Consider the following 144,179-nt stretch of genomic DNA (forward strand, 5'->3'; position numbering starts at 1 on the left):
AGTCCAACATGGTTTTGCGCTAAATATAACAAATCTTAACCCTATACTGATTGACCTGCAGTTAGCAAATGTAATTATTGTACAAAAATTATACGAATCTTTAAATAATACACCAATACGCCTTTTGTGTGTGTTTTCTTATAGCAAAGCCACATCGGGCTATCTGCCGAGCCTACCGAGAGGAATCGAACCCCTGATTTTAGGGTTCGAAATCCGTAGGCTTACCGCTGGACTAGCGGGGGACACGCCTTTTGTTTGTTTTAACTCGGTAACGTTAAGAGATTGTTATTTGAAAGGTAACCACTGCTTATAAACTTGAAAAACTTGTATTTTCGTTTGATTTTTCAATTTTGCGCAAAGCTGCACGAGGGCTATCTGCGCTAGCCGTCCCTAATTTAGCAGTGTAAGACTAGAGGGAGGGCAGCGAGACATCACCACCCGCCGCCAATTCTTGGGCTGCTCTTTTACCAACGAATAGTGGGATTGACCGTTACATTATAACAACCCCACGACTGAGAGAGCGAGCATGTTTGGTGTGACGAGGATTCGAACCCGTGACCCTCAGATTACAAGTCGAACGCCTAAACCCACCTGGCCATGCCGGGTCTTACTTGTACCTTGACGATCTACAAGTGTAAATATATTCGATGTCTGAGGATTCTCGTCTTTCTGAAGTTGAACATCTCACGTAGTTTAATTTTTTCTCTCGCAAAAACGTAACGTAATGCCACTTTCCTTTTTTATTTTGGATATTTTTTGTTTTCTTGCAACTTTCAAAACAGAGGTTACAATGCTAAGATCAGGGGTTCGATTCCTCTCGGTGGGCTCAGCAGATAGCCCGATGTGGCTTTGCTGTAAGGAAACACACACACACACTAAAAAACAATGCATGGTATATGGTAAAAATCTTAACAATAGATATTTCTGATGATGAAATACCACGAGGTTTGACATTATATACTTCTGATGATAAAATATTTGAAATCTTAACAATTTCACCTTCTCATAGTGAAATACATGGAAGTTAAACAATATTAATTTTTGATAAAGAAGTACGATCGGAAAGTTTCAGTAAACTATAGTTAGCCTAAATCAAATTGGTTCTTGTTGTTATGAATGAAAAAACGGCCAGGTGGTTAAGGCGTTCGACCAGTAATACGAGGGACTAGCTACCTTTCCTCCAGCCTTACACTCCTAAATTAAGGACGGCTAGTGCAGATGAATGAAGAATTTCCTAAGCCTGAAATACTGGTGAAGTATCATCAACTTTGGCCCGGAATGGCCAAGCGTGTTAAGGCGTTTGACTCATAATCCGATGGTCGCGGGTTCGAATCCCGGTCGCATCAAACATGCTCGCCTTCCCAGCCGTGGGGGCGTTTTCATGTACCGGTCAATTCCACTATTCGTTGGTAAAAGAGTAGCCCAAGAGTTGGCGTTGGGTGGTGATGACTAGCTGCCCTTCCTCTAGTCTTACACTGCTAAATTAGGGACGGTTAGCACAGATAGCCCTCGAGTAGCTTTGTGCGAAATTCAAAAACAAACAAACCTTCAACATGTCAAAAACTTTAAACAAATTAAAATCAAATTAAACAATGCCGGCATAGAATTATGCCTCATAGCCGAATTTCTAGTTATAACCTCAGACAAGTTAGTCTTATACGGGCTAAATATCTCAAGCACATACATAAATCCAACAATAAACGTATTTCATATTTAAGGCTGGCTAACTGCAGGAAGAAACAAAGGTTGCAAAGCTGAAACAATAAAAAAGATATATTCAAACCTCATATGCTCCCTCATAAAATACTGGTGTCAAGTCACCTTCAACATGTCAAGCAGAATTAAAAACAAGTTACAATTACAACAGAACAGACTTCTCAAACTCACCCTAAGACTTCCAAAATTTAAAACAGAAAGTTACGTACACAAAACATGTAACATCCAAACAGTAAATGAAAGACTAATAACCTTTGCAATTAAATACTACAATAAAGCAGAGAAAATAAATCCCTAACTGCCGCCCAATGACAAGTGCATCTTACAAAACAATATCACCATACAATGAATACCCAGGCAGGAAAGAAACCTAAAAACTCTAGAAAATTTTTACTAATCCATTTATGTTTGTTCATTTTCATCTCTTGGCACAGGACAGCTAGATAATTCGGTGCCTGTCCTGTGAAAGTTGATTTTCTTGGGGATTTCTCGTTTTCCCCACAACAAATTTCCCGGCACTCTTGGATTTATAGATCACAGCCACTAGATAACCATGCTTTGTACGATCACTGTTGTCTTGATCTTTCTCATTAACGTCGTCTTCATCACCGATCCTGACTTTCTCTCTGCCACACTGTTGATCTGTCAGTAAATGCCTACAATATCTAAAATTACCAGTAAACCTCTCGACCTTATCAAAACTAACCTTTTTATGAGCGAGGCGAAGGGGGATAATATTATCCTAAAACACCCCACTTTAGGAAATTGGTAAAGCTTTTCTTTAAAAAAAAATGTTTCAGATAATAAGCATGGACATGTTTTGCAGGTGCTATTGAAATTCTGCACTTTTTCCCATTCAGTTGTCGAAAATGGAAAATTTCTTAAAGTTTAGAGACCTATGAACCTACTGTTTAGTTTGTGTATTACACAAATTACTCTTCAGAGGTGAGAAAATATTATTCATTTGCTAAGGTTTGTTCTGTACGTGTACGTTGGACCACGACACACTTGTTGAACTTTAGGAAGACTGCTGCTGATTAGTTTAAGGGGATATATATATTAATAACTGAATGGAACAAAGCATGGAATTCTAATGACGATTTCTGAAGTCATAGTAATTGATCCCTGAATAGGAGAAAAGGAGCAATAAAGAGTAAGTACTTCGAGACCACACGACTGGTAGTTAATGTTCAATGTGACACTTGAACTAGAAAAAATCTTTTGAAAATGCAGCTTGTAAATAAATACAAGCAACAAAAGTTTTACCGAACTTCCTGAGGTCGAAAGTGAGCTAGCCATATTAATATCTTTAAGAGAACATTAAGGACAACTAAAGTTCAGATAACAGTTGGCTCAATAATTTTCAAAACATAATTATGGGATACAACGGATAGAGTTTGCTGAGATAGTAATTATTTTCAGAAGAAGATGCAGTCATAGTTATTTCTAACGGAACACACAAGAAGGCCTGGAGTTTAAGTGATATTTTGGTTTTATTCATTTTTAATGAGGATCTTTTTTGTTTTGCTTTCCTTTTTATGGTTATACAGAACCAGAGAACTCGAACCTACTCTTATTTATTTAATTTCATTTCGTTTGTTGTATTTTTTTAGATAGACACTACGACAAAATGGTAGTACAGTGGTACATCGGTTTTTGAAAGACTCCCTTCTAGAACAATTCGGTTTTCAAACATATTGTTTAAAAAAAAAATGTCTCGGTTGTCGAACATAAATTCGGTTCCCGAACCAAGCTGTCGTGGCCCAAACCCTCGAAATAACCCGACTGATGACCCGAACGACCCTTCGACCATTTTCGGCCCACACCAAACTTGCCCAAAACATTTTATCCGCATCCACACCCCCGCTAAAATCTGCTGTGAACGTTCTTGTTTTTCTTTTTTTTCTAGATCTGATTAAATAAACCACCATGGTGTCAAAGAAGGATAATGAAAGCAGCAAACCAACAAGAAAAGTTGTTAGAGCCACAATAGAGGTGAAAAAAGATCTCATAGCGAAGTATCAGAGTGGTGTTCGCGTGTCTGACCTTGCTGCACAGTTTGGTATGGCAAAGTCTACAGTATGCACTATACTGAAAAATAAAGAGGCCATCAAAGGAGCTGATGTTGCAAAAAATGTGACAGTGCTTACGAAACAAATCTCACAAACAATGGAAGAGGTTTGTCATCCTCTTTCCTTACACTCCTAAATTAAGGACGGCTAGTGCAGATGAATGAAGAATTTCCTAAGCCTGAAATACTGGTGAAGTATCAACTGTCGTTGATTTGGGTAAACGAAAAACAGTTAGCTGGTGATAGCATTTCTGAGACCATCATTTGTGAGAAAGCAAAGCAGTTGCATGCTAACCTCCTGAAAAACACCCCTGAAACGAGTGCGAATAGAAGTGATGCCTTTAAGGCTAGTAAGGGGTGGTTTGGAAAATTTAGGAAGAGAAGTGGCATACATAGTATGGTGAGACATGGGGAGGATGCCAGGCAGAAACAAACCTCATTAGACAAGTTTTTATTGAGAAATAGGTCCAGTGAGTCTTAAGCAGGTTGTAGCAGTACAAAGAGACAGAAAAGAGAAAGAACCCCAGAAGGAGAGTTACCTGACGTTTTTATGGAAGGTGACTCCCCTTCCAAACAATAATAACCCTCCTACTCTCCACGTTCCTCATCACTTTTCACTTACGCCATCAGCTCTCCTCAGCACAGGTAAAGTGCAGTTAAATTTTCATTTATTGTTTTTTTTATTGTGTTTATAGTTTTTGTGGTTGACTTTATGCATGCAAGTATTTTCACTTAAAATGCTTCATAATGCGTAATTTTTGGAGGTCTGTAACGGATTAATTTAATTTACAGTATTTCTTATGGGAAAAATCGGTTCGGTTTTCGAACAGCCTTCTGGAACGGATTAAGTTCGAGAACCGTGATACCACTGTATATATCATTATATGCAAACACTATGAACCTTATTCAGCTCTAGTATATATTATTATATACATCTCTACATACATTATTTTGCTGTAGTATATATATATATATTGTTATTATTATATACAAACACAATATACCGTATTCTACGGTAGCATGTATATATAATTACGTATATTATTATACACAAACACCACATACCTTAATTTACCGTAGTATATACATATATACACACAAACACATGTGTTTTTAAATAAACAGAAATTTAACAGACAATTTTTTTTGTCAATATTACCTTTGATTGATTGTGCGTTGCGTGCAATCACCTCTATGCTTATTTTAAATATAATAAATTATCTCGACAAATTTATTCACTTGATGACAGGTCTTCTGAGATAAAACTGAACTACTTTTAAGACAAGTTTCTTATAAAAATGCTTATAAAGAGAATGCTTAAAACAAAGAGGATAACTGTGTTTAAAAATATTGACGTTTCCAGACAGTACTAGGTTCAGACGTTTTGATTCTGATCTGATTAATCCACCAAAAGGTAAATCACAGTGATATTTGTTGTAGAATAAGTATGCTAAATTAATTTCTTAAAAAGATTGTAATTGGGTTCGTCTACTGGGTTCACGGTAGGGTGTTTTGTGTGAAATTAATAATTGTCCAATAAAACCCAGTATTTCAATTATTGTTACCAACTGTTAATAATTTGACTGATTATAATTTTATGACAATCTTTTGTGCATTATTTTTCATATTGAATTCTTTACAAAGAACTATTCCTTTGATTGAATCAGTTCAGTTACGTCCTAATTTTGTTTTCGACAAACATGAATGCGTAATGTGGCTAAACTAAATTTGTGATTATTAAATTTTTACCATTTTCCACTAAGAAATCACATTTTTTTTCTAATAAAATAATTTATGGTCAGGTGTATGGTGTTGGTTTATGTAACTGACGTACATTTACGACAGAAAGTGTTCGTTCCAGTGCATCCCGAGTGGTTTTTTGCTCATTACTTAAGAAGTATCACGATTAGACTAATAGAACTACGGTATATTATAAATATTATACTAACACATATTTACATAATTTTTTATATAAATTAAACGACAAATAAACTGTTTATAAACAAATAACCAAAAATAGGAGGAGCAGAAAGTGTTCGTACAGTTTAGAACGTGTGAAAAAAACTGATATTCCTGTAAACACTTTATTTAGTTTGGCGAATAAACTACATTCCAGAACTAGACACTGGGTTCAAAATTGTTGGAATTTAGCCAGCAAAAAATGTACTTCCGGCAATTTAGCGCCGTCTCTGTCTTTATCTGCTTGGTCATCATGGCGAACAGGAAACAATTGTCCAGTGATTTAAAAAACCGAATTATTGTGAAATACAAGTCTCGTGTGTCTCTTTCCGGTATTGCTACACAACTTAATGTGCCGAAATCTATTGTTCAAAGCATAATTGCCAAGTTTAAGCTTACAGGATCAACTGCTAACCTCCCTCGTTCCGGACGCCCCACCAAAATTCCAAGAGGAAGGTTCTCAGAGAAGTTAGTAGGAACCCTGGTAAGGGAAACTGGGGTTGAAGTAAGCACCTCTACAATTACGAACATGTTACACTCTTCTGGGTTCAAAGCATAATGTCGTCATCGTAGAACTCCATATTTAAAGCCTGTTCATTTAGAAGCACGATTCAGGTATGCAAGAAAACATGTAGATAAACCCTTTACCTATTGGAAGAGTATTCTTTGTTCAGACGAGACTAAAATCGAGCTTTTTGGTCACAATGATGTTCGCTATATTTTCCTTAAGAAGGGGGAACGAAATCTTCCAAAGAACACCGTACCTACAGTTAAACACGGAGGTGGCTCGATCATGCTATGGGGTTCCTTCAGCTCTTCTGGTGTAGGCAGCCTTCACCGCGTCAACGGAATCGTGAAAAAAGAAGAGTGCGTTGATATATTAGGCACTTATATCAAGAATGATGCTTGGAACTTACGGCTTTGGCGTCGTTGGATCTTCCAGCACGACAATGACTCTAAACACACATCGAAATATATGCAATCCTGGTTGCAGAGGAACCATATAAGCGTTCTAGAGTGGCCATCGCAGTCACCCGATCTCAATCCAATTGAAAACGTTTGGCATGAGTTGAAGACCAGAGTTCATCAGCGTCATCCGAAAAACTTGCAATAGTTGGAGGCCTTCTGTAAAGAAGAATGGAAGAAAATACCAGTCGAGTATTGTCAAACGATCATGGAGGGCCATAGGAGAGATTGCGCCAAGTAGTTCACCTGAAAGGCTACACAACTGACCATTAAAGTAGACGCACGAACACTTTCTGCCCCTCCTATGTTTGGTTATTTGTTTATAAACAGTTTATTTGTCGTTCAATTTACATAAAAATTATAAGACATCATACTTTCATTATTTTACTCCTGATACTTTTTAAGTTATTAGGAAAAAACTACTCATGACGCAGGTGTACGAACACTTTCCGTCGTAAATGTGCCTGTTATCATGAACAGAACTGGGTAAAACAATGCCATAGACACGGTGATGATACCTTTGTTTTTAACCATAAATAAGTTCCTTGTAGAATAAAGAAAATATTTGTTTGTTTTTTTGCTTTGCCTGGATTTAACAAAAGTGTGCCCTGCCTCGGTTTGACAATATTGTGCCTGACCTGGACTTAACAAAATTGTGTCTTGCATGGATTTAACAAAATTATGCCTTGCATGGAATTAACTTTACTGTGTCTTGCCTGGGTTTAAATGCTGAAAATATGGGCCATTACTTTTCTGTTTCTCTTATTATAAAACCACTTTAGTGCAATTTGTTTACTCTCATGCCAGGCACAATGGTAATTGTGAATGGCTTATGATGATAAAAATCAGGTTTTGACACCATGCTAGGCACAGCACAGATAACTCATTGTGTGCCTTTGTGCTTAGCTACAAACAAACAAATTTGCTTCAACAGTTTTATACCTCTCAGTTTCAACAAGAATTTGAAACTTTATAGCACAATCTACAATGGACTGAATTTTCCATTTTATTTGCCAACAGTGTCATCAAGAACTCTGTATAAATAGAATTTACACCTTATCTGTTGCTGTTCATGAACTGAGCGGAAAGAGTTCTACAACCTGCTTTTCCGCAAACGCCATTTTGATTAAGGTTTAAACCTGAGTTTCGTTTGAACGGGTTATAGTGCTAAAGAAAATATTTATGTTCTTTAATACTTGCATCATTTTATTTCTTTTTGCAATGGAAGAAGCTAAGTAGGATTGACAGTTTATTGTATTTCAACAAGCAATACCTCAAATTCAAATTATTCAAACGTATGTCATATAGATGTTATGGTGTAGCCACGAGTTTTGATTTTAGAATCTTATGATTGGAGGATATTATTAAGACGTTTTATAGTAAGGTGTGAACAATGGCTTTTCTCTAAACGTCTCCAAATGAGTTTATTGTCAAAGAGAAGGAAAAAAGAAAAGATTATTAAATGATGAATGGAATCAGTTGGAGGTCAACTATCATCATCAATATGAAAATATGCTTTACTGAATATTGCTGGTGGACTACTAAAAATAGTACTACACAATTGTCTTCGTAAGGAAAATTCCACGCCATCTATTTTTACAGACAAAGTAAGATAAGAATGACGTCAGAAAAATCCTTATTTCAAAGATCACCAACATGATATTATCCTTATAGATTATACAATTTTGTTTTGAAAACGGGCGACATCGTGAACTGATTGAAAAGCTATTAGTCAAGTTGACGTCACAATCTGACTTCTTCCAAAGTCATGACAAAGAATTACAATTTAACTGGTATTGAGTGTGAAGACATGCTACAGGCGATCGATGCAGCATTTTAAAAATTGTCATTTACACTAAACAGAAACTGATTGTGTATAATAATAAAGATAGGCTGTGCACATTTACAAACCCATACATAAAGTTTTATAGAATAAATATTATGTAACAGAGAATTGAAAATCGATAATGATTTAGTAAAAATTCTATCTTTATGAATAACAGCTTATGGATATGAATGTTAATGACTATAGTATAGGATAGAGACTCTAATAAAGACACATTCAATTAATTGCACTTACTCCTAAAGAACTGAATGTCTATTTAAATGAGTGCGACGAAACCATTTAACATCAAAGTCGAAATTGTCTCTGTACGTAAAGTTTTATATGAGATAATTTGTACAATTACATACGTATTTATTATTGATATATTTAGTATATACAAAATAAACAGTAACTCTTGCTTATGAACCAAGGATTACATTCATAATCCCAAGTATGACCTTTATGTCCAAGAATGACCTCTATGATCTGTATATTCGAGAATGACCTCTATGGCCGTTTTGTCTAAAGTATGACTTGTACAACCTTATGTCCAAGCATGACCCGTATGTTCAAGAGAAGTATATATACTTTGAGAACGAATTAAATTACTGTTAAAAGGCTGTCAATGACAATCGTGGTATAAAACAAGGCAGAAACGGCATCAGAAATAAGTTATCACTTCACCGCTGTATGTTGTGCTACAGTTTTCTAACCTCATTTTTTTTATATTACTATCAATATTGCTGTAAGATCTTGGTTGAAAGGAACAAACAAAATATTGATTATATGCATCTCGCAACACCTGAAGAATCTAGGCACTGATTGCCTGAGCGGCATCACGTGACACAGCCGAAGCTTTGGCACAATCAAAAGAGCAGAGCAATCATTTGAGAACTGGTTGTATATCATTAACGTGTTCGTAGTCTAAGCCTACTCTTTTCTCGTACTGATGATAACATGATCTTCCCATTAGAACTTCTGCTATTGATGGTTCCATACATCGTATCGACGACTCAAACCACTGGTGAGTGTTGTATCTAGATAAGCTCAGAGTTAACGCTTTTCTCAGTTTAATATTGCTGTTTTCGCTGCACTGACGGGCGTAGTTCCACAAGCTAACCACTAAGTGCCTGACTACGTTACGTTGTCAAGGGTTCTAACTTGGTGCTTAGTAATAGTTACATTTGCTGACCAAACAAACAACTGGTTTTAGTTACACTTTTACACACATCAAACATATTAACATTTTAAAATTCGTATTCTTATTGGTCATTTGTATCAAATTATGCTGAGCCTACTTCACGTTACTGATATAAACATAAGAGATAACATCTGCTTTTATTGTGTTATAAGATTAGATATAATAAATTGTAAATTAGTTTATTACAACTCATTAGTTTAAATGTTATATAAAATGTAAGCCATGTTATTTTTAGTAACTGGTTGAGGGCTTCATCTGGTGTAAAAATGTATTTTGTTTTATTCACAATTAATAACACGTTTTGATAAAAATAAGTTGACGAAAAGTCTAGAATGAAACTCATTATATATTCCATCAGTGATGTGGAGTTCATACATCTTAGGAAGTAAAACGAAACAATCTGAATAAAATATATTCATGTGAATAACTATTCAGAAGATTCGCAATATCAGACCTGCGTTCTTTATAGGGAGCAAAGGTCGACTCAGCTTTGGATTTCAAATCTTGCGAGTTTCAATTAGATCCGTGCGATACATCAAAATATTCCTCAGACTTTAAACTGTAGGTGCATTATAAAAATGACTGTCAATTTATTGGCGTAAGTGGTAAATGTTAGGGTGCTGCTGACTTGATATTTCCTTACTTTAAACTATAGGTACGTTATAAGACTGACAGTCAATCTCTTAGCGTGGGTGTATATGTGCTTGTGTGTTTTCTTATAGCAAAGCCACATTGGACTGTCCGTTGAGTCCACTGAGGGGAATCGAACCCCCGATTTTAACGTTGTAACTCCGAAGAATTATCGCTGTAGCAGCGGGGGACGTGGTGGGTGTAAGGGTGTTGTTAAACTGGCTACCCTTCCTCTAGTCAATAGTTTAAAATCAGAAGAGATGGCAAATGACCTTAGTAGTTTTGCCATAAGCACAAAATTCAAGCACAAAAATACACTCGTTACAGATCCAGTACGTTCTTCCAGGTGTTGCTGAAAAAACTGTTTAAATGCTCTGAAAAACCAGTTTTGGATTGCAAAAAGATTAGATTAAAAATATTAGTATTACTTTGATGAAATATCATACAGATAACCATTTATATTTCAATATATTATTAATCGTTCTTTTATTATCTTGGATTTTTTTTTCAATTTTATCAGATTAAGTTTTTTCTCAAAATGTTCAGGCACGCATAATCATAGAGAGGTTCGGCACAGGTAGGCGGTTAGGGCGTTCGACTCGTAATCAGATGGTCGCAGTTTCGAATCCCTGTCACACCACACATGCTCACCTTTTTAGCCGTGGGAGCATTATAAGGTTACGGTCAGTCCCACTATTCGTTGGTAAAAGAGTAGCTTAAGGGTTTGCAGTGGGTGGTGATGACTAACTGCCTTCCCCCTAGTCTTAACATTGCTTGTGTAACTTTGCTTCGAAGTTAAAAAAAAGATCACAGATCTCCATGTTTTATTCATAAACGCAGTAAAATTCAGTTGTTATTGTAATTTTGTTGTTTTTTCTTGTTCGTTATACATCTTGGGTTTGAAACAACAGATGATTTTGACAACTTGAATTTTGTACATTAGCACAAAATAACACACGACAAAAATGCGTTTTTCAAAATAATTCAGTTTCAATCCCACATTGGTCCTGCAATCCTAAATCAAAATTAATATTACTCCGGGCGTTTTCCTGACTTACCACTTTAAAGGAACTGAGAGGGTAAGAGCTAAGTATGGAATTTTATTTTCTCAAAATGTTCAATTTGGTTTTCGCTTCAAGTGACCTCCAGTGGCACAGCGGTAAGTCTGCGAACTCACGCCTCTGGAAACCGGATTTCGATACCTCTGGTAGGCACAGCACAGATAGTCCCTGTAACTTTGTGCTTCATTTCAACTAGCAACCACTTCAAGTGAACTTGCGACCTTATTAGTTTCTCGATATATGCATTATAATTATGAATAACTCTCATATTTCATGTGTTTGTAGCTGAAAATACTATTTGTCCAATACTACTCTATATCTAGATTCCTAGGTCCATCACAACCAAGTGGTTAGGGCGCTCAACTCTGAGGGTCGCGGGTTTGCATCCCCGTCGCGCCAAACATGCTCGCCCTTTCAGCCGTGACCGTCAATCCCACTATTCGTTGGTAAAAGAGTAGCCCAAGAGTGGGTGGTGATGACTAGCTGCCTTCCATCTAGTCTTGGGCCTGGCATGGCCTAGCGCGTTAAGGCGTGCGCTTCGTAATCTGAGGGTCGCGAGTTTGCGCCCGAGTCGCGCCAAAACATGCTCGCCCTCCCAGCCGTGGGGGCGTTATAATGTGACGGTCAATCCCACTATTCGTTGGTAAAAGAGTAGCCCAAGAGTTGGCGGTGGGTGGTGATGACTAGCTGCCTTTCCTCTAGTCTTACACTGCTAAATTAGGGACGGCTAGCACAGATAGCCCTCGAGTTGCTTTGTGCGAAATTCCAAAACAAACAAACAAACAAACCCTCTAGTCTTACACTTCTAAAGTATGGACGGCCTCGTGTAGCTTTGCGTGAAATTCAAAAAACAAACAAACAAATCTAGATTTCTTATCAAGAACGGTACCAGCTCCTTTCAGTCATGTGACGGGTATCAGCTATACAAAAAATTAAGGAACGTATATTCTTCATCTCGTGGGCACAAGTACTAAAGTATGAATTAACTAATCATTGTTTATTTATGGCTAAGGCATATTGTCAGATGACTAAAGCTCCAGAAAGCCCCTTATCGCTGCCTCTGTCCTTCATTCGCAATTTAATTTGGTTTTTATTTCCCCTCGTTCTATTATGTGATATTGGTGAATTGCAGGCATACAACCAAGATTTTGTTTTAAGGAGAGGTTTTATTTTGTGTATACAATTTTTGAAGTTCTGTACTGTAGTTGATGAGTGTCTTCTGTACACATCATAACAATTAATAAACGAATACAAAAACTAATAGTGTTTCTCATGGTTTTAAAGTAAATCAGATTGCAAATAAGTATATTCAAGTATTTAAATATGAATTTTCCAAACAACGTACAAAGTACAGTATTACGATCATTGTTGCAGTAGATTCTCTTAGTAACAAGCTTGATATATTGTCTGAAAATGAAGGAATATATAATATAACATTAAAGAACAATGAACAAGACCTTTTAGTTCATCTAAACCGTCATACTCACTAAATTAAACTAAACACTAAAGATCTCAACCCCAGTCCTTACCAAATATTTATCAAGCTTTCTCTTAAACTACCTGCATCTACTACATTTATAGTCAATCCATTCCAAACACCAAACAACCTCGTAGAAAATTAAGCTGTCTTAGATGAAGATGACTCCTCCCTAACCAAACTTTATATTTGTTTCCTAATCTAACAATTATCGACATTAAACATTTAAAAAAGACAATGCATAACCACCATCAATACCCTTGAAACACCTCAATCAGATCCATCCCTATTTTTTTTTTAAATTTTAAATATAAAACAATTTCAGATATCTTTACCCCTGACACTCTTTCCATGTCAGATATTATTCTGGTAACCCTCCCCTGAACCATTTCCAACACGTATAGTGAACATTTTGTGTGACAGTTTTGGAAGCAAACGTTTGTGAATAAAATATATGATTTTAAATATTCCTCTAAGTCGAATATTTTTCACGATATAATCATTTTATATACAAATATACAAATCTTATTCAAACCTTCTGTTACCACTCCACTCACTGATGAATAGCATCATTTAAAAATTACCAAACAGAAGTTTTGTTGTCTTTATAAACATTTTCATTTTGTTTAGAACAAAGCACAAAGCTACATAACAGGTTATCTGTGCTCTTCCCACTACGAGTATCGAAACGATGTACATTGTAAGTTGACAGACATGGCGCTGTGCCACTGGAAAGCGACAGTTTACTATTGCTCAGCTATTTTGATTACAGCATTTATTCGATAATTATAACAAGAACTATTGACAGTTTTACCCCATTGAAACTTGTTTATTAGCTCCATCTTTAAATGACTTATACGTACACAATCATTTACATATGGGTCCGGTATGGTCAGGTGGGTTAAGGTGTTCGACTCGTAATCTGAGGGTCGCGGGTTCGAATCCCGGTCGCACCAAACATGCTCAGTCTTTCAACCGTGGGGGCATTATAATGTTACGATCAATCCCACTATTCGTTGGTAAAAGAGTAGTTCAAGAATTGGCGGTGGGTGATGATGACTAGCTGCCTTCCCTGTATCTTACACTGCTAAATTAGGGACGGCTAGCACAGATAGCCCTCGTGTAGCTTTGCGCGAAATTCAAACAAAAACAAACATTTACATATATTAAGTTTTGATTTTTTTTACAAATAATTACTTTAAATTTTTTTTCAGGTCTGAGATGCCATTACTTTTATCTAACTATAATGAAATATAATAAAAAGTCCAAACCTTTAGCACATTAAAATGTCAGACACTTTATAAGGTTTTCTTCCGCGTTTCTTAGAAACCTATGAAATTTAATGTTGTTTTCCTGGTTATTGGTATAAAACGCCATTTTTTCTTTCACGCATCACATAGACTACATAATTTTACATAACTGTAGCTACTTTGCTATACAACTACAACGATTTTTCTCAATAGTTTTTGGGTCTTACCCTAAGAAAGTTTCATCTCAGGTGTTGGATTGTTTTTTGGAATTTCGCATAAAGCTACTCGAGGGCTATCTGTGCTTGCCGTCCATAATTTAGCAGTGTAAGACTAGAGGGAAGGCAGCTAGTCATCACCACCCACCGCCAACTCTTGGGCTACTCTTTTACCAACGAATAGTGGGATTGACCGTAACATTATACGTCCCCACGGCTGGGAACCCGAGCATGTTTAGCGCGACGCGGGCGCGAACCCGCGACCCTCGGATTATGAGTCGCACGCCTTACGCGCTTGGCCATGCCAGACTTCAGGTGTTGGAGTTTTTTTTTATTGGAAAATGTTGGTACATTATTTGAGAAAAATATGACTAAAACCTCTGTAATTTTAAGTTATAAATCAAAGTTTGGTTGCGTTGCTTTTAAAGCTACTATGTTACCTAAGAAACACACACACAAAAATTCAAAATGACGAAATATTGTAACCAGCAAGACTTAAATATGTCGTTCTTAAGTCGTGTTAACTATTCCAGTTGGTTAAAGATCGTAATATTAGAAATCAGGCACTAATAAGTGCGATATAATTTTCAAATACACTGCATATAGGAATAATAAGATAATAGTAACATTATATTATAAAAAATTACTATTATAAAGTCTGTCTCCCTCTGCTCATTATCATTTAAACCAAGTGGCCTCAAATGTATACGGTTTTATTATATGTTTGTTTGGTTTTGTATTTGGCGCAAGGCTAATCGAGAGATATCTGCGCTAGATGTCCCTAATTGTGAAGTGATAGACTAGAGAGAAGACAGCAATTCATCACCACCCACCGTCAACTCTTGGGCTACTCTTTCACCAACGACCACGCAGCTGACACAGCAAGTTTGTTCGATGACAGGAGTTTATTCCATGACACTCAAACTGGGAGTCGAGCAACCTAACTACCAGGCAATGCCAGGTGTATGATTCACCAATCTCCCCTCTTTGTCTATATATACATATATATTACAGTATCATAAAATCTAGCCTTAATACTCACTTTAATGCGAATGTACTCCAAACTGTTCATAAACCATGACTGTACCTTATGGGAGACATGCATATGGGAAAAGTCATTGGAAAAATGGAAACCAGTCAGAAAAAGCTGCTACATATTAGCTAGCTCCATGAATTTCAAATTTGTTAGTAGAGACCAGATCTGTTTCCAAAATAATTGTGTGAGTTTTATGACATCTCTAAAATAAATTATTTGTCTGTTACGATTCGCCGAATCACTAACAACCTTTTCTGATTCTGAATCAGTTGTTCGTAGCCAAACCTGGTCGATATAACCGGTTAGAAACAGACTTTTCAAGGCTTTTGAATTCGCCTTGTGCCTAATGAGGATTATTTTGCTCACAGCAGATAAGCTCGCACATAATAGTACCAAGAACTCATCCATTTGGCCAATGAGGAGCTATTTCCTCTTTACAGGTAGGGGGCGTTTCTTTGTAGAAAATTTTGGAACCAACTCCATCCCATGTTTGTACAGGACATTTGAGTGTAGTGTAAGTATTGTGGGATCAGTAGTAAACATTGGTGTACGTAGTAACGTACTCACAGGAACAGATCGGACTTTAATCTCATCCAGCATGTACGAAATGCTGTTAGCAAACGCGCCACATTCCATCAAGTGGTTCCAGAAAATCTCTCTTTTCGATGCGTACTTGAGAATCACTCAGAAATTTATCAGTACTCTAATTCAAATGTACAACATCAACTCTAAGTTGTTTGTGATAACCATAGTCCATATAGAAATAAAATGTAGATTGAATGGCCAATTATTTACATTTCAAATCACATAACTAATCACATGGTTCCTTCTGTGCCCAATAATTAATTGATAGACATAACTGGTATTATTTTATTGCAGTGTTTTTTAGCTTCTTATGGATAAATTCCAATTATAGTTTAATTGCTTTTTACCGTGTATATTAACAACAACTGTAACAAACGAATCTTATAATTTCACAAATCCACCAGTGATAAACATATTAAATAATTTTAAAATACCTATAAGCCATTACAAATGACTGAACATTGTATCCTCAGAAACCAATCTGAGAAAAGATGTTGTAGCTTTAAGATACATATAAATCATTCGAAGTGGCTGAAACCAACCAGAAAAAAAAAAAGTGTTGTTGGCTTAAAGTACATAAATACTAATCCAAGTTACTGTAGACAGTAATATCGAAAGTCAGTTAGACTCTCGTGTGTATTACATTCAAAACTGGTATGCCACAAAATAGCCAGTGATAAAAAAGAAGAAATCCATAATAGTAGCGGCACTTTAATTTTTTTTAGTCAAGACTAGAGTGAATTAATTTATGAGATCTTGGGTATGATCAAATACATCAATCGAAAGGTTTTGATATCCTAAGTCCAAAATAGATCTCGAATTGGTCAAGAGATGATGGAGCTATGAGCTAAAAGTTTGTATTTGAAAAGACAGCAAACTCAGAGCCATGGAACGAGCCGTTATGCCGCGGCTGAAAAGTACTGTTGCATTATTTTTAATCTAGTAAATCAAGCAGTGTTGAGTGTTGTTGTTTCAGATTGTAATCACAGAAAGTAACCATGGATAACAGTGTTTGTGCCTGTAACTCATGCAGACTATGATTTAAAAGGTAGAAGAATTTATTTACAAACGTAAAAGTATAAATGTAGAATATTTTTACGATCGTTTTAAAAATACCAGTTTTCAGGGGTGCTTGATTATTACTTGTGTTTTAGTTAAGCATTTTCTAAAAGTAAACAATAAAATCAACAAAAACAGGCCTGGCATGGCCAAGCGCGTAAGGCGTGCGACTCGTAATCCGAGGGTCGCGGGTTCGAGCCCGCGTCGCGCTAAACATGCTCGCCTTCCCAGCCGTGGGGGTGTATAATGTGACGGTCAATCCCACTATTCGTTGGTAAAAGAGTAGCCCAAGAGTTGGCGGTGGGTGGTGATGACTAGCTGCCTTCATTCCCTCTAGTCTTACACTACTAAATTAGGGACGGCTAGCACAGATAGCCCTCGAGTAGCTTTGTGCGAAATTCTAAAAAACAAACAAACAACAAAAACAATAAAAACTCAACCATTTCACTAGAACATAGACATTAACAAAGTAGTTGTTATTACAATGATAGTGAAAATAGGAAAACAGTTTTAAAGCTCTGTATGTCTGTGTGTGTTTTCTTATAGCAAATCCACATCGGGCTATCTGCTGAGTCCATCCAGGAGAATCAAACCCCTGGTTTTAGCGTTGTAAATCCCAGGAGGGAACACTTGATATTTAATAAAAATACAAATTGTAATTGTTTTCTACACTTGGAAAAATTCTTTGAATCAGAAAAAGAAAAGGTTGAATAACGTCACTGTTGGAGGAAAATTTAATTTGGAACGAAATTCAGAGTTTATTTATAAAACACAGAAAACGATTTAACCTAATTTTTTACTTTCTTTTCAGATGAAGCAAATTTAAAGCACTGTGAGTCTCCGTTTTCACTGGTAATAGTATGTGGCTTTGGTATAAGAAAAACACAAACAAATGAATTAAGAACATTTCTGGAATCACATTCCCTTTGTTGTTGTTTTTTTTTTAATTATTACGTTTTCCTTGACGTTTTTCATCTTACTATAAAAAAGTGGCTGCAAAAAAATACAAAATTGTAATAAGTTGTAAATGAAGTCGCTCATTAATCAATGTTAAAAATAATGATTTTTTATAAATTTAAGACGAGTTAAAACATTTTGAAACACGGTTGGATTTGATAAATTGTTTGTTTGTTTGTTTGTTTGTTTGTTTTTGAATTTCGCACAAAGCTACTTGAGGGCTATCTGTGCTAGCTGTCCCTAATTTTGCAGTGTAAGACTAGAGGGAAGGCAGCTAGTCATCACCACCCACCGCCAACTCTTGGGCTACTCTTTTACCAACGAATAATGGGATTGACCGTCACATTATAACGCCCCCACGGCTGAAAGGGCGAGCATGTTTGGCGCGACGGGAATGCGAACCCGCGACCCTTAGATTACGAGTTGCACGCCTTGACACGCTTGGCCATGCCGGGCCAGCCATGTTGAAGGTGACTTGACACCAGTATTTTATGAGGGAGCGCATGAGGTTTGAATATATCTTTTTTATTGTTTCAGCTTTGCAACCTTTGTTTCTTCCTGCAGTTAGCCAGCCTTAAATATGAAGTACGTTTATTGAGAACATATTGAGAAAAACGAGAACGTTTACAGCAGATTTTAGCGGGGGTGAGGACTGAGCAACAGGTGCGGGTAAAATGTTTTGGGCAAGCTTGGCGTGGGCCTAAAATGGTTGAAGGTTAGTTCGGGTCATCAGTCAGGTTATTTCGGGGTTCGGGCCACGACAGCTTGGTTGCTTACAGAACTTTTATGACTGGGCACTACTCCATCGTAAGCACCTGTTTTGGGAACTTATTTGTAGGACATTTCTGTTGTGCAATGTTTATTTGTGTTTTTTTTTTAATTTCGCACAAAGCTACTCGAGGGCTATCTGTGCTAGCCGTCCCTAATTTAGTAGTGTAAGACTAGAGGGAAGGCAGCTAGTCATCACCACCCACCGCCAACTCTTGGCATGACGGGGATGCGAACCCGCGACCCTCGGATTACGAGTCGCACGCCTTAACGCGCTTGGTCATGGATTTGATAAATAAAAGAAATATAAAATGAATGCACAATGTTTTAAGAGTACGCACTTCTGAATTGTTGCATGTATTCTTCTTTGCTTTATGTTATAATGTTATTTACTTAAAATAGATAAATTTAAGAAGATAGTAACTGCTTGAATTAAATTTTTTTTGTAGATTGTACTTTGAAAGATAATAGTACGATAAATAACACTGACATATGCAAGAAATATTTCATTTCCTTGCAGAAAATGTCAAAACGTATTGTTCATTTGGGATTCAAAATACAAAGGGTCCTTACGCTCTTGGTTATTACTTTAATAACAAAAAAAAACACGCACATGCACAAATGTGTGATTTGAAAATAATATGTTTTCTGTACGTTAAGCAGATCTTGAGCAGGTATATTTAGATGAACTTAACCATCAAATTAATTCATTCATTGAGAACTATAAGATAGAACCAACAAGAAGATGACACATTTAGATGAACTTTACCATCAAATTTGGTATTTCTCAGATAATTACTAGGTAGAGCCAACAAGAAGGATGACGTTTTTAGATGAATTTAAAGAAATGGGACGAAGAGGAACACAACTGTTCCCGAACACCCCGGTTGTCTTTCCGGGTTTTATTCGAAAGACTTTAAAACCTGCAAGTACTTCTGTTTTAAAAAAATAAACAGCAGTTCTTTTTTAACCCAAAGCCTCGTTTGGTTGAGTACACGGCGTGTAATCGATCTCCAGCTTTCAGCGTTTAAGTCCGTGAACTTACCGCTGACCCACTGTCAGAGTGAACGAGAAAAAAATCAATACTAGATTGGACTGAAGACTAGAGGCTGAAGTGTGAATTCAAAGGCTCACGGTTCGTTTCCTTTGTTAGAGAAATCTGTTCTGCAATTTGGGTCTGCAGGTGTACTTTAAGAGAGAGGTCAAATCTCATTACCTGATCAGACAAGAAGTACGCAGAGATGACGCTGAGCGCTGTTGACTAATTGTCTTTCCTCTAAGAATAAGTTTGTTTGTTTTTGAATTTCGCACAAAGCTACTCGAGGGCTATCTGTGCTAGCCGTCCCTAATTTAGTAGTGTAAGACCAGAGGGAAGGTAGCTAGTCATCACCACCCACCGGCTACTCTTTTACCAACGAATAGTGGGATTGACCGTCACATTATAATGCCCCCACGGCTGAAAGGTCGAGCATGTTTGGCGCGGCGGGGATGCGAACCCGCGACCATCAGATTACGAGTCGCACGCCTTAACACGCTTGGCCATGCCGGGCAGTAAGAATAAGTAACTTAGAACGTTGACTACTGGGTTCAGTAAGTAGATGTGACGACTGCCTGACAAAGAGCAGACCACCTGCATGTTTCATCAAACATGGTGTCCTTGCAGCTATGAATGCGTATTTCCTGATAAAACAGCAGATGTTTACAGAAAACCAAAATAAAAAGAAAAACTACTAGTTGCTAAAAATCTCAAAACTCTCATAAGGTAGACTGATGACTGCTAGAAGAGTATATGACTTTCTGTAAGAAAGTGTGTGTTTTCTTATAGCAAAGCCACATCGGGCTACCTGCTGAGTCCACTGAAAGGAATCGAACCCCTATTTTAACGTTGTAAATCCGTAGAGTTTTACAGGGGACTCTCTAAGAAAGTAAATCGATGTTTAAAGAATAAATTGAAAGTTCTTAATCATAATATCTCAGTTTGTTGATTAGTTGTTGTTAAGTGCTAAGCTGTTCAAGAATTTTGTGCTCATCATGGGTATCGGAACCCAGATTATAATCTTATTAAACTTCAGGCTTACCACTGAGCCACATGTAGGGGAGACAACATTCCAAAAATAACAATGTTTCTACAAGGTAGAAATACAAAATTAAACAATTTGATTTTGATTTGAATTTCGCGCAAAGCTACACGAGGGCTATCTGCGCTTGCCGTCCCTAATTTTGCAGTGTAAAGCTATAGGGAAGGCATATAGTCATCATCGTCCACAGTCAACTCTAGGATTACTCTTTTACCAACGAACAGAGATCGATTGCTACTCATAACACCTCCACGGCTGAAAGGGGAAGAATGGTTGGTGGGATGGGATTCTAATCTGCGGCCCTCAAATTGCGAGCCAACTGCCTTACTAACCTGGCCATGCAAATTAAACGATTGGAGAGAGAACTTTAGTTAATGTTTTAGCCAAACAGTTCTGATATAGACTAACTTTTCCGTTTCATACAGCTGTGGTGGTATGGTAGTTATTATTTTCAGGCATTACCATAAGGTGGGTGCACATTTTGTAGAGCTTGTAGATGGAGTTACGTATTCTTGAGGCTACTATAAAACGTGAACATTCATATCAGGTTTACGAATTTCACAATACACCTAAAGTCGAGAACAGAGAAGCTAAAAAAGGTTGTTTTATTGTTGTTGATTAAGCACATTTAGAGAATCGATGCACGGAACGTATGTAAACAGCTGTGTGCCTGTTTTGAAGAAATAATACGTTTGTTTGTTTGTTTTGGAATTTCGCACAAAGCTACTCGAGGGCTATCTGTGCTAGCCGTCCCTAATTTAGCAGTATAAGACTAGAGGGAAGGCAGCTAGTCATCACCACCCACCGCCAACTCTTGGGCTACTCTTTTACCAACGAATAGTGGGATTGACCGTCACATTATACACCCCCACGGCTGGGAAGGCGAGCATGTTTGGCGCGACTCGGGCGCAAAATAATTCTCACGGCAAATACAGAAATCTCTAAGCACACTTGTCATAGGCCTAACTTTAGTTAAGCCTTCATTAAGTACGACCTATATTCGACAAAAAGCTAAATTAGCACCGTAATTTGTGTACGTTTTTTTTTCTTCAAAAATCAGCTTATAATGTAATAATGTTCGACCTATCAACAGAACTTTTTAAAATGTTTGATAACCTTTTAATATGACGACACGAATTATTTATTGATTACATATTATTAATTATATGAAATTAGGACTTCCAGTCCTACAATGCAAGATTAATGTATATAATCAATCAAGTCTAAACCTGAATATAAAATTCGTGTTTGTAACCTGAGTAGTCAAAACCCAGGAATTAAAATCCGTTTGTATAGTCTGACTAGTCTAAAACTAAAATTAAAGATCCGTGTGTATAACCCGACTAGTCTAAATGTTAAATGTAAAATTCCATTCATATAATCTAACTAGCAAAAACCTAGGATTAGACTCGTATCACATTGTCAAATAAAAATAATGTAGCGCATCCTACCCAAAGAAATACTCTTCATCCTGTTTTAAAAAATGTTTTCTCGAATTTCACTAATACTCCCTGAAAACAGCAAAAAAGATAACATATGAAAACTTAAATTTGCAAAACCTGACAATAAAATATTTTTTAGTAAAACACGCATAACTCAGGCCTCTATTTGTATTAAAAAAATTAGAGAAAGGAATGTCATAACCAAATATTCTAGAGTGCATGTTTAGATACTACTTACAATAGCAGACTAATCCCTGTTAAACACCCAGAGTGTTAAGCACTAAAGCTACGATACCCAACCAAACAATCTGCTCTAGAGAAACTAAGGGCAATCTTATTATTAACGAGTGTGTATGGTATGGGCAATGTAATTAGAAGAAAAGCCGTAGTTCTGTTTCGTTATTTCTTGGGGCCTTGACACGTGCGTGAGTATGCTTGTACTTAATGTTATAGGTAAGAAATATAACGTGTTTAGAGAAGACTTACAAGTCAGAACCAAGTGATCTTTGGTTACTTATATAAGAAGTTTACTTAGAAACCTTAAGACGTTTTCTATCGTTTATTATTTAGTCAAACAAATGCTACCTGTTTAATTTGGGGATTTAAACAGTATGTGTGTGTGTTTTTTATTGCAAAACCACATTATTTTATCTGCTGAGTCCACCGAGGAGAATCGAACCCCTGATTTTAGCATTGTAAATCCGAAGACTTACTGCTGTACCAACTTAGGACAGATCTAAAGAGATCGTCGCAAACTTCACAATATACTGATTTATATCTTACCTTGGCTGCTTGAGTTTTCTACTTCTGTGCTTTATTTTTTATAAATACGTTTAAAAGTTACAGTCCATCAGTAAAACTTTTTTTTACTTATTCATTTGTTAGATCGTCGCGTAAAAGATTTTCTGTAACCGCTGTTTCTGTTTCTTATGACCTGAAGTTTCAGTTTCCTGAATAATTTTTTAATGAAATATCAATCATAAGAAATGCATCTTCATTTAATTCACCAAATTACTTAGAACTTGTTACTTTCAAATGACGGTGAAACTTCTGCAACAGCGAAATATATTCAGCGGAACTATAAATAGGAAAAGAAAAGCTGTATTGTTGAAGTTATTTGATAAAGGGAACAAGACGGCTTTCAATCGATATTATTTCAGTAGCCTAAAGCAAGTTTTTCTATTTTGTTCTGTATTTGGCTTTAATATAAGCGAGTATTGTTTCAAACAAGCGCACACTAAAGATAAGATACATAGCAGTAAAGAACAAAAGAAATATCGCGTACGGATTATTAAGGTGGTTTATAATATTCACATGCAGAAAGTTGTGTTGATGTTCGGTCAAAGATGGTAAAAATGAAGCTCTCATGCACAGTATGTGTCAACAAAATACGTCATTTCTTGTGGAACAGTTCTGACGAAATATGATATAACACTGTTCTTTGTGGAAACTTTCTACTGCGGATATATGTTCCTTCACTTTACGATCTTCACAAAAATCAATAATTACTTTGGGTGTGGTTTATCTACAACGCATACTCCACTATAGTTAATATCTTCATCATAACATTCAGTAACATCGAACGTTCTTCATATTTGACTGAAGTATCAAAATCAGAGATAAAATAGGTGTTGAATCCACTGTTCACTTGCAACTGTCTACTTTCACATAAAAGTCGATCTAAATGCTAATATTACAATTTCACTCTATGGAAATATAAACAAAGGGCGAGTGAAAACTGAGAGCTGAAAAGCAGTGTTATGGTAATGTTGATTTTGTTTCAGCAGGTCATGCATACTATGTTAAGTTTAAAGAGATTTAGAACTATTAACTGAAGCTGTTGCTGTATTTTCAATTTAAATACAACTCTTGCGAATCGTGTAAGCGACTTTGTTTCATAGAGTACGGTATAATATAAGAACTTGACGTTCTATAGTTAGATGAAAAAATCACGTTTTGTTATACACGTCTCTCAATCTCCTTCATTCTATTTTAATACCATACTAGATATGGGTTAACCGCTCGGGTAGTTTGTGTTTGGAAGAAAGTTTTACCCTGACAGCAATTCTAAAACACGAGCATGTTTTGTGACGAGGATTCGAACCCACAACCTACAGATTGCGAGTCAAACGCTCCAATAACCAGGCCAAGCCAGACCTAACATACGACTCTTAATAGTTGTTTTTTAATCAAACTTTTCATCCCTTATTTATCCACGTGAAAGACCCGCGTGCTCAAAAAGAGAGAATATTTGTTAATATGGAAAATGTATGGACTATGATGGTGGAATAGTATAAATTGTATAGGAAAACAAAATGGAACTAGAGCAAAGAAATCCATTTTTATTCATTTGTCTACATTTTACTATAAATCTCAATTTTATGCAGTTTTCTTATAAAAGAATGGCATTATTATAACAAAATACCACATTATTCATAACTTCACATTTTGAGTTTCACTATGGTTCGGCTTACATTGCATGGCCAAGCGTGTTAAGGCGTGCGACTCGTAATCTGAGGGTCGCGGGTTCGCATCCCCGTCGCGCCAAACATGCTCGCCCTCCCCGCCGTGGGGGCGTTATAATGTGACGGTGAATCCCACTAATCGTTGGCCAAGAGTTGGCGGTGGGTGGTGATGACTAGCTGCCTTCCCTCTGGTCTTACACTACTAAATTAGGAACGGCTAGCACAGATAGCCTTCGAGTAGCTTTGTGCGAAATTAAAACAAACAAACAAACAAACAAACATTGCACAACAGAAGTGTCCTACAAATAAGTTCCCAAAACAGGTGCTTACGATGGAGTAGTGCCCAGTCATAAAAGTGCTGTAAGCGACTAAGTGTATGTCTTATAGATTTAAGACAACATTGCGCATCATGCCATGTGTTTGATAATTAACACACGCGTAAGGAAATAACACATCGCAAGTAAAAACGAGTGAACAATATTCGCTAGTTTCGTAACAGCGGGAAAACATTGGATTTCTCTAAGATGACTAACAGCTACATGTAGTCTCAACATTGATCTTGCCTGACCAAGTTATCTAATAGTATGTCTCGACTAGTAATGTGCTGTAGTTAGTGTATGTCGGGGAAAGCCCAGACAATGTAGAATCGATGTTAACAATGTACTCTACGTTAAACAGGATGGGCCAAAACAGAGCTATTCAGCAGTTTTAATATGCATAGCAGGAAGAAAATGGTCATTTTCGTAACAAATGCTGGCTAAAATAAACTATTATAGTCTTTAAAGTACTTTTCTTTCAGGACAGTAAAAGTTCCTTCCTCAAAGTGAAAGTCAAAAGGTCTTAAATGCTTCTCAGCTGTACAGTTCTAATACATATCATTCGACACAAGATACAAAAATGCTTATAAATTTTCTTTTAAATTAATGCAATAATAAAAATATGTTCGACTTCGTACGCTATGTACATATATACGAACAGGGAAAGTGGACCGATATTTTAATTTAAAATTTTTCGTAAACTGCTACAAGGAAAATAATTTACGTTGTTTATACAAGATGTCAGCCATTGTCGATGACTAAGTAAGAAATTTTCTTACGCACTATTTTAATGATGCCACATCCATTACTTTCAGTGCTGTGTAATGGAACGAGAAGTAAATCATGTAAAATGTGTAGGTAATTTATCAATTCTGAACTTAATAAAGTAGAAACGGTCCCAGAAGTTATGTAACTAAAATGATTTACCTTCGTCAATACATTATGTTAACATAATATTTGGACACCATTTATAGAATCTGCATTTTTCCAAGTGTAAGGATAATTATTAACATGTCAAATATTTAATTATCACTAAAACAACGAAACTCTGTGAAGTTAGCTCAAAGTGGAATAGTATTGTGAAGACATCAGATATAAATAATTTCATTTGTTTTCACAATTGCCCGACAACGAGAAATCGAACAACAAAAATATGTAGTCACCGATGCTGTTGTTTTACATTATAAAACAGCGAGATGATCCATACTAGCCGTTCTGAGATACATTTTTATTTTAAGTGGGTTTCTCATCATCGAGAGTATATTTGTTATCATGACATCAAAACGTAGAAATAATCCTGTAAATAATTTCTGTTACTATGATTTGATATTATAGAATACACAGAGATTTTTTTGATATCTGGTAATTATCTGTTTGTTTTAAATTTCGCACAAAGCTACACGAGGGCTATCTGCGCTAGCCGTCCTTAATTTAGTAGTGTTAGACTAGAGGGAAGGCAGCTAGTCATCACCACCCACTGCCAACTCTTGGGCTACTCTTTTTGGGCTAAACTGACGAGTATGTTTGGTGTGACATGCCGTATCACCTAAAAATAAAAAAAGAAAAGAACAGAACCTTCATATAGTTATCACTATGAGAGTGTAGTTCATTAGATAGTAACAAATCACTGTTTAGCGAAAGAGTTATGGAAAATTGGATAGATTTAAACTTTCTGTCAGATTCTAATCGTTATTATTATGTTGTCTTGTCACAGTAATCCTTGACTTAATTACTTGTCCGAATTCTGAAATATTTTGGGTTAAATAAACACGTGTTTTCGACATGGCACACGAAGAGAAGAAAGAATATAGGTAGATAAATATTTTTAACATGATGAAAAGTACTTCTGCTGATGATAAATTATTCTAAGTCTCAAGGAAAGAAAAGAACAAAAACCAAAAATAAATAGGTTATAACAAACTTTTCGGTGAAACACTTAACCAGATATCAACTATTTAGGCATTCGTTTTATAGTTTCCATTTGGGTTTTTGTATTCTCGTATCCACACAGTCGTGTTTTATGTGGTTCTTCTTCACAGAGATCAGCATTTATGGTGACTCTTGAGATAGAGATACGTCTATACCCAGGAGAATTGTTGACTTTCTTTCTTTTGCATCAAGGAATTGATTTTCTCATTCTCCCTGACTGGTACGCCTAACCACGCTAATGTAATACTACACTGTTGTTACTAAGCGCTGACGCCTAGCGGGAGTATTTACAGCGATAAATAATTTTATGGAATGAACAAATAAATAAGTTACGTAATTTATGGACAATTTATTAGAGAATCACCAACTCCAAGCCTTAACTAATAATTAAGTGATATCTGTGAGGACTAACGGTAGTAAGTCACGATTTAGGTTCACATTGTTTCTGATAACAAAACTTTATATACGTCTGAAATATTAATAATACCGCATATTTCGAAGAAAAAACGTGTTTAATGTCAACTGGTTGTTGTGGGTACAGCTACAGCAGACTATACTAAATATTGTCCAGTTTCTAGAATGTCTGGTTATATATTATGATGTGATTTGGGTATTTGCTACTAAACCTTTAAGGCTTCAACTATTCCAGTGATTGTAACGTCGTTTATAACGAATCATAAACGTAAGGCTTAGCTTTGTAAATGTTATTCGCTTTGAGGTTTGAGCAATATAGGAATGGATTTAATGAATACATATGAATAAATTTGGTGAAACACTATTAACACAAAAAAGATATAGAACTTTACATATATATATTTATCATTAATTAATAACTGAGGACTAGTTTAGTCAGAAACTTTAAATAATATCCGGGAACCTAGAAGCTAACGCTTAAACTAAACTGTACTTTATACTCTTAAGTTATAGACATCTCACTATGATATTTGCATACAAAGTTCACGAACACTACGTTTGATCGTTGTCATGGCAACGAATTCATGTTAATGTCAATAATTCGCAACTTCTTAGTTATTGATATTATCAGTTTACAAAGAGTGAAAGAAGCACTTGACAACAAGTTTTTCCTTCACAAACGCTATATAGAGATCATCTTATATAGGTTGTATTGAGAGAATGTTTTTGTGTGTTAATTTCGTTGTTACTTTTTTATTAATAATTATATATTTTTATTTATAATATTTTAGAAAGTATATTAAAAATGTAGCCCACTGTTTTTATCTCAAACCGAAAGAATTGTTCACGGCCAAGTTGCTATTGAGAAAAAGTATCTTCTATCACGTAGTGAATAAATCATACACTGATCCCTACATTAGAATCATTTAGATATATAGGTAAGCTCTAGCCAGTATAGAAGCGTTGCTATGGAAACATTAGTTACTGTCATGTTACATTGTCTTTTTCCTACAAGTCTGATAAATACGTGCACTAAAATTGAAACTGAAATTGGAGTCGATAAGCAAGGGATTTCATTGTTATTATTTATTTTGCAAAGTAACAAAACAAGTTGACTAAACTAGTTGCCATTCTAGGCTTAGTACAAGTTTTATAACGGAATAACTCAAATTCGGTTCCCACTCAAACTCGTAAATTCATGTTTTTAAACCTTTATACTTTTATTTCCTAATCTGTTGTTTTACGTTCTTGATTTATGCAGACAATTAAAGATAAAGACAGCCAGTTAATCCAGTATTAACGCAGAGGCATAGCTGGGGTTTTCAGCTTTTGTTTGTTTGTTTGTGAATTTCGCAACAAGCTACTCGAGTGCTATATGTGCTAGCCGTCCCTAATTTAGCAGTGTAAGACTAGAGGGAAGGCAGCTAGTCATCACCACCCACAGCCAACTCTTGGGCTACTCTTTTATCAACGTATAGTGGGATTGACCGTCACATTATACACCCCCACGGCTGGGAGGGCGAACATGTTTAGCGCGACGCGGGCGCGAACCCGCGACCCTCGGATTACGAGTCGCACGCCTTACGCGCTTGGCGGGGTTTCAGCAACCGGAGACAAAGTCAGTTTTCGCGCCCCTCATTACACAATTTTCCGAATTATGTAGCATCAATTTGGTGCCCCCCAACCCCGATGCTGCGCCCGGGAACAGATGTTCCCCCCTTGCTTCCCCCTAGCTACGCCACTGTATTAACGGCTAGTATAAGGGGAAACAATATCTTAATCCGTTATACTTACGACTTTCGCTTGACCTTTTAAAAAGCTATAACTGAGTTTGATGGTCTGTGAGATGTATGCACTGCTATAAGATGTGGAGCATTGAGCAAGGAGTTCCATTCATTAAAAGCAAAGTATAAGATGATTTACTACATTTATTTCCTGCTTTTAACAACTGAAGTATATCAACCACATAATTTCTTAAATAAGGCAAAAAAATAAATCTAAATAATAACAAATAAATTGCTTTATTATTGGTTATGTTAAAATTTATTGAAAAGTAACGAAAGAGAAACTTATAAAATCTTTGGATTCAGTATATTTGCTCTATGATTCACAATTCGAGTACAGGAAAAAAATGAATACAGAGGATGCACTAGTTAAAGTGATTAGCAAATTAAAATATTTTACTAATGATAATTTAAAGTGTTCTTTTTTAGGTATATCAAAAAGTTTTGATAAAATATATTAGATACAAAATATGCAATAAAATGGAAATTACTTCTGAAGTACCCTAAGGATCAGGTTTGGGTTCGGTATTATTTTAATTTTATTTAAATTATTTCTGTACAATTAAATTTAATGGGGATATAACTACTTTACAGTTGATTAATTTTTAAATTTATGATGGAAATTGAAATATATACATCAAAGAAAAATAATTATTGAAAATATATAAAGAAGTGGCATAATAAAAATTCATGTTTCAATGTTAAAGAAACAGTTTTTCTTTAAGAGAATCAGAGTAAATGGTTGAAAATAGTTTCATATATAAAAACTACACATGTAAGTATTTAAATAGTAGAAATGTTGCAACATTATTTATGTTTTACAAAAATAAGAATGTGTTAAATATCTTGGATTGATTATAGATTTGAATAATATGAACAAATTAAAGTAATGGAAAAATTAGAAATATTGCAATAAGATCTTATTTTATAAAAATGATTCTGTCTCTTAACAAAATGAAGAATATTTATTATGCGTGAGTTCATTTTATCATACCATATGGTTATATTAGTTACACAAAATATTGTGAGGTCTGTATTATTATTATTACTGTATGTAAATATAAAATTACATTTTAAAAATTTGTATGTATATATAACCATTGGGTATGTTTATATTTACTTATAAAGCATTAATTAGACTTAGCAAAGATATGTTCAAATGGCAAAAGATAATCAATATATGAAACAAAAGCTACACAGTTTGAAAATTCACAAATTCATAAAAATAAAAAGTAAATATTTAAAAAGTCATTGTATCAAGCACCAAACACTTATGATAATATTTCAAATAAAATGAAACCACACTTTAATTGTAAATATATATATATATATATATAAATTGGCATTAAAATACATAACTAATATTGATGAGCTTCAAAATGTATTTACAATACATACATAAAGTTAAAATAAAACGTGAATGTTTAAATATTGTTATTATGTATTTAAAATATTATGTGTTCAGTACATAGATAAAATTGGAAGAAAACGTACATACATATAAGTTTCAAACTGATGTTTATTTTCAATGCATAACTAACATATAGAATCGTTTCAAAACCATGTCTGGCATATTGTTTAATCTTAGTTATAACTTCAAACCGATGTTATAACTTAGGTAGTGCTGTATTAGACTGATGTTTGTTTTCTAGATATAACTCCCCTTTATGACCGTTTCAAAACCTTATTTTAATTTGTTTGTTTGTTAATTTCGCACAAAGCTACATGAAGGCTATCTGCGCTGCCCGTCCCTAATTTTGCAGTGTAAGACTAGAGGGAAGACAGCTAGTCATCACCACCCACCGCCAACTCTTGGGCTACTCTTTTACCAACGAATAGTGGGATTGACCGTCACATTATAACGCCCCCACGGCTGAAAGGGCGAGCATGTTTGGCGCGACGGGGATACGAACCCGCGACCCTCGGATTACGAGTCGCACGCCTTAATGTGCTTGGCCATGTCGGGCCACCTTATTTTAATATCTTGTTTAGTGTAGAATCTGCTACCCTGTCTTTTGTCTGATTCTGTGCATAGCTTTAGACATCCTTTTAAAACCATCAAAATCTAATTTTTAACTTCACTCTTCCTTTAGTTTGCCAAAGCTCTTTGACCCCTCAACTGACTCAGTTATATTGTAATACCCACCCACCTTCTATAAGTACTTTTAAACTCAACTTTAATAAATTTCACATGAGGTTTAAAATATTTTAAATAGAATGAACACGATCATTGTCGTGCTGTAAAAAATATCATAGAGGTTTGGTTTTTCACACAAAGCTACTTGAGGGCTATCTGTGCTAACCGTCCCTAATTTTGCAGTGTAAGACTAGAGGGAAGGCAGCTAGTCATCACCACCCACCGCCAACTCTTGGGCTACTCTTATACTAACGAATAGTGGGGTTGACCGTAACATTATAACGCCTCCACGGCTGGGAGGGCGAGCATGTTTTGGCGCGACTCGGGCGCGAATCCGCGCCCTTCAGATTACGAAGCGCACGCTTTAACGCGCTAGGCCATGCCAGGCCCAATATCATAGTGAGTAAACCCAGCTGATGATTTATTTCAGATCTCATTCTGGAAGATGTCGACCCCGCCATCGGTTATCATGCCATCGTAAAAGAAAATGACAAAAATGTGGAAGTAACTCCTGAAATTAAGGTTGCAAGTGGTAAGTTAATTCATAATTTAAATTTTGTTCTTTTTTTTCTCTGCTGTAAAATATTCAACAATTGTATAAATGAGCATTGTTTTTATAAAGCGTATTATTCTTGCATAATTACTTATTTTGTATTTCTTTATTCTTGTTGAATTGTTACATGTTCCGCGGGAATTTATTTCTCTGTCCTTAATTTAGCAGTTTAAAACTAGAGGGAAGGCAGTTAGCTAACTAATGGACTACTCTTCTACCAACGAATAGTGAAATTGGCTTAATATTATAACGACTCTACGGCTAAAAGGGTAAGCATGTTTGGTGTGACAAGAATTCGAACCCGCTACCCTCAGATTACGAGTCGAGCGCCCTAAACACCTGGCCATGCTGAGCCTGATTTCTCTCTGAAAACTTCTGTAGCGAAACTGAGATTTCACTTTGGATTAATTATGATTACGCTAAAATTGAGCGGTTGGTATGGAAATAACAGGGAACACGTTTACTTTTAATTTGTTCCTACGGATAGTATAAAACTGGTGTATGAAACAATTGTGTTTGTTTTATTGTGTAGTTATTATAGTTTTTAGGTTATTCATTTATTTTAGTTTGGAATTTTTCTATCGTTGTATGGAGTTGGAGAATAAGATGTACTAGTATTTTTCAGTAATTGTTCGTATTATGATTATACACTGAAAGCAGCACTTCAGATACGACTGACTAAAAACATTATTTCGTATTTCAACAGACGAAGTATACCGTAATAAAAACCACGTTAAAAAGCACAGACAATATCAATATTATTTAAAAATTGGAAAAAGGTGAGCTGAGTTTTCAGACCAAAGTGTATATTTGTTAAGAAGTCATCGTAGTGAAATGTTGAAATGTTTGTAAAATAGTCAAATTATCACTAAATATTCTATCTTGTAAAATTCAGCCAGTCGACAGAAAGAACAATGTCAATCGATAAGTGAAAGTTAGGACTGTTCTATTTAAATTCAAAAATCGAATTGCGCAGGCATATGCCACTATCAACGTAATACTTTCTTCTTTTTACTGCAAAGATGGCGTGAATATTTTCCCTCTTGGTTTACTATTCTTCTGTTAAGAAAGAAAATTAATATGTAGACATCCTTTTGAAATTGTAGTACTTTTGGTTGCTGTGAGATGTTGGACATGTGTTTCGTCGAGTGAAAAACAGCATCAAGGCTGAATTGATGTCTCTGACGTCATCTCAACCAAACCTACAAGTGAAGGCAGTTTACACCCTATGATGTATCACTTCCATTGTAACTAGGTTTATCATGATGTGGTAGCGAAAGTGCTCGACTCGAAGCTTCACTGTCTCCAGACTGAATCCTGTCATTAAATATGCTCCCCTTTCAACCGTGGGAGCGTTATAATGTACAGTAAATTCCACTATTCGTTGACTGTGGGTGGTATTGACTAGTTGCCTTTTCTTTAACCTACAATTGCTAAATTATGGACGGCTAGCGTAAATAGCCCTCGAGTAGCTTTGTATGAAATTCAAAACTAACCAAGAAACCGTTACAATTGACACGAGCAAATGGGAAGATAGTTTGAGATTCGTTAAGCTATAAAACTATAATTTTATTTTTGAAATTGATTGGATCATTCTTATGCGATCTAAGCGTATTTTTGTACTATTGCTAGCGTTTCATTTAAAGTAAGTTCAAATGTTATTCAATTACACTTTATTTCTAAGTGAGTGTATTTCATTGAGCCATTTATTCAGCATTACAAATGTTTTTTTGTTTTTTTTTTTGTCTAGGGTATAATAAAGATTTGTTTTTTGAATATTACGCTGTTTTTCTGTTTTCTTTTATCACCACGCCCAGCTTTTGGTTAATTTTGGTTATCTAAATCCTTCCTCTAATCATTCCGTTATATTGCAAATGTTAGTGACGCGTGCGTTAATTATTTTAAACTAAGAATGCCACAGTGTTCATTGAATAGATTATCTCTGATGCCTTGATTTAATCTGATTCATAGTATTTGTATTTAGGTATTCATTTTTCCTTTTAGGTTATCATTAGCTCTTTTCTCTTTATTTTAATTTGGTTTTTGCTTAGTAAATAGTAAACATTTTGTTATTTGTGCTTCACAGTTTTCTTCTTTTTTCCTTTTATCTTCACGAGTACCTTTTCTTACATTTTAATTACCTAAATCCTTTCTCTAATATTTCCGGTATACTGAATATGTTACTAGTATGTGTGTTTATTATCCTGCAGTGTTCGTTGAATAGAATAATTTTTATGTCTGGACTATATTTCTTCTGATTTGAGTGTAAACAGCCAGATAATTCTCTTTTTATTACTTTAAATCCACATTATTTTTATAGGCAACTTGAGAACTGATAAACTTTTCTCATAGGAGAACCTATCGTTTGAGAGAAAAGATTCTCTCACAAGTACCAGGATTCTCTCAAGAGAGTGAACCCCAATGGTTCTGAAGAGTCCAGCTCTTTCATGTCTTTGTGTTTCTTAAGACTACAGTTTAGCTACTACACGAGAATGTTCATGCACTTTATGGATCTTCTCGTATCTGTACCATAAAACCTTATAGCATTCCTCTTACCCTCAGACTATCTTCACCTCTTCCCCACCAAAGGGAAGAAGAGGTGAAAATATCTTAGAAATGAGATGAGAAGATGGAACTAAAAAATTAAATCTACTGACCAATTCAAATTCACCCCATGTGTCAAGTGTAGATATCTTTTGATGATCTGGTAGCACATCCTTCTTAGTGAATTGTTAGAGCTATACAGATAAACTTAAATGACAAATTATGCAAAAGCAACATACAGATGCATCTCACGTAACTACCAGTGCACCACAACTAAACTTCTGTGCATCATACCCAAACCTCTGTATTTTGTAAGTTATTGTCTCCAGCTGTTTACCCTGATTAGCAGATTAGATGCCATATTTTCTATCCCAAATATGAAGGGTAAACCAAATAATATTGCTATCTCATAAGGAAAGATTTATACAGAATATCCAGCAAGTGTTACTGAGAATGCTTGGATGAAAGGCCAAGTGACAAACTATTTCCTCCTGAGCCTGAAAACTACCACATTCAACCTAACTTCTTACAGTTATGAGCTTATAGATGGAGCTTCCTGTATCCTATATACTATCAGGATGAAGTCAGCAGATTTCCACTTACTTAAGCATATAGAAACAGTAGAAAATATTATAACAGTTGATGAGAATTCCACTACCAGCCGGTTTAAACTAGATGGTACTCAGTTGGATATGATCACTAAGCAGGAAGAATACAGTAATCTCTCTGGGCCAGTATTTGAGGTGGTTCACTTGGCATAAGCAACGTTAATCTCTTTGGTAACACCTCTAGTATTATGTAAATGTGAGGGTGTTTTTTGATTGATACCGGAGTTGTCGGGATTTTGTTTTACTGAAAGTGTATCATACACTACAAAGTATGGCCATTATAGAAATAGATTTACTGTATGAGTTATATGTGAGCATGATCTCTGAAACAGATGATTTTCAATCTGCAGAAACGTCAACGCAGTGGAACCCAGGATTGCAAAACTGCACCTTAAAGTACAAGTTGTGTTTCATGAACATTGTGAATCAAATTTCATCTCAGTAAATAATTGAGGCAGCACGTAAATGCAGTATTGTGTGTCCAAACTTCAAGATAAGATACATTTGCTTAGTTTTTAATATCTCGAGGTGAAGAAACATTTCAGTTATGATGTATATTTTTGACCAATTTCAATAGTTTTAGATGTAACATGTAAAGGAAAAGTACTCTCATCTCACCGTATATCCAGAATTGCTTCAATTTTAATGCATTTGGGAATATGGATTACAGGTCACTGATAGAAGAACAAACTATAAATTGCTTGTTTTTGAATTTCGCGCAAAGCTACTCGAGGACTATCTGCGCTAGCCGTCCCTAATTTAGCTGTGTAAAACTAGAGGGAAGGCAGTTAGTCATCACCACCCACCGCCAACTCTTGGGCTACCTTTTTACCAACGAATAGTGGGATTGACCGTAACATTATAACGCCCCGACGGCTGAAAGATCGAGCATGTTTGGTGCGACCGGGATTCGAATCTGCGACCCTCAGGTTACGAGTTGAACGCCTTAACCCACCGGGCAATGCTGAGCCAAACTAGAAATTTTTATACCGACTAGCAAAGAAATCTTGGTAAATTACTGACTGAGAAAGCCATCTAGGGAAAGCTAATTAAACTTATCACTGCAAAGATACTGTAAAGACACCAAGAAGTCCCTCTGTTATCAGGGATATAATTAATGAGAAGATGGTGAAGTTTCATAAAGTTAAAAAACATGTAAATTCAAGCATTTTTAACATAAAACTATATATTACATAGTATCGCTGTTAATTGATTAAATCATGCTATGTTACCTTCGATATTGCCTGATTGTCACTTGTGGTGATAGTAATAATGAAGAAAAGGATTCCATGGGTCACTCAGGCCAGTAAAGGTGACTATATGGATTGATATATTGCTAATATATATATGTATATTTGAAGAGGGTACTTCAGAGGGATTATCTGGTTCAGAACTTCCAAATGGACCTTGGTGATGAATATAGATCTGAGACTGCTTCTAGTACGTGGAATGTATAATATCAATTATACATCACACCGTTCTTCAGGAATGATGCGCTACCTTCTTTAGAGCACCCTTAGATTATCTAATTTGCTATCAAAAAGACATCTGATGTATTAAGCTTACCATAAACTTCAGAATGCTGCTGGTAACCTGAAGATAGTGTAAATTTATTCAAAGAAAGAAAGACTGAATATGAAGCCAACAAAATGTGCACCTCTGTTAAAACAACTAGAAATTTTCAGACACAAAGTTAATATATGGCTTGTCTATAGATCACTATAATATCAAATAGCAAAATAAACTGGTTCAACTTGTAACTTAGAGAGAAGTTTGAAGTTTTCCTACTTTTGCATAATATTATAATTTTTTTGTGGCCCACAGTTCTTGGATTAGCTGTCTTCACCAAAGCTGCTTCACGTTCTGGACTGAGACATGCCAGCTGATAAAATGTAATTTCAACTAATGTTAGCTTATCCAAAAATTCAATGTCCACTCATGCTAAATACAAATGATAGTTATAATGGAATTGAGCTTTCATGCAAAATGATGAAAATCCTATAACCCGAGTTATAAGCCCACCTTTTGAAAGTTCTTGGTTTTAGGTTTCTTATCATTTTGTGTCAACACTTATTAAACCTATACTGTGCAGAGCACTTATACTAACTGCATATTGATCACCATTATGAGCACATAACCTACGGCAGTTGTATAAACAAATAGAGGGGAGATGGTTTACCACTCCTATAACTCATACACTTTGATGGAATTACTTGTTTTCAAGGCTTTGACAGAGGAGATTCCCTTTATATAAGAATTGGAGGACACTAACTAATGTCCAGTCACTCACTGATACTTTATTAGCCACAAATCTATAAAAGTACTGAAAGATGGTGTAGATTTCGTACTCCACATGCTACTAAGGAAAAGGCATTTCACCAGTAAATACCATGACAGAGAGTTATGAGTTATTCTTTAGAGAGAATATAAACAGATATAATCCAAACAGACTAGGAGTAACGGACTGTTTCACCAACTAGACTGAGGTTTATCCACTTAACCCTCCACTTCACTCCATAATTAATGAGTTATCTAAATGGAAGCATCTTAGAAAACACATAAAAACAGAATATAAACTACGACAATTTACTATTCGTTGAGCAACGTCATTTACTTTTGATCCACTGGTACGGATGAATGACATTTATGAACTCTCAAATAAATTAGCACAAAGTCAGTAATCTCTATTTAGATTGACTAGGACAATAGCCCAAATAACAACAAAACAACAGCTAACAAACTGTTATCTTTATTTGTTTATGTCAGATTATGTTATCAAACGCTATGTGCAATGTTACTACTGAAAAGGTATTGCAGTGTTACTACTGAAGAGGTCTCACAGTGTTACTACTGAAAAGGTATCGTAGCGTTACTACTGAAGAGGTATCACAGTGTTACTATTGAAGAGATATTGCAGTGTTTCTACTAAAGAGGTATTACAGTGTTACTGCTGAAGACGTATCCCAGCGCAGAAACCAGGTTATGATTAAAATAAACTTTGAAATGTGGCTATGTTATACTTCAGTAGTAAATCAGTCTCTTGGGTCCACACCATAACTTATCTTGGATCCAGATATACTAGACTATATCTTATATTGGGTCCAAATGTACTACATCATATTTTATCTTGGGTCCAGATGTACTAAACCATATTTCATCTTTTGACTAGTCAGTGGATTAAATTATGAGCTCTATTAGTCACGTGATACATGGATAAATGCTGAATACGTTGATAAACAGAAGTCTTACGTTATGGATAAAATCTCTAAGGCACTGGGTCTACTGACACTTTAAAGAAGATGAAAATGAAGGATAAAAGCAATAACTTTGATTTAGTAGGCATAGGAAAAGAGAGCCCACGAGCTGTCATCTGGCTGCTTAAAATCAGCCAGAGGAAAGAGAAGAATAAGTGAGCAATAATGTTGACCTCTGTAGCATAAACATTGTGATGTTTGTTGTAATGATGTATATGTGTTACAGGTTTATCACTAGCTTAATACCTATCACACAAGCCAGTCCAACATCCTTTGATACTCAGCCTGAGATGGTCCACAGGAGAGAATCAGTCCAATATGAAATCTATATGAATTATACTATGTTGCTATCATACAGGACATTATACCAACCTTTTCCTTGCAGGAATGGTATCTTTAATTTTATAATTGCTGTGGAAATTATCTTGTAATGCATTGTGCATCTGCTTCAACTTCAAAACTGTATCTTACTGTGCTGTTAGTTTCATAAAATATTGAAATTAATAATTTATTGTACATGGTTCCAAACCTTTTTGGAGATAATGATGTTATTGTGGCCATTTTTAATGTTTTACTATCAAAGCAGTAATCTACTAATGAATATCAGATTTAGCTAGTAAATCAAATCGATTGGGATATCTTTGAATAAGTTCTTCCCTCTTCTAACCTGGACCCAAGGTTTAGTATAATTGCTACAATTAAACCATCACATTCATAACAACGTCTAGAACATTTTAAGCATATTTCCTTGCTACATTATTTTATTTTACATTGACAAGTTAACTTCTCCACGTTATCTTTCATGGTCTCAAGTCAGGTCACAGTTCTAATCTAGTAACCTAGGGAAAATAGAGCCAAACATCTTCTTTTTGTGCAATCAAAACAACCTAAACCTATCTAGAATGACTAATTTTTTGGGCCTACATTAAGATGACGTACTGACTCATCTGGCAGATGTTAAACTATTCTAGTTTTTCACCACTGATATTTGAAAACGTTTCACAGAAACTATAAACTAAATATCCTTTATGAAAAAAATAGTTTCTAATGTTACAATTAACTAATTACAATGCCTTTGAAAGACACGTAGGCCTATGTTTTCAAACTCTAGTTCCGAGAGATACAAGCAGATGAAAGTGGTAAGATATTCCTTTTGGACAGGGATGACAGTTCACTGCAAGTTAACCTCTTGGTATAAAATATAATCCTAGTAAGCTGGTACAAGTGGGAAATAAAGAACTCGCCCAGGGACACAATACCATGACGAGAGCTAGCCATGAACTCACAACCATCCGACTACAAGTCCAAAGCGTAAAGCCATTAAGTCACGCTGTATCCGTAATTCCTAATATGCATAATTTTTTTCATTCCTCTTAATGTGTTGTTTCTTAAGGTTAAAGAAAGGATTTTAAGGATTTCATCCTAGAAACGTTCTGTAAGATATGATAAAGTTTTTATAAAAAAAAATTTTAAATTTTACGCAGTTAATCAAGAGCTATCTGGACCAGCTGCTAAGCTAGAGAGAAAACAACTAAATTAAACAACACTCATTTCCAACTCTTCCAACATTATGAAAAATGGGGTTAAACATAACATCATATTCCCTAGTGGGCCAAGAGTAAGCTTATAAAGTTACGATGCTAAAACCAGGAAGGACAGAATGCAGATAACCTGTTGCATATTTTTTTTTGGATAAAACAAAGAAACTGTCACATTATAATGCTGCCATGGCTGAATGGGCAAGCATGTTCAGTAACAAGTTTTGAACCCATGATCAGCAGATTGCGAATCAGCGCCCTAACCATAAAGCCGTACCAGGCTTAAAGAAAAGGTGCTCAGGCTGTTTGTAATTTTCATCAGAGGTTTGGAAAGCTATTTATAGCTGTAACGTTAATCTTACAGTTCAGGAAAACGAAGAATTGTCAGCCTTTTAGAACCTAAGTATAAGCGTAAGATATGATGTAATTCTATTGTAGTTTTTTTGTATCATTATATAAATTGGTTATACTAATAGTTGAAGAAAAGGGTTGCGTATGCTATATCAAAACGATTTTGAATATGTAAATTATCAAGTCATATGAAAATGCAGTGAAATGATATGTATAAGAACTACATGTTGACACTGTTTCCTCTTTCTTAGGTGTTGTGATAACACGGAAAACAGAACGTTTCTTGAAAGGATATATAAAACCACTTTTCAATGTAAAAACAAGGAAAATAAACATGTATTTAGACAGAAGGTTTAAAATTTCCCAAACATGGTTATCCCTTGTACTTAATGACACTGGAAAACAAAGAAATGTCTATCAACTTGAGACATAAAGACCATTCATAAAGAAACTTGTAAAAAGTCATACCTTAAAATTAAAAGGAGAGTACAGTGTCTTCTTGTAACAGGTGAGAAAAAAATAACACTATTGGAAAGTTTTGCATACAGGTCGGAGAGTACATTATGCACTTTGGTGGTCTAAGTGTATTGGAAATCAAAATTTTGTTTCATATATATAAAGCAGTGGTGGGCAAGCTAAACGCTATTAAGGACTGCAAGACCTGGTTGTTAATCATAAGCAAAAAATGATATATTTAAATAAAAATATATATGTATAAACGATTTCATTTCTAATAACCCTCTACTGATTATTGTGTAAATAACTGCGGTACGCAACAAAAAATATATCAAAATTTAGATGTTAATTACCTGGTATTAACGCATCTGAATGACTGAGCCCGCTGTTATCACTTGAAACTAGCTTATTAACTCTTTGAAACCACTTGTGGTGACAAGTTATCTTTTTCATAATGACAGGGGCTTAGTTTGACTCCTATGGGACCGTGGATTTCCCACCACTGGTGTGTAAAGGAAATAGAATTACACAGAAAAATACACAGCTGGCATAATATCCAATCATCAAGAGACTCCAAATCTCTCTCAGAGCAGACCTCAAAGAAACTGTTGTATTGATGTGATCTAGGCACAATGACAACTCCGTGTTGTAAAATTTCAAATAAATTGTTCACTTAGACACTATCTTTCCAAACGTCTTCTCAGCTGACACCAATGTATGTATACATTTGTTTAGTTAAGGATCTGAATGAACACGTAGGCAACGCCACATAAATGTTAATATGAAACATGAAAGTCTACGTAAACAAACGTAACCCCTATAACGAGTACCTGGTAATTACCGTTTCAGATAAAATGAGGTCTCACCAGTTGACTCGAAGATAGAAAATGTTACTCAACAAAGCAACTTCATATCGGCTATGGGTTCAGTTATGTTGCTAAATGTCATATCTAAAATTCATTTAACACTCCTACGAAAAGTGGGGCCTAATAGGCCCCAGAGCAACTTGAAAGGTTATTAATATTAGGCTAATAATTTTGTATTTAAATGAAATTGCCATTTAAATCCATTAATGAATGGATTAACGAGATTCCCACTGTCCCTATCTACTATCTAGCGAAACTACAGCCAGGGGAACGGGCTTGGAGAAATCAGGACTAGAAACGTCTTTTCGTAGGAGTGTTAATATAAAGCACACAATTCTGTAAAACTTGAAAGGCAGACAAAATCAAGCAATGAGCCCATTGTCTAAACAGTTGTAGAGAAGTAACATAATCCGAAATTGAGATTTTCGAAACTTTCAGTAACTTGTAACTTTATAGAACAATCCAGTTACAAATGTTGTTAAAGTCTCTAAGTCTTGCTTTTGTAGAGAAGCTACAATCGCTATTAAGATACAAATGTTACATTTACACGTGACCAATGCATTTCTGGGTGCATTTTACAAAAGAAAACAGAAACGGGATAAATAGTCTAAAGTTATACAGAAATGTAACACGTTACATCAAATTCAGAAGTCCCCGCTGGTACAGCGGTAGGTCTACGGATTAACAACGTTAAAATCAGTAGATAGCCCAATGTGGCTTGCTATAAGAAAACACGCACCAAATTCAGAAAAGTCGTTTTTAAACACATTAAGATTCTATTCTCGTCAGCCACAACGGCTCCCAACGATTGAATGAATCAATCATCTCACAAACCCTTAACTGTCATTAGAGTCGGTAACATCTTTATTGTTAACTACGTATCATATAATACTTTGAGAACATACTATATGCTACTCATAGAAAAAAAAATATATATACTGTCAACTATGTATTATATAGTACTTTAAGGATGTACTATATGCTCTTTATGGAAACATTTTTATTGTTAACTATGTCTCATATAATATTTGAAGGATATATTATATGTTGTTTATTAATTTTATTAAACCGTTTACACTTGTCTAAGGATCTTGTAATAGTATTTGATTTAACGGTTACGCTTTTGGACTGTTTGTCTAGTTTTTGAATAAATACGAGTGCTAGTCTAGTTGGCAAATTTGCACAATAAAATCATCCTTACGCTAACATGATAATATTACAGGTCCAGTAAGCAAGTTCATACTGACTTCAAAATACCCTGGTGAAGTACCCTTTCGTGTATTCATCTCTAATCGTACCAGTGGAACTGCCATGATGGTGGTGGTCAAGGAGCTAGACTGTGAGAAAAGAAACTCCTACAAGTTTAACCTTATGGCCGTTGGTCTCAATGGACAAGTATCTGACAAGTAAGACAGTCTGTTCTAAAAAATGGCCTGGCATGGCCAAGCGCGTAAGGCGTGCGACTCGTAATCCGAGGGTCGCGGGTTCGCGCCCGCGTCGCGCTAAACATGCTCGCCCTCCCAGCCGTGGGGGTGTATAATGTGACGTTCAATCCCACTATACGTTGGTAAAAGAGTAGCCCAAGAGTTGGCGGTGGGTGGTGATGACTAGCTGCCTTCCCTCTAGTCTTACACTGCTAAATTAGGGACGGCTAGCACAGATAGCTCTCGAGTAGCTTTGTGCGAAATTCCAAAAACAAAAAACAAAAACAAACTGTTCTAAAACATTACATTCGCTTCTCACGTATTCTTCTTCCGCTCAACTCCATTACTTGTAACAATAATTAGTCATTTGTAAGTTTAAAAATAACTCTTTTGTAATGGTGAAAGCAGGTAGATTTAAGTGAAAAAAAATATTAGAACCTTAAACAATGCAGGATCTGACAATAACAGCCACGTATTACAATAAATCACGTGTATTTTTATTTAAGTAGTACATCATATCTTGTCATATCAAAAGCTTCGTGTGTTGTCCGTCAGTCAGCCAACAGATACTACAATGACGTCACGTAAAGAACTCTTGACGTCATAAGTTGTACTGTTGTGGCGTCAATAAATCGTGCGCATGTCATGAATCACTAATATAATTATGCACACTGTAGGTTAAAACACAGTATGATATGTGATATTCGAGATCAAGAAACAAAAATATTTGTTACTCATAATTTGGGTTTTATTTACGCTTGAAACAGAACGTTTTCGAGGACAATGCCAAAGTAGCATACGCATATGACTCCTGAACCTGAATCAGAGCGCTGATATATGTCGAATGTATTAAGATTGTACATCAGTTTAAAAGAAAAAATATTACTGTGTAAACAAAAAGAGGATGCTGGCTTTAATTATATATATTTACCTAGTTTGGTTTGTTTTGAATTTCGCGTAAAGCTACACAGGGGCTTTCTGCCCCTAATTTAGCAGTGTAAAACTAGAGGGAAGGCCGCTAGTTATCATTACCCACTGCCAACTCCTGGGCTACTCTTTTATCAACGAATAGTGGGATTGATCGTCACATTATAATGCCCCCGCTGCAGAAAGGGCGAGCACGTTTGGTGTGACTGGGATTCGAACCCGCGACCCTCAGGTTACGAGTAGAGTGCCTTGACCACTGGGCCATTTACCTAGTTAATTTCCTTCTTTATATGTGTGACCACAAACTAAAAACATTTATTTACTTATTTACTAAAACAAAAAGTGCTCGAAACCAGTAAACAGGTGTAAATTTGAACCCTAGTTCATCACTTCCAGATTGGGAACAACAAGCACTCGAGTAGCCTTGAGCGAAATTTAGACAAAATATGTAATGACTTGTAATATTTCACTCTTAACGATGAACGAGAAGGTGTTCTAGAAACGTTTTAATATACTTTTCCAGCTAAACACTGATTCTCGGTGGGTCAACGGTAAGTTAAGATATTAAAATACCCCAAATATGAGGTTTGATTCCTCGCGATGGACATATATGTACTTTTGCGCTAAATAAACAACAACAAAAAAACTTAAAACTTGTATTACATTAAGTAAGAACAAAGAATTAAAAATCTATCAATATCTTATGTTGTTGTTACTGTTTCTAAACATTTCAAAAAAAAAACAACTTTAAGGCAATGAGGTTTTATTTTTAAGGTCTAAGGCAATAATTTATACAGTCTAAAAAACTGAAACAGTAATATATACACTGTTAAGGACTTCATGGTAACGAGAAACCCACTTTAAGTAAAAATGTGTTCTTAAAACGGCTGGTATGAGTATAAAAACTTTATTAAAGTAAAGTACAGACCAACGTTTCGACTTTCTTAGGTTATCAGAAGGTTAACAAAAAGAGTTTGCAAACTGTTAAGAACTGAGATAGTAAAGGAAATAATGACAAAGATTAAGAAAAATTGCCGTTTTTTCTTAACTTTTACTAAAATGTGTAAATCCCTCCAGTATGCACTACAAATGTTAAACGTACATACTGGTATTATTTTAAACTTCAATTATAGTATGTGTCCCCATTCTGACTCGTCTAAGAAATATCATAGATATCACTAATTTCGATCCATGTAAGTGAAACAATTTTGTTAATTTACTTTAACAGGCTGATTAAATTATTAGCACTGGATCGGTAAAGATACGTTAAACTTACGGCATGTAATCATCAACGCTACAATGTTGAAAGATATCGGGTGAAACTTCATATATTTCCATTAAATATTATATTGGATCTTTCAGGTTTGTCGAGACCTCCAATCAATATTGTAAAATAATGTGTTAGATTTACTATTGTATACCATTTGTCACATTTTCAAAATATTGAAATAGTTTGTTTTTTATGTTTTAAATTTGGAAATTTATCCTAATACTAAATTACGTTCCCACGAGCTCACCAGAAGCACCTGGAGACTTTTATAGTTACTGTGATAATAAATTTATTACGCTAAAAACCTAGACTATTGGGGAAAAAAAAAGCATTATGAAAATTTTGTTTGCAACAATCATAATGCTGTTAATTATTGTAATAAAATTATTCACAACATTACTTGTGTGACCAGTATAAAATACATAAAACAGAAAAAGAATACTACAAGTGAAATTCGTAACTACATTGTAAAAAGAAGTTGATTTGAGACGCTTACAAATCATTAAACAAATTCTTAGAAACGTGTTGAAGATTTTTAGGGTAGTTTATTGAATTAAAGTTGTTGAACTATTATAGTATGCAGGTCCTTTAGTGGAGTTTTTATTATAGACCTTTAGTTAATATACATAACTATTATTAATATACATTATTATTACTTTTTTCGTTTATTTAAGTTAATAACTGCTTTGTATCACATTCGTGTAAAACTTACCGTATTTTACATATACAGGAGAGGGTCGCGGATTCGAATTCTCGTCACACCAAACATGCTCGCCCTTTCAGCTGAGGGTGTATTATAATGTTACGGTCAATCCCACTATTCGTTAATAAATGAGTAGCCCAAGAGTTGGCAGTGGGTGGTGATTACTAGCTTCCTTCCTTCTAATCTTACACTACTAAATTAGGGACGGCTAGCGCAGACAATCCTTGTGTAGCTTTGCGCGAAATTCAAAACAAAACCAAAATGAAACTATATAGAGGAGTGACACGGCTCTAACTGCACTCGATAATTCAACGTCATTTTCTTATGGTTGAAGCAATTCCAGAGACTTAGTGAATACCTAGTTCATTACAATAAGAAAACTAAAGTATAACTTTCCCCCCGACCATGATGAACAAACATGTAGAGATAGTTAAAACGATCGACTCGAATCCTCACCACTACCACCAAACATGCTCGTTCTTTCAGCGTTGATACATTATAATATGACAGTCAGTCCCAGTATTCATTGGTAAAAGAGTAGCCCAAGTGATGTTGCCTTCCCTCTATTCTAACACGGGATAGCTAGCGAAGATAACCCTCGTGTTGTTTTGCGCGAAATTCAAAACAAATAAAACTAAGCATCTCGTTGGCAATTCAAAAAAAAAAAGATAAGATGATTATCACAAAAGATGTATTGAACTTAATATAAAATCCAAAACGCGAGAATAAAAGTACTTGTACAACTGTCCTTGGTTTTTCTTGGTTGTGTTTTGACTATTCCTTGTTCCGCCAAAGAATTGGCAAACAAACATATGGTTACTTTGTCGACCATTTAAATATCTATGTATCCCATGAGAGAGGATGTGATACGTATATAAAACTATTATAGTTTGTTTGAAGTACAAAGCAACACAATGGGCTATCGGTTTTAGCGTTGCAAGTCTGCAGACATGCCGCTGCGCCACTAGGGGCGTCCCATTAGAAAAACTCTAATAAAATTAACATTAAGAATAAGACCTCAACTATCCAAAGAAATAATTTTTTTAACACCAGAGTTACCATTGCTTTTAAATATATTTTTCTAAACTATTTATTCAATAGTTTGAGACAAGACTTTGATGGTTACGGACACACAGAAAAGTATTAACACTAGTGTTCTCTGTATATTTTACATAAAAAATGAATAATTTCACCCACTTTTTTGTGTTAGGCTTAGTAATACAATGTTCACCAAAAAAACTACATAAGTTAATTTATCCCAACCAGTATTACAGTTCATCTCTCCGTGGAAGATATGAATGAGTTTGCTCCCACGTTCCTGCAGAATTCCTACACAGTTGACGTTGATGAAGAGCGACTGTACGACACCATCGTCCAAGTAGAAGCTCAGGATGACGACTGCACTCCCAAGTACAGCGACATCTGCAAGTACGAAATTTTGGACCCCCATCAACCGTTCACCATTAATTTTGAAGGTAATTGTCTTTTGCTGTTGTGCGCAAAAATTTTATTTATATGTGTTTGTAATCCCCCCATATACTCTATTTGTGTTTATGCCGTATATAAAATATCTTCCCCTTTTATCAGTAACAAAACCTGTGAGTGTTTCAGTGCCTTGTGGTATTGTAATTATTATTAAAGTACCTTGTGCTGTAATAGCAATTATTATTAATTATGTATGGTACCCTGTATTATAATAATAATTATTACTAATCGTGTAAGGTACTTTATGCTGTTATAACAGTTATTACTTCCTACTTGTTTACCAAAAGTTGTTTACATAAAATGTTGAAGGTTACGGGTGATCAGTACACTGGGTATTTATTTATCTGTTGATTTTTTTCCAGCACATTTGAACCTTTTTAATGGTGTATTTTAATAACTCCAGCATATATTGCTTAGCGCAGTGTTATTTTGGTGAATTGTGAATGCACTTATTCTGTGTTCAGAGTTAGCTTACATTAATAATGTCTTGCTGGGAATTATATTACAGCACTATGCTGACTATCTTTGTTTCGGCATCATTAATTAAAGTATACATTTCTTCTCTGCTTTATTAATTATTGTTAAAAATCCCTTTGTAGTTTCTTGGAAGATTGCCGATTAAGTTAAGAATTTTTTAAAGTATTTTGTGCAATCGTCTTTTCATTGTCGGTTTAATCTCGGAAAAATAATTGAAATTTCACAGAACATAGAACAGGTTCTTTGAATTATAAACCTTAGGCTTAACAAGATGCGATTTCGTGTCGCTACTGCTTTACTTGTTGTTTCTTATGTACTGTATTCTGTACTGTAGATTGTCACGGCTTAGTTTTTCACAAACCACAGAAATAAAAAGAAACACTTCCTTTTTCTTCCTTCTATGCACGACTAACAGTTAAAGTGAGCAACTCGTTAACAGAAGTTAGGTTACTGGCGTGTGTCTAATACGGACAATTTGTTTATCAATGAAATACGCTTTTGGAAATTCCAAAATAATTTCGCTCATCATGTCGTTCTAGCCATCCGGAGAAATGTATACCGTTGCACAACTGTCAAATGTAATTACATCTTGAGACACAAAAGGCGCTTGGCAACTGTGTTTATTCATTCTTTATTATAAAAAAAAAGTATGTGCAGATCATAATTTATAACTTCATTAATACTTTCTTCGTTCCTAACAAAGTATGTATTTTTTATGTTGAGATAAAATTTTTAATATATAATCAATTCACCCGTATATGTGTGTGTGTGTGAGCATTGTAGGACGTATCAAGAACACAGAGCCGTTGTCATTGGAACAAAATCCAATCTATATTTTGTCGGTGGTAGCATATGACTGTGGAATGAAGAGATCAGAACCCACAACTGTCAATATCAAAGTAAACAAAGTCTGTCACTTGGGGTGGAAAGGTAAGTTTACATTAATCATATAAAATACTTTGCAACTGTATTTTACCTTTTACTGTTTTTAATACTTTACTGTTTGTATTTAACTTGATATAGACGCTGACAGACTATGTAAAATGAATAGAATTTCGATGGGGTCTCTTTCAAGTAAGAAAATCTAACCTGATAATACAAATGTCGCTAATTTTTAATCTGATGTTTTATATTTAAAAATACATAATGGCTTTATTTATTTTTATACCTTACACTTTCTCATAAGTATATGCTGTGGGTGTGTTAGTCAATACCTCTTAGCGTGCAGTATATGGTAGATGTTAGGGTACTGCTGACTGCAGTGCTTTCCACCTGATGAGTAGTTCAATATTAGGAACAATACAAATAGCCTTACTAGCTTTGCCACAAATACAAAATAAATGTAAACAGATAATTACAAATAACGTATATAGCGCTATCTTAAACAATATTAAGAAACAATATATCACTGAAAGTTTAAAATAGAAACTGTTTGCTGAAACACTGTTTCTAAATACTGACTCTGTGAAATAGTTGACTATAGTGGATGATATAATGTTCTGTTTATTTAGTTCAATTTAGCAAAGGTTATTAAAACGTGTCCAAGGTGTCATGGGACACTATCTTAGATATCCATTCAATAAACGGGAAAGAAGTAGCATCAGACCCAGTTTCTGGACCAGTTGTATGTAGAGTAAGACCTTATCTGCCAGTTAATGGTGTATCATTATTGCTGAGAAATAAATTGACTTAGATATCCATTCAATAAACGGGAAAGAAGTAGGAGCCTAAATCCGAACACCGCTCCCTTATCATTCATTTGGATTTGGTGACAATCGATCCAGATGTTTGTAAGCAGACATCCACACTTACAGAGACTTTTCTCAAATAACCGTTTAGAGGTTTTGAAATAATCCCTGCATTTTAAACATTTTTTGACAAGTCCGTGTACATCACAGGGGTTAAAAATCAAGTGCTGGAAAAGTGGGGTTAATTGGATAGGTTTATTAACTGTTTAATCAGTTTAGTCGACTCGTGGCTTTAAGAACCAATACAACAGGGTTTAAGAAAGAAAACAGAATCTTGGCCAATACTGTGGTTCCGCAGTCGTTAGAGTTAGTGGGTTTTAAACTAAATACATCATGCTATTGGAATAAAACTATGTCTAACTTATGTACCAACAATGCTATGTCTTCAGTGATGTCGAAACGATTATTTAGGGAAAATATACGGAATTTATTTTACTTATGCCTACATGCGTATATGTTTTAATGTGAGAAATTTGAAGAGAAAAAAAAAAGACAGAAACATCTATTAAAAATGCATTTTCAAGCTTCCTATAAGTATAACGGAAACGAAATTAACGATGTCATTATTTTCGTCCACTATGTGACTAACCTTTTTTTTTTCAGATATTTATATCTAAGGTGAAAAGCCATATATTTCTCCCGCACTTTTCTTTCGTTTTACGCACCTAAAAAAATAAAGAAAAGAAAAACTCTTACTGTAACTCGTACGTTAAAATAACGTCGTTTCTTTCGGAATAAAAGGCTACGCTTAGAAGTTAAGATATCTGCGAAATATGCTGAAATACCAACGATAATGGTGGATCAGTTGGTAACAGAGGTAGGGTAAATCTATAACTAAACATTACAAACATGAAGAGTTCTATAATCACGCAACGTGTAAAGCATGACATACAGTGTTCTGTTTCAAAAGTAAATACAACCAGAATTAAGAGTAACAATTTTTTTTATTTCTTGCTTTTCAAATTTGCATGTTGTAGCCTACAGAGTACATAATTCTTCTCGTGATTCATAACATGCGCACGTGTTACTGACGTCACGACAGTGCAAGTTGTAACGTTAATCGTCCATTAGGTGACACCATTTTAATGTCTACTACACAACACACTAGTGTTAAGAAATCAATATAAGACAAAACTATAATAAGAATATTTAGAAGCTTCATTCACTGGTAGTTCGTTTTTTGTCCGGATATTAACGGATTATTATAGGTATCAAATACAGTTATAGTAGTTGTTAGGTACAAAACTACATAATGAACTATCTTTACGGTACCCACTGGGGATATCGAAACCCAATTTTTAGCGTTATAAATCCTTGGCTCCTTGTCTAATTTTGTGATTTACAACAAAATAAACGATACTTAAATTATTCTATGTTATGATAGGAAAAGAAAGGGTTTTCACTGAGTATTAATTGTTAACCTGTATTTTTGTCGTTTTAACGCAAACACCATGTGTCATAAGCACTCTGTTTATCGCATGGAATCGAATCCCAGATTTTATAATTTCAAGTTCGTAGAATTACTGATCACACCGAGTATCACACTGTACTAAAATGTTCAAACCTAATTTCAAGAGTGTAGTTTTTAACCCTTGCATCGCTGTATTTTGACCGCCATGCTGGAGTGGATCCTCTTATATTACTTTCAGCCTATTTGTGGGAACATCTACTTTGATTATCACAGCTGGTGTTGTCGCTCAGTTTACAATTTACCGCATGTTTTCTCCCTTTCGTTGACTCAGCAAGAAACTTAATTCAGGTGGTAGGAATAAATCAGATAGCCCTTAATGTTGAGACGAAAACTTACTTAAGAGTTGAAGGATGACTGCTTTGGTTATGGATGGGAATTAAATATCGCAACAGAAATTTTTCGGGCAGTTCATTGTTTGTAATTAAGCACAAAGCTACACAATAGACTATTTGTGCTTTGCCCACCACAGGTATCGAAGTCCGGTTTCTAGCATTATAAGTCTGCAGAAATGCCGCTGTGCCACTAGGGGCGTTCCATTAGAAAAATTCTATAATGGAAATATCATTAAGAATAAGGCATCAGTTATTCAAAGAAATAATTTTTTAAACCCTGGCCGACCAGTTCAGAAGAAAATTCAAGAATCAGGTACAGATGTTGCTATTATACAGTTACTAATAAAAGGGAAGTGTTACAAATTTAAAATTATGCACTGTTTTAATATTGATGTTTGTTTAAGTTAAATATATATTTATAAATGTACGTAACATAAAAGAATTGACAGCTCGTGTACGAGATCTGAATCAGAGACAAAATATGATTTAAATTAAAATTAAAAGCGTAATCCATATTATATTTGTCAAGAAAATTTGATCATTTCTTATTATAAAGATTTTCTTGAATCACCCTCTCTCGAAGAACTAGAAAGATATTACAAGAGTGAATTGCTCGAAACTGCCAAAGTTTTAGAACTAAATTTTAAGAAATCAATGAGAAAAAGTCAACTACAAAAAGTGAATTATTGAAATAATAGTCAACAATAACTTGTTGTCTGAGGAAGCATCAGGAGAATTGTCTAATATTCCCACTAGTCAAACTGGGTTATGTAATAAAAATAAGTTAAAGATTCAGCTAAAACACAAACAAATTGAACTTTAACAAGTTCATATCGAAACAAAAAAATAGAAAAACAAGAACGTATTGAGGTCGAGAAAGAAAAAGCTCGTATCGAAGCTGAAATAAAATAAACGTCTCAAGGCCGAGAAAGCTCGCATTGAAGTCGAAAGAGAAATTTATATGCAAAAACGGCTCGTTTGGGTTGAGAAAATATTTTATGTAGAAGAGCGAACAACGTTTCGACCTTCTTCGGTCACTTTGAACTTAATAAACATGTTAAAGTACCACCACTTAATGAAAATGAAGTTGATAAATATTTCCAAAATCTTGAGAATGTTGCCCAAACCATGGAAAGGCCCACCGAAAATGGTCATTATTAATACAAAGTGTTTTAACCAGTAAAGCACAAGAAGTTTATGCCGCTCTCTAACTCTAGGAGTTTATACAAATTTTAATAATGTTAAAGTAACTATTCTCGAGACATACAGGTTCGTACCTGAAGCTTATCGCCAAAGGTTTCGAGGTTATCACAACCAAGATAGTGAAATTTATATAGAATTCGCACATGAAAAAGAAGTTCATTTTGATCGATAGTGTAAATACTATGCATATTGACAACAGTTTCAATAAACTAAGACAATTTTGTCTAAATGAGGAATTTAAATGTTGTGCACTTAACGACTTCAAAACTTACTTGGATGAGAAAAGTTGAAACATTACAGGAAGATGCTCTTTCCGATGATTCAACTTTAATACATAAAACCACTTTTGATAACAAACCTGTATTTGTATCTGTTCAATTCAGTAAAGTTGATGATTCTCCTAAAACTCTAGCTCCTGTAGTTCGAAATCCTTAGACAGTCATAATAAAACTTCTTCAAACCATAAAAGTATATCCACCTTTTTTTAAATTTGGTAATGTTATGTCCGATTATTGGTGCTTGAAAAAGAAAAGGAGGTAACATCCATTGCGTTCGTGTCCACAAATGGACGTAATTTCACTAGATCATCCGATGCTTTTGATTTGGCCACTGATAAAAAGGCTGATGTAGCAAGGGAGATATTTAGACATTTTGTGTCTGTTAGTTCTGTGTCTTTGACAAATGAGACTATCAATCCCATACCCATCCGTATTCTACGTAATACTGGAAGGACTCAATCATTGTTGTTAGAGGGTGTATTGTCTTTAGGTTCGAGTTTTGTCACGGGTGAGTATGTTATTCCTCAAAGTATTGAGGGTAGCTTTGTTAATATTCCTTGTCATAACGTTTATTTAGCATCAGACCCAGTTTCTAGACTAGGTGTAGTTAGGGTAAGACTTAATCTGCCAGTTAAGGGTGTATCATTATTGCTGAGAAATAATTTGACTTTGAAAAAAGTTGTTGCCGAACCCAATATGGTTAGCGAGTTTATCACTGTTTCTTCTGAAGATGGAAATGTTGTTGTTGAAGAAATTTCAGTGTGTTTCCTTCGGGTTCTGTGATTCGAGCTCAGACTAAGAAATCAAGCCAAGAACAAATAATAGATATTTATATGCAAAAACGGCTCGTTTGGGTTGAGAAAATATTTTACATAGAAGGTCGAAACGTTGTTCGCTCTTCTATGTAAAATATTTTCTCAACCCAAACGAGCCGTTTTTGCATATAAATTTGTCAACAAGTGGGTTTCTCGACATCTCTGAAATAATAGATATGTATTCAGAGGATGACATTATAGATTTGTATCAGACATATTCTGTAACCAATGGGGATCTTGTGAATAATTATCCTACTGACGATTCCTTTGTGAGTGACAGTGATAAACGTGAGGGATCTGGTTTATTTGATGAAATTCCGTTTGCTAGAAGTAAACTGATCGCTGAGCAAGAAAAGGATCCGCAGATTTCTTCACTATTTAAATATGCATTCCCAAAAAATAACCTGAAGAAAGTTCCAAGTGGTTTATTTTTCAAAAAATGATATGCTTATGAGAAAATGGAGACCTCCAAATGTGCCAGCTTCAGATGACTGGACTGTAGTTTATCGAATTGTTGTTCTGAAAGCATATCATTATGAAATATTAAAATTTGCTCATGAGCTCCCCGTGGGAGATCATATAAGTGTCAACAAGTCTCGTGACAAAATTATGAGACATTTCTTTTGGCTAAAAAGTAGATTAGATGTTAGACAGTTTTGTAAAACTTTTTATGCCTGTCAGTTGGTCGGAACACCCAATTAAAAAATTCCTGTTGCTCCTTTGAATCTTATCCATCTTTCGAAAGCCTCTTAAATCGAGCTAATTGTATTGTGAATTACCCAACTCCTGTCAACAATAAAACTCTGATAAGATTTTTGGGAATGGCTAGTTATTACAGGAAGTTTCGTAAATGTTATGCTGACATCACTGTACCATTAACAAATCTATTGAAAAAAATCAAACGTTCAAGTGGTATAAAACATTCCAATTCGCTTTTAAATCAGCAGCCCAGCACATTAGTTACTGTGCCAGGTCTGACCCACAGATTTAATGCAATGAAAATGCTGTAAAATGTTTAATATTTTATAAATGTGAAAAATTTAACAGATCTTTTTTATAAAAACACCTTACTTTATTAAAAATTTCGAAGCAATTGGTAAATACATTTCGTTAAAGTCTAGGATTACAGTTATCTTTAAAATAAAATAAAAAGTAAATTTCAAAGACACCTTACAGCTCTCAATGAACAATTAATACAGTGACTGCCATTTCAAATTCGTTTTAATCACATATACGCACCAAATACCAAACTTCCAGTGAGCTATTTCAATTTCTCCAGAATCACTGATCATTGGCAGCAGCTAGCCACTGTATGCTAGTAGACTATAAAATCACATCACTGCACGAAAGAAATATGTCGTTCATATCTTGACATTAACTTTGTCAGTAAGATATTTAAATAACTTGGCTATTCCATTCTCGTACGCCCCCAGTAGCTCTGCGGTATGTCTGAAAGATTATAACACAAAAATAAACAGGTTTTGCTACTGTGTGGCACAGCACAAATATCCCATTGTGCAGCTTTGTGCTTCAAAATCAACTAAACAACAACAAAATCTCAAACAATAAAGACAAGAGAGTGTGAATTTAACAATTTACAAAGCCGATTCCATCAAGTTCCCAATGGGCTAATTCTAAATGGTATAAAGTATGTTTTTTATTAATAAAAAAGCGAAAATAACAGAGAAAAATGTTGTCCAAACAGTCTAAGAGCTCGTTTCTGGTTTGGTGGTTCGATCTGATCATTTTAGTAAATTATTATAATGTTACAGAACATGTGACGTTGCTATATCAAGTATTTCAAAGCATAAAATAAGTAAACATTATTCCAGTACATTTAATTTCAGGTGTAATAATGTAACTTAATAGCTGAAAACTGAATTGCACGTGACATCACAAAGCGTCCTGTTTCAATCAACGCTGCCATATTCCTTTCAAGGCATTAGCAGTAAACAACCATGTCAGTAAAAGTAAAATATTCGTAAAGCTTGACGATAGCGTAAACATCGCTTTTGACAAAAGATACATCTCATACACTCTACAGATATTCTGATTCTCTTCATATCTTGCTTCGTGCATATCACTGAGATAAATAAATTTGTGAGTTTTATTACCTGAAACGAAAGTGACATCTATTTCAGTGGAGCCATCTATAGCCCACGTGACTTTGACGTCAATGTAGTCAGTGCAAGAACTCTTTCCTCCGAAATAAATAAATAATTACTCTTTCGTAATGTAAGCAGTAATAGTAGAATAACGCAAGTATATAATACACTTAAAGTAATGTAGTATGTTTAATTGTCGCTGACAGATTGTTTTTTTTTTCGTATGTGTGTAACAACGACTTTAAGAATTGATCACGAGAGACGAGAAAAAGGCCTATATGAAACAAATGTTTTCATGGACAGTAGCTACTCTGGCTGGTGGATAATTCCGAATTAATCGAGAGTGTGATAGCTTCGTAAATGGTTGGTTTGACTTTTCATTTGTTGTAGCTCACACATTAGGAACTAATTTAAACATTGGGCGCTGTTCTGTGAAAACCCGTTTACTCGAATCGTACATTGAACAAAAAACTAGCGCTGGCTAATGTTTCTCAGAAAAATGACTTTTCCTTTTCCCGAAACATCTAATGGTTTCTATGTCACAGTTTTAGGTTATTTCAAAAATACCTTTTTAGAGCGAGCCATAACTTGAAACGTTATAACGCTAGAAGTGTTAGACGGTTTCTGTTTGCTTGATAACGAAAAGTCGTTCATAGTAAGTTAAAAACTACAATCGAATTAACCTATAAATTTGTATTCTAGAAACTACTGACTCATTTTAAGCACCAACATGAATTTGAGGACCTTTACGATAGTTTTTCAATGTAAGTTACCAAAAGGCACGCCAAATATTAGCTTGCTGTATACTAGGAACAAAGAAGATAAACAGAGTCAACGAAAATATTTTATCGATATTAAAACATTAACTTCTTAGATAGCGTATTGTAATGTTTCGTTCTTCGCAATAAACGAAACGTATTTGCTTGTTGGCAATGTCTTTAAATCTTTCCAACTGCGATAACAGTTCATGCAAAGTGGATAAGTCAACTTTCAGTTCTATTCATTGAATTCTAAAACATTGTAAGTATATATTGTTTAAAAAAATATCCATCTTCACGAAATGATTAAATGGTTTGTTAAAAATATCGTTATATCTATTGTATTCTTCCTTATTCTTAAATTAAAACGTTACGACAGACACTATTTGATTAAGTGATAGTCGACACGATAAGGTTTTACTTAAGGGTAAAAACGGTTAAGTATCAAATTGAGTATCTGTATATGTGTGTGTGTTTGACTCATGTTATTAGAGACTTAAAAAAACTTACATATGAATAGAATAGTCCATAAAGGTGTGTTTAAAAAGCCAACGATGTTTTCTGTTGTTTTAGATTTAAATAAACGAAGTAAGCGATGACATTTAGGGCCTATTTGTTGTGTAGCCTATCGTTCCATTGAATTGGCGGGAAGTGTAATGACCACGAATACATTTTGAAGTGGAAACTTTCTTTTTAGACAGAACTATTTTACTCGTATTAAAACACAAAACAGGCGAAACAACTGTGTTTTTTTTCTATATTCACGAAATATCACGTTTGACATGACTATGTCACCGCCAGTCCTACTGATAAAACACGATGGATTAGAAACTACTAATCCCTAAATATCGTAACTTGTGCGAGAGAAACTGTTTCAAGTAGATTGTAACAGCGATCCCTTTGAAAGAAAACATTAAAATGTTACTATGTGCAAGACTGTAGCAAACTTCGTGTTAAATCAAACAGCTGTGATGTCACACGCTTGAATGAGTTAGTGCACGCACCGCGAGATCTGCTTCCATTATTTTCATGTAGGTCATTTAATCAAAACGTGAGCCATTTATTGTTTTCAGCTTTGATGTTACATGCAGCGCAAACAAAAGGTTAGGAATTTTGCCCGAAGTCAACATATGTGAATTTAACAAAAAAATTACTAGAAAAATAGGTCTTTTAGAACACAACTCCATTGGTACGATAACCCAAAAATTGTTTTTGAAACTTTGTTTATCGAAGACGGCACCGCACTCTTCCCAGATTCTCAGTTTTCGGACGGAATTAAGCTACTATAAAAAGAGAATTATTCAGAAGACATAGATAGCTGCTTTTTGAGCTATTTTAACAGATCTTTGGACTAGGTTTAATGTATTATTATTAGAAATGACTACCGTTTTCACAATTTTCTTTTAAAGTAAATAACCAGGATCACAAATTTTGCACTTACTTACTGTAGACAAACTTGAAGATTAGAACCCTCTAGTTACTAGATGTATTCGCGCAGATACCCGAAAGTGTCCTGTTTCAGTAGTAAATAAAACCAAAATTAAGAGCAACATATATTTTTGTTTATTTATTTCGAATTTCACACGTCATTCTGCAAGCCTATAGAATGCACAATTCTTCTAGTGATTCATAGCATGTGGACATTTTACTAATGTCACGACAGTACAAACAGAAATATTTGTATGTGTGTGTGTGTTTCTTTTATAGCAAAGCCACATCGGACTATCTGCTGAGCCCACCGAGGAGAATCGAATCCCTGATTTTATCGTTGTAAATCCGTAGACATACCGCTGTACTAGCGGAGGGCGAATATTTGTAACAGTACAACACCAGAAAAAGAGGTGCTTTGTTTAGAACTGGCGCAATTACTTTTTAACACGTGAAGTGATGTTTTTTCTGTGCATCATTAATAAAAGGATAATTCAAGCGGTGGAATGAAAATATTTTTATTATTTTAATTAAGAAAGCAAGTCACCCCAAAATATTTAAAAGGCAGATAAAATAACAATAAATAAGAAACCAAAACGAATAATCTTAATGATAACATTTAGTATTTGACGCGTATGTGCTTCGATCGCTGCATCAAATGTTATATATACAGAAAGAGTAATATTTGGATAAAACTTTAATAAACAGATAAATATTGGACATTGTTTTAGATTTTTTTCCACTCTCTTTGAGATTTGATTTGTATTTAATAAAATGAGAGTAAACCAAAATAAGAAGCCGAATAAGGAAGTTAAGTGAAATATGATGATGAAATTAGTTATCCTTGTCATGAAGCATTAACGTTAGGTCTAAAATATTTTCAACATTACTTTCTTTTGCTCCTTAGAAATTCTCAAGAAGAAAAAGGATTATAATAAATGAACTTTAACCATACTAAGTTCGCCACAACCATTACCGTCGATGCGTTTCACTGAGTACATAACTCACCAGATAAGCTAGGACACAACAAACACAGTAATAAACAACAACAACAAAAATCTATGGCAGGTATTCAGTTTTGAGGAAAGTTTTTCCACTTTTCCAACTAGGCTATTCAGGGATGTAGATTATTCCCTTTCGCCCCGCTCGCGAATAACATTTCTTTAAAAAACGTCAAGAAATTCCTTCTTTCGGAGTCAGTAGAAAGTTCAATTAATGCTTATTGCGAGAGTTGGTAAGATTTAGTAAATATCTAGAGGGCGTCGAGGTAAGCGAAGGCCAAAGCCTTCAGTGAAGGAGGTGGTTACTTCAAAGATGTCGACAGAGTTGCAAAGAAAAGAAGCAAGATAGGAGGATCTTAACGAATAATTAACTCAAAAGACTAACGGACTTTTATCAGGGCCACTTGGTGGCAGAAATCTATAAGTCCAGTGCCTTGGCTAAGATGAACCAAACGACCCATAGAATTAGATGTAGGGGAAAACGGTAAATCCCCAAAAAAACCCACATTCACAGTACAGGCACCGAATAATCTACCTGTTCTGTGCTCATGCCTGTAAAAGGAATAAACACAGTTATAAACATATGTAAAATGACTTCAGTGCGTTTCTGGTTGTTTTAGTGTTAGATACAAGTTGCACGGGGATGTTGTTTTGTAAGGGGCGCTCCTCATTATCTTTAGGGTGGCCGTGAGGGGGTTTCGTTATTCTGCTTTGTTGTAGTATTTTGTTGAAAGAGAGACTAGCCTATCGTTAAGTGTTTCAATGTTACATCATTTGCATTTGTGTAGATAGGCAATCGGGGTGTATTTGGAGAGTCTAAGGGCTAATTTAAGAACTCTGTTTTGTTGTAATATTATGATGTTTTTAATACTTTTTGAGTAGTTGAAGGTGATTTGGCATCTATACTCTATGACAGGTCGAATATACGCTGTGTATATTGTGATTAGCGTTTCAGGGCTGCATCCTTTATTCGTACCTGCAATTATTTTTAAGTGGGCAATTCGCTTGCTTACAGATGTGTTTATGCATTTGAAATGTGCGTACTATGTTTAACGTGTGTCAAAGGTAATACCTAGAAATATGGTCATTGGGCTTATTTGTGAATTGGATTTTCACTTTTTTAATATTCTTAAATTGTTTCTTTAGACTATGGCGGAAAATAATTGCTGTTGTTTTACGGGGGTTGAGGGTTACTCTCCAGTTGTCGCACCACTCGAGAATGGTATCTAGAGATTTTTGAACTCTGTCTGCAGCGATTAGAGGATTTCTCGAGGTGCTTCAGACGGCAATGTCGTCTGCATACTGCAAGAAATAAGTGTGGAGTAGGCTCAGGAAGGGTATACTGCTGGCAAACAGGATGTATGGTAGGGGAGAGAGAACAGATCCTTGAGGTACACCTGCTGTAATATTGAATGTGTTAGAGAAAGTATTGTTAATTTTAACCATGGCTGTTCTGTCTGTGAGAAAGTTAGAAACCTAGATCAGGGTGATGGAGCTAACTCCCATATTTTGCAGACGATATCTGAGGCCATACATAATCAAATGCTTTTTGTATGTTTTCTTAGACATTGTTGTTAAATGCTCTATGTTTGGATTTAGTAAGTTTTGTTAAGTGGTATATGGTTTGCCTCCCCTTGCGGAAGGAGTTCTGTATGTTTGGTATGAGGTTGTTGTTTTAGCAGTTCAAGAGTAGTCTGTTAGAAATGATTTTTTCCAGCAGTTTCCCAAAGCAACTGAGAAGACTTATTGGTCTGAAGTTGTCTGGGTTTGAGCTGTTGATGGTATATTTTGGTATTACCATGGCGATTGCTCTTTTCCATGTATAAGGATAATATCCTGAAAATAGAGAGAAATTCATAACATTTGGAGGTGTATAAGGAGAGAGGACGATGGATTCTTAAGGATCACATTTTGTATCTCGTCATGGAATGGAGCGGTGTTCTTGAGGGTTTTAATTTTATTTATTTTTTTTTACCTATTGAGATCTTCCTGTCGAATGGGTTAATTTCGGTTAGGGTTATTTGTTCATTTAGGTTAATTGGAAACTCAGGGTGCAAAAGATCTGGATTGGAGGCAACGTAATTATCGACATTCATGTTTGATTTGAATGTTAAAGTGTGGATAGTCTGTATTAGAGAATGAAGCTGTGAAATATTTCTCTAGAAGTCCAGTTTTATCGAAATCAGTTTGTCTGTTATGTTATTGTATTTAATATGATGGAGTAGTTTATAATTATTTTTGTCATAAGATAAAGATTTGATTTTTTCCCCAGAGATCTTTATGGTTATATTGACTGCTATCTAAATGTGTGCAAGAAAATGATATTTTTTCTTTCATTAATGCATTTATCTTTCTTTTGATTAGTGCGTGTATCCTGTTAATATGTTTTTGTTGTTTTTTTCCTGTTTCGCGTTCTCACATGTTTTCTTCGTAATCTTCTTTCTTCTAAGATAAGCCCGTGTAATTCCGGATTATGTAATAGTCATGTTACAAAAACAATTGTTATGGTGTGTTGGCGTTGGGTCGTGAGGGCAGAAATAATGAAAAAAAAAGAAAAAAAAGAGAGAGAGGTTGTTATGGAAAATAAGTAGGTGGGGTAAGAGACAATAAGAAAAGGCTTCCCGCTAGTACAGCGGTAAACCTACGGATTTACAACGCTAAAACAGGGGGTCGATTCCCCTCGGTGGGCGCTGCAGGTACCCCGATGTGGCTTTGTTATAAGAAAACATACAATTAATAATTTGCAAACCAAATTACTGAATGTTAATGTCTGTCGATTACAAAATTGTGTGTCATTGTTTTTAATGTATGGATAAATTACATTTACATATTTTTGTTTTGACTTTACTGATAAAATGCTTGATACATTAAACAGAAATTATTGCCATAAGCTTTATTTTCAGTGTTTTATTTTAGTTCTTTGTTAGAGAGAGCTGCTAATATCATGAAAACGCTAGACTCAAAGTTTATAAAAATAGTCCTAGAAAGCCTAAAATATTCCTAAAGGTGGGTTGATGATCGAGAGTTTCTGTGAAATAACTAAAAATAATAATACACTATAAAGACAAAATTCTGAGTATTTAGTTATCAGTTCATTCAGTAATTAGTGAATAATTCATAACTGTTAGTTATTATGTGTGTTATTCTATCGATCAGCCGTGAAATTGTACAAAAATTTTTTTTCTGTATATTGTAGTGCTTGTAAGTTACTGGTGTCAACAGCGTGTAAATTTTTGTTGAAAGTGAAAAAGTTATTCGTGAACTATAACGACGCGCAAGCGATAGTTGCCTATTTACTATCGTTACATATACTGGGCATCCCATTATTTTCGCTGGATAATGTTTTAACATTCAACAGAACAATTTTATTTTAATTCGACAGAGTAATTAAATAGGAATCCAGTTTTGTTTCTCTCTCTCTTTTTGTATGTCAAAAAGTATACACTGCTAATACCTAAATATAGCTTACAATGATACCTAACACATGAATTATTTGATATAGTTATGCTTACTTGATTTGAAGTTTATATCATAAACCATTATTAGAGTAAATATTTAATACAGAAGATGCTTCACAGAATTTCTGGCCAGTTAGGTAAAGCATTCAACTCACAATCTGAGGATCGCAGGTTTGAATCCCCGTCACACCAAACATACTCGTCTTCTTATAATGGCACACCCAATCCCACTATTTGTTGTTAAAACAGTAGCCCAAGAGTTAGCTGTGGGTGGTGATGACCAGCTTACCTTCCTTCTAGTCTTACACTGCTAAAGTAGAGACGGCTAATGCATATAGCCCTCATGTAGCATGAAATTCTAACACAAAACAAACAAAACTATGTGAATATCTATTTATAATTTTGCCGATATTTTTTCTGCTGATTTGGACTCGATCTAACCCTAGGATTCTGTAAGCACGTGTGTATCTTTTTTTCAATGCCTGTACCTCATAGAGGAGATAACGAAAGATAAATATAAACAGCTGCCTTTGTGACCCACTATTATGTGAAGGAAAATATTAATATATAATTAATGATTTTATTAAACTATACTAGGTGTCACATATCAGTATTTTTAGTAGCTACTGAGTTTCAGAGCATCCTGTTAAAGCAGGAAAAGTGCTACCATAAGTACATACCATAAAAAAAAAAAGATATTGATATTTTGTATAAATGAAACTAAAGCTGGTGACAGTTTATACATGTCCCTTAAAAATGAAATAAAAATTACACATTTAAAGTTTGTCTTCAACTAAATTTTGGTCATCTCTTCCCACCTATCAATAGGAATCCAGTTTTGTTTCTCTCTCTCTCTTTTTGCCCACTGCTAGTACAGCGATATGTCTACAGATTTACAATGCTAAAATCAGGGATTCGATTTCCCTCGGTGGGCTCAGCAGATAGCCTGATGTGGCTTTGCTCTAAGAGAAACACACACTCTCTTTTTGTTTGTCAAAAAGTATGTACTGCTAATACCTAAATGCAAAAATGGTTTGTTTGCGCAGGTTGCTCAGATCTAATTATTTTGCATCTATTATTTTAAGGTTATTCATAATAAAGTTTGATATTCAGCAACAAACTAGATTATTCAGCACAACCATGAGAATCTATATCATGAATCTCAACACTCTAATTAATAGAGAATACCAGCATAGATCGTATCCTGTTTGCATTATTACTGAAGAAAGATAATCCTAATCCTTATCATCACACATATTATTTTTTTCATTTTGTATATATATCTAAAAGAAACCAATAACCCAGCAACACGGTGCAAAATGTTAAATGTTGACGAAAGAAACAAACAATAAAGTGTAATAGCGGAGCTCGGACAGCAGCATCGAATTTTTCCAATTACCAGACGAGTGTACTGACATGTTACAAAGAAACGATAATAAGAGCTAGAACGATATTGAAAAAATTACCATATCTGGAGGTTCGAAATGTTGCCGCTGCCAAAAGAGAAAATTAGCTGTTTCGTGTTTATAGGTTTTTATCCGCCAGAAAATGTTTTAATGGAAAACCAATTATAGTTTGACAAGTGACATGTAACTAGTTGTTTGTGAGTTTACAAAAGTAATGGTTCAAGACTTTTTCGTTCATTAGTTTGTTTATTTGTTTATAAGTTTCGTGCAAAGCTACTCGAGGGCTATCTGCGCTAGCTGTCCCTAATTTGGCAGTGTAAGACTAGAGGGAAGGCAGCTAGTCATCACCACCCACTGCCAACTCTTGGGCTACTCTTTTACCAACGAATAGTTGGATTGACCTCACATTATGATGCCCCCATGGCTGGGAGGGCAAGCATATTTGGTGCGACTGGGATTCGAACCCGCGACCCTTGAATTACGAGACGAACACCTTAACATGCTTGGCCATGCCGGGTCTTCGTTCATTAGAAATTCTTTAGGTGAAAGTATTATATTTTATTTCTTATTCATTTTCAGATTTGTCGATAGTTCTGATGTACAGATGAGTATTTATGATGTTTCAGTATGTGTATACAAATATATAGATGTGTGGGTCACAATATTCTTGAAAGTTTCAATGATTGGTCTCATTTACATGTTAAACTTGTTATTTCTGCTTGAATAGTTGCTGTTAGTTGTTAAGCAGAAATTACAAAAGTTGTCATTGGCAGTAGTGGAGGCTGACACTTTAAAAAGAAGGGAATTGATTACTTTTTAAGGACAGACAGAGGGCAAGTTTAAATTTTCACTTTTTTTTAAGGTTAAGTGTACGAGAACAGCCTTGAAGAATCAAATTCTTTGTTCATACATTTGTATAGCTTCATGTACAGAAATTTTTAAACCTCATTTACAGTTAAGTATTTTTGTTTGGATGTAAAGATAACTCTCGAATCTTTTACTGCTTTATGTTGAAGTTTGTAAATTACTGTACAAAATCTAATTTTACTGTATAAATGAATAGAAAGGAACTGCTTAGTGTCAAATCATTACAGTAATTTTTACTCTCTGAATGTGAGTTACTGTCAAGAGAAATGAATTGTAGTTTTACTAAATATCTTAAATGGCTTTGCTAACAAGGGTTTTTATCAGCTGTGTGGTCAGTAGAGCAACCATGTTATAATTCCAATGATTCTGATATTTAATAGTAAAATACTACATAACAGAAGTAATATGATCAAGATGGCAGGAATTCAGATTCAACTTGAATGTAATATTTTATATTGGGCATTATTACTGTTTTTGAGACCACAAGAAATTCTGGAAATGCTCAGTTGGTTGAGGGTCATTCCATGTCAAATCAACCAGATTTTGAAAAATTATTCAGGTGACCCCTCAGAATGCCTTGAAAACATTCACATGTGCTCATCTACCCATATAATGAAAAATTGCCAAAGATTAGATCAATATCTCTAATAGTTTCTGATTTAGAGCCTTGTAAAATTAATTTTTTTTTTAATTTTTGGCAAATTCCTTTTCGGGCAACTTTGGCTTCTTAAAGCTGCAATAGTAATGGTGGTAGAAGGCTGAAATTTGCTACACTGACTGAATTAATCTCACAGAATTCAAAAATGGTCTCAAACCAAGTTTGTCTCTCTAAGGATTTGCATAGTGAGGCAGTAAATCACCTGAAAACCCAAAATCACACAAAACATTAGTTTATGTAATAAGCCATAGCTCTTAAGTCCTAATATGATACAAAGCCGAATTTTTTTACTACTTTCCTATAACATATCAGTTGATAAATCAGCAATCGTTGTAATTAAAAGTCCATTAGATCTCCTGTAAAAAAAATTTAGTTGCATGCACCTTTTTATGATAGAACTAAAAATAGTCCTAATTCAGGCCACAGTTTGACCATGTCACCAGTTATTCAGTCTTTTCAGATTTTTACCATATATTTTTACATCTCTGAATATGATCTACAAAAGAATTCAGGATGGTATTCAACTTACTTTTTGAGTTATAATTTTTTAAAGTATCCTCTGACCATACGTTTTTTATTTTTAAAAAAATTCAGTTCAGGTGTGTTACTGTGTGCAAATATATCCATACAATTTTGAAAAATACCTGTCAGAATTTTATGAATCCCACTGAAATATTCTAACCAGCCTTTCACAATGTTAAATAATGAAGTTTTAAGAAACAAGAAAGAATTAATTCATTTCTGAACAAGTGTATTAGCATAATTAGTTAGATCACATGGCAATGCAAATATATTGTGTATGCATTACAGTTGTGCAGATATGGCTGAGTTTAAGATTCATAATAATAAATACAAAGGTAAATCAGACACAAAAAGCACAGTGCTATAACAGGGGATAACTGAGAAAGATTATAGTCACACCAAACTGCAATAATCGTGACAATGAAATGTTTCAAAAACTGCTTTGGCGATAAATTAGCCTCAACAACATCAAATAAACATTGCTTCGCTCAGACAGCTTGAATAAATTTCTGAAATTCGAGTTTCATTATGTTGAGATCACTTTGACTTAGAACGTAGTGGTGAGCACTACTGCCTTGCATGGTAGGTGCACTTATCAGACAAAGAATATGTTGGAAAGGAATCTAGATTTCATCTTTACGCGACCTTGCAGGCCACAAGAACATTTTGTTTCTTGATTTCTTCATAAATGACACCAACACATCGGAATGTTCATCTGATCTATCTTTTATGTTTCCCACATACCATTCATGATTGTATATGCATGTCACATATTTCCCTGGCTGATAATTGTCACTGCTGTCATTAGACACTATTTGAGCTGCTGCAGCATCACTTTCACCAACAGTTACAACTGTGTACACATCATCATCTGATAGCCTTCTCATATACAATTTGTTGGTAGAGTGGGGAATAAAGCTATGATGTGACCTAATACCTGCCACAGTTTTGCACTTTTCATAGCACTCAAGTAGATCAAACTTTACACAATACTGCAGGACTGATTCCTGATTGACAAGAAAGAACTGAATGTGGTCCTTTGCCTAATGGTACATATCAGAGACACTTACAATTTGATAATTTATTATTTTAAACAACCTTGATTTTTTTGAAGATCATGTTCAGAGATGTAAGAATATATGGTAAAAGCTGATTAGAATATTTCAATGGGATTCATAAAGTATTTCAAAATTGTATGGATATATTTGCACACAGTAACACATTTAAATTGAAGGGTTTTTTTCAAGTAAATAGTGTATGGTCAGAGGATACTTTAAAAAATTATAACTTAAAATGTAGGTTGAACACCATCCTTATTTTTTTTTTTTTTTGTAAATCATATTCAGAGATGTAAGAATATATGTTAAAAATCTGAAAAGGCTGAATAACTGGTGACATGGTCAAACTGTGGCCTGAATTAGGACTATTTTTAGTTCTATCATAAAAAGGTGCATGCAACTAAATTTTTTGTACAGGAGATCTAATGGACTTTTAATTACAACAATTGCTGATTTATCAACTGATATGTTATAGGAAATTTGAAAACAAAATTCAGCTTTGTATCATGTTAAGTCTTAGAGCTTGTGAATATGAATATGTGAATATGTAAAAATTACAGCTGGTTGGTTTATAAATAAATACAAAGTGAATATTTATTAACCAGAATTTTTAGAAAATCATTGTCAATGAGCTTCTACAAAAATGAAAATTATGAGTAGCAAAATTTTAATTAAGTTAAAAAACAGTAAATGCAACTTTGTGACAATGTTTGTCTTTTTTTGTTTCAAATAATGGTGGAAGAATATAGGTTGGTACTATAATTTAGCATCAGTTTTCCACAACTGTACACATTTACAGACTTTATAGAACAATTTTAATAACTTATTTTTTCTCACTAGATGGAATAATTAAATAATTGCAATAAACTATGTGTTTTATACATGTTATGTGATATATTCTTTAAATTTAAATATGCCAAATTTATTTGTGGCTATCTTAATAGCTATTTTGACTTCTGTCTAAAAATGGATAACTATTAATATTTAGACAAAATATTGCTTCAGTAAATTGCCAATGGATGGAAGTTAATGGGCTAGCATATTTTTATTGTGTTATTAAAGATTTATATATGTATCTGTTTATTTACATTAAATTCTGATATTACATTTAAAAAAATGTTTAACTTTTATATTTTTTTAATAGGCTAACAATTTTACTAAAGCCAATGTTTGCAGTAAGTCAAGTGTTATTGTCAAACAAGTATGAATTGTGCATGAGCAAGCAAGAAGAGTTGATAGAAACTAAAACTAATTTCGACCTTTATCATGTGGCCTGTAATTTTCAGAAATTACCTGACACAAGATATTATTTGTATCGAATGTCTTGTGGTCATCAATACTTTATTATCAGTCCTGAAATAAGTTTAAGTTGTTTTTTTTCTAACTGCTACGTACAGAGCCTGAAGTAGAATGAGACAGTAGTGAGGAGTGACAAAATAACTAAAAAGAAAGCTTGCTGTTATCATAGCCTGATCATGGTATTAAATTGCCTAATTACAGCCCTGCTGGTACATTTACCAAAGTACACTGTGAGCTTTCTAAATTTTATATTCATTGTAGTAAAAAATCTGACACAAGATGTTGTTTCAAAATATGGTGTTCTATCTATTGTGTAATACTCTTTAGATTTGTGTTTTTGATCTCTACTTCAAAGTTCACAGATACATATATTATGCACTGTGGAACTACTATCATTCTTATAATTGATCACCTAAATGTGATATGTGGTACTGTTTTTGATATTTCAAAAGTTTAGTACCAGGATTTTCATTTCATATTATTTGTTTGTATATATAAATTGTTTCTTCTTAGAAATTTCAAGACATTATGTAATAAAAACATTTGTGTTAAGTTTGTTTAATAGTTGGCTAGTTGTGTGTTGACTGGCATAGCCAAGCCTTGCTTCTAATGGAGGAATAACATTTGACCCAAAATAGTTTTAGACAATTGATATTAAACTCTTTAAGTGAAGAAAGTTTTATTTAGCAAAGAGTTCTTGATTCACAGTGATAACTAGTTGTATTTATTCTGAAACATTAGGTTAAGAGTTAAAGTTAAAGAAAACATGTCTTTGTATATAAAATACAAGATTAATATTCAAAAATATTTTAACTGTTTCCACAGTTGAGAGGTTTCAAGTGTAAACCTACATGCCAAAATTACTAATTTCATTTAAATTTTCAAAACTAACTCATTTCAACAATTGATTGCATTTTATTTTGTGAAATATTTTTGGTGTAAATTGCAAATAAAAATGTATGTAAACTTACATGTCTATGCAGTTTCAATCACATATTTATTTATTTATTGTAGATGTTTTATCCTATTTCAAATGATTGTTTTTTTAATGATAAGAAACTTGTCCCTTTATAGTGCCAGCTGGCTATGCTTTGTATGTCATGATTTTCCCTTGTTTTTGATTTATTATTAGAGGCCTTCATTCCCACCATAGCTTGTCTGAAGAAACACTACTAAAATATACCTTTGAAAATAGCTACATGGAATGTTTAAGGCCCTATGGACAGAGCTTATTATAAAATATTAACACCAGTGTACAATAAATAGTAGTTTTTAGGAAGTTTATAAGACTTAGCAACTAAAACCTAGGAATTTTTTAACAGTTTGTCTTTGTATGTGCTTTTCATTACAGAAAATTTTCATGCTTTATATGTTTGAATGTTGTGAAAAGTTTATGACAAGACATTAGGAGAGCTGTTAGGTTTTACAATGTCAAAAGTTTCTCATGAATCAAATATTTATTTATCAAATGTTGTTGTTAAGTTTACTACATTCAAACAAGATATTTTATGTATTAACATGTTTTTAGAAGAAAAAAGAACTAAGTGGAAATAAATTTATCTCAACCAAGAAACTAAATATATTGTTAACTAGACTGACAAAGTTAATAGAGTAAAGTGTTAATATAAATATGCTAATTCATATGAAGATGAAACTGAGTGAACATTTTCCTTTCAGTATTTGGTTTTTCTTTTTCATTACAGGGAAAGCCAGTAATAACTATGTGTGTAAATAACAAAATTGAGTTTTTCATATAGTGATACAGTATTTACTATAGTAAGTTTCAGAAGTTAATTGGGTGAAAAAACATTTCTAATCATAATTTCTCATGTAGACTAAAGTAGCTAATGGTAAAATTTGTCAAGATCCATATGTATATTTTTTACCCAATGATTTTAGCTGTGAATGGGAATATGCCTGTTAAACTTATGACAGTCTTAATTATAAGCATTCTATTAATGTATAAATGTTTTTTAATTAACACAACCAAACATTTCAGAGAAATCTTACTATAAGGCTTAACTGTGTTTATGTAGGAATGGAATTGTTCTTGTCTTCTTGGGTTTTTTGGTTCCTACAAGCCCAGAGATTTTCGCTGGTTTCTCCACACAAGGAGTTTCTGCAGTGAGGTGTATCTCCATTCACAAAGATGGAATTATGATGCCAACCAATGTCCTTATTTTGACATTCACATCACCATGTTCACCTGCTACCACCAATTGCAAGCTATGGCCATACATTCCAAACCCTCTCAGATGTTTCCAGTGTCAGAGGTTTGGTGTCTTGAAAACATCATGTCCTGGTTCCTTGACTTGTGCTAGTTGTGGTGGCAAGGACCACGATACCTATGATCATGAAATGGACCCTCATTTTGTCCTACTTTCGTTCTTGCCCTAAATGGTAGGAAGGAAAAGAGGTGCAGGATTTGAAAACTATTGAAAATATTAGTTACCCTGAGGCTCGAACGTTGCTGTCCACCATTTCATCTCGAACATATGTTGCTGCACTTTGTTCCACTACCACGGTGGGAGTGCAAATGGATCTTTCTGTGCCTCCAAAAAATTGTTGACGAATCAACTTCAACACCCATCTCTGTCCCTAACATACATTCCAGCAAACACCAAGGTCCACTTCTATTGGCTCCAAGTATGGGCATTTCCTCGGAAACATCTTCTTCTCCCATCCCAAGATGCAATATGATCATTCGTTCATGTCTTCATTTGCTGGAATCCTCTTCCAATAATTTGTCAAAGACCTTACCAATTGAACCAAGGGCAGGATCCATGGAGGTTGACAGACCTCTTTAGAAGAAAGCTGTGGTCATAAACAGAAGGGCTCCCAACACAATTTTCCTACACATAAATAAAAATGGCCACCTTGATACAATGGACTTTCAAGGTTTACGTTCTAATCTGGATGACATCAAAGCACTGACTGCTTTGTATGTCCTGTATGTCTTTCCTTACAGGAAACATTTCTGAAACATTTAAAGTTTATCTTCAACTAAATTTTGGTCATCTCTTCCAACCTATCAATACTAATCCAGTTTTGTTTCTTTCTCTCTCCTTTTGTTTGTCAAAAAAGTATGTACTGCTAATACCTGAATGCAAAAATGGTGTTTTTGCGCAGGTTACTCAGATCTAATTATTTCGCATCTATTATTTTAAGGTTATTCATAATAAAGTTTGATATTTAGCAACAAACTAGATTATTCAGCACAACCATGAGAACCTGTATCATGAATCTCAACACTCTAATTAAGTAATGTAGAAGATCAGCATAGATCGTATCCTGTTTGCATTATTACTGAAGAAAGATAATCCTAATCCTTATCACCACACATATTATTTTTTCATTTTGTATATATATATAAATAAAACAGATATGTTAGCCGTTTTTACCAATAACCCAGCAACATGGTGCAAAATATTAAATTTTGACGTAAGAAACAAACAATAAAGTGTAATAGCGGAGCTCAGACACCAGTGTTGAATTTTTCCAATTACCAGACACGAGAGTGTACTGACATGTTACAAAGAAAAGATTATAAAACCTAGAACGATATTGAAGAAATTACCATTTCTGGAGGCTCAAAATGTTGCCGCTGCCAAAAGAGAAAATTAGCTGTTTCGTGTTTATAGGTTTTTACCTGCCAAAAAATGATATTTTAATGAAAAATGACAAGTGACATGTAACTAGTTGTTTGTGAGTAAACAAAAGTAATGGTTCAAGACTTTTTCGTTCATTAGAAATTCTTTAGGAGAAAGTCTTATATTTTATTTCTTATTAAGTTTCAGATTTGTCAATAGTTCATATCTACAGATGAACATGTATGATGTTTGAATATGTGTATATCGATGTTTGGATCACAATATTCTTAAAAGTTTCAATGATTGGTTTCATTTACATGTTAAATTTGTTATTTCTGCTTGAATAGTTGCTGTTAGTTGTTAAGCGGAAACTACACAATCGGCTATATGTGCTATGTCCTTCAGGGGTATCTAAACTTGGTTTTTAACGTTATAAGCCTTGAGACCTACCACGAACCACTGGGAAACGTGTTTGTATGAACCTTTAAAACTGCTCAATACTTAGACCTCATCATACCAATGCGAGCCGTTGAAACTACACTATACTTTAGGCGATATTATATCAGTGTGACACTCATTAGACAGGATTAATTCAAGAAACATATTTACCCTATATGAATGAACAGCAAAAAAACATACATTTAAAAGCTAACAAACTGATATTTTTGGAATGTAAGTGACTTTTTTCCTAGGAAGGGATGCCTATTTGCACTGATTAATAATGTTTTAGTTACAATGTATTTATGTAATTTATCTCGGACATCTCTCCAATTTGTTGTGTTACGTATTACGATTTTAAATAGCAGAAATTTTAATTTACAAGTGAGCTGAATGAAGGTATGTATCAAATTTATGATATTTGCCAACAAGATTGATACACACAATTTCCTTTTTTAGCACAAATATATTTTAATATACAATTGATAATAACAGTTATTACTAATAGCTGTTTCAAATAATGATTTAAACACAATAATTATACGAACTAGTCAGTAGTCAATCTTGTATATGGTCTGGAAGTGAATATTTTATCGATGATCCAGGTGTGCATATTAATTAGGAATTTATATTATTACACTTCACTTAAGCTAGCTAGCTGTTTAGTCTTGGCTATTCTGACACCGCTTACAAGCTAATTTTTTACCGGTGAAGATATATAATGTCAGGTTAACCAGAAGATGACCTAGGAAGGTCGAAACATTGTTCGCTGCTTTTCAATGAAAGTGTTAATACCCACACTAACCGTTCTGAGATACATGGTCAAATATCTGTAGTTTTCTGATTAGTAAGCGTTAATCACAGTTATAGCTTCCAAGGCTTATAGTATAGTGACTTTAGCTAACCAACAATATTTTCAATCTGTCTCTTGGCACTATTCATATTTCAGAAATAGAAATTGGATGTAGACTGGATAGAAACCTCGACATATTGCATGTAAAATGCATGCTGTGCCATATGAGCCAGTTTTAGGAATCATATAAAATGTTTGTTTTAAATGGATAAGATATTTTAATAAGTCCGTTGTTGTATTTAGGTTTAAAGTAAGGAAGTGTAAAAATATGAAATAACTATAAATAATGCTGTTCATTTTGAGGTGTTTCTTGATCAAACTCTTAATAAAGCGAAATTATAAAATAGTCATTTTTTCAAATCACAGTATCAAGAGTTTAGAAAAAGAACTGCTATTTTAGTTGTTTTTTTTTCATTTCATAACATGGCAACTAATTTTTCAGACTTCCTCAAATTATTAACAAAGTGTTAGTTCAACTATCATCATGAATGGAAATAATGAAATATTTTATACTCTTAGAAAGTAAACTTCCTTGTATGTGTTTTTTATAGCAAAACCACATCGCGCTATCTGCTGAGTCCACCGAGTGGAATCGAACCCCTAATTTAAAGTTGTATGTCTGTAGACTTATCGCTGTACCAGTAAGAGTGCTTAAAATTTTGTCCAAATTGTCGATTTTTAAGCGCTTGTTAGAATTTGTATTGAGATGTATTGATATTTTGTTATTTACAAACCACAGAATATAATGAATTAACTTTAAATATTTTTTTGCATGGTTGTTTGTATTAACAAATGTAATTGTCTATAAAGTTAACATTATAAAGCTGTAACTTTGCACTCATACAAAGTGAAAAATCATTCACTTTTGCACTGGTATAAACGTAAAAGTATCAATGTACAGTTAACCAATAGAAAAGTTGGATTTCCATGTGAGCATACATGCACAGATTGAGTGATGCACATTGTTCTTTTAGTTACGTAGATAGTTGTCTCATATTGTTGAATTCTCGAGGTTTGTTCTGCATTAATGCTCCATTAACACTGTATAAACAACACAGCATTATGAGGCCGATAAATTAGATGCATGAAAATCTGTCCATTAGACTGTTGTATTCTTTTATCTCAAGATATAAGCTGATATTTTGTATTAATAATAACTAAAACTTTATGTTTTCATATGATGATGAATTATTAATAGGTTGTTAAAGAATGATACATTTCTAACAAGGTAATATGACAAGTAAATTTGTGATATTAAAACCTGGATATTTCCAGGTGTATTGTTAGGTCATGATTGGTAATAGGATCTAAAAAGATGTACTTTTAACTTGTGGAGTGATTTGTTAGTTTGAAATGCTTTTAATTTTTGTTGGAAAAGTTAATTGTGGTTTCTTTACTGGGTGAACTCAATGAGATAACCTATAACCTAAACATGTAATGAACTAACCCACTTTTAAGTCTTACTGTTTCAGTTTTTGCTCATTCTAATACTATAAATTTAGAAGAAAAAAGTGCAAACTTTAAGATATTGTTACAATGAACCAACTGTATTCCTGTAAACACATATTTGTTGTGAGAAGTAAAACATCCACATAATCTGTTAAATTATTGAACTCATAAAAAAACTTGATTTTTATTAATTATAAAGCTGTTGTTTGTTTTTGGGAAATTTTGCTGTTTACATTTTAATTTTTGAAATAGCATCAGAAGATGACAACAAAATGAATAATTGTTGTTACTGACAAAAGGTCTTTGGCTGATGTTTTAGCCAATAAAGTATTTCATCTCCTCAAACTAAATGAAACATTTAATGTTTCCAGTTAATAGCTACCTAGGTTTTCTATCCTCTTAGGGCTAATTAAATTCAAAATTTCATATTGTAGCACTACTGATACAAGTACTCATGCATAAAGGACTATTTAAAACTATAAATTCTAAGTATATATTATATACTAGTAATCCTTGTAATCCTCTAGTAAAGGCCAAGGCAAATGTTCATTTAGAGATACATATCTATGTAATTATAAGTTATGAAATAATCTGTCTTTATTATGTGTAAAATTATTTTACAATTTACAGCGACACATAATTGTATATGTTTTGTTGATCTCTTGCTTTATTTGTATATCGATTTCTAATAGGCATGCATGAGAGAATTGAGTATCTACCAGGCTCTGGCCGCAGAATTTTGTTTCCTACTGCCAACCTTGACTTGTGCGATGTTCCTTGCAATCTGGAACAACTAACCACTAGTGTTGATTTGGTCATCCAGCATGCAAGAAAAGACTGTGACCGAGACACGTATTCTGTGCAGTCTCAGAGGACATTATGTGGTGAGTATTGATAGTATGCTAAAAAACAGTACTGCCAAAGTATGGGCCACCCAACTGTGCATCACTCACAAATTGATTGAAACCAAGTCTCAGTAGGCTTTTATTCACCCTTAATGTATCATTTAATTCAAAATAAAAACACCTCAAAGTTAGATTTACTATAAACCTGAAATGGACAAGAAAGACATTAGTGATGTAGGGGGGGGGGACATCTGTCCCTGGGTGCAGCATCTGGGGTGGGGGGTGCAAAATTGATGTTACATAATTAGGAAAATTGTGTAACGAGGGGGTGCGAAAACCCTAGGTACATCTCTGAAAGACATATAACACTATGTAACACAAATTTTGTTCCTGGATGGTATGTGTTATTTGCTAATTGCTTATGTTGTAAAAGTATAGAAAATGGCCATTATTCCCTCAAACTTTGCTTTTGTGACCTGGATAATGAAATTTAGAAATTAACCTATTTTATATGTAAAAATGGGCAAATTTGCACATTTTTATTTACATAAAATCTGAATAAAACAACATATGAATCGAGATTTACATGTATTTTTACTAAAGTTATACAAAAATCAGCAAAGATGTTTAAAAGTGAGAAGTTTTTGCGAGATTTGCGACTGTAATGTAAATCACTTTGATGTAACAGCCCCCAAATATATTCTCCCATCATGTTTTCCTTATACGCTCCTTGTTAGTGGCATTCAAAGTCCAGTATATCTTGGTGGAAGTGCTCGCCTTGCTCCTCTGAGTATGCTTCCATGTTCTCCTTGAATTTATCAAGATGAGCGTGAAGGATATGGACTTTCAGGGACATCCTCCAGCCTATTTTGCCATAGTTTTTCACCAGAACCTCAACCAGTTCCACATAATTTTTGGCCTTGTGATTGCCCAAGAAGCCCCGAACCACTGTAACAAAGCTGTTAGTGGCATTCAAAGTCCAGTATATCTTGGTGGAAGCTCTCGCCTTGCTCCTCTGAGTATGCTCCCATGTTCTCCTTGAATTTATCAAGATGAGCGTCAAGGATGTGGACTTTCAGGGACATCCTCCAGCCCATTTTGCCATAGTTTTTCACCAGAACCTCAACCAGTTCCACATAATTTTTGGCCCTGTGATTGCCCAAGAAGCCCCGAACCACTGTAACAAAGCTGTTAGTGGCATTCAAAGTCCAGTATATCTTGGTGGAAGCTCTCGCCTTGCTCCTCTGAGTATGCTCCCATGTTCTCCTTGAATTTATCAAGATGAGCGTCAAGGATGTGGACTTTCAGGGACATCCTCCAGCCCATTTTGCCATTTTTAGTTTTTCACCAGAACCTCAACCAGTTCCACATAATTTTTGGCCTTGTGATTGCCCAAGAAGCCCCGAACCACTGTAACAAAGCTGCCCCAAGCTTTGTTTTCCTTTCTACTGAGCTTCTTGGGGAATTCTGTGTACTCCAGGATCTTTATTAGTGGTCCAACGAAGACACTAGCTTTGACCTTTGCCTCAGATAGCTTAAGGAAGAAGTCTCAAAGGTACTTGAAGGCTGCAGACTCCTTATCAAGAGCTGTGACAAACTGTTTCATAAAACCCAATTTTCTGTGCAGTGGTGGGAACAACATATACTGGAGGTCCACTAGTGGTTCACACATGAAATTGTGCCTTCCCATAGTGAACTCAGTCTGTTGTAGCCAGTGCATCCTGTTGTAGTGTGCTGCAGTGTCCATGTTGTCCCAAAGGCAAAGATAATAGGGAAACTTGGTAAAGCCTCCTTGGAGATCCATCAGGAATGCCACCATTTTGAAGTATCCAATAACCTCCCAGCCATACTCATCATACTTCAAGGCTTCTCGCAAGGTCTTGATGCTGTTGTATTCCTCTTTGATGTGCTCTGAAAGATATTTAAATTTTAAAAGGTCTAAAATTTGTATAATATAAAATCTTACTATTCAAACAAGTAAAAATTGTCCGTCTTATCTTTTAGAGTTTTACTGCAGTGCTCATAGGTAAAATGATGTGCCCAGGGTTTGTCTTGATCCCTGACAAGCATGCCAAAATATGACTTGTAGGCTTCACACATTTTAGCACAGAGTATTTTTCGTTCTTGTTTTGATAAATTGGCCACATACGTAGTAGAATGCGTCTAGAGAATACTTGCAGCTTGATGGTGCCATCTCTGATAAAATCATATAGGTCTATGTGTTCACTTAAGCAGCTAGAACAAAACTGAAGTGGTGAGCCCCTGTATATATATATTACTATGGAAAGTTCTAATGGATTCTCTTAAGTTCTACAACATTCTAGAAAGTTCGATAAAAATCTCTTATCAGCTACTCAGCACTGAAACTACCTGGAACATTCTGGAAAATGGTTAAATTTGAAAATTTCCTTACCTAGGTCAAAAAAGCAAAATTTGAAGAGAAAAATAGGTCTTTTCCATTTACTTTAGGCATAAGCAATTGGAGAAATAGCTCTCTGCCCAGGAACAAGATAAAGTAAAACTTTTGTTACGTAGCGTAATTGCACTTTTAAGACCTCATTGTTACTAGCATTTGTAACTACTGATTTTTCACTGATACTTGTTTTTTTAATACATTTTTAGTTGATTCCTCACAATTTCTCAGTGACTTTACTGGCAGGTCTTCAGCACAGGCTTATAGAGTTTTTGAATTATATCATATGACACTGGTCCAAGAAACCATTTTGCCAATCTGTGGAATTTCATAAATTCATGATCATTCTTTGTACTTCCATTTCAGCAGCAAGAAAGTTGAGTATTACTGATATATAGGGTCTAGGTGAGGTCTTTTTTAGTTTTGAATCGTTAATTACATTGATTTGTGTAGCCAAACTGGTAAAATATTAGTTTTGAAATGCTAGTGTGAGTTGGATGTCCTGCACTGAAGCCCTAGTTGCATGGATTGATTTTCATCTGTTTCATAATATTATTGTTTGTATCAGTTTCTCTCCAAAGACCAGTGTGACTCTTATCCAGTCATACACTCGTGTTTTGTTTTATATTCTTCTTCTCATGGTGAAAGCTAAAATAAGATATGATATGGAGGTGCTATGTGGTTATTGTAGCACGAAGGGCTGAGATTGAAAACATGCTTATTTTACACTAACTCTTTTTGTGGCATATTGTGGGTCATCTGTGTCAGTTTTTTTGTTTGTTAATTGAGTTTTTAAAATGTACAATTTGTCATTCTGCTTTTCAATAGCCTATTTTAACATGTGATAAATTTAAAATAAATTTGGGCTAATACTGGAAAATACTGCAAGAAATGGTTTGCCAGTATTAACATGTGAAAATATATTTTGAAATATAGAGAATGCACAAGTTATCCTGGGCAAATCATGGAAGGGCATAAAGAAGAAACTACGTTCATGGACACCATTTATGAAGATCTTATTAGAATATATAGAACCAGTAACTGAGCAAGAAATTTTGATATGATCATAAGCTTATGTAAAGTTACAGTAATTAGCAACTTACTTGATGGGACACCCCAATCTAACTGTAAACAATCAATTTGCAAATAAAATTTAACACTCAGTAACACTACTGTCCAACTGTTGAAACTGTCTTCTGTTTATATATCTGTAGTGTACAGTGGAATGTCATTTAACAGTTAGAAGAAGTAAATTTCTTCCAAAAACACGTACAGTATTTAGAGTTTCAGTTTTCTTTTTATAACAAGTGCTATCTTTCCTTTGATGACACTTTCTCTGGTGTATTTGTTAACAAAATATAAAACAACCAATACAGTAAAAAATACGTTTATTTTTAAAGATGCTATGGATATTTCAGCTTTCCACTTAACACCTTTCAATCACATTTGCAAGTCGCTGTGTTAAGTACTTTAAAAACAAGACAATAGACAAATTAAATACACGTTATAGTGATCTGTAATCTTCACTTTCTCCACACTGAGGATCTATGTGTGAGGAAGTAAAAAGTAGTGAAGATCAAGGATCAAGTAAGAAAAAATAAAAAAGCTAATGTCACACTAGAGAATGGGGGAGATAAGGAGTTGTGATTCAGTGACCTGTCATTGCAACTAGTGATTATTAATAATCTAAACAATTTAATTTTGTTACAATTACTCAGAAATGCTAAAATATGCAATAAAAAAGGGCTTAAAAGGGTTTAATGAGTGAAAGTGCAGCAAGCATGATGTGGCATCAGATCATCAAAACAATGTAAACAAAGAAACAGTACATTTTTTACAATATAGAAAATGTGAAAGTGATATAAAGCTTGTAATAAACATATTGAATTTACACCTCCAAGATCTGTAGTGTAGTTACCACCACAATATGCAACAATTTGTTTTGATAAATCATGTTTTTTTAAAATGGTCACCAAGCAATTCGTCAAAATTTCTGATGTAACTCTAGGAACTGACTGATAGTCTAAAAGTTTTACTTTCACATTTTCTTCTGGCAAAAAATATTGCACCATGACAGGCATAATTTTGGAATCTTTTCAGTTTGAAGCATCTGCTGTAAGTGAAATGAATAGTCTCTCTTCAATAGTCTCATTAAGTCTTTCCTCAGTTCTTCTGCTGCTAAAGGAACAATTGCATTCAAAATAATAGCCTCATTCTTCGTTCTGGCTGAAGTGAACTTTGGTTCAAATAACTTTGCTATCAGTTTGGAAGAGCAATCAGCTGTTTCAAGGCTTATGTTATGGACAGTCACTCTCTTCAGCCACAGTTGTTTTAAGAACACATCAACTTTTGAACTTTGACCAGCTACTGAAATACTAGCTGCATGTTTAGCACTTTTTAAATGGTCTTTTATGTCTGGGTGGCCACCATGTGAAACAGAGAATGCAGATGAATACTGCAAACATTTGAATCTGTCCTCCTTGCCACAAATTTTTTTCATGAATGGATATTATTTTGCAATTCACTGTTGAATGTGCACTTTCTTTTACCAGCTTTAGACATTATGACTGGGATTAATTTCTGAAATAAAAGAATGAAAATAATTCAGCACATAATATAATAAATTCTGTAATTACAAAAGTAATCACAAAGCACAAACACTTGCTCAAAGAAAGCTTTGCATATGCTGCCACTCACTGCTTGTGCAGCTGCCGTTATGCAAGTACCCCCAATAGCAGCCCACTGATGAATCATTATAATCGTAGTACGGTATGAGTATCTGTGAATTTCGTCTGATGCAATACCTTTGAAAATGTGCATGCTACAGCACTAATGGCTCCCTCTACCCATCAACTAATAAAATGAAAACTTAAAAATTATTATTTACCAACATGCAGATTTTAACATTTTTCGTTTATCCTTTTTGGAGTTTATACCTTTTCATTATAATCTGGGACATTCCTGGACAAATTAGTAAACCGGACAGGACAGACCCCTCAAACTGGGACTGTCCCTGCCAAACCAGGAAGTATGGTAAGCCTAGTTATTTTTATCTCATCATGTATCATCAAATTTAATTATGCAATGATCATGTGTGATGACAAGAAAACCCACTTGTAGAGAAAAATATGTATATGCAATGATCATTCCTCCCCAAAAGTTCTTCTATTTCAGTTCTTGCAGCCATATCTTTATTAGAGATTAACATTACAGTTAAACTGAAAAGCCTTTGACTGCTTCTTCAAACATTGACTATAAGATGAGCTGCGGCATGTGATACTCTTCTATTACATACACAGCTGTGCTCATAATTTTGCAAATGACAGTTTACAACTGATGCTAAATTTTAAAATCATGAACAAACTCAAGGGTGAACGTGAATGACAATTGCTTCGAACTTTATGAAAAACTCCTGGCCAACAAGAAAATGCTAAAAGAAAATTCCTTGTCAGAGAAGTGTCTGTAGAAGAACTAATGTAAGTACATATATCCTTTTGAACTGATGATACTAACTCTTCACTTCAAAAATGGGGTTGGGGGAGAGGACCCCTTTGATTTTAAAATTTGACTGTCTCTCCTAAGTATGTATGATCATATTGCACATTTTGCACTGTAGTAATAATCTTAGCCACATGTTACCTATGTTACACTTTCAGTTGTTAGACCACTTAAAAGCATTTACTTCTTAAAATGTTAAGGAATAGGGCTGAAAATTGTTCTAATGTGGCATAAATTCATTTTGTGTCTTCCTATTTTTTCCAGTAAAGCTTGTGAATTACTGTTAATTATATTTTGAAGCATTTGAATTTTTCATTTTTGTCTTTGTAACTGTAGAAGGCTGATAAGCTGCCACAAAGAATGGTTTTTCCTATCATTTACTGATTCAATCCAACAACTGTTTTAATAAAGCTTTACTATACAAAAACTGTATCTTATAAATAGTTTATGTGTAATGTAATTTTTATCATGTACAGTTAAGTTGTAACTGTCAGCTCTTAAATGTTGATTTGATATATTGTTTATATAAAGTCTCAGTAGAATTTATCTTTTGATGCAATTTTAATTGAATATATTATCTGTCTGTAGTTTTACATTTGATATTTTTGCTTTGTGAAACTTCACCGTATGTTGTTAGTTTAATAAATGATGATCAGTTATTTTGATATCATTATATTTACTGAAACCATTTTGAATTATAAGGCTATCTGATTCTCAACTTTTTATCTATTCCAACCAGGTGCCAGCACAGAGAGTGCAGATTTACTTCCTACATCAGATGTGGGAGCAGAATGGATAGACAACCAGCCAACAGATGACAGACATGGGAGTGATCAAATCTATCAGTTTGATGGTGCTACTAATGCCATAATGATCTCAGAATCTACACTTAATCACAACCTAACTGACAATTTTACAGTATCCTTCTGGATGAAGCACGAGCCACCATTAGAAACCAGTGATACTTTTCAACATACTAAAGAACATATCATCTGTAATGCTGATGATCACAGTAAGTGATGATGTGCTTTTTTCGTTTAAAATTGATATCTTATTATAACCTCACTGTTCAGTTCACAAACTAATTTACTGTAAGTCCACTTCATTAAACTGCTAATTCACAGTAAAGAACAGTTAAATGTTCATTAAACTTTGCACATCTAATATTGTTGTGTAATCACTGTTGCTGATTTTTCTTTTTAAATTGTTGAGTGCAGTGTCATTTAGCATTGTGATTTATCTTTCAGCCAGTCAGGGGTACTCTTTGGGTTAATCAAGTAACTGGTTACACTGCACAACAAAGTTTTTGCTTCTTGAACACTGTTAGGTTTCCTTGTAGATTTTTGGCTGCTGATTACAAAAATCATGTCCAAATTTGCCCATCATATACTGTTTCATTGAAATCTTCAGTTTCACCAGGACATTGCTACAATGGAAAAACGATATCAGGGCAACTGGAATCCGTCAATGCTTGCTGACAACTGTTGGACACTGCTAGGTGATGCACTGGACATTGAATACAAATGAAAATCAGGAGCAAAACACTTTTAATTATGTTGAACTTAATAGCATATTAGAAACATAAATGCATTAAATACATTACTGCTGGTAAACAGTTAACTGTCTATTTCTCAGAGTTCCTATGTGATGAAGCAAAACCAAAACTATGTTTGTACATACCCACAATCAGCAAAAACTTTTCAGGAAGCAAAACTTTTCTAACAAATTGTTGTGCAGTGTTATCTAAGAACAAATTACCTTCTTTTGAGTTCACACATGTTACTTTTTTTTTTTTCTATGGGCATTTATAGCAATTCCTTTGTATTTTCAGACTGTAACACACTAAATGTAAATATACTTTGTTTTTTGTTATTGTTTGATTCAAGCATTATCCTTTCATTTTTGTGACTGATAATAAGCATAGAACCAAAGAAAGTAAAGGAACTTTTCATGACTGAGAGGATCTTAATCTTACAGAACACAACCGTCATCACTATTCCATTTTCATCAGAAACTGTCGATTAGTTTTGCTGTTGAGGAGAGAATTCAACCAGGAACAATCCAATGTATTTAAACCTGCAGAATGGCGTTGGAAATTATCAGAAGTCTGTGATAACCAGTGGCATCATTATGCTGTTAGCGTAAATTTTCCTGAGGTATAGTCCAAAAATGGAAAAGCATATGAAGTTATTTTTATCAGATCTAATGTATATAAAAGCCAGTGTGTGTGTGTCACATCACACATGATATGCCTTGATTTTTAGAAATAGGAGGAGTCGTAAAAGTCTAAATGCATTTATCTAGGTAGGATAGTTCAATTACTGTCAGCCCATTACAGATTTAAAGAGACGATGAAAGGAGGCCATGAGGGTTGGTGTGCCATGAAACCTTGTAAGTGTAGAAAGTGTTGGCATAATAAGCCTAAAGTAAAGATATACTGTGGGATCACGTAACCTAGGGCGAAGTGCATAAATGTATCCTGAATGTAAAAAATGCCAATTCAGTTTTAAACTTTAATCGTTTCTCAATTAACCTATTTTCTGTTATATCACCAACATTTTTAATAAAAAAACAAACCTGCTTAATCAATAGAGACTCTAAATTAAGAAATCAACAAATATTTTTTTCATTTTTGTTATCTGTACACTTCATTTTATACTTTCAGTACACAGACTAACAACATTAGGTTTTTATTTTATTGCTGAGTAACATGACGTAAAATCCATTGTTACCGAAATGCACTGGCTTTTCTATGTATATTAGAAGTTGTTAATTTAACACTATTACGAAAAGTGGGGCCTAATAGGCCCCAGAGCAACTTAAAAGGTTATTAATATTAGGCTAATAATTTTGTATTTAAATGAAATTGCCATTTAAATCCATTAATGAATGGATTAATGAGATTCCCACTGTCCCTATCTACTATCTAGCGAAACCACAGCCAGGGGAACAGGCTTGGAGAAATCAGGACTAGAAACGTCTTTTCGTAGGAGTGTTAATCACTTTTTACCAATAATTTTCCTATGAATATACCATGAAATCATAAATGATCATAATTTTGATTGGCTGACAAAGGAATTTACCAATGTTTTGACTGCCTTGACTGTATTTTTCTGCCTTTATGTTGGCTGGGCTGATTTTACAGAATTTATTTCAGTTTGCTATGATATGTGAACTTAGGGTATACTTAAGGTAGGGATGGTAGCACTTGTCTCATCATTTTTGATGGGCTGTGTGCTAATGTAGTTAACAGTGTGTGAACTTTACTACTTAAAAATATATATATTTCGTGTACAGAGAAAGTTTTATGTTTGGGAGCTGGATAATTAGATAAAAAAACTACCTCTAATGATAATCTTTGGGTATTAAAAGAGCATCATGTTCAACTAATAATTGAGAAATAGTTAGTTAGAAGTACTTTTAATAATAAAGTTTATTGGTTTTTCCATATTAGTATCTAACTCGTAATGTATTTTATGTACCAATTTCAGAGTTATTGTTATGGGTCCCAAAGTGAAATTAGTTGTAAGTGCATTTTGAGAGCATTTGCAAACTAAAAATTTTGTTTTATCAAAGTGAATTTTGATATTTTTGTTTTGATACCATGCAATGCAACTGTGTGGTTTTGGAATTATGATTTTTATGGTATAATTTCAATATAAACGTATTACAGGTTAATTTATATCTGGATGGTCAAACTTTTAAGGAGAGGCCAAACAACTATGAAGTGATTGACGACTGGCCATTGCACAAGATGAAAATAATTAACACTACCTTGGTAATTGGTGCTTGCTGGCAAGGTATATAGTCCTGTTTCTAGTTCTATCTTCAGGTGGATAAAATTGTACACAATGCTTAATGTTGGTGATTTGTACTGAGAATTTATATTTAATTCAGATATTTCTATTTTGAACTTAGAAATCTATAGAAATAAATTAAGTAGTTTATATACACTATTCTTTAAGGTATTATTTGATCAAAGCAGATCGGGTAGATTTACTACTGAAATAATGAAAGCCTTTCCTTTTTGAATGTTATTTTAAAGTCTGAACTTCCTTGACAAGATGTCAAGTATGCATCAACTTATAAAGAGTTCACTGTTCTCCCATCTTCCATGTAGCTTACTGTGCATACATTAGGAAAATTTACATAAGTTCTGCTTGAAGGTTGCACTAGTAACTTTTCTTACTGTCATATGTGTCTCAAGGTCATCATTAAATCTGATGCAAATACTTCTACTAATATTTGAACTTTGGAAGTTGTACTCATGCAATGGCCTTCTAGCTAGCTGGAAGATCCCTTGGCTGCACTGGCAGCTCTTATTAATCAATGTATTTGAGTGCTGAATTATCAGCAGGTGTCCCTATAGAAACTGGATATTTAGAATACCTCATCCCTTTTCTGATGATGGTGAACAAGTTTGATCTTTTACTCAAATGTTTGCAGAGAATATTTTTGTCACCTATCCCTAACCCTGACAAAGATTCTGCTGGCCTCATTCTCCTTTTTTTCTTCTTCATATATGCTCTATTTTTAATGTTAAACCAATTTCTGTTATGCCTGAGAGTGATAGTGTTATGTTAACTTGTTCTTGAATTCTTGTGGAAATCAGCTAATTTTAATGGCCTTCACACACATCTCATTCGTAACATAGGTAACCTCTTAGTGATGTTATCTTCCCATACTTATCTTACGTATGAAGTTTATGAGCCTCAAATTAGTTGCTGGGATGAAGTAAGCAATCTTTCATGTGGTATTCTAGTTTCAGTCAGTCTCCCGATTCCTTTAGTGAGGATTAAATTTCTATATTGCAGCGTGACTCTCATTGATGTAGGTTGTATTATCATGTTCCTGTTATTTTCCTTTGAGACCTAGAATTTTAGCATATTGACTTACTTCATGTTCACTATTTCCATTCCTCACTTTCAACCTTATCAAGTTTCCAAACCAAGGAGTTAACCATGTAGGTTTCTTGACCAACTCTGTTGACTCTCTTCTGTTTTTGTGCCAAATGAATCTCTCATGTTGACTGTTAGAGGTTCTATCAAATTGTTTCTTCATCTTCTTGGGTTTGACAAATTCTTCAGTCCAGTATTTGTAATTCTCCTCATCATGGTGTTTATCTAATTCTTTTCTTCATTCTTTCCATCTAGATTGCCTACAGGTTTTGACTCAAGAAGTATCAAATTTATAATCTCATATTTTCATGACTCCAATGTAATCAGGAAGTTGGAAACTTGTTATAGATTTGTCTCAACTCATTCCTTATCTTGAGACACATAATTTCAAAATGAAAATACATGACTTTCTTATGAAAGTTTCTTCATTAAGACCATTGAGTGACAATATACAGAGGATTTATTTTCCTATTCTTATTCATCCATTACCTCATCATTTTCATTTTTGTCATTAAGAGGTAGCTTATCAGTCAGTGTCCTTTCCTTCAGATTAGCTTTGGCTCCATGTGATTTCTGCCAACTGGACAAAGCATTTCAAGGTCTTCATTTACTCAACATTGACTTTCACTTTTACATGGATAATTGGCTTATACTGACCCTTTTATCCATTCTCTCTCATATACATGCTCAATAAACCAACCAGCTAAATACATCCTTTGAGTGGATCATCCACAGCTTCAAATTCTCATCAGCACCAACACAGTTATTTAGTATGTTTAGGTTTTGTGATCAAGATAACATTCCACTCATCTCCTGTGACAATGCTACCTTTAGTCAAATGTAGATACTCTTGTATCTTTCAACATACTACTAAAGATGACATTTTTTCTTTGGGAATGATGGCTTCATTTCACAAAGTTATTCCCGTTGGGTGTGTTCACACATGACATCTCTAATAAGATTTTGCTTCTCAGTGGCATCTTACTTTATATCTATTTTCATGCTATGTAAGTTATTCTTCCACTGCTTTTGACTTTCACCAGATTTGGTTGAATTAACAGTTTATGATAGTGGGATCTTTTTTACCCATTATCGTATAGACTATCTTTTCACAGATGCCTCTGTTACAAGTTGAGGAATCAGTGTTGTTCTAGTTCTTGAAAGCAACAAGTTACATCAAAATATTAGAATTTTAGGCAATTCAGTATGTTTGTTTCAGACTTCTTCTTCTTCTCCACATCTTCCCACAAACAGTGAGCCTACATCAACAATGATGGTAGTGCTCATTCTCACAGACTTCGCTTTTCTTCAGTTTATCTACTTCTTTGGCTTTATTTTCAATATAACCATCTTCAAATCTGTCATGATGTTCAGTGTCTGTGGCTGGTTGTTGTCAGGGAAGTCAAATTCTCTTCCTGGATGGTGCTTGTTATTTCCTGGTTTTATCCCTATGTCATCAGGCTACACTACTAATATAACTTGTTGGTCTTCAGCTCCTCATCAACTTGTTTCTTTCCTTAAGTATTCATTTCATGATCAGAACTTAGTTTCTTTCAGAGATACGTTATCACCTTCAGATGTCATTTAACCCCTTTGCAATGGGCTTGGTATAAGTTTGTCTACACACATTAAGTATTTGCATTATAACTTTCAATACAGCATGTGTATCTTCACAAATTTTGGTAAACTTTAAATAAAGATTACAAGTAGTTTGTATATAATAACTAGGATTTTTTAATGAAATATTTTTACTAAAGATTTGTTTGTGAAGATAGTATTTTGTTATTAGGCTGCATGCAAAGTGATTTCTTGTTAAAAAAAACAACAACTATTATTTTCTCCAAAAATCTCAAATATTATTTGCATAAGCTCAAAAATATTTTTAATTTCAAGTGTTTGTTTTCAGTAAGACATTATATTTTATGTTATTTTCTGTACTCTAATCTCATAACCATCATTAAAAAAAATTAGGAAATAAATATAAACTATGTTTTTCATGAGATAGAATGACTATGTATATATATTATAACACAAAAATACAAATCTTTAGTCAAAGTAGCTTACATTTCACAATGCTATATATTTACATATATACTTATTATTTTTTTATTATATTGGCCTACCAATCATGCCGAACTAACATTACATAACTAAATTAGCCTTTAACCCTCCCCCTGTCTTAACTGAGTTTTATTTACTAGTATTTTGTAGTGTACAGTCACATTTCAATTATTATACATTATATATATATATATGTGTGTGTGTGTGTGTGTATGTGTGTGTGTGTAGATTATTGCAATTTTTAAATAAATTATTTTTCTACTCTGTTGCTGCCGGACACAGGTTGCTAACCATTTAAAAATTTGCATGTGAAGGACATCAAATAAATATTGTTTTAGATTTTATATATATCATTGAATAACCAAAAATCATAAACGATTACACTGATACCTTAGAATTCCACTAATTTATTGAGCTTACCGAGATTTACTTAGATTTTACAAAATATGAAACTTCGAGCAGACTAAGCACACAACCTACCTCATTGAACTCTTGAATTAAAAGAACATAGAAGACTTTTCAAAGATTAAAATGGCAAGGAGAACATCTGTAGGGACATTCCAAGCTGTTGATTGTTATTCACATGTCATATATTGAAGTAAGTGTGTATAAAGAACTATTTAAAAAAAAATGTAAAGAGTTGAACGGGGGGTCACAATGTTTAATTCAGAATAAAAAGATATAAGGTTTTTATTTTATATTCCAGCTTATGTAATTTGAGTTCCTAATTTGATAATGATACAGAATTAGTATCTTGACATCACAAAGAATTGACTATGTATCTCAGAACGGCTGGTATAGGTATTAACACTTTTATTGCTCAGGAGAGAACAAAGTTTTGACCTTCCTAGGTTACTTTCAGCTTAAGAAGGACAAAGTTTGAAAGTGACCATTGCTGGACACACATCTTAGGGATGAGAGTGTAAATGAGTATGGGGCATTGCAGCTAGATGTGAGGTATTAATTAATATAGGTATAAAGGTGTTGCTTTATATTGGTTTAGTTTTGGTTTTAGTTGTATAAGCAGGGCTTCTTTGACTTTGCATTTGTTTATGTTTGTCTCCCTATTTAGTATCTGGGTGTTTTCTGTGGTTATGTTGAGATTATTTGATTTGCAGTGTTCAAAAACATGTGAAGATGTTGTTTTGAGTTCTTTGAATTGGGTTTCCATTTGTCTGTTTGTTTCTCCAGTACAGAAATCATGGTAGTTGTTCCATTGAATTTTATAAATAATGTTAGTGTTGTGCTTGTCAATGTAGTTTTTGCATAATATGGACTTTGTTTTTTTAACTGGTTTTTGAATACGTTTGGTGTTTACTGGAATGTTGTGTTCTGTTATAAATGTTTTCCAGACATTGGTTATTATTTTGCTAATGTCAGGAACATATGGTATTCAGCAGTATAAGGTTTTGTAGTTTGTTGTATCGTGGGATTTATTGTTGCTTGTTTGTTGTGTGCTATAACTGAAACACAATACAAAACAGAAATCCACAGAGAAATCACCCATACTCCCTCACACCCATACACATTCCATGGAACTCAGCACATGAAACAAAACAAAAACTCAACATATTAAGAAACAAAATAAACATAGCCACCAAACTATGCTCACCCAATATAATTAACAATGAAATCAATAAAATAAAACAACACTTCATCAACATCAACAAATTTTCTCAACAACAATAAATCCTGATCACACTTCAGCAGGTCTTTGTATATACATCTTTGAATAGCAATTGAGGCATTGAGAAGTGACAGCTGTTTTCCATTTGTTGATTAATAGCTCTAAGTAGGATGGGTTGACATCTTATACTTTGTTATCCTAACCTTATGTTGCATTATCATTGCACTGTACTTGTGTTGTAAAGCCCATTCTTACAGCAAAGTTCCAGGAATGTGTTTGCTTACTACCTGTCACTGGTTTCCATTGAAAGTCTTCCACCAGTAGGTACAGAACAATGTATTTCACTTTAGTCCAAGGTATTTGTTCCACCATCATCTGTGACACCACCTTAAAATGTACAAGATTCCACAGGTACATGTGTGTCATCAAACCTTTGATATATAGTGTCCGAAAATTCTAGAAGTCCATGTTGTTCTTGTAACTTTAAACCAGTTTGAGTTAACAGCAGGATTAACTGAAATAAGATTTCCTCATGTTTTAACATTGTCATAATCAGTTACATATCTGAAATGAAGAAATGCTGCAAATTGCTTATGGTTCCAGACCTTATGGATATCCTGTATTATTTTAATGGTGTCAAGGCAATGAGGAACCATGCTGAAAAGAATATTTTTCTTTCTGAGTATACTCATTTTGATCCAGTCTCTTATTGATGCTGGCCTGCCTCAGTTGATTATCCTATAAATTCAGTCCATTTACTTTTATTCTCTATTTTCTTCACACTTTGCCTGATCGCATTTCCTATGATGTGGTGCAGGACCTCACCTTTGTCTCAGAGCCCAATCTTTACTGAACCTGTGGTCTCTGTGTTCAGCTCCATCCTATTGTTGGTATACTGGCATTTAGTATTTCTATGTGATCTGAATTTTATATCTTTAAAAACGGCTCATTTAAGTTGAGAAAATTTTTTACGTAGAGGAATGAACAATGTTTCAACCTTATTCGGTCATCGTCAGGTTCACTGACGTAAAAAATTTTTGCAACCCAAACGAGCCGGTTTTACATTTATATTTTTCTCTACAAGAGGGTTTTCTTGACATCACTGATTTGAATTTTATATTTTTGTAATTAAAATTATCAAGCATGTACCTCTGAAATACATTCCTGACCATATTTTTATAATGGCTGCAACTAAGAAACTTAAATTATGGTGAGAATGCATATAATGGGATATTATATATGTTCACTTAATACAATAAGTCATATGAGAGAGTAAAGAACTTGTGTAAAGAATATTCAGAAGCTAAAGTCACATAATTACTGACAATATGAGAGAAACTTGCCAAGGAAGGGCTGTTAGTATTTCAGTACCATCTATTTGAAATTAAATTGAATCCTAACAATTTTCATAATCTTCAGAGGACAAAAATTATTCAAAATCAAATATCTGAATCAATACATAAAATAATAAAACTACCCCTGAAAATCTGAGGTAATTATTGTATATGTTTATGAATAAAGTGAGTCTTGAATTTTATAGACAAGTTTTTCTATCACTAAAAATAAAATACCATTATTATCTACACTAAGGGAAAGAAAACAAAATGAATTTCCACTTCCGTGGATACCTAGCTGGTCTGTCAGTGCTGAGGGGGCAAACAGAAAACTCGGATGTTTACAGGTGTCTTCATCGCTGCAAAGAAGGTCTTGAAGAGCCTTCTTCAAGTCTCATTGAAAGCAACATTGTGAGTAGGAATCTCAAAGTAGCAAGCATTTAGATTAAAAACAGCAAAAAACTTTCCAAAACTTGTAAAGACTAATGTTTCATGTTTCAAAGTTGTCTTTCCATTGTTTTAGTGAATAAAGTGCAGATAAAGATCCAATAATCAATAAAGAAAATAATTTTTATCTTCTGGTATATTTTATAATTAGCTTTCTTGAACATGAAGATTTTTAAAATAAAATAATAAGTGGTTCTTGGTGGGAGTACAGTAATAAAGATATTCATTTTGAGTTAAAATATTTACTTTGCTCATATAAATTTTGATTTTTATAAAAAGTTATCTGTTAGTATTTATACAACAAATGAAGTGGCAAAGAATTGTGGTTTTAATAACACCGGGGTTTATAATCCTGATTAAGCCAGTTTCATTCATGAGGAAACATAGAAAAAAGTAGAAAATTATATTTTATATTACAGGAACAATACTGTCTTAAATATAGTTCTTGAGTACCCGATATAAAATTATCATTCATATAAATGTTTGGTCCTTGATACAAAGAGAGAGAGACAAACAAACACTGAGTCAATTGTAATAGTCAGGATGGGATGATATCTGCTTGAGACTTAAATCTTTATAGTTCACTTGAGAATTAGGTTGAATGTACAACTCATGCAACCAAACAACACATTAGAAAGATTTCTTTGTATTCTTATTCATTATACTAGTCCCTAACTAATGATCATTCCATCTAATAAATTGATTAGAAGGTAAATTAAATCACCCATGGTTTAACTAATGATGATGTTAAAAAGTTGCCATATTATGAGTATTTACATCCTGATGTTGATGGATTGCACATTTCCAACATAACTAAAGCATCCAAATTATGCATGTTGTTGGCACAAAGTTTTGGGCTGTGACCTTAGAACTTCCTCCAACATTCACTTTGAACCAAGTGAAGACAGTTATGATGAGGATGGGGAGTCATTTGTTTGATACTTGAGGCCTGTTGGCATCTGACAAGTTTCTTTGCATCTGCAACAACAAAATTTAAATACGAAAGAAATGTAGTCTCATAATATGCTTAGAGATAGATAAAAGTTAAATTGAAGGGTAGAAAGGTCTTAGAGTTTAATCAACATTTTTCTTAACATTCAGTTCAAAATATTTTGCCAAGCAAATGTCCAACACAACAGTTGTATTACCATATTAAAAGACAAGTTTCTTTAATTCATTTGGTAACAAAGTTATATGTAAAGTGCTATATAAGGTTATTCTCTTGATTTATATTCCTAATCTATGAAATATTTCTCAAAATTTTAAAGGAGGAGGAGGAACGTGGCAGGTATTTTGGTTTAAAATTATCTGACTCCAAGCTGGAGTTCAGGGGAGATACAAATGGTAGCACTCAGAAATTTTCTTTCTCTTTACCCAGAATTTTAAAGATTTATTTGAGGTCAGACCTAATTTAGTTCAAAAATGTTCAAAATATATTTTGAATATTGTAGCTTGATATATATACAATATGATTTTCAATGGTTCGTTTAATGAAGTAAAGTATAAAAGAAAGGTAAATTAAATATGGTTGAACAAAAATTTAACAATACTTCAGGTACTAGTAGAAATATTTTGTGGATCGATAACAAACTTGTGTGTGTAAATAACTTTAAGATAATTTGGTGAACTTGAAATAGCAAAATTAGAAAATATCTTTTAAAACACTGCATGAAAAATACTCTTATTTCTGCAACTTCATGGGTCTCCCTGCCACTAAAAACTACTTATTTTATCAAAATTTCAAAAACTTCTTATTATAAAAGATCACAGAGCGTGAAATGTATTTATTTCATCTTTTATTAATTTATTTGAACTCTTAAGTTGTTATTTTTTGCTCTTGAATACTTTTTTCTTTCTGTTAAACATCAATCTTCTTTAGATTTAGTTTTATTTTTTATTAATATGTTACGTATGAACACTTATAATAATACATCTCTTAAGAATAGAATATACAATTGCCATTTTTGCCTTTGATTATTGAACTAAGTGTATATATAATTAAGTTACTTTAATTCTGATTCCAACTGCACTTAATGAATTGTAGATTTAGCTGTTTCTGTTTATTAGTATGTTATGTATGAACACTTTTATTAAGTACAGAATATAGGATTGCTTTTTTACATATTTTTATGCAAGTATATGAAATGAAATTTCCGTTTTTAAAATTTATTCATAAGTGGACTTACTATTGTAGAAAGTATTCACTAATTCAGACCAAACTCAAGTGACGATTGAAGGAATTAGCAAATTGAATATGGAGGACATTGTGGCTCAAGTGGCTTACATAAACTCCCGACAGTATCCTTCTCCTGGTCTCCGCAGTGTTAACACAGCTACCGCTGTTAAGTGAGTTTGAACTGCAATTGAAAATCTAAGCCACAAATATACACATAAGCATTTTCCGACATTTTGTATATGTAATTAAGTTATTGGAATTCTAATTCCAAATGTACTTTATGAATTTCAAGATTAGAATCGATGTTTTACTTCTATAAGGCAAAACGTTTATTAAATAAGGAATATATTAAATATATATATATATATAGAGAGAGAGAGAGAGAGAATATTATCATGTTTTAATCTTTTATTTCCATCCCTATTTTTGCATGTTAGTTGTGGAAATGGAAGCATCCTCAAAGTTCCTACTTTCCATAGCTACATCTTAGTTCTTCACCCTGATCAACCTACAATTGGTATCAATGGAACTTCAAATCTTGCCCAAGAATATGATGCATTCAAACAAGGCATTGAGTTGTTTAGTACAGTGAGTGTTGTGGTCACACAGAGGCGAGACCAAGAGCTTATTGATGCTGGCTTGATTACTCAGCAGAAGCTGGACATGTGTAAGGTCCAGATGTATCCTCCACTGAACCATGATCACGAGTATTTCAAGCTCCCTACTAATGTGATGAACCACCTAGGAATTCACTATAGAGAAAGCAAAGATGGTTTGCTCATATATGGTAGGTAAAGAAACACATTATTTTAAACTTTAGTGAGTGCTGTAAATACATCACATAGTGATCTTAACCAGAATCTTAAAGAAGCAGTACTTACTGAGCTCCAAGTGCTTAGTGCAGATATTGTCTAAACCTTTAAGTCTTTACTTGTATTCACGTGAACTAATATACACAGAAATCTCACTAGTATGTGTACCTAGAGGTATTTTGTACTCATAATCACACTAAGTAATTTGCCAAAAATATGATACTTTATTTAACTCTTAAGGGCATGACATGGAAACATACCACTCTTAAGTTTTAGCTTTTAATTATAAACAACTTGATAAGAACAGAGGGACATTCAGAATCATTTGGCTTTGAGTCATATTACAGCATCAGTTTTAGAACATTAATTTCAAATTTGGGTTCTTGGTTCAGGCCTAAGTCAGCAATGTCTTAACATCCTAATCTGCTATATTGGCTCATTCCACCTTTAAAGGCCATATGAACTGAGTAAATGGTGAATCAATCAATCTGTGTGCATACTTCATTGAGTGACTGACCTGCATGTGTGTTTGTGTGATATTGTTGCTGCTCAGACTGTTATATTGTGTTGAGCTGAATATTTGAGGATGAGCATTAGAATATGGAATTATGTACAAGCCTGGATAGGGTATGATATCTGTTTGGGCTTTAATTTCTCACAGTATTAGTGTCATGTCAGCTAAGGGTTTCAGATATAAACTTTTATGACCAGATACTGAGCCATCCTGGCACATATTATCAACAATTTCAGCATTTTTTTGTCCCATAATTTTGATTACTTAAAGATAGTGGAGATACAGGATCTTTAAATTGTGACAGCAATATACATAAGAACTTGCATATCAAGTGGATGATAGAATGTCATTCTTTCTATTAGTGGTTATCCATGTATCTGATAACTTGTCAATAAACATCATTTATCCATTCAACCAAGTAAGTTTTCAGATTTACAGGACTAAAATTGGGGGTTCAATTCCTATTGGCATACAAAACAGACAGCCCAAAGTAACTTTGTTGCAAGAAAACACATACATGGTACATAATAGAATTTTATGTAAACTTCATTCTTCCATGTAACATTATCAGTTGTTATTTCACTAGAAATTAAGTTTGTTGGTAGTAGCACTAATATGATGGCTGAGCTTCAAAAATGGAATAATCCTTCCTTACTTTAAGGATTTAGATGAAATGTGCAGAAACATGTAAATGTGTTTGAGTTGCTGAGCAACAATATTTGTGTCCAATTACTTGTAAAACTTTCCACAGCACATCTGGCTATGGAACGAAAACTAATGTACTGCAATTTATCAATCTATAAAACAATTTTGTTTTAACATTAATAATGTTATTACTTCTACATATAACATTTTCTTGAGGTTTACTTATACTAGTATTTAAGTTTAGGTCTGCTTACTACAAATAAGAACAGTAACGACTTAAGGACTTGGCTTTCTTAAGTGTTTCATTTGATGTCACCACAGTTCTGAGGTAAATTTCTAAGAATACATAGCTTACATAAGCATGTAATAATTTATAAATGATAGAGGATGAACAGAATTTCATGTGTTTAGTGTGCATTAAGTGTTTTTCCAGTAAACCAATGAAATAAACAATGGTGTAATGTTAAAAGTAGCATGCCACCAGCAGAAAAATTTAATATCAGAGCAAGAACACAAACAAAATAATTGAAAGCATGACTCTAACTTTGTGATTAATTAGTAGCCATTTATTATTTGAAAATTTGTTATTAGCTAACTGTCCCATTATTTTCTCACACATAAAATATCTAAAATAACATGTCGCCCTAACCATGTGTTCTCCAATAAGGTTATTTATTTTCAAGACGGTAATAACATTTTTGAAAAAATAAAACAATTACAGTCTAAAATAAATCCAGCATGCATATAATTTGATTTTATCATGTCCCAAACACAGGGTATGGAGAGATACTATGAGTGTGTCCATTTGGAGCTTGTAGCAAAAATTATTTTTTTTAAGCATGTGATCTCCTTTACAGATATATCTAGTACAGATACTCAGATTATGACATTTTGTTATATTGTTAAACCTTCTAACGATATTTGCATTTTTATTATAGGTGCAATGTAATCTGTTAAAGGAGAGCATGAGGAGTAAACTTTCTATTCAACCTTTCATTGGGCACACCTACCCAGTTCTAGTGTTTTAAGTTACTTTTTACTAGGCACAGTTACTCAAGTCTAAATTTTCTAATCTACTTTTTGTTAGGCATGGCTACTTACTTTTAACTTTCTAATCAACCTTTCTCTGAGCTTGGCTACCTAGTTCTAACATTTTAATCTGCCTTTTACTAGGAACAACTAGCCAGCTCTAATGTACTAATTTACCTTTGGCCAGGCTCTTATTTTAAAAACTTTATGAAAGTTATATAATGATTCTGCATGAAAACCTTCATCCAAAGGATCAAAAACATTATTAAAAAGTTAACAGCAAACTGGTTAGGAAAGATCCTTAATCATGCTGATTATTTTGGTGAAATCACAGTTCTTGAGAAGTATCATTGACAGCAGTTTCAAAGTAATATTAATGACAGAAGTCAAATTAAAATCTGTATTTTTATAAACTTCAATCACATGTTACGATCAGAAACATTTACAATCTTTCAATCATTTTGTGTCTTCACATTTTCCAAATAATTTAGAAAAGTTAGAGTCTGTACCTTCACTCTTTTTTTCCATTCTTAATTGTCATCTTTTCTTCTTTTTTTTAGAATACTGTTATCTACAAAAGTATTTCACAAAATTTAATCCTTGCTATAATTAAGCTCGAAGGGAAGTGCTGTTTAACTTTACCATTAAGGTATGAGGCTTTATGGTTTAGAAGCATTTCTTTTCTTCTTTTTTTTTAGAATACTGTTATCTACAAAAGTATTTCAGATAATTTAATCCTTGCTATAATTAAGCTCGAAGGGAAGTGCTGTTTAACTTTACCATTAAGGTATGAGGCTTTATGGTTTAGAAGCATTTCTTTTCTTCTTTTTTTTTAGAATACTGTTATCTACAAAAGTATTTCATATAATTTAATCCTTGCTATAATTAAGCTCAAAGGGAAGTGCTGTTTAACTTTACCATTATGGTACTTACAAAAGTACAACAACTGCTAGTAACATTTCTTACGTGTATAAGTGCTAGATGACAGAAGGAAAATATTTTGTTTACTGTTTGTTTTGTTTTTTAACATTGCTCTTATAGAACATCATTTGCCAGAGATACAGCATTCCATATGAAAGTTATTATACACTTAGATATATCACAGTACTTTTTCATCTAAGTATGGGGTGCGAGTCGGCTCCATTGTATAGTTTTGGATTTTGAAGCTGTTAAACTAAGTTTAAATCTGTGCCAATTCACAAAATATTCCCCACATTTCAAGTTGTATTGTAAGACTGACATAAGAGATAATGACTGGCTGTCTGGACACAAGGGATGATGGAGAAATCTATAATAGCTTTGCAATAAATCCAAACTATAGATTCATACAAATGTAAAGTGTGAGCCCAAATAAACTACGGATTTACACTCAACATTAGTAAGAATCCATGTTAATGGTCACAAGAGTTTCTATATTGCTGTTAGTATGTATGTATGTTTGTGGTATTTGTACTGGGTATTAGTAATCTTGACTTTCGGAAACCATTAAGTTGCTCTGTGTAGAAAACCAAACTGATTGTAGCCAGGACTAAATTAAGAGCCAAGAAGTGTACAATGAAACATTTAGCAAGTTTTTGCTGTCAGTGTATAAACTTCATCTAAGTAAATATGTGTTTAGACTTTACTCATATATTTAGTTATGACTGTTTTATAGTGTATTAATTTAAAGTTAATTCTTGGAGTGCTCAGTAGTAACTTAGGAGGTTTATAACATTAAATCAGATTTTTATACCAATGATGGACATAGCACACTCATTGTGTAGTTTTGTACTCGACAACAAACCAACAAATACTTTTTCTGACCTAAATTAAAAGAGTTGGTTGTGTTTAAAACTAGTGTGTAGTGTGATTTCCATGTAAAATATCCCTTTAAACAACATCGTTATAAAAGAAATTGATAATTTTTATTGCTTGGTGTGAAAAGTTTACTTAATACTTTGTTCTAGTGTGATTGAAGATTTATCTCTGTTGGTTGGCAGTTGATAAATACAAACACAATAAATTACTTGTTAAACCTAAGTTTTTATAGTATATATATGTGCACTTGCACTGCTGGTTTATTTGAATTTTGTCATTTTAAAGAAATTTAAGAAGAGAGTTTGCTTTAACTATTATGCTTATAAAGGTAACCAATAAAATAATGTTTTTTCAAAATAGAAAATCTTTATAGATACATGTACTGTAAAGTATTTTTTTACACTTCTGCTTCAGGTGCATACTCTAGCCATAACTATGAAATGTTTCTGAGGGAAATAGTGTATTACAATCATAAACCAGCTTACTATCTCAACCGTGCCTTCAAAGTGGTCTGCTCAGGGCTGAATGGTCGATTCATTAGCAATGAATACATCCAAACAGTAAGAAAAACTGCAGTTCACAAAGCTAATTATTTTGTGAAATTACTTAAGAAATTTTAAACCATATGCATTTTTATTAAAATATTTTTGATAATTAAAGTGGCATTTAATGTACAAACTTTAAATGAATAGTTTTATTTAAATAATTGTCGTTCTGACATTGAGTTTTACTGTGAACTGTTATTAACTGTTTTCTCTTGAAAAAGAAGAATTACATGTGATTGTGGTGTTTAAGATTGTTACAAAATTGATGATGCAAATGTGTTTTGTTTTTTTTCTGAGTAACAATGAGAAAAAAGTAAGGCTTGGGGGCACATTTAAACAGGGTAAGAGGAATCAGCTTAGAGAACTTTATTTGTTTTGACATGGTGGTTAGCTTTTGAAATGGGTTCCCTTCACAAGTGGTGGACGTATTCAATTTAAGGAGGTTTAAGAGAAACCCTGATACATACTTGAATGATAAGGGCTGGCTTTGAATGTTTTATTTGTATTTTAAAGTTTAGTTTATTGCATGGGATGGCTTAGATTGACCCAGAATTTTATGTTGTCTTTAGGTTATATATGTAAGTAATGTATAGAATTAGTTTTGATTATTAAAACATAGGTAAGCCTATGAAGAGGCAGAAACAAAATGTTTTTACTAATTTTAGTCTTGTCGTGGGTAATTTATTTACAGTTGTAAATATCCTCAAGGAAACTTTTTCAGGTAAAAAGTTGTTGATTTCAAGAGGAAATTTTGTTTAGATAATTCAGCAAACAGATAGTTTAAATAACTAAACATTTTTATTTATGGTAAAGTATTTCTATATTCTGACATTGACAGTTAATTTTTAATAACATTTGTGTAGCTCACAGTAATTCATCCTCGTGTGGAGCCCAGTCATGAGGTATTAAACCATAAGGATCCAGCTGTTTTTGCTCATGCTGAGCACCATGACCACCAGGTAGAGCTGCAAGCAGCATATGTCACAAGTAAATTATTAGAAAACAGTGAAGCTGTTGCTAGAACTTCAGCTAGTAAGTAGCATTTCTACTTGTATGTTTCATGTTTGTGAACAGCACATAATACCCACTCATTGTTTGTCTAATCACCATACCATAAACTATACCATTTCTTATGTGGCCTCATATCTTCTAGTAATCAATTTATTTAAGCAGTATGAGGAATTATTTCATCATGTACATAATCTAACAATTAACTGTTAATAAAATAATTAATATATATATGTTTTTAACCATGGGAAAATACAAATAATCAGTTTGTTGCTCATGTCACCATTGTCTCATAACTCATTTATTGCTTGTGTAGCATTATAAGAACAAAGATAACTTCTGAGTTCTGTAGGCTAATTAGCAAAACTCAAAGAGTCTTGAACATTGTCAGTCTCATAGAATAAGACAAAGAGGTTGGAAGTGTTCAGTGAGTTAGTGATTAAATGATTTAGGAGAATGCTCTTTCTGATTACATTGTGTGACATATTTTTAATTAATATTAAGCCTGATGAGAATGAGCTGTGTACTTAGAGAGAAACTAAAAATCTATTTGGAAACAAGCATGGATAAATAAATATGCTTATCATATGTTCTCATTTATAGCAATTAGAATACATATTTTTATAAGTTGGGTAATGTCACTGTTAATAATAGTGTCAACCAGAATCCTACTAATATTTCATGAAGTTCAGCCAGTTTAGGATATTTAGCTTAGTCTTCAATATATATGCGAAGCTGACAAAGCAAAACAGAATTTTGCAATAAAAGTATAATAATAAAGAATGACTCAAAATAAAAAGTAATAAGCATTTTAATTAATATTGTTAATAAAAGTTAATGTAGTATATTCCTTACTGAGGGAACACAAACACTCGAACTACTGTCATAAACTTGTTTTGAAAAAGTAACCTTAGTGTAAACATGCATGGTTTTTCTCTGCTTTTTCCTAGCACATATTTTGATGAAAGAAAACTCAGTAAGCTATCCCTGTTTTCTAGCTTCTGACACAAGTAACGTCTGTGACAGTATGTGAGAAACCTATAATTGTTTCAGTCAAGAGCAGTAATTTTCCAATAATACAATCAAAAACTAATGTTTATTAAGATAAAGAATGATAAATAAGTAAAATTTAAATAATGCATGCAAGTGTAACAATATTGAGTGTAATACAGAGAAAACATGTTAAATATAATGTGATAAATATAAGCCATTAACACACTTATTTTAACTAACCCTGTAACAAACACACAAAAGAAGTAATAAATTACATTAAATCTTGAGTAAAATTCAAAAAGGGGACAAGATAAGCTTCTAGAAAGTAGAAAATTCAATGAAAATAATTGTAGCCAAAAAGGAAAGCAGTAGCAGTTAATGTAACTAAGAAAGTAATATTTTAAAGACTATTGTAAATAAACTAATTATAATATCATACTATATATGGAACTGTTATATGGCAAATATTGACTAAATATAATAATAGTCATAACTAAAGGTAACAAGATGTCAACATATTACAATTTATTCCATAATATTCACTGTAAACAGTATAACAAAGAAATAAATCTAGACTTGAATGTTTTCAAAAGATTGATATAATCAGTAAAACTTCTAAACTCATAATCTTAGACAAAATATTATTGAATTTTATGCTTACAATATGCAATATTGTAATAGTCTAAAGATATCTTACATTTGAAAAGACTATAGTGAACTTATGAAATGGATACTAAAAACCACCATAGATCCAGGTTTAAGCATTATTTTGTGGAACATATTTGCCAATTATGTGAGTTTGTTTCTTCACAAAGATATATAACACACAAATTAGTATGGGATTATAGCCATTCCAAAATGTACTTTAGTTACCCCATATTTTCTCCAGCCATCCTCCACCTGGCTAAACCTGATGTTGAGGTCAGACTTGTGTTATCATCTGTGTTGGGTGTTTTGTATAACTTGCAAACTAATATGAAAAATATTTATTTCCAGGTCAAACTGGCACTGTCATTATTATCATCTGTGTTGGGTTTTTGGTGTTCATGATTGTACTGGGAGTAATTAGAATTCGAGCATCCCGTCGTCAATTGCAAGGCAACTGCTCAGATGACCATGAAATGGCATGGGATGGTAACTCTTTGACCATTACAGTAAACCCAATGGAAGTGAGTTTATCAGAAAGCCATGTTGTCTCAATATTATTAATGGAAAGTTCTAAACGTTTCAGTATATATATTTTATTAATCAATCAGTAAAATGTAGTTTTGCCAAATTACATACTTATCAGTTAATAGATAGTTTACACATACAGTGTATCTATATGCATGGTATATACAGTAAGGAAAAAATGTATATATATGTATATAATATGAATGATCAGGCAAACTTAGAATAAGTCAGAATAGTTATTTTTTTAACATTTTGATTACACCCTTGTATGTTCTCAAAATAAAATAAAAACACTTTATATGTTGTTCAAACTGTACAAAAGATTTGTGGAAAAAGAACTGTTTTGTACATAGTCATGGAGCAGAGCCTCAGTATACACAAATTATTATATAAATTTTAATAATAAATGAAAGACACCAATGTGTTTAATATAAGAAGTTATACTTTATGCATGTGTACACTGACATCAAAAAACACACTGTGAAGCCTACCCAGTGTGTTGTACAAATACACTCTGTAAACATAAAGAAATAGACTCATAAGATAGATAGATTAATTGTGTTGAAGTATATACAACACATCAAATTACTGTAAAATAGTTGGGTTGATCTTTTGCATTAGACCAACGTCTAAAAATACATTGAAGTCAGCCAAAACTGTTGTAGTAGTATGTTAAACATGAATGTGTTAGGTTTTTTGGAAAAAATGTAGGGGATCATGTATGTTACAGTGGCTTTATTGTACTTGCTTTGGCCATGTGAACAGATACCATCTGTGAGTTCTGTGCAGTCTGCTCTCCATGAAGGGCCTGGTGCATGTCATTCTCAAGAATGTTCAATCATTCTTTCACTTACAATATTCTTTCAACTCCAGAATACTGAGAATTTGATGATAAATATATAACTCTTGTATTATCTATTGTCAAAATGATTCTTTAACATGGGTTTAGAGGCATGAAGATAATCAGCATGGAATTGTGGAGAATGTTATAGTGTAGATCCAGGGACAGGAAGACGAACAAATTGATCATGATTGTGTTGTACTGATGTAGATGGAGTTGTGGACGATATTATAGTGTTGGTCAAGCTCTGTTATTTGGGCACAATACTTTGTGTTATTATTAAGAGTTGTATATTACCATGACCTTAAATATCAATGGATATGTACTGTAAGGTATAGCAGTTTTCTAACCGAAGACAGTAGGTTATGCTAACAGAAAAATTATCTCTGATAAGAAGCTCATTATATTCATGTGTGATTCCAAAGTAAAATATCAGTGTTGTGGATTGGCTGAGATAAAATCCAGTTCATAATATAATTTAATATTTTTAGGATTGTCTGAAAAGGTTAGTTTTAAAAAACTATGAGGTTAGCATTCCATCTGTTTTAAGTACCTAAGTTTTCAACACAACAATAAAGGGAAATGAAATATGCCTGTCAGCTGATAATTAAGAGAATGCTTCACGGAATGTAAACTGTTATAGTTTTATTAAGTTGTATCTTGACATATGTGTTATTTCAATTTAGTTTATACAGTTAAGATAAAATGAGGTTGAAGTGATATATTATGTGGCATTTTATTTTATGTGAAAACCATTCACTTTAGAAAGAAGTGTAAACTCATTTATTCATATGAAAATATTACAAAATATTTTATGTTGAAATGTAATTTTAAAAGTGCAGATATTGAAAACAAAAATATTTTGTCATATTTGTCTGCTTTTTTTCCAGCAAGTCCAAGAAATTCCAACATCTCAGAAAGAACAAACTGAATATAGTGACAGCTTGGATGATGGTCGTTGTTACCAAGAAGATGGAGCTGACAGTTCTGAAGAAGTGACTGAAAAACCTAAAGCTCTGGGGCTGGATTACAACAACTCCAAACTTAAAATCTAAGTTACAGACAGCTAAGCTGCCACCCATGCAATAACTTTACAATGCAATTCACTTAGTGTCATGTATCGGTGGCAGCTGCTTCATATTGGATGCATTCCTAGATGACACATAGTGAAAACCAGTGACATGTTTTAAACATTGCTATTTTATTGTTTCATCAGCTTGGTAAAGATAGCTCTCATTCATCCTTTAAAAAGAACAAAAAACATTTTATTATTGAGGAAACCTGGTTATTTTGGCGGTGGTCATGAAACAGATGCTATATTTTAGAATGGTATGAAAGAAAAATCAAACATCAGTTTCCTGTCTCAAGGTGATAAAGTTAAGTCTTTTTGTTATAGATATTTTAGACAATACAGTTTCTTTAGTTTCTTGTAATTTGTTCAGTTCATTGTTCAAGAGATATCTTACAATAATCGTTTCTCATCCAACAATTATTTAGAATAACTAAATTAGATGATTCCTTTCAGTATTTTTATTCTTCCATGTCACAGCTGCAACCCACGGATCTCCCGGTAAAACTTTTAAACGTACAAATACATTTCTCTGGCTTCTCATTGTCTACTTTTGCACACACTAATTCAAAACAAAGTTTAATGACCTATCCATGAAAAACATTATCAGAAGTTCCATAGTAGAATCTTTGTCATCTCAGATATAGAAATGGAAATTGTATAGATGGGTATACAAATTCACATTTATTATTGGTGAACTATGAATTTATAAATTTAACATCTGTTGTTTGGATTTCTAAAATCATAATTTTCACTATATTTTTAGAAAAGGAACCTTCACTATTTCTATGGCCCACTGGGAGGTCAGGGTGTATGTCTCATTAAAATTGCGAGTTTTTTGTTGTTATTGTTCATATTATTTGATATATTTAAATTATTATTTTTAACACTGATTTAAATTTAATGTCGGTAATAAACCAGGAAACATTTTTACTTATTAGACTGCTGCATCTTTTCAACTGGAATATAGGTTGTGATTATAGTTGGTGAAGGATAAGCAACTCATTAGTTAATAGTGAATACTCTAGTTTTCCTGTAGACTTCTGAACCATGTTACATGTATAGAAACTTGAACATTTAAAGTTACTGCAGCCTATAATGACAATGCAAGGCTATATGAACATACATATCCTGAATTTCCTGCAATTCTTTTCAAAGACATGCCTTTGTATGCATCTTTATCAGATTGTAAAATGATTATTAATGTAATACCTAGGATTAGGCTTTCTTTTATTCCATTAACTTTTAATGAGATTTAATAAACTTCTTCTGTGTGTTAGTTATCATTTGTTGAAGAGTTTCAAAGGAGGTTTTTTACAACGATGCATGAAGTAAACTTTAGTAAGTAATGGGTCACAGAGAAGAAAGCTTGTTTAGCAAATATTTTCTTGTAAATTTAATCAAAATCAATTATATTGTGAGCAAGTTTTCTCTTGTTGTAAGGGTATTTCAAGTAGTATAGACATAGTACAGGTTTTGGCTTTTATGGACTGCTCCTGCCAGTTTCTAGAGTGGGGTAATGTTTGGGTTTCTATAGCAAGGGTTTCTTGGGGTCAGAATAGACTGAAACACTGTCCTACTCTAGAAGCAGGCAGTAGCAACCCTTCAAAGTCAAAACTCTACCAACTTTTCTGTGAAATTGTTGTACGTGCATGAAAAAAAAAGGAATTTCTAAACAAAAGGAAGCATTTACTTATTTGTTAGCTTTGTATACATAAATTATGTATGTTCGGATGAGTTGTAATAAATGAAAAAGGTACAAGGGTACGTGTATTTGTATTAAGTTAGATGTTGCTCTATAGTAGAATTCAGTTATGGTGATTTGAAATTTCTCATGTAAGAACTTGTTTGACATTTTTTTATTGAATCAATTACAACACTTGTTCTATCAGTTGTACATAGGTACTCTTTTGCTTTAGTGAGTGGTACAGTATCTCAAGTTACATTGTTATTTCGAGAATGCTTTTTCTTGTTGTGATATAAATGATCATAAGTTTGAAAACATTCTTTATTCTCTATTATAGAAAGCTGCTTTCATCATTCAAGCATATAGCTAGAGCTAGTTTCCTGGCTATTAAAACAATAAGTAAATTTTTTCTGTAGGTGGGCTGGTGCAAAATGTATTTTCTACTAAACAGTATACTGATCTACTTAACATTTTGCCTTTTTTTGTTCAGTGTAAATTTGTAATTAATTTATTAATATAATTATTCAGGTAGGTGCTGGATAGATGTTCTGTGACTCAGAAGAATGTTGTTGTAATTTGTGTTTAAAATTTTAAGTATCTGGTTAACTGTCTTTGTTTAATTAGGTTTTGTTAGAGTCATGCTAATATGTATGTGTAAATACATACACCCAGGTCGATATAATTAAATAAGTTGCAGTTTAAATTTAATTTCTGTAAAAAACCTGGATGAATTTTATTATCTAGGTAAATTTTGTAGACATTTTTATTAAGACAAATATACAGAAACTCATGGTTTTGATTATGTATTATTCATTTGTGTATTGTATATTGTTGAATTTGCAATAAACACCAGAATCCCCACTACAGATTATTTTTTTAGTTTGTAACCTAAGTAAAAAATTCTGAATGAACAATATTTATATTCAGGTATTATCTCTGAATTTGTATAATAATAAAAAAGGTACCTTGCAAAAAATTGAAACTTTTATAACATTGGATCAAATATATAATCATTCACTTACCTGATAATTTTTAGAAAGTTAAACTGATATCTCCCTGTAAATAACAGGTGCACGTTGGATTGCGTAGAAGAGATTGCTCTTGGTTAAGTGTTTTTCAAATGGTGGGTTGCGAGCAGGTTTCCAGGGGGAACATGAGCTGTTTGTGCAGATTCAACTCTGTTTTGATTCTTCCAGGTACACATATCACCTTTGTCATGGATTATGACAAATTGCGCCAAGAAACAGAAAGTCTCACCCTTGTAGAGGTAATGAGGTCGTGATGATCTGAAAAATACGGCTGAGATGCACTGCTTTAGTCTGCCACTGCTAAAATAGTGACGGCTAGCTCGGAATAGCCATTAGGTAACATTGCACGAAGTTCATACCAAACCAATTTCAAGTAATAATATTATGCTTTTAATCTATAGCTTAAAAATCTGATTTGTCAATCAATTAAATAAAATTGATAATCATATCAATTCAATTAACTAATAACTGAAATAACACACCATAACTGAAAATATAAACAATATCGAAACCACTAGTATGTCTATTGTATCCCAGCTGACCTGATAAGCTTTGGTACTGAGCGAAAGCTTTGTTGGCATTGGATTTAATAATTATGGACATCTTTCTTTGATTTCACCCATAAGTTGTTAGACATTATTTCTATTCTTAATAACTCTCAACTTTATTAGCTTTTCAAAAAAGTGTTCAACCTTACCAAATGAGAACAGCGTACATTTAACATACATACATTTAACATAGTTGGTATAACATACCAACTAGTTAGCAAATAAACTCTCAGCTCTCACTTATGTTGATAAAAAGCTCGCTACTTGCTAGCTCGTCAGAACTCCACATCTTACCAGTTTATAAGAACGTGGATTTGTTACCTTACCTACTCCTAAGACAATTAATTCCATAACATACCAAAGCACGAGTAGAAAAACTACAATATTCTATTTTGTATGAACAGAAATCCCTACTGTGTCAACACAGGTGAAATGACCTCTATACCTGATGAACTCATACTAGGAATATGTCATACCCCAATATTACGATATTTTTTTTTTCTAAGAAGACGTATGTGTATGCGTTTTAACGTCGTATGTTAAAGCATGCATACCCTAGTTGTCAAACCCAGTGCTGTATTTAGGTAGGGGGCTCAGCCCCAGAGCCCATTGATAATTTTAGTCTTTGTAAAATTGCATGGGATGTATGGCTCACGAAAAAATATTATTCCCTAGCCTTTCAGAACTTTAAATCTGCCACTGGTCAAACTATCTGTAATCAGTCAAACAAATAGTACAATTTTTAGTGTCATATTGTGACACTACATTCATAGTGTACAACGTGTTTTTTTTTTCTTGTATTATACCACATAATCTTTTACTTCTCCTTCATTAAAATTCATTTCCAACACTGTCAATTTCTACAATGAAACAATTCGGCCTCCATTCTTTAAACATCAGTGCCTAACTGCCTGTTATAAACGATCTTACTGTTTTTCTGTTTATTACAGTTGTGAATATTCTTCATGGAGCTGTTTGGTAGAAGTTCAAGCATTTACCATGATATTGTGTCTGAGCTCGTGGGTTGTATGTAATGTAGATTTTATCTTTCACAGGTAAGATATAGCAAATAACATCGGATAAAGAACTGTTTTGTATCATATTACAAGATACGGCTTGTACAATGAGTAATATTTTTTAGAACAGGTATGAAGTTTCGATCCACTGGTGCAATTATTCTTTGGCACACAAGTTGCAGTATAGTTAATCTGTAAGTAAACTAAACGAAAGGATTAAAGAACTGTCTTGCAAGTTTTTAGTAGTCTCTACGTAGTTTTCTGAAATCAAAACTTTAATAGTTCATCTCTCTTTAACTGTGCCGTTAATATTCTGTCGCAAGAGAGCCGAGATCCAACAAGCATTATTTTCCCTTGTAGAAAAACCAACTTGCAAGTCATAATTTTCCATTCTGTAAATACATTTTCCCACTGTTATCATCAGGTACATGACATCAGCTTGTTCAAACGCTGTATATTTCTGATAAAGTTTTGTTCCTTACCGACACAACCTGACTCCAGTGTTTTATTTTCTATTCATTGATAAAAGGGTAGCCCAAGAGTTGGTGTGGGTGGTGATGATTAGCTGCCTTTTCTCTAGTCTCACACTTCTAAATTAAGGATGGCTAGTGCAGACAGCCCTTGTGTAGCTTTGCACAAAATTCAAAACAAATCAAACCAAATCTTTTCAATAATTACATCTTTCTGCAGTCAATAAGCAGTCTGAATGTAGACCATTGTTTAAGAACATTTAATTTAGGTGTTTATGTTAAATATAAAAGACTTGAATATGACAGACACATAAGACGTTGTAGTGAACATAATTATTATTATTATCTTTGGCAATATATTAAGATATAAATAATATGAATCTAAATTATGATGGAATAAGTTAATTGATTATGGCCGAAGCTTTATAATTTCATTATTTTTTTCACTCTTTTATATTATCTTGAACGAATATGTGGCAGAGTGATCTAGGATTTGCTTTTAAATACACTGAAATCAATGCACTAGTGTCTTGTTTGGTATTAGAATTCGAAAGGGGAAAAAGAAGAGTAATGGAGTGGAAATTCTTGTGTATTAATGCTTTTGTACATAGTTTTTGCTGTGGAGGAAGGCTGAAATTTTGAAATTGCTTTTGGAATCTAATCAATACAGCTGTGTTGCTCTCAGAGACAGGTGTAATGACACGAGAAAAATTGATCATTTCAGTGTATGATATAGATATCTCCAGAGGTAAAAACAACAAAGGTTTGACATAATGTACTAAATTGTTTTAGTGTTACTGTTATACTACAAATGTGAACAGACAATCATAGATTGAGCTGTCTTTGGTAGCACGTAAGCTGCTAAAAGCAGTTCCTTGTACTTACAATCTTTCCCTATAAAATTGGCATGTCTAGCCAAGCACAACTACTTTGCAACTTCTTCCTACACTACTGTGTGGGGAAAGTATTCAGAGTAGGTCTGATAGAAGTATTCTGGAGATAGAAGGATTACTTCATACATGTATTTCTTTAAAAACATTTGCTGTCATTAAGAAGAGTCAAAAATGATATTGAAGTTTACAAAATTATCTGAGGGATTAATAAAATAATAGCCTCTGATTTCTGTGTGTTGGATTTGAATGAAAACAGAATGAAATTTTAAGATCTTAAAAAAAAATTTTGAGTTCCAGTTAATACAGTTTGGGTTTTTCTTAAAGGGTGGTTGGCTTAAGGCAAAAGTTGTCATTGGCAGTAGTGGAGGCTGACACTTTGAAAAGAAGGGAATTGATTACTTTTTAAGGACAGACAGAGGGCAAGTTTAAATTTTCACTTTTTTTTTAAGGTTAAGTGTACGAGAACAGCCTTGAAGAATCAAATTCTTTGTTCATACATTTGTATAGCTTCATGTACAGAAATTTTTAAACCTCATTTACAGTTAAGTATTTTTGTTTGGATGTAAAGATAACTCTCGAATCTTTTACTGCTTTATGTTGAAGTTTGTAAATTACTGTACAAAATCTAATTTTACTGTATAAATGAATAGAAAGGAACTGCTTAGTGTCAAATCATTACAGTAATTTTTACTCTCTCAATGTGAGTTACTGTCAAGAGAAATGAATTATAGTTTTACTAAATATCTTAAATGGCTTTGCTAACAAGGGATTTTATCAGCTGTCTGGTCAGTGGAACAACCGTGTTATAATTCCAATGATTCTGATATTGAATGGTTGCAGTAAGTCAAGTGTTATTGTGAAACAAGTATGAATTTTGCAAGAGCAAGCAAGAAAAGTTTTGGTACAAACTAAAACTAATTTTGACCTTTCTCATGTGGCCTGTAATTTTCATAAAGTACCTGATACAATCTGTTATTTGTACCAAATGTCATCTGGTCATCAATACTTTATTATCAGTCGTGAAGTAAGTTAAGATTGTTGAAGTTGTTTTTTTTCTAACTGCTACATGCAGAGCCTGAAGTAGAATGAGACAGTAGTGAGGAGTGACAAAAGAACTAAAAAGAAAGCTTGCTGTTATCATAGCCTGATCATGGTATTAAATTGCCTAATTACAGCCCTGCTGGTATGAAGATTTACCAAAGTACACTGTCAGCTTTCTAAATGTTATGTTCATTGTAGTAAAACATCTGACTCCAGATGTTGTTTCAAAATGTGGTGTTCCATCTATTGTGTAATACTCTTTAGATTTGTGTTTTTGATCTCTACTTCAAAGTTCACAGATACATATATTATGCACTGTGGAACTACTATCATTCTTATAATTGATCACCTAAATGTGATATATGGTACTGTTTTTGATGATATTTCAAAAGTTTAGTACAACAGCTACATGATTTACCTTAACTTAGCTTTATAAGGATTTTCATTTCATATTATTTGTTTGTATATATATAATTGTTTCTTCTTAGAAATTTCAAGACATCATATATTAAAAACATTTGTGTTAAGTTTGTTTAACAGTTGGCTAGTAGTGTGTTGACTGGCATAGCCAAGCCTTGCTTCTAATGGAGGAATAACATTTTACCCAAAATAGTTTTAGATAATTGATATTAAACTCTTAAGTGAAGAAAGTTTTATTTAGCAAATAGTTCTTGATTCATATTGATAACTAGTTGTATTTATTCTGAAATATTAGGTTAAGAGTTAAAGTTAAAGAAAACATGTCTTTGTATATAAAATACAAGATTAATATTCAAAAATATTTTAACTGTTTCCACAGTTGAGAGGTTTCAAGTGTAAACCTACATAACAAAATTACTAATTTCATTTAAATTTTCAAAACTAACTCATTTCAACAATTGATTGCTTTTTATTTTGTCAAATATTTTTGGTGTAAATTGCAAATAAAAATGTATGTAAACTTACATGTCTATGCAGTTTCAATCACATATTTATTTATTGTAGATGTTTTATCCTATTTCAAAGGATTGGTGTTTTTTTTTTTATTGATAAGAAACTTGTCCTTTATAGTGCCAGTTAGCTATGCTTTGTATGTCAGGATTTTCCCTTGTTTTTGATTTATTATTAGAGGCCTTCATTCCCACCATAGCTTGTCTGAAGAAACACTACTAAAATATACCTTTGAAAATAGCTACATGGAATGTTTAAGGCCCAATGGACAGAGCTTATTATAAAATATTAAAACTAGTGTTCAATAAATAGTGGTTTAAGGAAGTTTAGAAGACTTAGTAAGTAAGAGCTAGGAATTTTTTAACAGTTTGTCTTTGTATGTGCTCTTCATTACGGATAATTTTGATGCTATATATGTTTGAATGCTGTGAAAAGTTTATGGCAAGACATTAGAAAAGCTGTTAGGTTTAGAAATGTCAAAAGTTTCTCATGAATCAAATATTTATTTATCAAATGTTGTTGTTAAGTTTACTACATTCAAACAAGATATTTTATGTATTAACATGTTTTTAGAAGAAAAAAGAACTAAGTAGAAATAAATTTATCTCAACCAAGAAACTAAATATATTGTTAACTAGACTGACAAAGTTAATGGAGTAAAGTGTTAATATAAATATGCTAATTCATATGAAGATGAAACTGAGTGAACATTTTCCTTTCAGTATTTGGTTTTTCTTTTTCATTACAGAGAAAGCCAGTAATAACTATGTGTGTAAATAACAAAATTGAGTTTTTCATATAGTGATACAGTATTTACTATAGTAAGTTTCAGAAGTTAATTGGGTGAAAAAACATTTCTAATCATAATTTCCCATGTAGACTAAATTAGCTAATGGTTAAATTTGTCAAGATCCATATACATATTTTTTACCCAATGATTTTAGCTGTGAATGGGAATATGCCTGTTAAATTTATGACAGTCTTAATTATAAGCATTCTATTAATGTATAAATGTTTTTTAATGAACACAACCAAACATTTTAGAGAAATCTAACTATAAGGCTTAACTGTGTTTATGTGGGAATGGAATTGTTCCTAATGAGATTCTTGTTCCTACAAGCTCAGAGATTCTTGCTGGTTTTTCCATGCAAGGAGTTTCTGCAGTGATGTGTATCTCCACTTGCAATGATAGAATTATGATGCCAACCAATGTCCTAATTTTGACATTTATATCACCATGCTCATCTGCTGCCATCAAGGCTGGGTATCTTACTTGCAAGCTATGGCCATACATTCCAAACCCTCTTGGATGTTTCCAGTGTCATTGGTTTGGTCACTTGAAGACATCATGTCATGGTTCATGCTAGTTGTGGTGGCAAGGACCACAATGCCTGTGAGCATGAAACAGACCCTCATTGCCTTTCATTCTTGCCCTAAATGGTTGGAAGGAAAAGAGGTGCAGGATTTGAAAACTGAGGTTCGAACGTTGCAGTCCACCACCTCATCTCTGATGTATGCTGCTGCACTTCATTCCACTACTACGGTGGGAGTGCAGATGGATCTTTCTGTGCCTCCAAGAAATTGTTCTCCCACCAAGTGAAAAGTCTTTTGCCCTCCATGGTTAAATGAGTTCATGAATCAACTTCAACACCCATCTCTGTCCAGCAAACCCCAAGGTCCACTTCCTTTGACTCCAAGTACGGGCATTTCTTCGGGAACATCTTCTCCCACCCCAAGATGCAAAAGGATCATTCATTCATGTCTTCAGTTGCTGGATTCCTCTTCCAACAATTTGTCAAAGACCTAACCAATTGAACCAAGGGCAGGATCCATGAAGGTTGACAGACCTATTTTGAAGAAAGATGTGATCATAAACAGAAAGGCTCCTCATACAGTTCTCCTACACATAAATAAAAATGACCACCTTGATACAATGGAACTGTTAAAATTTACGTTGTAATCAGGATGACATCAAAGCACTGACTGCTTCTTACCATCCTATATGTCTTTCCTTACAGGAAACATTGCTGAAACCTGTCAATACAGTCACCTTTCATCAGTTTTCTTTGTACAGAAATGACAGGCTGTGTGATGTATGGGTGCATGGAGGGATGGCACTGTGCGCACCATGTCTTTGCCACTTGACACACTCTCGAAGGCTGTACCTATCTGTTTCCTTGGGTTGTAGCATCACTGTTTGTTCTCTCTACTTGTTGTGTGGAGAGACCTGTGATCAATCAGACCTTGATGCTCTCATTGAACAGTTGCTGTCTCCCTTTTTAATCCTGAGGGACATTAGTGGGCATCATCCCTTCTGGGGAAGTGCTGATATTGATGGGAGGGTCCAGGCTGTAGAGCGTGTGCTTTCTGATCACAACCTTTCTCTTTTCAATAGTGGATCTTGTGCTTATTTTCATGCACCTAATCTACCCTTTACAGATATTGACCTCTCAGTTTGCTCCCCTTCCCTATTCTCTCACTTTTCATGGAGAGTTAACAATAACCCACGAGGCAGTGATCATTTTCCTGTAATTTTGAGAGAAACTGGCTATGGTTGATGCTCCTAACATCCAATCAGTGGAAGCTGAACCAAGCAAATTGGCCCTCTGTCACTGCTCTCACAGAACTTGATCCTACCATCGACTGTAAGCCATCAACAGATGACTGACTGTATTATACAGGCAGCGACTCAATGTATTCTTAAAATCTCGACGTGTTTTCCATGATATCCTCATCCATGGTGGAATCGTGCCTGCCACATGGCACAAAGACTCAAAAATGGGTCTGGAATACTTGCTGTAGGTATCTCGCACCTCATTGCTTTCCAGGGCTCTTGGATTAAGTTCACAACCAGCATATCTTCTACCACCAGTTTGAAAGTCATAAGAGACAAGATTCGAAAGGTCAGTGGACAATATAATTTTATCCCCTCTCGATCTTGCTCTCTGATGGCCAGGAAATAGCTGATACCCGGAGCATCGCTGATACTCTAGGTGAAAGCTTTTGCCACATATCTAGCACTTCTGCTTCATCTGCCACCTTCATAGCCATCAAGACTTGGGTGGAGCAATCACCTCTTTCCTTTCAAGCTGATTGTCTCTGTTTATAATCATTCCTTTACACTGATGGAACTGAAACTGGCCCTTCATTATTAGTCTGGCAGTACATTGGTCCAACCTGGTGATGCGCACTAAGAAATGTGCATTGTTCTAAAACTTATGCTCTAACATGACTCAAAGCCAAAGCATTCTGAATGTCACTCTGTTGTTATCAAGTTGTTTATAATTAAAAGCTGAAACATGTTTCCATGTCATGCCCTTAGCAGTTAAATTTTGATATTTTTTGGCAAATTACTTTGTGTGATTACGTGTATACAATAATTCTAGGTACACATACTAGTGAGATTTTGGTATCTATTAGTTCACGTGAATACAAGTAAAGACTTAAAGGTGTAGACAATATGTACGCTTTTTTGTTATCTGCACTGAGCACTTGGAGCTCAGTAAGTACTGCTTCTTTAAGATTCTAGTCAAGATCACTATGTGATATATTTACAGCACTCACTAAATTTTAAAATAAGGTGTTTCTTTACCTACAATATATGAGCAAACCATCTTTGCTTTCTCTATGGTGAATTCCTAGGTGGTTCATCACATTAGTAGGGAGCTTGAAATACGCGTGATCACTGTTCAGTGGAGGATACATCTGGACCTTACGCGTGTCCAGCTTCTTCTGAGTAATCAAGCCAGCATCTATAAGCTCCTGGTCTCGCCTCTGGGTGACCACAACACTCACTGTACTAAACAACTCAATACCTTGTTTGAATGCATCATATTCTCGGGCAAGATTTGAAGTTCCATTGGTACCAAATGAGGGTTGATCAGGGCGAATAACTATGATGTAGCTATGGAAACAGGAACTTTGAGGATGCTTCCATTTCTACAACTAACATGTAAAAATAGGGTGGAAATAAAAGATTAAAACTTGATAATGTTCTCTCTCTCCCCCAAAATATATATATATATCTATATTTTAATATATTCATTATTTAATAAAAGTTTTGCCTTAAAGAAGTAAAACATTGATTCTAATCTTGAAATTCATTAAGTACATTTGGAATCAGAATTCCAATAACTTAATTACATATACAAAATGTGGGAAAATGCTAATGCGTATATTTGGGGCTTAGATTTTCAATTGCAGTTAAAACTCCCTTAACAGCATTAGCTGTGTTAACACTGCGGAGACCAGGAGAAAGATACTGTCGGGAGTTTATGTAAGCCACTTGAGCCACAATGTCCTCCATATTCAGTTTGCTGATTCCTTCAATCATCACTTGAGTTTGTTCTGAATTAGTGAATACTTTCTACAATTGTAAGTCCACTTGTGAATAAATTTCAAAAACGGAAATTTCATTTCATATATTTCCATAAAAAATGTAAAAAGGCAATCCTATATTCTGTACTTAATAAAACTGTTCATACTCAAATAACATAATCTGGAATATAAAATAAGAACCTCATATCTTTTTACTTTGTTGAAATATGGCTTATGTACTGGATTACGTATTGTGGCCACCCGTTCAACTCTTTACATTTTTTTAAATGGTCCCTTATATACACTTACTTTAATATATGACATGTGAATAACAATCAACAGCTTGGAATATCCCTACAGCAGTTTTCCTTGCCATTTTAATCTTTGAAAAGCCTTCTATGTTCTTTCATTTCAAGATTTCAATGAGGTAGGTTGTGTGCTTAGTCTGCTTGATGTTTCATATGTTGTAAAATCTAAGTAAATCTTAGTAAGCTTAATAATTTATAGTGGAATTCTAATAACAGAACTAGTGAACTGTATTATCTTCCAGTAAGAGCCATGTCACCTGGAGTTCCCCCAAAGAACCATATCACCCAAAAGAAAGTAAAGGTAAAAATATTACAGACATGTACAGTTATTATAGAACAACTGAACTGTATTATCTTACAGTAAGAGACATGTCACCTGCAGTTACACAAAAACCATATTACTCAACAAGAAAGTTAAGGTAAGAACATTGCAGACACACATACTTCTAAGTAAAAAGCTTCTGAACTGTATTATCTTCCAGTAGGAGACGTGTCACCTACATTCACACCAAATATCATATCACTCAACAGTAAATTAAAGGTAAGAACATTAGAAGCACATTTCCTAGTGAGTGATATGATTCTTTGGTGTGACCGTAACTGATGTCTCCTACCGAAATATAATGCAGTTAACTAGGAGCAAATTGTGTCTGTAATGTTCTTACCTTAATTTCCTGTTTAGTGATATGATACTTTGGTGTGCCTGTTGGATACACGTCTCCTACTGGAAGATAATACAGTTCACTAGTCCACACAAGTCCCAATAAAAAATCATTTCCACTTTTCTGAGCTAGTATCGTATTTCATGAAAAATCTATTTAGTTCCTCCAATCACAAGGATTGCAACAGATTCTGTACCATCTTTCATTCCTGGGATGTTGATATTTATGTGTGTACCAGTTGGAACATGAGATTGGGATAACTTATTAGAGCTTAGGATGCATATACAGTCTGCACAGAAGTGTTAAATATGAAATATTTTGTCATTCTTCCCATTTTATGGAGCTTAGTCTTCCATGCCCTTACAGAATGTAAATTTCAACACTATCATATTGCTTCACTGATCCCTGTTGACAACTGAATAAACCTTGGTGAGAATACTTGTCACTCTTTAGAATTCCCATATACTTGTACCAAGGGCATGTCATAAGAGTTCTTCTTGAATGAACATACTGAACAAATTTAGGGTCTGAAATAACTCTCATAGCACCCGATGTAGTGTCTTAACTATATCAAAAGCAACTAGCAAATGGTACCAATATATGCAAAATAAATCAGTTTAATAACACTCAGCAATGAAACCTTGTTAAAAACACTGTTTAATACTATATATTAAGTTCTGTTGTCATGCAACATCCCAAAATGCAGAGAATTGTAACTAGCAGATGATAAAGAGAAATGGGCCAGCCAGTTTTAAATATTGATGAGAACTTATGGGAAGCAATTCCAGTGCCTGTAGGGAGGTAAGCAAGTCAGTATAAATAATAAAAGTTCATGTTCTGTGTAGCTTCTACATGATCCACGGCAAGAGAAATGGCATACTGTAGAGGGGATCCTGTGTGCAACCACCGAATCACTACAAAGAGCCCACAGATTCAACTGATTTTGAACCATCTGTATAAATGTAAATGGAAGGAGTGTGAAAGATGTTTATCAAATAGAAGACTACTTCCAATCAGGAGTATCGGCCTTCTTCAGAGGACTTAAAGGAGGGCCATACTTGAGAATGTTAATAAGCCATCGGGAGACAGCAATATCAACCAAGGGCAGACCTAATTCATCCAATAGCTCCTGGATATGAAGAACAAAACGAACAATAGCAGACCCTCTGTTCTGAAAATGCATGACCCACTAACAAAGGAAAATGCAACCCAGATGGAATGCTGTGGTAAGGATCAAAGTTTTGAACTACAAAAGGAAGGACAATTGCAAATATCAGAGTTGTAGAGGAGGTTCACGAGACTCAATGTACAAAGTCTGAACTGGAGAAGTGCAGAAAGCCCACATGCAGAGCCAAAGCTCCAAATGGTGAACAGGACCCAACATCTTCAAACCCAAGGTTCTGCCCAGAGACCCATAGCCCAGTTTCAGTTGAATGATGGCACAATATATCTTGAGAAAATAATGTCAATCCACTCTCTAAAAGGGGGAAGAGAGGACACAGAGAATATTCAGTGCCCTTGTACAGTTGACAATTAGCTGCTTGATATGTGGAATGAAAGTCAGCTTATGGTCAAATATAATCCCAGGAATATTACCTCACAGACCACAGGAAGCACAACTTCACTGAGGCAGAACTCGGAATTGGGATGAATACCCTGTTGGTGGCAACAATGCATGCAAATGGTTTAAGAGAGAAAAGAAAAATCATTTGCTGTGGCCCACTGCAGTAAACAATTGAGGGCAGTGTCTAATTGCTGCTAAATAACCACAGGCTTGACAACTGACACGCTGGGTGGGCAAAAGGAGATTATTTGCTTCGACGAACCAAAAAAGACAAGTGTTAACTATCCTCTTTAAGATCTTACAGAAACAGCTTGTCAAGGCAACTGGATGGTAATTTTGGAATCCTTCCCATGCTTGTAAAAAGGGAGGACAATAGCCCAGTGCCAAGCCTCAGGAAATGCATTCTCCCACCAGATCTGGTTAAAAACAACCAGAGAGTAGCAAGAGAGGCAGGAGAGAGATAGCACAACATCTTATAGTGAATATCATCAGGTCTGATTGATATACTGCCAGACCAACAAAGAGCAAGCATCAGTTCCATCACTGTAAAGGGGCAATTATAGTTACAGAGATAATCAGCCCAAAAGGAAAGAGATGATCACCAAATTCCTGATGGCTAAGAAGGTGGGGTATGAAGCAGAAATCCTAGATGCTTATGTAAAGCTTTTATTTGAAGTATCAAGTGATGCTCTTGGCATGAAGATATTCCTGACCATCAGCAAGCAATATCAAAGGAGGGCAGAAATATACTGCCCACTGACCTTCTGAATTTTGTTCCATATGACTTTGGTACTAGCAGTAATAGAGGTTCCATTTCTGTACTTAATCAATGATTCCTTCTTGCTTTGATGTCCGACCTGCTGGAAAGCAATGCGGTCCATGAAACATGGCAGGCAGGATTCGACCACAGATGAGGATGCCATGGAATATGGGTCAAACTTTTAAAAATACACCAAGCAACTGCCTAGACAATACAGACAGTCACTAATGCCATGCAGTTGTCCACTGATGGTTTACAGATGATGGCAAGATCAAGTTCCAAGAGAGGAGTGAAAGAGGGCCAGTCTCTGTCAAAATGATTATTGCTCCATGGGTTATTGTCAACCCTCCAAGTAAAGAATTGATTGATTGATTGATTTAGTGTTTTATGGCACAAAACAGCTAGGCTATCTGCGCCAAATGTCCAGTAAAAAGGTAAAAATAAATTAAATGTAGTAAAATACAGAAAAGGAAATGAAAGTAAAACAAAACATCATTGAAAAACAGAAAAAGCATAAAACCAATGTTGACACCTAGTTTAGAATGTTAAGAGAAAAAGCAGAGGAAAAGAAGTTGTAAAGTACTTACTCTAGCAAAATGGTAATGATCATAACCCGCCAGGAAGACTAATAGGTAAGTTCAAGAAACACCGTCAGTCACCTGAAGTTGGCCTTTCCAGTCCTGTTATGTTGTCATAACAGCCATTATCAAAATGTAAAATAATAGAAGTTTTAAAAGACATAGAGCAAAATCGTAATAATGCGTAGACAAATGTCCAGTAAAAAGGTAAAAGTAAAGTAAATGTAGTAAAATTTGTAAAAGTAAACGAAAGTAAAAACAAAACAGCAATTAAAAACAGAAAATTGCATAAAACCGATGTTGACATCCAATCTAGAAAGTTGTAAAGAACTTCTGTAGCAGAATGGTAATGATCATAACCCGCCAGGAAGACTAACAGAACCACCGTCAGTCACCTGAAGTTGGTTTTTCCAGTCCTGGTTACGGGTTATGTGTCATTATGGCCAATACCAAAGGGTAAAGTAATAAAAGTTTAAAAGACATGCAGCAAAATTGGAATAACAACTCGCCAGGACAACTAACGGGTAGTTCAAACAGCAGCGTTAGTCACCTGAAGTTGGCCTTTCTAGTCCTGGTGTCGAGTTATTTAATGTTCTGTCCATTTTTCAATGTCAAATTGAACTAGAGAGAATGAAACTGTGAAAAGGGAATCACAATTAAAAAGGTGTAAGGAATAAATATCAAACACTTAAATGAGATTAAAAAGATTAATGGCCATTAAAAAACTAAAAACTTTATCAAGGTGGACAGTGTCACCATTACCACTAACACTGTCCAATGTTACAGATAAACCCTGGAAAAAAAACATGTTTAAAATAGTGCCGTCGTTGAGAATCGTAATGATGGCAAGAAAGTAAAATGTGGCTGATAGTGATTTGAGTGTTACATAAGTTACACACTGGTGCATCAGTTCCAGATAAAAGAAAACGATGAGTTAAAAAACTGTGACAATGCATAGTCCAGTTAGAACAACTTCCTCCTTCCGAACCTTACGGAAGCTAGATGGCCAAAGCCCAATATAGGGTTTTATTTGAAAAAGCTTGTTGTCGCATTGCTCACTCCAAGTAGACTGCCAGCTGGCATGGAGCCGAGCTTTGAATACAAGACCATAGTCCAAGTATGGAATAGGCACAGTGGTGATAGTGCCGGAGCAGATAGATTTAGCTGCCGTGTCTGCAAGCTCGTTCCCGTGAATACCAACATGGCCTGGTATCCAGAAAAACTGGATAGAAGTAGCAGTTAATGAGAAATGGGCCAGTCGGTTCTGAATATCAGCGAGAACAGGGTGTGAGCCAACGTGTAGCAATTCCAGGGCCAGTATAGAAATAAGCGAGTCAGTATAAATAGTGCAGTTGGAGTACTGCTCAGCTTCAATATGATCCAGGGCAAGAGATATGGCATACAATTCAGCAGTGACACAGAAGCTGTAGAGGGGATTCTGTGCGCAACCACTGAACTGCAGCAAACCATAGCAGAGCCCACTGAATTACCTGATTTGGATCCATCTGTATAAATGGGAATGGAATGATTGTTTGAAAGATGTTCATTAAATAAATGATGGTACTTCCAATCTGGAGTAGCTGCCCGTTTCAGATGACTGAAAAAAGGTCACATTTGGGGGTTGTAATAAGCCATGGTGGGATGGGCTGACCTGTGGAATCTGCAATGTTATTCAAGGAGAGACCCAAGCCATCCAATTCCGCCTGGATGCATAGGCCAAATGGAGCAATGGCAGATCGTCTGTTCTGAGAAAGTACAGCCCACTGAGGAAGGAAAACACATCCCCAGGTGGGATGCTTTGGTAAGGAACAAAGTTTTGAAGAATATAGTAAAGATAGTTGCAAACGGCGAAGGTGCAGAAAAGGTTCATGAGATTCAACATATAAGCTTTTAACTGGAGAGGTGTGGAAAGCCCCAGTGCAAAGTCGAAGCCCTTGGTGATGAATGGGGTCTAGCACCTTTAAGGCCGAGGGTCTGGCAGAGCCATAGACTACTGATCCATAGTAGAGTTTTGATCTAATAAGAGCACAATATACCTTTAACATAGAACATCAATCTGCTCCCCAACTGGTAGTAGAGAGGACACGGAGGATGTTCAGTGCTCTTGTGCATTTGACCCATAGCTGCTTTAAGTGTGGTATAAAGGTCATCTTATGGTCAAAGATAAGCCCCAAGAACTTGGTCTCTGAGACCACTGGCAGCAAAACTTCACCGATATGAAGTTCAGGATCAGGGTGAATACCCTGTTGGCGGCAAAAGTGCATGCAAACGGTTTTAGAGATAGAGAAATTAAAGCCGTTTGCCATAGTCCACTTCAGTACACGATTGAGGGCAGTTTGTAGTTGCCGCTCAATATATCTCATGTTTGACGACTGACATGAGATGTGAAAGTCGTCGACATACAGCCCATTTGCAAAAGTGGGAGGGAGTTGTTCAGTGATGGCATTTATCTTTATACTGAAAAGTGTGACACTCAAAACACAGCCCTGAGGGACTCCACGTTCCTGTACAAATAAATGGGAAAGTGTCGAACCCACACAAACTTGGAATCTCCTGTCCATAAAAATGTTTAATAAACATGGGTAAATGGCCACGTAACCCATATGTATGGAGGTCTCGCAAAACGCCATACCTCCATGTTGTGTCATAAGCCTTCTCAATGTCAAAGAATATTGATACAAGATGTTGGCATTTGAGAAAGGCTTCTCTGATTGATGTTTCAAGTCGAATTAGGTGGTCTGTGGTGGAGTGCTGTCGTCAGAACCCACACTGGGTGGGTGAGAGGAGGTTGTTTGATTCGAGGAACCAAACAAGACGAACATTAACCATCCTTTCTAAGGTCTTACAGAGACAGCTCATCAAAGCAATTGGACGGTAGTTTGAAGGAATCTTGGGATCTTTCCCTGGCTTAGAGAAAGGTAAAATAATAGTCTGGCGCCAGGCATCAGGAAAAACATCCTCCTGCCAGATCCAGTTAAAGACAATTAGAAGGACATCAAGAGAAGCAGGAGATAGATGGTGCAGCATGTCATAGTGTACATCATCAGGTCCAACAGATGTACTGCCAGACCGATGAAGGGCCATTTTCAGTTCCACTAGTTAAAGGGGCAATTATAGTAAAAGAGACAGTCAGTTCAAAAGGAAAGAGGTGAACGCTCTACCCGAGTCTTGATGGCCAAGAAGGTGGAGGAACAAGCAGAAGTGCTAGATACCTGGCAAAAGTGTTCACCTAGAGTATCAGCGATGCTCTGGACATCAGTCACCTCCTGACCATCAGAGAGTAAGATCGAGAGGGGGACAGAATTGTAGTGCCCACTGACCTTTCGAATCCTGTCCCATATGATTTTGGAACTGGTGGTAGAAGATATGCTAGTTGTGAACTTAATCCAAGATTCCTTCTGGCTTTGACGTCTTACCCACCTAGCATGTGCACGGGCCCATTGGAAAGTGACGCGGTTCAAAAGTGTGGGATATCTACGAAAAGTATTCCAGGCCCATTTTTGAACCTTCCGTGCTAAGTGGCAAGCAGGATTCCACCACGGACGAGGATATCGTGGAAAACGTGTCGAGGTTTTAGGAATACACTGAGCAGCTGCTTGTATAATACAGCCAGTTACCGCTGCCACACAGTCGTCTATTGATGGCTGATTCACGATGGCAAGATCAAGTTCTGCGAGAGCAGTGAAAGTAGACCAGTCCGCCTGATCCAGCTTTCACTGGGACACGCGGGTAGGGTGGCATCGACCACGGTCAGTCTCTCTCAAAAGTATAGGAAAATGATCACTGCTTAGTGGATAATTGTCAACTCTACATGAAAAAATGGGAGAATAATGAAGGGGAGTAAACTGAGAGATCAATAGCGGTAAAGGACTGACTAGGTGCATGAAAATAAGTGAAAGAACCAGTATTGAAAAGAGAAAGGTTGTGATCAGAGAGCATACGCTCTACAGAGCGACCCCTCCCATAAATAACAGCACTTCCCCAGAGGGGATGATGTCCATTAAAGTCCCCCGGGAGTAGAAAGGGAGATGGCAACTGTTCAACAAAAGCATCAAGGTCTGATTGATCATATGTCTCTCCAGGGGACAGGTAGAGAGAACAAACAGTAATGGTATGACCCAAGGAAACATGGATGGCTACGTTCTCCAAAGGTGTGTTGAGTGACAAAGACAGAGTGGGCACATGCTGATCAACCAATAGTGCCACCCCTCCATGTACTCGTCCATCACAAAGCCTGTCATTTCTGTACAGAGAAAACTGCCGAATGGTGACTGTATCAGCAGGTTTTAGAAAAGTTTCTTGTAAGGAAAGACATACAGGATGGTAGGAAGCAATCAGTGTTTTGATATCATCCAGATTAAAACGTAAACCTTGACAGTTCCATTGTATCAAGATGGCCCTTTTTAATGACGGGTAGGTGAAGTGGCTGGAGAACCCTTCTGTTTATGACCACGTCTTTTTTTCCTTACTGTCCTTAGTCGGAGGAGGTCTATCAACCTCCATGGATCCTGCCCTTTGTTGATTGGGCAGGTCTTTGTTATTGGAAGGGGATTCCAGTGACTGAGGACATGAATGAATGATTGTTTTACCTCTTGTGGTGGGAGAAAAAGATGTATCAGAAGAAATGCCTGTATTTGAAACTGAAGGATGTGGATCTTGAGGTTTGTTGAAATGTATGGGAGGAACAGAGATGGGTGTGGAAGTCGATTCATCAACCTTTTTAACCATGGAGGTGAAAAGGCTTTTCATTTGTTTTGAAAACGATTCTCTTGGAGGCACAGATAAATCTGTCTGCACTCTCACTGTAGTTGTGGAATGAAGTGCAGCAGCATATGTCCAAGATGGAGTGGCGGGCAGCAATTTCCGAGCCTCAGGATAACTAATGTTATGAGTTGTTTTCAAACGCTGCACCTCTTTTTCCTCCAACCATTTTGGGCAAGAACGAAAGTAGGAAGGGTGAGAACCATTGCAGTTGACATAATGTGGGTCTGTGTCACACTCATAGGCATCGTGGTCTATGCCACCACAACGAGCACATGTCAGGGAACCACGACATGACGTCCTTGAGTGGCCAAACATCTGACACTGGAAACATTCGAGAGGGTTTGGAATGTGCAGCCGTACCCTGCAAATTAGATAACCTGCCTTGATGGTGGCAGGTGCACGTGGTGATGTAAACGTCAAAATGAGGATATCTGTCGGCAGTGTAGCTCCATCTTTGCAAGTGGAGATGCGCCTCACTGCAGAGACTCCTTGAGTGGAGAGACCAGCAAGAATCTCTGACTCGGTGACGTTCTTCAAATCCCTCTCAACAATAACTCCTCGTGATGAATTCAAGGTAGCATGAGGGGTAACCTCAATAGGTACATCCCCAATTGCCTTTGAATTCAAGAGGAGTTCACTGTGTTGGGATGTGGATGTTTCAACCAATACATCTCCAGATCGAAGCTTCTTTACTAACTTGGAGAGCCAGCAAGACCCTCTAGTCCCTTCTGAATAAAAAAGGGGACAATTGCCCTAAAGGTTTTTCTGAAAGAGAATGTAATATAAGAAAATGAGGTACGTGTGCTACAGATGTTGAAGATTGCTGCTCAGAGTCTTCAAAACGTGGTCGCTTACCTATTGACTGTTTTTTCACTATTTTATTTAAATTTTTTGAAGGAGGATCCATAGGAAAAAAGAAAATTTTCGGTACCCACTAACCCCACCCACCATGGAGCCCTATAAGGGGATGCACTACAATGTCATGCAAGGACAATGCAGCAATGCCAGGATTTCGTGAGCACTATACCCAAACACCAGCATCAGGCACAATGTCCACAACACCCGTTGAGAACTTCCAACACTGAAACTTGGCTGACTCTGGCCCGAGTGGACCAGCCGATTGACCCAAGGGGGGCCACCCAAAGGCCGCCCCTCTACAGGAATTCAAGACCAAAGTGGTGCGTTAGGGTTGGACCCCTCAACCACCAGATCCTCTCCTCCCCTTCACGGGTCGCCACGCACAGCAACCATGTGGGTGGATGTTTAAATCCCAGAGAAGATAACCAGACAGAACAGAACCGTCCATGGGAGGTCCCCTCACCACGTACAGGAATCCACACCGAGTGGCCAAGTAAAGAAAGAGAAAACTGAAGGGGAGCAGATAAAGAGATCAATAGCATTAAAAGACTAATTAGGTGCATGAAAGTAAGTATAAGAATCAGTATTCAAGACAGAAAGGTTGTGATCAGAGAACATACGCTCTATAGAATGATCCCTCCCATCAATATCAGCACCAACCCAGAGGGCATTACATCCATGAAAATCCCACAAAATTAAAAAGGAAGATGGTAATTGTCATGAGAGAATCATGGTCTGACTGATCATAGGTCTCTTCAGGAGGAGACAGGTAGAGAGAACAAATTGTGATGGTACGACTCAAAGAAATACAGATGATCCAAGGGTGGATCAAGGGGCAGATAGGGCAGGCATACGCTGATTGACCAGCAGTGCCATCCATCCATGCACTCGTCCACCACATAAACTGTCATTTGTGTGCAATGAAAACAGCAGAAAGGTCACTGCATAGGCAAGTTTCAGAAATGTCTCTTGTAAGGAGACACACACAGGATAATTAGAATCAATAAAATCCTCAATGTCATCTCTATATTCGAATAAAAACTCTGACAATTACACTGTATCAAAGTAGCCATTTCTATTCATGTAGAAGAGATTTGTAGAGGGTGCTCTTTTGTTGTGACTACTTTTTTTTATTGGATAAAGGTTTATCAACCTCTGTGTATCCTGTCACCAGGGCACCACCATCAGGAGTGGCGGGGACAGAGATGGGAGTAGACATAGATTTTTCAACTTTTAACCATGGAGGGCAAAAGACTTTTCACATGTTTTGCAAATGACTGCTGGAGGCATAGAGAGATTAGTCTGCACTCACATTGTGGCAGTAGATATTGTGGGGAACAAAATCTTCTGAGCCTCTGGTAGGAAATATTGTTCACAGTGTTGCATTTTTTCTCCCCCACCCTCTTTGGGCAAGAACTACAGTAAGAGGTGTATGAACTACCACAGTTAACACTCTGTGGTTCCAATTCACACTTGGAGGCATCGTGGTCTTTACCACCATAAGAAGAACATGTTATAGAATACAACATGATGTTTTCGAGTGACCAAACCACTGACACTGGAAACATCCAAGAGGGTTGGGAATGTATGGCCATACTTTACAGTTCAGATAGAACCCAATATCAGAACATTAGTAGTTATCATAATTCCATTTTTGCAAAGGGAAATTTGGCACACAGCAGAATGCCTTGCCTGGAATCACCAGTGAGCCAACTTGGGAATGTTCAAGTCCCTTTCAACAATAACTCCTCTGGAAGAATTCAGGATAGCATGGGGAGTACCTTCTATGAGTATATTCCCAATGCCCTTTGAACTCAGTAGGAATTTGGTGTGTTGTGGTGAAGATGTTTCCACCAAGATGTCTCCTGAACACAGCTTCCTACTGACTTGGGAGAGGCAGCAAGCCCTTCTCATCCCTTTTGAATGAAAAAGGGGACATCTAACCTAAAGATTTCTCAGACAATAAATGCAGAATGAGAATTCCAGGTGTTGAATCCAACTTTGATGATGACTGTATAACAGAGTCAATTGTTTTCCAATAATCTGTTGTTTCGTGTAATTTGTGTTCATAAACAGGGATATCAAAAATAATAAAATTAGAACATCTCAGTGCTCACTGTCCTTGCCCACCATGGAGCCAAATGGAGGGGACACAATACAATGCAAAACAAGAACACTGCAGCAATGCCTGTTAAGAATGTCCAACACATTGGTACTTGGTTCTCCCTAGTCCAAATGGACCAGCCAATTCTACAAAAATTCAAGACCAAAGCGGTCTGTTAGAGATGAACCCCTTAACCATCAAGATCTTCTCCTCTCCATTGCAGGTCACCACACACAGCAAACACATGGGTGGTGTTCAGATTCCATGGGAGGTAAACTGAAATTAGAGAACATTCTCTGGGAGATTCCCTCACCACATATAGAAATTGACCTTAACGGATCAGATTCAGCAAGGGTTTGTGTATTATTGGTAAAGAATTCTAGTACAAAGGAGATAATGACTGCAAACATTCATGCAACCTATGCAGAAATTTAGCTAAAGTAGAAACTACTGGAATCATTCAAATGCTACAATGGCCCCACAAAGGCCCATTCGTAACCCAATTTTGATAGATCAAAAGCTTGACAAACCCAAAGTTACTTCAAACAAACTTTATGGTAGGGTATTAAACATTTGGAGTAAAATTCCAAAAGACACCTTGAATAAATATGTTGCAGCAATGTCAGAAATGACTGTTAAAGAGGAGGATACACAAGATATTAACTGTTTGCTGAACAAACAATTCCATAAAGTTTCTGTTCTAATAAATATATATATTATCAGAGATGTCAACTATTTCAAATGACTGATCATAATGATTGTAGACAGAGCCCTTTATCATTTGCGGCTACTAGGCCTGACCAATGTCTCTAAGCTGTTTATTATTATATTATTATTATTTATTACTGCTATAAGTTGCTCATTTATGACTGTGTTTTGTGTATTTAATAAATAAATTTTAAAAAATTATTTTGAAATTAGGTCTTTTATTTAGCTCAGAGTAACAAACATACTAGTAAAACGGCATTGAACATGCACAAACAGTAAGCAGAAAAAGCCTTTATGTAAGGACTAGTTTATATCATGTTTATGACACTTATTGTAATAGTTTTGCAGCTGTTGCAGCCTTTGCTTTCATGAGAATGTCTCTGGATAATTGGGAGTTATAACAACATTGTCCATTTGACTCCATACATACCTTGTGTGTTATAATACTGCTCAAAACTGAGGTGCTCAAGTTTGGTCTCCACTTGCTTTTGTTTTCAGTCACTAAACTAATGATCCTTTTACTGTCAGCATTTGAGTGGAAGATTGGAAGAATTCCAAGCATAACCCTACACAGAATGTCATACTTCTGGTTGCCATTTTCATCCTTAACTGTAGACAGCTAAACCCAAAACTTGTCAATATTCAACTGAAGGACAGTTTCTGAGAAAGTATCAATTTGATAGTTCAAATATTGCCCTTCCAACTTGTCAATAGTGTTGTGCTCATGTGTTATGACAATACAAGATACCTGTCTGTGAAGAAGCGTAGAGAAGAGAAATCTTTGCGGACTTTCAGTTTTGGATCAGCAATTTCTTCGTGAATCAGAAATTCATCATTTACAGGGAAATGTTTCATCATGTAATTTGTAGCTGCAATATAGTATTTCTTCACACTGGTGTAGAAGCTGATCAGGTCCAGGTCTTTTTCATATTTAACAATGTATTTCTTGGCAGCATTTCCAACAGAAACTGTCTCATCAGATTTGTGTAAGGATTCATTGTTGTAGTCAAGTTCAGTGATGTTGCCTTCAAGATATTCTGGCTTGATGTATCTGACAAGTATATTTTTAACTTGTGTAATCAGAGTTCTATGCATAATGTGTATGTAAGGTTCTTCTCTTTGCAATATGAAATTGGCTTGCTCAAATGGAGGAATTGTAGACTGAAGAAAAAGACAAAATAAATTCATTTTGTTGTCCAAGAAAACTGTTATCTTATCTAACTTGCTCTGCGCATAACTTTTCTTGGTTACTTTCTTGCTAGCTTTCATTCTATTCTTTTTTCATTGATTGTCTCTTCTTTAGTTCAAGGTCAGACTGCCTAAACATATATTGAGTTATATCAAATGTTTCTTTGCTTTTGGAGACTGTTGTCTTGTGTCCTTGTGTGGCTGACAGGATATCCTGACTGTTAAAGTCTTGCTGCCTGACTGAGCTTATGTTTAGATCTTTTTTAATCTAGTTTTTCCTTTTCACAGTGAAAATACTTCTTCAATGGCTTCCACAAGTCCAATATTCTGTTGAGGCACACCCCAAGTAATAGCCATATTGTGTTCACAAGTTGTAGAATTTTTCTTGTTTCTTTGTCATACAATCCTTGAAACTCTTTGAAATGTTTTCTGCTAGAAGATAATAGTAGATATCTATCAATGTATCAGAAACTGGGCAGAGCAGTTCTCTGGAAGCTTTCTGGGCAGCAATATTCATGAGGTGACAGGCACAGCAGTAAATGCTAGGCTGTCGTCTTGAGATGTGTCCCATCACACCTTCACCTATACCAGACATAACTGAAACACTGTCTGAAGAAAAACTATGACAGTTTTCCCATGGAATTTTCCTCTTTGTGAGTTCGTGGTCCAAAAGCTTGAAAATATTCTCTCCCGTTGAAGCTTCTTTCCATTCCACAATTGTCAAAAGAGAACAAACAATTTTTCCAAGCAAAGGGTCAAGATATCGTACAACCACTGGATACAGTTTTGAGTCATCCATGTCTGTGGATCCATCTGTTGCTAAACTGTAAACACTGTTAGAAAATATGCTTGAAATCATTTTGTCATCTTCACAACCCAACATTTGTACAATGGCTTAGTTTTGGTTCTAACACAGCCATAATTTTTTGCTATATTAGAGTCTGGGAACACTTTTCTGAATATATGAACTGCATGATGGGCTACAGCTAGGGGTAAATTATGAGCAATGAAGAATTGCATGAACATCACTTCTGCACAAACATGATTATTGCAAGTAGCCATTTGGACTATGTTTTTTGTTTATTATCATAATAATTTATATCTCACTAGAAATTTTCTATTCACCCCTTTCAAGCCCTGGGGGAACAATTTATCACTTTATTGTATAGGCCTATATAATATATAATAATTTGGGAGTTGCATAAAGTAGTAATATTTGTCTGTATGGGCATATAGTAGTAATGTATACACCAAAATTGCAATGGTTATGCTCAAATCATAATGGTTGGCATCTCTGCATTATTAAAATTGATGTTTCACCTGTAGATTTACTTTCCATTGTTTTTCGATTATTTTTTTTTAAGCAGCTGGAAATTAATTTTTGACTTTGGTTGTTTGGTTTGGTGTTTTATGATGCAAAGCAACTGGGCTATCTGTGCCAAACATCTGGTAAAAAGTTAAAATTCATAAAAGGAAATGATGGTAAAATAAATAATACAATTGTAAAGGACTTTCTGTAGCATAATTGTAATTATCATACCTGTTAGTCATCCTGGGAAGTTAAGTTCAAAAATCAGCATAAGTCACCTTTCCAGTCCTTTTGAGTTATTTGATGTTATGGCCATTTTCTAATTTCAAATCAAACTAGATGTACTTTAATTCTTAAGAGGGAATCACATTAAAAACAGGTCTAATGTATAAATCAAAAACTTAAATAGCATTAAAAATATTAATAGCTTCTTAAAAAACTAAAAACATTTCTAAAGTGAACAGCGTCACCATTGCCAATGTGCCATTGCCATTGTCTAATTACACAGATAAACATTGGGACAGAACATGTTTGAAATGGTGCCATCATTGAGAGTAGTAATGACGGCAAGACAGTAAGATGTGGCATATTGTGAGCTGAGTGTTACACAGATAACACATTGGTGCATCAGTCCAGTGAAGAAAACGATGAGTTAAAAAATTGTGCCAAATGCAGAGTCTAGTTAGAACAACTTCCTCTTTCCAATCCTTATGGAAGCAAAATGGCCAAAGTCCAATGGATGGTTTTATTTGGAAAAGCTTGTTTTCACGTTGCTCACTCCGAAAATTTTCCGTAATGAAGAACAAATACAAAGACAAACTGTTAAATAAATTCCTAGCTTTTAGTTACTAAGTCTTCTAAGCTTCCTTCAACCATTTTATTGAACACTGGTGTTAATATTTTATAATAAGCTCTGTCCATAGGGACTTAAACATTCTATGTAGCTATTTTCAAAGGTATAATTTAGTAGTGTTTAATTCAGATAAGCTATGGCGAGAATGAAGGCTTCTAATAATAAATCAAAAACAAGGGAAAATCCTGACATACAAAGCATAGCTAACTGGCACTATAAAGGGACAAGTTTCTTATCAATAAAAAACACACCAATCCTTTGAAATAGGATAAAACATCTACAATAAATAAATATGTGACTGAAACTGCATAGACATGTAAGTTTACATACATTTTTATTTGCAATTCACACCAAAAATATTTCACAAAATAAAAAGCAATCAATTGTTGAAATGAGTTAGTTTTGAAAATTTAAATGAAATTAGTAATTTTGGCATGTAGGTTTACACTTGAAACCTCTTAACCGTGGAAACGGTTAAAATATTTTTAAACATTAATCTTGTATTTTATATACAAAGACATGTTTTCTTTAACGTTTACTATTAACCTAATGTTTCATAATAAATACAACTAGTTATCACTGTGAATCAAGAACTCTTTGCTAAATAAAACTTTCTTCACTGGTGTCAGATTTTTTACTACAATGAACATAACATTTAGAAAGCTGACAGTGTACTTTGGTAAATCTTCATACCAGCAGGGCTGTAATTAGGCAATTTAATACCATGATCAGGCTATGATAACAGCAAGCTTTCTTTTTAGTTATTTTGTCACTCCTCACTACTGTCTCATTCTACTTCAGGCTCTGTACGTAGCAGTTAGAAAAAAAACAACTTCAACAATCTTAACTTACTTCACGACTGATAATCAAGTATTGATGACCAGATGACATTTGGTACAAATAACAGATTGTGTCAGGTACTTTATGAAAATTACAGGCCACATGATAAATGTCGAAATTAGTTTTAGTTTGTACCAAAACTTTTCTTGCTTGCTCTTGCAAAATTCATACTTGTTTCACAATAACACTTGACTTACTGTAAACATTGGCTTTAGTAAAATTGTTCGCCTGTTAAAAATATATCAAAAGTTAAACATTTTTTTTAAATGTAATATCAAAATTTAATGTAAATAAACAGATACATATATAAATCTTTAATAATGCAATAAAAATATGCTAGCCCATTAACTTCCATGCATTGGCAATTTACTGAAGCAATATTTTGTCTAAATATTAATAGTTATCCATTTTTAGACGAAAGTCAGAACAGCTATTAAAAGAGCCAGAAATAAATTTGGCATATTTAAAGAATATATGACAGTAACATGTATAAAACACATAGTTTATTGCAATTATTTAATTATGCCATCTAGTGAGAAAAAATAAATTATGAAAATGTTCTATAAAGTCTGTAAATGTGTACAGTTGAGGAAAACTGATACTAAATATTCTTCCACCATTATTTGAAACAAAAAAGACAAACACTGTCACAAAGATGCATTTACTGTCTTTTAATTATTAACTTAAAATTTTGCTACTCACAGTTTTCATTTTTGTAGAAGCTGATTCACAATTTAGTTAAATTGTACAATATTTTACTTGAAATAATAAACAACTGTTATAATAATCAATATGTCCAACCTATTTAATAATGATTAAGATTCAATTTTGCATTAAAATTAAATTTTACAAACATATAAATGGAAAATCTGAAAAGTAGATTTGGCATTTTATTAGCTAAAAGATGAGTACGATTATAAGATTAAATAATACAAATTTGGTCTTGTGAAACTCAACCTGTTCAGTTCAGATTGAAGACATTTGAAAATAATGATTTTCTAAGGATTATGGTATATAAATATTCACTATGTATTTATTTATAAAATAACGAGCTGTCATTTTTACATATTCACAAGTAACTCAGATTCGAATTTTTTTACCATAATTTTTAGACAAGTAAAAGACTTATGAGCACAATTATTTTTGTGATTTTCTCATGTAAATAAAAAAGTTAGTAACTTAAGAATATCAAAAAATTAAAAATATAAATATTGATAATACCAATATAGACAAAGTTGTAAATAGCTTAATAATGAGATAAATGACATGAAAAAAAACAACACCTAGATGTAAGAATAATGATGAAAACACAGTTGTAAACTTACGGTTTGTAAATCTTGACCTAATTCCAAATGAGGCTTAGCTGACAGCTGAGAATGCTCAACCAACTGAGCATTTCCAGAATTTCTTGTGGTCTCAAGAACAGTAATAATGCCCAATATAAAATGTTACATACGAGTTGAACCTGAATTCCTGCAAACTTGGTCATATTAATTCTGTCATGTGGTATTTTACTCTTCAATATCAGAATCATTGGAATTATAACACGGTTGTTCCACTGACCAGACAGCTGATAAAATCCCTTGTTAGCAAAGCCATTTAAGATATTTAGTAAAATTATAATTCATTTCTCTTGACAGTAACTCACATTCAGAGAGTAAAAATTACTGTAATGATTTGACACTAAGCAGTTCCTTTCTATTCATTTATACAGTAAAATTAGATTTTGTACAGTAATTTACAAACTTCAACATAAAGCAGTAAAAGATTCAAGAGTTGTCTTTACATCCAAACAAAAATACTCAACTGTAAATGAGGTTTAAAAATTTCTGTACATGAAGCTATACAAATGTATGAACAAAGAATTTGATTCTTCAAGGCTGTTCTCGTACACTTAACCTTAAAAAAAAAGTGAAAATTTAAACTTGCCCTCTGTCTGTCCTTAAAAAGTAATCAATTCCCTTCTTTTTAAAGTGTCAGCCTCCACTACTGCCAATGACAACTTTTGCCTTAAGCCAACCACCCTTTAAGAAAAACCCAAACTGTATTAACTGGAACTCAAAATTTTTTTTTAAGATCTTAAAATTTCATTCTGTTTTCATTCAAATCCAACACACAGAAATCAGAGGCTATTATTTTATTAATCCCTCAGATAATTTTGTAAACTTCAATATCATTTTTGACTCTTCTTAATGACAGCAAATGTTTTTAAAGAAATACATGTATGAAGTAATCCTTCTATCTCCAGAATACTCCTATCAGACCTACTCTGAATACTTTCCCCACACAGTAGTGTAGGAAGAAGTTGCAAAGTAGTTGTGCTTGGCTAGACATGCCAATTTTATAGGGAAAGATTGTAAGTACAAGAAACTGCTTTTAGCAGCTTACGTGCTACCAAAGACAGCTCAATCTATGATTGTCTGTTCACATTTGTAGTATAACAGTAACACTAAAACAATTTAGTACATTATGTCAAACCTTTGTTGTTTTTACCTCTGGAGATATCTATATCATACACTGAAATGATCAATTTTTCTCGTGTCATTACACCTGTCTCTAAGAGCAACACAGCTGTATTGATTAGATTCCAATAGCAATTTCAAAATTTCAGCCTTCCTCCACAGCAAAAACTATGTACAAAAGCATTAATACACAAGAATTTCCACTCCATTACTCTTCTTTTTCCCCTTTCAAATTCTAATACCAAACAAGACACTAGTGCATTGATTTCAGTGTATTTAAAAGCAAATCCTAGTTCACTCTGCCACATATTCGTTCAAGATAATATAAAAGAGTGAAAAAAATAATGAAATTATAAAGCTTCGGCCATAATCAATTATGGAATTAACTTATTCCATCATAATTTAGATTCATATTATTTATATCTTAATATATTGCTAAAGATAATAATAATAATTATGTTCACTACAACGTCTTATGTGTCTGTCATATTCAAGTCTTTTATATTTAACATAAACACCTAAATTAAATGTTCTTAAACAATGGTCTACATTCAGACTGCTTATTGACTGCAGAAAGATGTAATTATTGAAAAGATTTGGTTTGATTTGTTTTGAATTTTGTGCAAAGCTACACAAGGGCTGTCTGCACTAGCCATCCTTAATTTAGAAGTGTGAGACTAGAGAAAAGGCAGCTAATCATCACCACCCACACCAACTCTTGGGCTACCCTTTTATCAATGAATAGAAAATAAAACACTGGAGTCAGGTTGTGTCGGTAAGGAACAAAACTTTATCAGAAATATACAGCGTTTGAACAAGCTGATGTCATGTACCTGATGATAACAGTGGGAAAATGTATTTACAGAATGGAAAATTATGACTTGCAAGTTGGTTTTTCTACAAGGGAAAATAATGCTTGTTGGATCTCGGCTCTCTTGCGACAGAATATTAACGGCACAGTTAAAGAGAGATGAACTATTAAAGTTTTGATTTCAGAAAACTACGTAGAGACTACTAAAAACTTGCAAGACAGTTCTTTAATCCTTTCGTTTAGTTTACTTACAGATTAACTATACTGCAACTTGTGTGCCAAAGAATAATTGCACCAGTGGATCGAAACTTCATACCTGTTCTAAAAAATATTACTCATTGTACAAGCCGTATCTTGTAATATGATACAAAACAATTCTTCATCCGATGTTATTTGCTATTTCTTACCTGTGAAAGATAAAATCTACATTACATACAACCCACGAGCTCAGACACAATATCATGGTAAATGCTTGAACTTCTACCAAACAGCTCCATGAAGAATATTCACAACTGTAATAAACAGAAAAACAGTAAGATCATTTATAACAAGCAGTTAGGCACTGATGTTTAAAGAATGGAGGCTGAATTGTTCATTGTAGAAACTGATGAGTGTTGGAGATGAATTTTAATGAAGGAGAAGTAAAAGATTATGTGGTATAATACAAGAAAAAAAAAACACGTTGTACACTATGAATGTAGTGTCACAATATGACACTAAAAATTGTACTATTTGTTTGACTGATTACAGATAGTTTGACCAGTGGCAGATTTAAAGTTCTGAAAGGCTAGGGACTAATACTTTTTTGTGAGCCATACATCCCATGCAATTTTACATAGATTAAAATTATCAATGGTCTCTGGGGCTGAGCCCCCTACCTAAATACAGCACTGGGTTTGACAACTAGGATATGCATGCTTTAACATACGAGGTTAAAACACACACACACACACATCGTCTTAGAAAAAAAACATTGTAACATTGGGGTATGAATTATTCCTACTATGATTTTATAAGGTATAGAGATCTATTCACCTGTGTTGACACAGTAGGGATTTCTGTTCATACAAAATAAAATACTGTAGTTTTTCTACTCATGCCTTGGTATGTTATGGAATTTGTTGTCTTAGGAGTAGGTAAGGTAATAAATCCACCATCATATAAACTGGTAACATGTGGAGTTCTGACGAGCTGGCAAGTAGCTCTCCTTTTATTAACACGAGTAATAGCTGAGAGTTTATATGCTGACCAGTTAGTATGTTATAACGTATGCCAATCTCATTTAGTAAGATTGAACTCTTTTTTTGAAAAGCTAATAAAGTTGAGAGTTATTAAGAACAGAAATAGTGTCTAACAACTTATGGATGAAATCAAAGAAGGATATCCATAATTATTAAATCCAGTGCAAATAAAGCTTTCACTCAGTACCAAAGCTTATCAGGCCAGCTGGGATACAATAGACATACTAGTGGTTTCGATATTGTTTATATTTTCAGTTATGGTGTGACTCACATTAGTTAATTGAATTGATATGATTATCAATTTTATTTTATTGATTGACAAATCAGATTTTTAAGCTACAGATTAAAAGCATAATAAAAGCATGAAATTGGTTTGGTTTGAACTTCATGCAAAGTTACCTAATGGCTATTCTGAGCTAGCCATCACTATTTTAGCAGTGGCAAACTAAAGCAATGTATCTCAGCCGGATTTGTCAGATAATCCAGGTGTTTGGACTTTGATCGTCATGACCTCATTACCTCTACAAGGGTGAGACTTTATGTTTGTTGGCAAAATTCATCATAATCCATGACAAAGGTAATGTGTGTACTTCTCAGATACCTGGAAGACTCAAAACAGAGTTGAATCTGCACAAACTGCTAATGTTCCTCCTGGAAACCTGCTCACAACCCACCATTTAAAAAACACTTAACCAAGAGCAATCATAATAATTTAACAATGTTTTAAACAATCTCTTCTACAAAATCCGACGTGCACCTGTTATTTACAGGGAGATATCAGTTTTCTTTATTTAATGTTCTAGTAATAAATATCTATACTTGTAACACTTGAATTGTGAAACATAAAATGCTTATAAACTTTATAAAAATGATCAGGTACGTGAACGATTATATATTTGATCCAATATTATAAATGTTTCAAATTTTTGCAAGGTACCTTTTTTATTATTATATAAATTCGGAGGTAATACCTGAATATTGTTCATTCAGAATTTTTTACTTAGGTTACAAACTAACAAAATAATCCATAGTGGGGATTCTGGTTATTGCAAATTCAACAATATTCAATACACAAATGAATATTACAACAATAAAACTGTAATGAATCTTTCATAATCAAAACCAAGAGTTTCAGTATATTTATCTTAATAAAAATGTCTACAAAATTTACCTAGATGATGAAATTCATCCAGGTTTTTCACAGAAATTAAAATTAAACTGCAACTTATTTAATTATATCGTACTGTGTGTATGTATTTACACATACATATTAGCATGACACTAACAAAACCTAATCAATATTCAAGATTTTAATTAAACAAAGACAGTAAACCAGATACTTAAAATTTTAACACAAATTACAACAACATTCTTCTGAGTCACAGAACATCTATCCAATACCTACCTGAATAATTATATTGACAAATTAATTACAAATTTACACTCACCAAAAAAAGGCAAAACATTAAGTAGATCAGTATACTGTTTAGTAGAAAATACATTTTGCACCAGTCCACCTTCAGGAAAAAATTACTTATTGTTTTAATAACCAGGAAACCAGCTCTAGTTATATGCTTGAATGATGAAAGCAGCTTTCTATAACAGAGAATAAAGAATGTTTTCGAACATATGATCATTTATATCACAACACAAAAAAGCATTCTCTAAATAACAATGTAACTTAAGATATTGTACCACTCACTAAAGCAAAATGGTACCTATGTACAATTGACAGAACAAGTGTTGTGATTGTTAAAATGAAAAATGTCAAACAAGTTCTTACATGAGAAATTTCAAATCACCATAACTGAATTCTACTATAGAGCAACATCCAACTAAATATAAATACACGTACCCTTGTACCTTTTTCATTTATTACAACTCATCCAAACATACATAATCTAAGTTTACAAAGCTAACAAATGAGTAAATGCTTCCTTTTGTTCAGAAATTCCTTTTTTTTCATGCGCATACAACAATTTCACAGAAAAGTTGGTAGATTTTTCACTTTGAAAGGTTGCTACTGCCTATTTCTAGAATAGGACAGTGTTTCAGTCTATTCTGACCCCAAGAAACCCTTGCTATAGAAACCCAAACATTACCCCACTCTAGAAACTGGCAGGTGCAGTCCATAAAAGCCAAAACCTGTACCATGTCTACACTGCTTAAAATACCCTCACAACAAGAGAAAACTTGATCATAATATAATTGAATTTGATTAAATTTACAAGAAAATATTTGCTAAACAAGCTTTCTCCTGATGTGACCCATTACTTACTAAAGTTTACTTCATGCATCGTTGTAAAGAACCTCCTTTGAAACTCTTCAACAACTTATAACTAACACACAGACAAAGTTTATTAAACGTCATTAAAAGTTACATTATTTAATGGAATAAAGGAAAGAGTAATCCTAGGTATTACATTAATAATCATTTTACAGTCTGATAAAGATGCATACAAAGGCATGTCTTTGAAAAGAATTGCAGGAAATTCAGGATATGCATGTTCATATAGCCTTGCATTGTCATTATAGGCTGCAGTAACTTTAAATGTTCAAGTTTCTATACATGTAACATGGTTCAGAAGTCTACAGGAAAACTAGAGTATTCACTATTAACTAATGAGTTGCTTATCCTTCACCAACTATAATCACAACCTATATTCCAGTTGAAAAGATGCAGCAGTCTAATAAGTAAAAATGTTTACTGGTTTATTACCTACATTAAATTTAAATCAGTGTTAAAAATAATAATTTAAATATATCAAATAATATGAACAATAACAACAAAAAACTCGCAATTTTAATGAGACATACACCCTGACCTCCCAGTGGGCCATAGAAATAGTGAAGGTTCCTTTTGTAAAAATATAGTGAAAATTATGGTTTTAGAAATCCAAATGACAGATGTTAGATTTATAAATTCATAGTTCACCAATAATAAATGTGAATTTGTATACCCATCTATACAATTTCCATTACCATATCTGAGATGACAGAGATTTTACTATGGAACTTCTGATAATTTTCTTCATAGTCTGAATTCTCCCCTCCAATTGAACATGATGCAAAATCTTTATATTTTCATGAATAGGTCATTAAACTTTGTTTTGAACTAGTCTCTGCAAAAGTAGACAATGAGAAGTCAGAAAAATATATTTGTACTTTTAAAAGTTTCACTGGGAGATCGGTGGGTTGTAGCTATAAGTGACACGGAAGAATAAAAATACTGAAAGGAATCATCTAATTTAGTTATTCTAAATAATTATTGGATGAGAAACGATTATTGTAGGATATCTCTTGAACAATGAACTGAACAAATTATAAGAAACTAAAGAAACTGTATTGTCAAAAATGTCAATGACAAAAAGACTTAACTTTATTACTTTGAGACAGGAAACTGATGTTTGATTTTCCTTTTATACCATTCTAAAATCTAGCATCTGTTTCATGACAACCGCAAAAATAACCTCATTTTCTCAATAATGTTTTTTTTTTCCTTTTAAAGGATGAATGAGAGCCATCTTTACCAAGCTGATGAAACAATAAAATAGCTTTGTTTAAAACATGTCACTGGTTTCCACTATGTGTCATGTAGGAATGCATCCAATATGAAGCGGCTGCCACCGATACACGACACTAAGTGAATTGCATTGTAAAGTTATTATTGCATGGGTGGCAGCTTAGCTGTCTGTAACGTAAATTTTAAGTTTGAAGTTGTTGCAATCTAGCCCCAGAGCTTTAGGTTTTTCAGTCACTTCTTCAGAACTGTCAGCTCCATCTTCTTGGTAACAACGACCATCATCCAAGCTGTCACTATCTTCAGTTTGTTCTTTCTGAGATGTTGAAATTTCTTGGACTTGTTGGAAAAAAAGAAGACAAATATGACAAAATATTTTTGTTTTCAAAGTCTGCACTTTAAAATTACATTTCAACATAAAATATTTTGTAATATTTTCATATGAATAAATGAGTTTACACTTCTTTCTAAAGTGAATGGTTTTCACATAAAATAAAATGCCACATAATATATCACTTCAACCTCATTTTATCTTAACTGTATAAACTAAATTGAAATAACACATATGTCAAGATACAACTTAATAAAACTATAACAGTTTACATTCCGTGAAGTATTCTCTTAATTATCAGCTGACAGGCATATCTAGTTCCCCTTTATTGTTGTTTTGAAAATTTTGGTACTTAAAACAGATGGAATGCTAACCTCATAGTTTTTTAAAACTAACCTTTTCAGACAATCCTAAAAATATTAAATTATATTATGAACTGGATTTTATCTCAGCCAATCCACAACACTGATATTTTACTTTGGAATCACACATGAATATAATGCGCTTCTTATCAGAGATCATTTTTCTGTTAGCATAACATACTGACTTCGGTTAGAAAACTGCTATACCTTACAGTACATATCCATTGATATTTAAGGTCATGGTAATATACAACTCTTAATAACACAAAATATTGTGCCCAAATAACAGAGCGTGACCCACTCTATAATATCGTCCACAACTCCATCTACATTAGTACAACACAATCATGATCAATTTGTTTGTCTTCCTGTCCCTGGATCTACACTATAACATTCTCCACAATTCCATGCTGATTATCTTCATGCTTCTAAACCCATGTTCAAGAATGATTTTGACAATAGATAATACAAGAGTTATATATTTATCATCAAATTCTCAGTATTCTGGAGTTGAAAGAATATTGTAAGTGAAAGAATGGTTGAACATTCTTGAGAATGACATGCACCAGGCCCTTCATGGAGAGCAGACTGCACAGACCTCACAGATGGTATCTGTTCACATGGCCAAAGCACGTACAATAAAGCCACTGTAACATACATGATCCTCTACATTTTTTTCCAAAATACCTAACACATTCATGTTTGACATGCTACTACAACAGTTTTGGCTGAATTCAATGTATTTTTAGACGTTGGTCTAATGCAAAAGATCAACCCAACTATTTTACATTGAATTGATGTGTTGTATTTTCTTCAACACAATTAATCTATCTACCTTATGAGCCTATTTCTTGATGTTTACAGAGTGTATTTGTACAACACACTGTATTTGTACAAAACACATCATAGTGTTTTTTGATGTCAGTGTATATACCGTAAATTCCGGCGTATAAGTCGAGGTCTATAAGTTTGGCCTAAAAATCATGATTTTGACATGTACTGCCGTATAAGTCAACCCCCTTCTCTGGCTCAAATCGCTTGGTCGGAATATTTCAGTCGGCATGAGCGGCGAGGTGTAGCTAAGGAAGTGATATTCAATAATCACCTGCGTCATCAGCAGACTTTGTCAGACGGCGCCATTTTCAAGAATTCTTATTATCCGCTGTGACTAGCTACGCCTCGCCTCTGGTCGGCATAAAAATGACAGATTTGCACTTTACAACAGAGAGCAAAAGTTCTGTCACTACGTGTTCTGAGAATTCATTTTTGCTGACTCATTCATGCGCTTCGCCGCGCTTTCACTTACGTGACGTTTCGTTTGCCAAAGTAAAGTGAGAAATCTGCGTTGATTGGCCAACATGACATGCTTGCTCGACAAATAAGGCTTTCACTAAAAGAAGAAGTGTCACGTTTTATGCACCTTACGGTATTCCTGTCTAGACAAATTTATTGATTTTCTTTTATCTGGTGTGTCTAACCTTGCTACCCTTAGCTTGGAAATTAGCTGACCAATCGGCTCTGAATGAATTTTTAACTGTCTATCCAGTTTCAATTTCCAGTTTCAAAATGTCAGTTACAAATTTCAGTGACAAATTTTTAAATAATTATAAATCGTTAAACAAGCAAGATGTCCAGTCAACCACGAAGAAGGATGAAATATGATGCAGCATTCAAGATAAAAGTCGTTCAAGCAGCCAAAGACAGTAGCAACAGCGCAACAGCTCGGCGCTATTGCATAAGTGAAAAATTGGTCAGAGATTGGAGGAAGGCAGAAAACACTATCAAAGAATTGCCCTTAACCAAATGTGCGAATCGTGGTCAAAATCAAGAAAAATGGCCAAGATTAGAGAAGGAAATAGCGACATGGGTGTTATCTGAACGTCAATGTGGCAGAATCGTAACAAGAGCCCTTATCCGACTGAAAGCTTTACAATGGGCAGCTAAGAATAAAGAAGACAGCATGGATTTTAAGGCAACAGTCAGTTGGTGTTCTCGTTTTATGCATCGTCATGATCTGGTCATTCGTCAAAAGACAAAAATTGCTCAACAGCTACCGAAAGATTTGGACTACAAGATCACGCAATTCCAGACCTTCGTCATCAATCAAAGAAAACGAAATGAATACGATATGGCTCACATTGGAAATATGGACGAAACGCCCATTTTTTGATGTCGTCGGCAACACTACAATTAACAAAAAAGGAGAAAAGACAGTTCTGGTGAAGACCACAGGGCACGAAAAACAACACTTCACCGTCGTATTGGCCTGCCTCGCCGATGGAACGAAACTGCCGCCTATGATAATATTTAAAAGAAAACGATGCCAAAAGACAAGTTTCCGCCAGGAGTCGTGGTTCATGAACAAGAAAAAGGATGGATGGACAATAGTGGATGTGTCAAATGGATTAACGAAGTGTGGGCCCGTCGGCCAGGCGCCATGCTTAAACTCATATCATTGTTAGTGTGGGACATGTTCAAGTCACATTTAACGGATACTACGAAAAAAAGCATTAAAATCGAAAAAAACAGATATGGCGGTGATTCCAGGTGGATTAACATCTGTACTGCAACCTCTGGATGTATCGTTAAATAAACCATTTAAGGATTCTATGCGCACCAAATGGAATGAGTGGATGGCATCGGGTCAAAAAACTTACACTGCCGCCGGAAATATGCGTGCTGCATCTTTGCCTACAGTGTGTCAGTGGGTAAAAGATTCCTGGGTCTCTATTGATCTAAAAATCGTTGTCAACTCATTCAAAAAAT

The 144,179-nt window shown here is 34.3% G+C and overlaps 1 protein-coding gene and 1 long non-coding RNA gene across 5 annotated transcripts in view; one reads left to right on the top strand and one right to left on the bottom strand.

Annotated features, from left to right (window-relative positions):
• The first annotated feature begins 9,396 nt into the window (after positions 1-9,396).
• Positions 9,397-106,808, top strand: LOC143240082 (calsyntenin-1-like). Its single transcript, XM_076481927.1, has 16 exons — positions 9,397-9,561; positions 31,773-31,874; positions 42,735-42,918; positions 47,103-47,311; positions 48,582-48,728; positions 75,228-75,419; positions 82,031-82,303; positions 83,269-83,447; positions 84,965-85,091; positions 91,468-91,622; positions 93,853-94,004; positions 94,272-94,621; positions 99,046-99,191; positions 100,040-100,208; positions 102,174-102,346; positions 104,082-106,808. Exons 1-16 carry the CDS (start codon positions 9,495-9,497, stop codon positions 104,244-104,246), a joined length of 2,790 nt encoding a protein of 929 aa, XP_076338042.1. The 5' UTR covers positions 9,397-9,494; the 3' UTR covers positions 104,247-106,808.
• A 25,385-nt stretch (positions 106,809-132,193) lies between these two features.
• The window catches only part of LOC143238970 (uncharacterized), a 16,279-nt gene continuing 4,293 nt past the window's right edge, over positions 132,194-144,179 (bottom strand). Inside the window, exons 3-6 of one of the 4 annotated variants that reach the window (XR_013020868.1) lie at positions 140,183-141,059; positions 138,649-138,796; positions 134,012-136,471; positions 132,194-132,914 (exon numbers count right to left, since the gene is read on the bottom strand). This is a non-coding gene — a long non-coding RNA (uncharacterized LOC143238970). Of the gene's footprint in view, positions 132,915-134,011; positions 136,472-138,648; positions 141,060-144,179 lie in introns of all 4 variants that reach the window. The other 3 variants (XR_013020867.1, XR_013020869.1, XR_013020866.1) reach the window with 3 other exon arrangements.

This window comes from Tachypleus tridentatus, chromosome 13 (genome assembly GCF_004210375.1).
Source record: "Tachypleus tridentatus isolate NWPU-2018 chromosome 13, ASM421037v1, whole genome shotgun sequence".
Classification (NCBI taxonomy): Eukaryota; Metazoa; Arthropoda; class Merostomata; order Xiphosura; family Limulidae; genus Tachypleus; species Tachypleus tridentatus.

Bases quoted from the DNA above. Each gene is read 5' to 3' on its own strand.
- LOC143240082 (XM_076481927.1), top strand. From the start codon at position 9,495: ATGATCTTCCCATTAGAACTTCTGCTATTGATGGTTCCATACATCGTA. The intron at 9,562-31,772 runs GTGAGTGTTGTA...GATTTATTTCAG, and splicing joins ATCGACGACTCAAACCACTG to ATCTCATTCTGGAAGATGTC. The intron at 94,005-94,271 runs GTGAGTTTGAAC...TTTGCATGTTAG, and splicing joins AACACAGCTACCGCTGTTAA to TTGTGGAAATGGAAGCATCC.